This window comes from Lolium rigidum, chromosome 7 (assembly GCF_022539505.1).
Source record: "Lolium rigidum isolate FL_2022 chromosome 7, APGP_CSIRO_Lrig_0.1, whole genome shotgun sequence".
In the NCBI taxonomy this organism is placed as follows: Eukaryota; Viridiplantae; Streptophyta; class Magnoliopsida; order Poales; family Poaceae; genus Lolium; species Lolium rigidum.
In genome coordinates this window covers 280,878,808-281,021,889 of record NC_061514.1, presented here as the reverse complement: position 1 = coordinate 281,021,889, position 143,082 = coordinate 280,878,808, and the positions used below count along the sequence as shown (strand labels likewise).

Genomic DNA, 143,082 nt, shown 5'->3' with positions numbered 1-143,082 from the left:
ACATAATAATTTAGCATGTTAAATGAGCTAAATCCAAGAAGGAAAAGGCTTCTGATCCGGCGACCCACCGCGCGGCAACCTTGTTGGCTCGTTGAAAGGATCCTATGTCGCACCTAGAGGGGGTGATTAGGTGCTAACCAATTTTTAGTTCTTTTCAATTTAGGCTTGACACAAAGGTAAATTCTCTAGATATGCAACTATGTGAATTTACCTATATGACAATATCTACAACTAAGCAAGATATAGCTAGACAAGATATAATGGAGCTATTAAAGATAGAGGTAACCGAGAGTGGAGCACGCGGAGACATAGAGATGATTCCCGTAGTTCCTTCCTTTTGAGGGGAAGTACGTCTACGTTTGGAGGAGTGTGGTCGCTATGAAGGCCACACCAACGCCACAAAGGCCTCACTCAGGTCTCCTGTGAGCAACGCCACAAAGGCCTAGCCCTAAGGGATTTCCTCGAGGCGGAAATCGGGCCTTTACAAGGTTCTTGGGGCACACATCCACAACCAAATTTGAGGCTCCCAATATCTATAACAACACAACAACAACAACAAGAAGAACAAATCAACCACAAACAACTATTATTTCCAAAGAGGAACACTAGCAACGGGGCCCTCAAGCAAATGAGGGGGAAATGTAAATCGCTTCGGTGAAGATGTAGATTGGGGCCTTCTCCTTCGATTCTCCAAAGATCAACAACTTTGGATGGTTGGAGGAGGAGATCTAGTGAATTTTGTATTTCTTGGTGTGGCTCTAATGGTGGATGAACTTTATCAAGGATGAGCAGCTTGAGGTGGAGAAAGAAGGGGGTGTTTATACCCCTCCCAAAATCGAGCCATTGCAGGAATCTGTGGGGCGGATTATCCGGCCTGAGTAAGGGCCGGATTATCTCCCCCCACCCCCCCCCCCCCCGAATTATCCGGGCCGACCTTAAATATCCGGGCAAATATCCGGCCATGATCCAGGGGGTACTGGGAGCTCGTCGCCAAAGTCCTTAGCCGTTTTTCAGGGGACGGATATTTTGCAAATATCTGGCCCCGGATTATCCGGCCTGGGAAAATTTCCCTGCTTCCTTTTCTCTTGTTTCTCAACACAAATTCAACCACTTATAATTAATGCACTATATCAACGCACATTAGTGTATCACATATGTTGTCATCAAACACACAAAACTTTTAAGTAGAGAGATGTTCTTTCACTCTAGTTCTGACCCGGTACTTCTTGCTCGTATTTATTTGGTCCACCACGGGAGAGTGTTACCCTTATTTTTTTAGAAAACCTGCAGTGTGCTCGGCTGGAGGGAAAAATAATCTTTTGACTGGCATGTTAGCAGCTTGCTAGCTAGCTAAATGATGTCCATGCTCAAAAAATTAGCTTCTTGAATTTTTGCATATACAGCGCCTTTTAAATTTATAACAAAGCCGCACTAATTTTGTTTGAAAAATCACACGTGAGATGTTACAAGGTTTTCTTGGTGTTTGCTATGAACTTTTCTTTCTATTGGATTTATCGATATTGCATATGTGTTTCCAAATTGCAACAAACTCATAAGATTGTAAACTCACACGGAAGATGTTGTAAGTGAAAGTTCAGAGATGGTAAACCTAGAGGGGGTGAATAGGTTTCTACAAATTTTAATTCTTTCTTTGCAATATTAGGCTTTGCGGAATATAAAGGTGAGCCTAATGCAAACTAGGTGAGGCACCCTATATGATGATACAAGTAACTCGAGCAGGAAGGCTCTCACGGGAAATATAGCACAAGTAAAGAGTTCACTTAGGGATAACCGATAGCACGCGGAGACGGGGGTTTATTCACGTGTTCCATTCCTTTGCAAAAAGGTACGTCACGTTTGGAGGGGTGGAGGTCACACGAAGGATTCCCCAACGCCACGAAGGCTGACCCTATTCTCCGGAGCCTATCCCATGAAGGAATAGGTCACTCACTTGTGGTAGACTTTGAGGTAGCCTCCAAACTTTCACAATCTTGCCAGGAGCAACTCCACAGCCCGGATGCTTCCGGACTTCTTTTGCCCACCTAGGGTCTCCAAGGAACCTAGAGAGCAAGTATCTCGATGAATACAAGGGGGACAAGATTTGACTCGGTGGAAATATAGATCAGGGCCTCCTCTACCTTTTCCCCGGAGGGATTCGAGTTTGGGTGGATGAAAGAACATATCTCCGTTATAAGTTGTTTTGGTGTTGATGACAATGATTTTATATGAGCATTTCGTTTTATAAGATTTGTAGGTTGTTGCATACCTAGAATGCCCAAAAGTTGAAGAGTGTGCAAGATATCATTTGATAAGTTGTGTATGGTTGTTTGTTGGAAGAAAGTATGAAAGAGGAAAGAAAGAGAAGAAAAGGAAAAGAAAATGGAGGAAGAAAAGAAAAGAGGAAGAAATAAAGGAAAGAAGAAAAAGGGGAAGAGAGAAGAGGCCGGAGGCTTGGGTGGTACCGCCGGCCTAGCCACGGCCGGAGGCTCCGGCCTTGGTACCGCCCAAGGTACCGAAGAATGGCCCTGCGCCTCAGTATAGAAGCCAGGGGGTTGGAGCCCCGGCGGTACCACGACCGGTACCCCGGCCGGTGGCTCCGACCTCCCCCCTTCGGCCCGGCTCCTCCTGGCCACGTGGCCGCACTGCGCTGCTCGACCAGGGCCGGTAGTACCGGCCCAACCTGGCCGGTACTACCGGTCAGTTCTCCAACGGCTCCAAACGGGCCGTTTCCGACAGGGTATAAATAGGGCTTCTTCTCCAAAGTCTCCTTTAGCTCTTCTTCCCCAAAAATCTGAGACACCATTGTTGAGCTCCTTTTTCTCTAGATCTCTCTACTCCTCCAACCAAACTTCACCATACTTGAGGATTTGGTAGAGGTGACCTAGATCTACTCTTCCACCAAAGGGATTTGTGTTTCATCAACATTCTTAGTGGATCTTTGTGAGGTGACCTCGAAGCTACTCTTCGTGTAAAGCTTCGTGGTTACATCTTGGGAGCCTCCAATTTGGTTGTGGATGTGTGCCCCAAGCTTCGTGTAAAGGTGCCGGTTGCGACCTCAAGGCAACCGCTTAGTGGAGCGTGGGCTAGGCCTTTGTGGCGTTGCTCACGGGAGAATAGGGTGAGCCTTCGTGGCGTTGGTTGGACTTCGTGTCGCCACACCCCTCCGAACGTAGACGTACCTTCTTGCAAAGGAAGGGAACTACGGGAATCATATCACCGTCTCTCCGTGTGCTCCACCTCGGTTACCTCTATCCTCTCACCGCCTTTACTACGTGTATCTTGTATTGTTGCTTGCTATCTTGTCCTATAGGTGAATTCACTTAGTTGCATATCTAGAGAATTTACCTTTGTGTCAAGCCTAATTTGAAAAAGTATTAAAATTTGAGATTACACCTATTCACCCCCCCTCTAGGTGTCATACGATCCTTTCAATTGGTATCAGAGCCTCGGCTCTTGTTTCGGGCTTTACCGCCTAAGAGAGTATGGCCGATGAGGGGGAGCCCGCATCCATGGAAGACATCAAGGAATTGAAATCGTCAATCTCCTCGATGAATGACTCTATAAGTGAATTAAGGGAGATGATGATGAGCTTTATGCAAGCCAATAAACCTCCTATCCCTCCTACCACCACTACCGAGTTTGTCACCCCCGTTGTTGATAAAACATCCCTTGGTGCCTCTACGGAGGCCGAAACCAAGGATGGAGAGGATAGTAGTGAGTCTCTTCCCAAGTTAGATCCTAATGCCACCGGAGTGTACTCGACGGTTCCTCCTCCGCTCGTGTATTCTCCGGATCCTCCCATTCCTCACCCTCGCATTAATCCACGAGGAGATCCACCGTCACTTAATCCTAATGCTTTCTCTTTGTGGCAAACCAAGATGAAATCTTATTTAAATTCCTCATCTATTGAACTATGGAGAATTGTTGTTGAAGGATACAAGCCTCACAATCCTAATGGCTTGTCTCGTAGGGAAGTGGTTGATTGCCAACTCAACGCCACCGCCTTATATATGATACAACAAGCTGTTAGTGAGGATGATATACCCTACATCGAGAAAGCAACAACCGCCAAGGATGCTTGGGATATTCTCGCCGAAGTATTCCTTGGAAGCTCAAGCATGAGGAAAAACAAGTTCCAAGAGGTTAGCAATAAAGCCGAAGGTTTCTACATGGAAGATGGTGAACATCATCGGGATATGTACCGCCGTCTCAAGGCTCTTGCTATATCCTTTCGAGACCTTGGTGCCACCTATGTTGATGATGATTGGATCAAGAGGAAGTACATCAATGCTCTATTGCCCTTTGAACTGGCCGATCTAAGGATTCTCAAGAACAAGCACAACTTTGAGCAAATGACCTCCAATGATGTCATGCAAGAAATGGATGCTTTCAAAGTTGAGTCAAAGATTGCCGTTGATAGTCGTGCTCGGGCCATTGGGATGAAGAGAAGTGAAAACTTAGCATTGAAGGCACATGTGTGTGTTGAGGATGAAGAAGAATTGAGGGAAACTAAATATGAAGGGCACTCCAAAGAACTCAAACGTGATCTACATGGTCACATTCCTCTTCTCACTAAATCCTTTTGGCGAGACCCGTCCAAGTACAAGTTAAAGGGAAACCAAAGAGGAGATGCTAAGGGCCCAAGAGCTAGAACTTGCTACAATTGTGGCAATCAAGATCACTTCATTGCCGAGTGCCCATATGAGAATAGAGAAGATCATGGTGGAAAGCTCATTCTCAAGGACAAATCAAAGGCTCCACGCAAGAATCCCTTTGTCAAGAAGAGTGGCTATGACATTAGCAAGAAGCCATCGAAGTATGTGTTGATTGCCCGTGAGGAGTATTCTTCCGGAGAAGAAGAAGACGATGACAAAGATGACTCAAGAAGTGAAGTGGCCGCTATTGCTATCACCTCCACACCTTCATCATCTCTCTTTGAATCTCCCAATGAGGACTCCTCCAACAATGCAAGATGTCTCATGGTCAAGGCCTCTCATGCTCTCACTTCCGGAGATGAAGAAGATGCTCATGAAGACACATCAAGTGAAAAGGCCTCTAGTGCCTCTACCCCTATGACATCTCTCTTCAAATCTCCCAATGAGGACCTCTCATTCAACCTCAACAAGTGCCTCATGGCTAAGACCTCCGAGGTAACTACTTCATCGAAACCCTCCTCCAAGACTATTGTTTCGGAATGTGATCTTGAGAGTCTCAAGATAAAGAGAGAAATTATTGGCTTGGATGAATTTATCTCTAACTTGCAAGGTGAACCCAAAAAGCATGTCCAAGTTATCTTGGATAGGCTTGCACATGCCAATGATCTCCTTGATCTCAAGGAGAGATTTGAGAGGGAAAATTCCGATGAGATTGGTGCGTTATCTCAAGCTCTTGGGGAAGAACAAGAGCTTAGAGAAGCTTTAGAGGAAAAGTTGTCTTCCATTGAGGAAATTCACAATAAAACTTTATCTAACCTCACTAAAGAGCGTGATCACGCTATTGCCTTATCTAATGTGCTTAAAAAGGAAAAAGTTGAATTTGGTGTTGGTCATGCTAAACTAACTAAGGAGTTAGAGAAACTTGAAAAGACTCACAAGGCCTTGGAAAGTGAATTCTCTACCCTTACCAAGTAACATGAGCAACTTCAAATTCAATTAACTAAAAATGATATGCCTTGTTCTTCTACTTCTTCTTGTGATCATGTGAATGTTATTAAGGAGAACACTAGGTTGAAGGCCAAGTTTGCTAAGTCCTTTCCTTGCCAAGGTGAAAAAAATTTGGATGATCTTTTGAGCAATCAAAGATCAAACAATGGGAAGGAGGGGATTGGATATGGGCTAAACACTAACAAGAACAAGAAGGCCAAGCCCGCACAAGCAAAGGAGAAAAATGTTGTAGGTGGTAATGTCACTAGGGATAATACCACTCATAATAATTTTGCGGGAAAATATAACCCTCATTATGTGCTATTCCGTGATTACTATGGAGATGTCTATGCTAAATATGTTGGTCCATATGATGGTTATATGATACGTCCCAAACGTATCTATAATTTCTTATGTTCCATGCTACTTTTATGATGATACTCACATGTTTTATACACATTATATGTCATTATTATGCATTTTCCGGCACTAACCTATTGACGAGATGCCGAAGAGTCGATTGCTCGTTTTCTGCTGTTTTTGGTTTCGAAATCCTAGTAAGGAAATATTCTCGGAATTGGACGAAATCAACGCCCGGGGTCCTATTTTTGCACGAAGCTTCCAGAAGTCCGAGGGAGAGACGAAGTGGGGCCACGAGGTGGCGACACAACAGGGCGGCGCGGCCCGGGCCCTGGCCGCGCGGCCCTGGTGTGTGGGCCCCTCGTGACGCCTCCTGACCTGCCCTTCCGCCTACTTAAAGCCTCCGTCGCGAAACCCCCAGTACCGAGAGCCACGATACGGAAAACCTTACAGAGACGCCGCCGCCGCCAATCCCATCTCGGGGGATTCGAGGAGATCGCCTCCGGCACCCTGCCGGAGAGGGGAATCATCTCCCGGAGGTCTCTTCATCGCCATGATCGCCTCCGGATCGATGTGTGAGTAGTTCACCCCTGGACTATGGGTCCATAGCTGTAGCTAGATGGTCGTCTTCTCCCCATTGTGCTATCATGTTAGATCTTGTGAGCTGCCTATCATGATCAAGATCATCTATTTGTAATCCTTCATGTTGTGTTTGTTGGGATCCGATGAATATTGAATACTATGTCAAGTTGATTATCAATCTATCATATATGTTATTTATGTTCTTGCATGCTCTCCGTTGCTAGTAGAGGCTCGGCCAAGTTGATACTTGTGAAGCCAAGACGGAGTATTTATGCTCGATAGTGGGTTCATGCCTCCATTAAATCGGGACAGATGACGGAAAGTTCTAAGGTTGTGGATGTGTTGTTGCCACTAGGGATAAAACATCAATGCTTTGTCTAAGGATATTTGTGTTGATTACATTACGCACCATACTTAATGCAATTGTCCGTTGTTTACAACTTAATACTGGAGGGGTTCGGATGATAACTCGAAGGTGGACTTTTTAGGCATAGATGCATGCTTGGATAACGGTCTATGTACTTTGTCGTAATGCCCCGATTAAATCTCATAGTACTCATCATGATATATGTATGTGCATTGTTATGTCTTCTTTATTTGTCAATTGCCCAACTGTAATTTGTTCACCCAACATCTCGCTATCTTATGGGAGAGACACCGCTAGTGAACTGTGGACCCTGGTCCTATTCTTTACATCTGAAATACAATCTGCTGCAATTGTTCTTTACTGTTCTTCGCAAACAATCATCATCATCCACACTATACATCTAATCCTTTGTTACAGCAAGTCGGTGAGATTGACAACCTCGTTGTTACGTTGGGGCAAAGTTCTGTGATTGTGTTGTGTAGGTTCCACGTTGGCGCCGGAATCCCTGGTGTTGCGCCGCACTACACTCCGTCACCAACAACCTTCAACGTGCTTCTTGACTCCTACTGGTTCGATTAAACCTTGGTTTCTTACTGAGGGAAACTTGCTACTATGCGCATCACACCGTCCTCTTGGGGTTCCCAACGGACGTGTCAACTACACGCATCAAGCAAATTTCTGGCGTCGTTGCCGGGGAGATCAAGACACGCTGCAAGGGGATTCTCCACTTCCAATCTCTTTACTTTGTTTTTGTCTTGCTTTATTTTATTTACTACTTTGTTTGCTGCATTAAAACAAAACACACAAAAAAATTAGTTGCTAGTTTTACTTTATTTACTGTCTTGTTCTCTATATCAAAAACACACAAAAATTAGTTACTTGCATTTTTACTTCTGTTATCATGTCTAGCTCTGCACCTGTTACTTCTTCACCTGAGGAATTAGTCTTCACTTTTAAACAAGGGGATGAGGAGAGTTTTAAAGATGCTTGGTCCAGAATTTTTGACTCTTATCGTAAAACTGAACCTCAAATGACTCTAAGTTTGCTCCTTAGTAATTTTTATTTTGGGCTTATGATTCGCTATAGATATGCCTTGGATGCTTGTAGTGGGAGGAGATTTCCTTCATTGCGACGGTGATCAAGCTTTTAATGCCATAAAAAAATTGGTTGCATCACATAGTTCAGCTAATAACTTTGATTCAGCTCTTATTAGCATTTATAATAGATTAAACACCCTTGAGACAAGTGCATCTTGCTTGGAAAAAAATTATAGTGATATTCGTAACCGTCTTGATCAAGTTTTGGTGAACTCTGAACCTTTAATATGGGACCCTACTATTAAAATTGTTATTGGTGGTAAAACTCTTCATGCCAACTGCGATATTACGTCTGAATTTTGTCTTATGCTTAAGAGTATTTATGAATCTTTGACACTTTGGGGACTTGTTGAAGGGGGAGAAGGAATAACCCTTATTGATAACTCTGTTATAATTCCTAAAGGAATAGCCGAGGGTGTGCATACAACCATTCTTGGAAGAACAATATCCACTGATTATCTTGTTATTGATTGTGTAGGACAGGACAAATCACACTCGGAAGATCCCTGCTGAAACTATTGGGAGCAGTCATAAAATTCACCTCTACACCGGGAGGTAGACATGTGTTCCCTAAACCAAAGGGTAAGAAAAAGAATAAGAAAGGTAGGTGTAATGCCCGAGGTAATGCTCCATCTCTCGACAATACTTGATACACACTTTCTGCGCCTAGCTGAAAGGCGTTAAAGAAAAGCGCTTATGGGAGACAACCCATTATTTTACTTCTGCACTTTATTTTATATTTGAGTCTTGGAAGTTGTTTACTACTGTAGCAACCTCTCCTTATCTTTATTTTATTGCATTGTTGTGCCAAGTAAAGTCTTTAATAGTAAAGCCAATACTAGATTTGGATTGCTGCGCAGAAACAGATTTCTTGCTGTCACGAATTTCGACCTGCCTCTCTGTAGGTAGCTCAGAAAAATCTGCCAATTTACGTGCGTGATCCCCAGATATGGACGCAACTTTCATTCAATTTGGGCATTTTCATCTGAGCAAGTCTGGTTCCTCAATAAAATTCGTCTTTACGAACTGTTCTGTTTTGACAGATTCTGCCTTTTATTTCGCATTGCCTCTTTTGCTATGTTGGATGAATTTCTTTGTTCCATTAATGTCCAGTAGCTTTGTGCAATGTCCAGAAGTGTTAAGAATGATTATTTCACCTCTGAACATGTGAATTTTTATTATGCACTAACCCTCTAATGAGTCGTTTCGAGTTTGGTGTGGAGGAAGTTTTCAAGGGTCAAGAGAGGAGGATGATACAATATGATCAAGAAGAGTGAAAAGTCAAAGCTTGGGGATGCCCCCGTGGTTCATCCCTGCATATTATAAGAAGACTCAAGCGTCTAATCTTGGGGATGCCCAAGGCATCCCTTCTTCATCGACAACTTATCAGGTTCCTCTAGTGAAATTATATTTTTATTCCGTCACATCTTATGTGCTTTACTTGGAGCGTCTGTTTGTTTTTATTTTTGTTTTTGTTTGAATAAATCGGATCCTAGCATTCTTTGTGTGGGAGAGAGACACGCTCCGCTGTTTCGTATGAACACATATGTTTTTAGCTTTATCTTTAATGTTCATTGCGAAATTTGAACTACTTCATTCATTGTTATATGGTTGGAAACGGAAAATGCCGCATGTGGTAAATGGTTTAATGTCTTGAATAATGTGATACTTGGCAATGTGTTGACGTCAGAAACCCACTGGCGGGCAGAGACGGGCAACACCGTAGAGCCGGGAACAACTAGGGCTGCGGCTGGCCCTAGTCCCTCTGAGCGACGGCCCGCAAAGCCTCCTGGTCGCACGCACCGATGTTTATCACAAGGGCGTGCCACCTGACCTATACCTGGTCGGGAAGGTGTGGATGATGCCTCGCTTAGTTTCCTGCAGGGCACACACGTAAACGTTAAATACGAGCCTCGATCGGCTCTCGAGGTTATCCCGTGAATCGGCTCAAAGAGCCGATCCACCCATGATCCGAGACGAGGTGTCCGAATATATGGTGGTCCTGCTTGATCAAGGTAAAGCTAATGAGATCTACGACGATGTGGGTTTTCACCGCATAATCGGATCATCCTACTCCGAGTTGGGCCTCGCGGCCACGCACGGTGATCGTAAGCCGATCCTAAACAAGGCCTAAAAACCAACACGAGGTTGATCCCGGAACATCCTGCTTAGGGCCAACGAACGACACCCTACGTGCCGCTGGATCCTCCCCCCCTTCGTAAGGCCTAACTATTGCAGATATTAAACTAATCCTTGTAGAACAAGGAGCAATCGTAACAGATCAGATCTACTAAACTATGATCAAGCGGGGTGCCGCCCCTACGCCTAAGATAGGCGTAAGGGCGGCTAGACATGCAAGGGTTGCACTACGAAAGCATGCAGCATGAAGAACAATGCTAACCCTAACATGTCTAAGATAACTACGTTGCTCGCCATCAAAAAGGCTTCAGTACGAGCAACGCATGAACAACGTAGGCAGGCTTGTGCTGCCTAGATCGCAAGATGCGATCTAGGCAGCATGATGCTTACCGGTAGAAACCCTCGAGACGAAGGAGTTGGCGATGCGCCGAGATTTGTTTGTGGTTGAACGTTGGTTGTTGTTTATTCCATAAACCCTAGATACATATTTATAGTCCAGCGGACTTTCTAATGTGGGCGTGCACTAAACCGTGCACGAGTAAGATTCTATCTCTAAACTAAGATGCGATCTAATATGTTACGAGATACACGGGCAATTAAGCCCAACTTGGTATAAAAGGCCGATCCACGTATTCCTTCTATATATATTTCTTCAAACCCATCTTGATCGCGGCCCACCTCTGACTCGGTCAAATTCTGGTGATAACACATGCCCCCCTGGTTTTGGAAATGACATTTCCAAAATCATTATGTTCTTTTCTCGTCGGGTCATGTCGTGGCAGAGCAGAGCTGCCGCAGAATCTTTCATCATTACGCCTCACCTCCCGGGCTTCTCTGTACGAATCGTCAATTTCGGCCTCACGCCCTCGAGAACCGTATGGCATTAAATCTCCACTACACTCTCTTTATTTATCTGTGCCAAACGGTTCACCACTCCATCGCCTTGCTCGCTCCGTTCACCAAACCAAAAACCCTTCTCTCCTGCAGCCATGTCTTCCTCTTCCTCCTCCGCTTCCGGCACCTCTCTCCAACCGTTGCCGAAGAGCAAAGAAGAGGACGATTTCCACTCCGGGGAGCACCCCATCTCCTCGGACAAGGAGAAGAAGGGAGAAGAAGCGGAGAAGACCAAGGCCTCCCCTCCGCCGAGGCTCCCGCCGAAGAAACGCTCCCGCATGTGGGCGGACAGCGAGGACGACGATGACGACGAGGAAGAAGATGAGGAGGAGGAAGATGATTCCTCCGCCTCCATTGGGTATCCTCCAACGAAGCGCTTCCGCGGCTGGGCGGATAGCGAGGACGATGATGATGACGAGGAGGAGGAGGAGGCTCCAGCGGACGGCTGGGGCAGCAGCGGCGAGGAGCTTCCTGGGAGCAGCGCCGACGACCTCGACGACGGCGACGATGAGGACAGCGACGACTAGTAGAATAGGACTATGTTATCACCAGGTTTTGGACAAATCCAAAGGTGGGCCGGGCGTGGAAAATTACACGTGGAAGATTTCTGAAGCGGCCTGGCACGAAGGATTTGGGCTGAATTGCCCGTGTATCTTTATTTAGTAGTTTATTATCTTAGATAAGAGTTAGAGTTTGTATCGTGCACGATGGGATATTCCCACGTTAGAAAGTCCCCTGGACTATAAATATGTACCTAGGGTTTATGGAATAAACAACAACTCACGTTCAACCCCAAAAACAAACCAATCTCGGCGCATCGCCAACTCCTTCGTCTCGAGGGTTTCTATCGGGTAGCGACATGCTGCCTAGATCGCATCTTGCGATCTAGGCAGCACAAGCCCCACGTTGTTCATGCGTTGCTCGTCATCGAAGCGCTTTTGATGGCGAGCAACGTAGTTATCATTAGATGTGTTAGGGTTAGCATTGTTCTTCGTTTAAGCATGCTTACGTAGTGCAACCCTTGCATATCTAGCCGCCCTCACGCCTATCTCGGGTGTGGGGCGGCACCCCGCTTGATCATTATTTAGTAGATCTGATCCGTTACGATTGCTCCTTGTTCTACAAGGATTAGTTTAATATCTCGCAATAGTTAGGCCTTACAAAGGGGGAGGATCCGAGTGGCACGTAGGGTGGCGTTCGCAAGTCCTAAACGGGATGTTCCGAGGATCAACTTCATGTTGGTTTTTAGGCCTTGTTTAGGATCGGCTTACGAGCACCGTGCGTGGCCGCGAGGCCCAACTCGGAGTAGGATGATCCGATTATGCGGTGAAAACCCTAAATCGTCGTAGATCTCATTAGCTCTATCTTGATCAAGCAGGACCACCAAGTATTCGTGCACCCCGTACGAATCATGGGTGGATCGGCTCTTTGAGCCGATTCACGAGATAACCCGAGAGCCGATCGAGGCTCGTATTTAACGTTTACATGTATGCCCTGCAGAAACTAAGCGAGGCATCCCCATCACCTTCCCGGCCAGGTATAGGTCAGGTGGCACGCCCTGCACTTCGCATCGCCGCGTGTGACCAGAAGAGCATTGCGGGCCGTCGCTCGGAGGGGTCTCAGCCAGCCGCAGCTCTAGGCTCTTCCCGGCTCTACGGTGTTGACAAGGCCGCTGCCCGCCGGTGGGTTTTGGCAGTCAACAGACTAGCAGTAGCAGTGCACTAGGCACTAGATCCCTCTTTTGAGAGCCATCGGCTCTTCTTGTAAAGCTGCTCCTTTGAATTAATGAGAACTGTTCTTCCAATTTCTCCTTTCATTAATCCAATTTCCATCCTTCCGCTTGCCACACCAAGACCGATAGTGACGAATCGGGCTATCATTGATTTTCTCAATCGTGGCGTTTTGCAGCCCCGCAGCCGATGACTATTCATCGGCTAATTTGAGGAACCAATCTCCTCTTTTCTTGCAAGCACCAGCACGGTCCAAACCTCGTACCAGACGACGGCTTTTCCTTCCCAGTTCCTCCCTGAGACGATCATGATGCAATAACAACCGAGGTAACTCCAATCGGCTCTTAAGAACAAGGCATCCATAGGCCTGTTGCCCCCCGAGTCTCAGCCAAAACAGAGACGAGGATACGCGAATTAGCTGTATGGACCTGGGCTTGATCGTGTGTGGGGAAGTTCCTTATGCGAGCCAGCCGATTTGAACATAAATCGGCTTCTCAAAGCGGAGAGCCTTCAAAGCGAGCTGCCCCCGAGCTTCTTCGGCTTCTTCCCGCAACTTGCCGGCTAGATCGGCTCTTTTCTTTTGGCAGATTTCATGCAATCCATCCTTGACCTGATCTGCACGTCTAGGCTGCTCCTGGCATTGTTCTTGAAGAGAGGATCTGAGCCTCCAAACTACTCCATTGAGGAGTTCCTTCATAAAAATCTTCCTTTGTGCTCCATTGACCCTCTGATCGTAACAGTTATTCCTCTTGAATCGATGGCCACGCATCGGCTTCCATATTCTTAAGTCGATGTCTGCTGCATCGGCTGTGCTCGAAAATTTTCGAAATTTTTTTTTTTTTTACGGCCGACTAGTGCATCGGCCCCCATATTCCAATACCCATCACCAAAGATGAGACGGGATGCTTCCGTTGCATATCCTCGTATTTTATCCACCTGGGTGCCCCCCGAGCCGATTCTGTCAAGAGAATTGATGATATCGGCTATGTTGGATAACATGTCGAACCCAGGCAGAATGGATGGTGAAGATAATTTTGGCCGATTGCTGGAATCGGCCTCCACGTTGCTTGTTCGATGAAGGTTTTGTAATGTCCCTTCATAAATTTTTGGGGCCGATCACAAGGATCAGCCTCGCCACGTTTGCTCATTGATGTGCTCTTGCTACTCGTTCAGGCCGGTAGATAAAACCAACCCAATCTCTGACTTCATCACGTTAGCGCTATTGCTGTCGCCCACCTTGAGTGCATCGTTTGATCGTGGAGCGCTAAGTGTCGTCGGAAGAACGAGCACCATGTTTGTGCCAGCCGATGTTTCATCATCGGCTTTCCTTTGCTTGGGGCGCCACTCCATTTTCCGTGGACGACCCTCTTCATCCAGGGTTCGCTGAACCTTTGCCGCCAGATCAGGCCTTGCTTTCCTCAATGTATGCAAGTATAACCTCTCGGCTTCTTCCAGGCCGCGCAATCGTTGAACCCTGCGTTTCTGGGAACGGCTGAGTCCGTCAGGGCACCACCTTGGCCGGTGGTACCTGTCTTCTTCTTTTCCCTCGTCTTCTGAATCTTCGAGATCTTCCAACCGAGGGGACTCAGCTCGTTTGCCTGCGTGGCGGGAGAGGTCCTAAGCGCTCGAACACGGACACGTTGGCTGCCTCCTTCTTCTTCCGGTTGCATCTGGGCAATTGCCGATTGTTGGCAATCGGCTCATTCCTGAATCCCAGCAGTGCCTGAAGAAAGGACAATCCCAGTGCCTGTCCTCGTCGTCTTGCTCCCTTGCCTTTCCCTTGGCACAACGCTCGTGCTCCTCCTCATCGCAATTCTGCCGACGATGTCTTCTGGCTTCTCTGGCCAGACGAACTCTTTCATCATCATCGCTGGACCGTCGGCGTTGGTCGTCATCGACTCACATACTTGTTGAGGAGGTGATCGGAGAGAGGTCGCTGATATCTTATGTTCTTCACTTCTCCCTCTCGTTACGTAGCGCTTGCCGTCTTGGCGGAGCCGATCGCGTGGAGCGGCTTCCTCTCGTTTCTTTGCTATGAGAGCAGCTGCCCTCATCTCCATCCTTGCCGGCGTGGTGTCCAAGATCTACCATGTTGATATTGCACAGAAACCCGGCCGGCACCCCGCATGGCAAGCAAAATCCACCATGTTTACGGCGGGGAAGGGCTGGGTATCGACCTTCATGGCGTACCGGTTGAAAATTAGACGCCCGTTCTCTATCGCCGCTCGGATGTGCCGACGCCACACCCTGCGGCCGTTGGTGGCATGGGAGAGCGAGTTATGCCATTTGCAGTATGGCTTTCCATTCAGCTCTTGCGCCGTGGGGAATTTGAGACCTTCAGGTATCTTCAACTGCTTTTCCTTGAGTAGGAGGTCGAAGATTTGCTCAGTCTTGGTCACGTCAAAATCAAATCCCCTGGGCGGGCCCGGTGGCTTTACCCATTTGCAGGACACGGGGGTTCCTCCCGAGTCCACTCAGCCATCGCTACTTCTTGGTCTCCCGCGAGAACTTCGTCTTCCTCTCGCATCGACCGGGGCTACTGCACGCTTGAACTTGTCTTGGTACAGGTCCGGGTGGCGCTCGTTCATATGCTGAAAGTTTCGAACCACGTGCGCCGACGAGGGATAATCTCGCTTGGGAGGCCATGTCCTTGAGCTGTGTTGCAAGGCCTCGCTACGCCAACTCGATCGCTTCCTTTTCGCTTATACGAACCGAATAGCATCGGTTCCTAAGATTCCCGAAGCGCCTGGATGTATTCCTCGTCACGGTCTCTCGCGCTTCGACGTAGCTGTGCTAGATCGGCAATGCTAGACTCGGAAGCTTCGAATGATACCGCTCATGGAATTGCTCTTCCAACCGCTTCCAAGTTTGGATGGAGTTCGGTGGTAGCGATGTGTACCACCCGAAAGCCGATCCCGTGAGGGACTCGTGAGAAGAACCTCACGCGCAACTCATCTCGACGCCGAGATCGTGCCCAGCCTGTGCCAAATATCGGCTCACATGCTCGATGGAGCTGGACCCCTCGACCCACCGAACTTTGTGAAGTCCGGGAGCCGATATTTGGGTGGCAGCGGGATCGGCTCGTAGCTGTTGGGGTACGGCTTGGTGTAGCCGAACGCCTTCCTTTTCGGCATCATACCGAATCGATCTTTCGGAATTGTACAAATCTGATCCGCCGTGATGGCCGAAGGTGTCGAACCCCGAAGATTCGCCGGGTGGCGTACTTAACCAGCCATGCTTGCTTTTCCGGTTCTAAGCCAACTGCAGGAGCTGGGCTTTGGAGGTTTGTCGGGCGGCGTACTTAGCCAGCCACGATCGCTTCTCAGATCGGCTCCCGACGTTCCTCCCGCTGTCTCCAGAGGCCGCCGTTATTGCAGCCTGGTTCGAGGGTGCCTGTGCGTTGCCGTCCGAGCACGTATGCGCACGCCTATCCGTGCGGGACCTCCTTAGGTGGCTCGAGCAGGAATTGGTAGTCACTAGGATCACCACCAATCTTGTAGACGACGTATGCCGATGAGTTCGGCGAGTTCCGGTGCTACCCATGCGAACGGCCGGGGCCGGAGCGGCATCTCTCCTTTGAAAGTCCCTGCAGCCGGTCCCGACGGGGAGTACCGGTGACTCATGATTTCCTGGACGACGCGCAGAGTGACACGCTCCAAGGTGATCACCAGGCTCTCAGAGTGGCGGTGCAGCGAATGAGCCACCATGTAGTTGATCTCCTGCCGCAGCGACCTGGTGCGTTCTTCTGACGGAGCGGACAGGTCTACTCCATCGAGCGCGCTTCAGGTGTGAAACCCTTCCACCCGACGCCATGGGAGCGGGTTCGGTGGAAGGAGCCGATGAGTTCGGCTTCGAGGGTTGCCTTGATCTCGCCATGCTTCTTCTTGAGCTCATCAGGCAGATCCGCGTATGTGACCGGAGTATCTTCCGCCATCTCGGATGTAGATGGCGATGTCGTGGATGTCGTCGACTGTCCCACCGGGCGTGCCAGAATGTGTTGACGTCAAAAACCCACTGGCGGGCAGAGACGGGCAACACCGTAGAGCCGGGAACAACTAGGGCTGCGGCTGGCCCTAGTCCCTCTGAGCGACGGCCCGCAAAGCCTCCTGGTCGCACGCACCGATGTTTATCACAAGGGCGTGCCACCTGACCTATACCTGGTCAGAAGGTGTGGATGATGCCTCGCTTAGTTTCCCGCAGGGCACACACGTAAACGTTAAATACGAGCCTCGATCGGCTCTCAGTTATCCCGTGAATCGGCTCAAAGAGCCGATCCACCCATGATCCGCACGAGGTGTCCGAATATATGGTGGTCCCGCTTGATCAAGGTAAAGCTAATGAGATCTACGACGATGTGGGGTTTTCACCGCATAATCGGATCATCCTACTCCAGGTTGGGCCTCGCGGCCACGCACGGTGATCGTAGTCGATCCTAAACAAGGCCTAAAAACCAACACGAGGTTGATCCTCGAACATCCTCGCTTAGGGCCAACGAACGACACCCTACGTGCCGCTGGATCCTCCCCCTTCGTAAGGCCTAACTATTGCGTATATTAAACTAATCCTTGTAGAACAAGGAGCAATCGTAATAGATCAGATCTACTAAACTATGATCAGCGGGTGCCGCCCCTACGCCTAAGATAGGCGTAAGGGCGGCTAGACATGCAAGGGTTGCACTACGTAAAGCATGCAGACATGAAGAACAATGCTAACCCTAACATGTCTAAGATAACTACGTTGCTCGCCATCAAAAAGGCTTCAAGTACGAGCAACGCATGAACAACGTAGGCAAGCTTAGTGCCGCCTAGATCGCAAGATGCGATCTAGGCAAGCATGATGCTTACCGGTAGAAACCCTCGAGACGAAGGAGTTGGCGATGCGCCGAGATTTGTTTGTGGTTGAACGTTGGTTGTTGTTTATTCCATAAACCCTAGATACATATTTATAGTCCAGATGGACTTTCTAATGTGGGCGTGCACTAAACCGTGCACGAGTAAGATTCTATCTCTAAACTAAGATGTGATCTAATATGTTACAGATACACGGGCAATTAAGCCCAACTTGGTATAAAAGGCCGATCCACGTATTCCTTCTATATATATTTCTTCAAACCCATCTTGATCGCGGCCCACCTCTGACTCGGTCAAATTCTGGTGATAACACAATTGTTGTGCTCATATAGATCTTGTTTAAGCTCTTGCATCATGTACCTTGTACTCATTAATGAATAACTACATAGAGCTTGTAAAATTTGGTTTGCATGATTGATCTCTAGAGTCTAGATATTTTCTGGTTGAGGTGTTTGAACAACAAGGAAACAATGCAAAGTCTTATAATAGCTACAATATGTTCATATGTGAGCTTTGCTGCACCTTTTATACTTGAGTTTGCTTCAAACAACCTTGCTAGCCTAGCCTTGTATTGAGAGGAATTCTTCTCGTGCATCCAATTCCTTGAGCCAATAACCATGCCATTTGTGTCCACCATACCTACCTACCACATGGTATTTCTCCGCCATTCCAAAGTACATTACTTGAGTGATACCTTTAAAATTTCCATTCTTTACCTTTGCAATATATAGCTCATGGGACAAAATAGCTTAAAAACTATCGTGGTGAAGAATATGTACTTATGTGTCTTATTTCTTAGTAAGTTGCTTGTTGAGCGGTAACCATGTTTTCTGGGGACGCCATCAACTTTTTTACCTTTGTTGAATATCATGTGAGTTGCTATGCATGTTCGTCTTGTCTGGAAGTAAGGGTGGTTTTCACAATCAAATGGTTTGAGTATGCATACTCGTTAGAGAAGAACATTGGACCGCTAACTAAAGCCATGATTCATGGTGGAAGTTTCAAGTGTGGACAGCCTAATCCTCAATCTCTTATGAGAATAATAACCGTTGTTAAATGCTTATGCATTAAAGAGGAGTCCATCATCTCGTTGTCTATGTTGTCCCGGTATGGATGTCTAAGTTGAGAATAATCAAAAGCGAGAAATCCAATGCGAGCTTTCTCCTTAGACCTTTGTACAAAGCGGCATAGAGGTACCCCTTTGTGACACTTGGTTGAAACATATGCTATGCAATGATAATCCGTGTTAACCCAAGCTAATTAGGACAAGGTGCGAGCACTATTAGTATACTATGCATGAGGCTTGCAACTTATAAGATGTCTTATACATAACTCATATGCTTTATTACTACCGTTGACAAAATTGTTTCTTGTTTTCGAAATGAAAAGCTCTAGCACAAATACAGTAATCCATGCTTCCCTCTGTGAAGGGCCAATCTTCTACTTTATTGTTGAGTCAGCTTGCCTATTCTTTCCATCCCGAAGCAAACACTTGTATCAACCGTGTGCATTGATTCTTACATGTTTACCTATTGCACTTGTTATATTGCTTTGTGTTGACAATTATCCATGAGATATACATGTTAAAGTTGAAAGCAACCGCTGAAACTTATATCTCCTTTGTGTTGCTTCAATGCCTTTACTTTGAATTTATTGCTTTATGAGTAACTCTTATGCAAGTCTTATTGATGCTTGTCTTGAAAGTATTATTCATGAAAAGTCTTTGTTATATGATTCATTAGTTTACTCATTATCTTCATCATTGCTTCGAATCGCTGCATTCATCTCATATGCTTTACAATAGTATGATCAAGATTATGATAGCATGTCACTTCAGAAATTATCTTTGTTATTGTTTACCTACTCGAGGGAGAGTAGGAACTAAGCTTGGGGATGCTTGATACGTCCCAAACGTATCTATAATTTCTTATGTTCCATGCTACTTTTATGATGATACTCACATGTTTTATACACATTATATGTCATTATTATGCATTTTCCGGCACTAACCTATTGACGAGATGCCGAAGAGCCAGTTGTTGTTTTCTGCTATTTTTGGTTTCAGAAATCCTAGTAAGGAATATTCTCGGAATTGGACGAAATCAATGCCCAGGGTCCTATTTTTGCACGAAGCTTCCAAAAGTTAGAGGGAGAGACGAAGTGGGGCCACGAGGTGGCGACACAACAGGGCGGCGCGGCCTGGGCCCTGGCCGTGCGGCCCTGGTGTGTGGGCCCCTCGTGACGCCTCCTGACCTGCCCTTCCGCCTACTTAAAGCCTCCGTCGCGAAACCCCCAGTACCGAGAGCCACGATACGGAAAACCTATCGAGACGCCGCCGCCGCCAATCCCATCTCGGGGGATTCAGGAGATCGCCTCCGGCACCCTGCCGGAGAGGGGAATCGTCTCCCGGAGGTCTCTTCATCGCCATGATCGCCTCCGGATCGATGTGTGAGTAGTTCACCCCTGGACTATGGGTCCATAGCAGTAGCTAGATAGTCGTCTTCTCCACATTGTGCTATCATGTTAGATCTTGTGAGCTGCCTATCATGATCAAGATCATCTATTTGTAATCCTTCATGTTGTGTTTGTTGGGATCCGATGAATATTGAATACTATGTCAAGTTGATTATCAATCTATCATATATGTTATTTATGTTCTTGCATGCTCTCCGTTGCTAGTAGAGGCTCTGGCCAAGTTGATACTTGTGACTCCAAGAGGGAGTATTTATGCTCGATAGTGGGTTCATGCCTCCATTAAATCCGGGACAGATGACGTGAAAGTTCTAAGGTTGTGGATGTGCTGTTCCCACTAGGGATAAAACATCAATGCTTTGTCTAAGGATATTTGTGTTGATTACATTATGCACCATACTTAATGCAATTGTTTGTTGTTTACAACTTAATACTGGAGGGGGTTCGGATGATAACCTGAAGGTGGACTTTTTAGGCATAGTGCATGCTGGATAGCGGTCTATGTACTTTGTCGTAATGCCCTGATTAAATCTCATAGTACTCATCATGATATATGTATTTGCATTGTTATGCCTTCTTTATTTGTCAATTGCCCAACTGTAATTTGTTCACCCAACATCTGCTATCTTATGGGAGAGACACCGCTAGTGAACTCGTGGACCCCGGTCCTATTCTTTACATCTGAAATACAATCTGCTGCAATTGTTCTTTACTGTTCTTCGCAAACAATCATCATCATCCACACTATACATCTAATCCTTTGTTACAGCAAGCCGGTGAGAGATTGACAACCTCGCTGTTACGTTGGGGCAAAGTTCTGTGATTGTGTTGTGTAGGTTCCACGTTGGCGCCGGAATCCCTGGTGTTGCGCCGCACTACACTCCGTCACCAACAACCTTCAACGTGCTTCTTGACTCCTACTGGCAGTTCGATTAAACCTTGGTTTCTTACTGAGGGAAACTTGCTACTGTGCGCATCACACCTTCCTCTTGGGGTTCCCAACGGACGTGTCAACTACACGCATCATTATATTGCGTGGTCTATTTGGGTTCCTAAGACCCTTGTTTCTAACAAAAGAGGACCCATTGCAAAATGGGGACCTAAAACAAAGACTTGATCTTATGTAGGACTATACCGCCGGAGGATCAAAATGGGTGCTTGATAGTGGTTGCACAAGTCATATGACCGGCGGCAAGGACCTCGTTACGGAGTTGAGGCCTAACGTGGATTTGTGGACCATTACATTCGGCGACAACTCCAAATCCGAGGTATTGGGTCTTGGCAAGGTTGTGGTTGCACACAACATTACTCTTATGGACGTCATGCTTGTCAAGACTCTTGGTTAAAATTTATTATCCGTTCATGCCCTTGGCAAGATGGGTTTCGCCGTCTTCATTGATATTAATATTGTGGTTCTCTTGTGGAGCAAGACTCTAAAAGTCGCTTTCGTTGGGTACGTCGAAAACAACTTGTATGTGGTTGACTTTTCGGGGAAAACCACTACAAATGTGATGTGCTTATTCGGAAAGGCGGACGTGGGTTGGTTGTGGCATCGCCGCTTGGCCCATGTCAACATGAGGACTTTGCAAAGTCTCCACAAGGGAAACCATATTGTGGGACTAAAGGACAATGTTTGTTTTGCCAAAGATCGTGTTTGTAGGGCTTGTGTTGAAGGTAAAATGCATGATTCTCCGCATCCAAGCAAGACCATCATCTCTTCTAAGAGAATATTGGAGCTCCTTCATGTGGACCTTTTTGGTCCCACTACTCATGCAAGTCTTGGTGCGAAGAAACATTGTTTGGTTATTGTTGATGATTATTCAAGATATACTTGGGTTTTCTTTCTCAAGAAGAAGGATGAGACTCAACAAATCTTCATCGACTTTGTCACCGAAGTGCAACGTCAACACAACCTCACTATATTGGCAATTAGAAGTGAAAACGGCTCCGAGTTCAAGAACTACACACTCAATGACTTCCTTAATGATGAGGGGATAAGACATCAATATTCCGATGCATACACCCCTCAACAAAATGGTGTTGCGGAGAGGAAGAATCGGACTCTCATGGATATGGCAAGGTCTATGTTGTCGGAGTATAAATCCCGATATGACTTTTGGGCCGAAGCCATCTCCACCGCATGTCATTCCGCTAACCGGCTTTATCTCCGCAAGGGCTTGAACAAGACTCCTTATGAAATCCTCACCGGAAACAAGCCCAATATCTCCTACTTCCGAGTATTTGGTTGTAAGTGTTTCTATAAAATCAAAGGAGTTCGTTTGTCTAAATTTGCACCTAAAGCTTTGGAGGGTATTTTTGTTGGTTACGGTGCCGAATCTCACACTTATAGAATCTTTGACAAAGTCTCGGCCATTGTCATTGAATCTTGTAGTGTGAAATTCGAAGAAAATGATGGCTCCCAAGTGGGGCAAGTTGATGTTTGTGCAGATGATGAAATACCTCAAGACGCCGTAGTAAGAATGGGGACGGGATTTCACCTCCCCATTGAGGGACACGGTGTGGCGCCTCGGGAAGGACTATGCTCTACTCAAGTGGAGCCCTCATCCTCACAAGCTCAACAAGCTCCGAATCTTGTGGACAATGTTACACCAACCGAAGAACAAGCTCAAGACCCTCCCTCTCATGAGCAAGATCAAGGACAAGATCAACCTAATGAGTTTGATGGAGAAGCACCAAGTGTTGATCAAGAACAACCCAATGATGATGGTGCAAACCCAAGTGATGTCCAAGATCAACCTCATGATGAAGAGCAAACTCAAGCAATTGAGCAAGCTCACTTTGATGGTCAAGATGGGGATCAAAATAGTCAAGAAGACCAAGTGATGTCTCAAAGCTCTTTTGAAGACATTGAAGCCCGTCGTAAAATAAGAGTTGCAAGAAGCTTGGAACTTCGACGTCACACTATTGACAAAGTTGTTGGTGACTTAAGGAAGCAAATGACCACCCGGAGACAACTAGCCAACTTTAGTGATCACCAAGCTTACATCTCCATGGTGGAACCAAAGAAAGTCTTTGATGCACTTGAAGATCCGGATTGGTTGGATGCTATGCATGAAGAACTCAATAACTTCAAGCGCAACAAAGTATGGAGATTAGTAGAGAAGCCCAAAGATTGTCGCAATGTTATTGACACGAAGTGGATATTCAAGAACAAGCAAGATGAACATGGCATTGTCATTCGGAACAAGGCAAGATTGGTGGCTCAAGGTTTCTCTCAAGTGGAAGGCATTGACTTCGGTGAAACCTATGCTCCCGTGGCTCGTCTTGAGTCCATCTGTATCCTTCTTGCATATGCTTCTCACCATAACTTTAAATTGCAACAAATGGATGTTAAAAGTGCCTTTCTAAATGGACCTTTAAAAGAGTTGGTTTTTGTTAAGCAACCTCCCGGGTTCGAGGATCCCGAGTTCCCTAGCCATGTGTATCAACTCGACAAGGCACTCTATGGCCTTAAACAAGCCCCACGTGCGTGGTATGAGCACCTTAAAGAGTTGTTACTAGACCGTGGATTTCAACTCGGGCTAATCGACCCCACTCTTTTTACTAAGAGGGTTGATGGGGAGCTTTTCATTTGCCAAATATATGTTGATGATATTATCTTTGGGTCTACTAATAAAGCTTTTAATGAATAATTTTCAAAGCTTATGACCAACAAGTTTGAGATGTCCATGATGGGTGAATTGAGGTTCTTTCTTGGATTCGAGATCAAGCAATTGAGAGAAGGAACATTCATTTGCCAAGCCAAGTACATTCAAGACATGCTCAAGAGATTCAATATGAAGGACTTAAATGGTGCAAAGACTCCAATGGCTACCAATTGCCATCTTGCACTTGATCCCGGTGGTAAGGACGTGGATCCAAAGGTATATCGCTCCATGATAGGCTCCTTGCTTTACCTTTGCGCATCTAGACCGGATATTGTGTTGAGTGTAGGTGTATGTGCAAGGTATCAAAGCCGCTCCTAAAGAAAGCCACTTAGTGGCGGTCAAAAGAATCTTTAGATATTTGGTTCTTTCCCCAAGATTTGGATTATGGTACCCAAAGGGTTATGGATTCTCACTTGTTGGCTATACGGACTCGGATTGGGCGGGAGATAAGGATGATAGGAAATCAACCTCCGGGGCATGCCAATTTCTTGGTAGGTCCTTGGTGTGTTGGTCTTCTAAGAAGCAAAATTGTATAGCTCTCTCTACCGCCGAATCCGAGTACGTGGCGGCCGCTAGTGGATGCACACAACTCTTATGGATGAGGCAAACTTTAAAGGATTACGGTGTCACTTGTGACAAAGTGCCTCTTTTATGTGACAACCAAAGTGCCATCAAGATTGCATACAACCCCGTACAACACACAAGAATGAAGCATATTGAGATTCGGAATCACTTCATTCGAGATCATGTCTCCCGGGGTGATATTGAGTTGTCATTCATTGGTACCCATGACCAACTTGCGGATATATTGTAACATCCGAATTTTCAAAATTTAAAACTTCATGCATGACATTCATAAGCATCATGACATCGTTGCATTTTAAGAGAAATTTAAATTTCATTTCAAACCCCGAACCCCAAAACGGCACTAATAGCCACTTAGGTGTCTACGCCAACTTTGGTTTAAAAAGTATTTTATTTTGTTTCAAAAATGGTTTCATAGTGAAGGCCTTCTCACAAGGTTTCCACCTATATCTTATTTGCATTTTTCTGATTTTATTTGGTGCCTCAAATGCATATACAATTAATTAAGAGAAGGAGATAGAAAAAAGAAAGGGGACGGCCGAACTGGGCCGACCCAGCGGCCCAGCCAGCCGCCAGGCACCCCACCCGCGCCCCTCCTCCTCTCTCCTCCTTTTCTCCCCCTGGGCCGACCAGGCCGGCCACGGCCCAGCCGAACCAGGCCGAGCGCCCACGCGCGCCCCCGCCCGGTCGCTCGTCGTCCCCAACCTCCTGTACGTGCGCACGTACAGGGAACCCGCCGGCCACCTCCACGATCTCCCCCACCCGCCCCACGTCCCCACCTCGTCTCTCCTCTCCCGTCCGAGGACACCTCCATAAAGAGCCCGGCCTCCTCTCCCTTTTCCCCTCTTTTTCCCTCTCAAACACGCCGCCAGGCTCGCAAAATTTCTCGCCGGAGTTCGCTGCCACCGCGCCGCCTCCAGCCGCCGTACGCCGCCGGCAGGGGCCGGACCAAGCCGCGCCGCAGCCACCATCTGAACTGCGGCGACGCCCCGCACCCCGTCCGCCCCTCGCCCGAGCCGAAGGACGCCGGGAACGCCGTCGCCATACACGCCGGCCATCGCCGCCAGCGAACTCCACCGCCGCGCCACGTCAGCCGCCACGTCGCTGCCACGCGTGCGCCACGTTGCCGCCACGTGAGCAGCCTTGTCTTTTCCTTTTATTTCTTTCCTTCTCTGTCAATTAATCACAGCCATCTGTTTTAAGTACATCCGACGGATCAGAGAGCGTGATCCGCGCGAAGGGGCATCAGCCCAGAATCGCCACATGTCCAGGGACACACCCTAGTTTGCGTTAAATCTCGTTTCAATAGTCCGCGCTTTGCAAAATTCATATCCAGAGATCCGTATGTCCAAAAATCACAAACTCTATACCGTTGGAATCCTAAAAATATGAGGAACATTTTGGAACAATAAAATGTGGACTTACATAAGTTTGAGTTTCATCCATGTTTAAATGCCTAACCGGAGTACTTCACCCATAAAATGAGATGTACATACCCTTTTTGGGTGATTCCTTTTGCATATGCTTGCAAATGTTACCCTCTGTCCAGTAGTACCAAAACCACCATTTGTCTACTGTACCAAAACACCTTTTTCAATTAATGGTAGTTGCCCTTCGCTAGTGCGACATAGATGGTTCGCAATAATTCAACCAACCATAAAACTTGACCATGGCATCATGCATATAGTGACAACCAGAGATCATTAAATGGAGTGCACTTGTGTAAATATCATATGCATCTCATGTCTATGGTTGTGCATTTGTGTTTTGCATTGTGTTTATGGTGCTATGCATGTATGCTTGTAGATTGTGACTGTGACAGCTGCAACCTTTGTGACTGCGAAGATTGCAACTCTTCCCGTTGAAAAAGGCAAGTGACACACACCAAAAGTCTCAGTTTTAATTCTTGCACCGTAGTGTTTTAATAGTAGACATGTCTAGGGTTTATGCTTTGTGCTTGCTAGTAAATCCTAGTAGTTTAGCTACACCACTCCTAGACTCCCTTAGCCGCCATTAAATTTAGTTGTTACCTGCTATGCCATGGAAAAAGGTTTTTATAGAGGGTAAGGAAAAACAACTAAGTTTAATGAATTACCTGGGTGAATGGTGGAGTTATGGAGAGGGTGGCTGTATCAGGGGGCGAGACCCTGGTGCTAGTGCACACTTGCGGAAAGTCACCTAGGCTTAAAGAGATTGTAGACAAATCTTGCTCATTAGCTTTCCGTACAACCACATGCTACTATGGCTCTGGCTTGACAAAGTATGTTGTATGAACCCGGATCCTAGGGGCCAGGTGGTGGTAGAGGGATACTGTAGGTGGAACGGGGCCCTTAGGGAATGGTTCGGGTGATTACACACAGAAGGTCTCGGCCACGGTCTACACCTATCCTCTGAGCAAAATGTGCATCGAGGTAGAAGGATTGACCTGGCCATGTGGGTAAAGGTGTACAACCTCTCGAGAGTGTAAAATCTAAGTACTTAGCCGTGTCCCCGGTTATGGACAACTTGAGCGAACTGACAAGTCCTTGTTCGAAGATCTCCTCATCCCAATTTCTTAAATAAAATCTGGTGGGTGAACAAGGGTAGGAAGGTACATTGGGGCTTTACCAATGTTACTGTTAATTGGTACATTGGGGATTTACCAATGTTACTATTAATTAGATTGAAAGAAAATGTTTTGATAAATGATAGGGAAAAATTGGCTTTATGCAAAATGAACCTGAGCTCTACCTGCCAGATGTGCACGTAAGTGTAGGATGTCTTTTGAGTCCACAAAAGTGTCCTTGCCAATACAATTCCAAATGTATTGATTCCTTCGGGCTGCAACGTTTGATGTTGCAGGTATCCCTAGCTGCTGAAGAAGATGTTAGGATCACGAGTCTTTGCCCAACATGTCTGCCTGTGGCATCCGTGAAGGAAGATGACTCCATGCTATTTGCTTTCCGCTTGATATTGAACCCTGATTTATGTTTATGCTAGCCCTTGAGCTATGCAAGTTGTATCGAACTATTTTATTTCCGCTGGATCTTAGGTTGTAATGAAGACCTTTGCTACTTGGTATTTCATCTTAAACTGTGTGTGCTAGCAGTCCGATCCAGGGACTAGCACTAATGCACAGGAACTTGCACTTTTTAAAGTGAGGTCACTACATATATTCACGAAGCCTCTTGATGCAGCAAGATTTTGTTACTTGAGGAATGAGCTAAATATCATAGATTCAAGTAGCTTGGCTTGAACACTTTGCATGCATACCTATTCTTCATCTTCTATTTGGTTTAGGTGTGGGCATGGAAATAGGGGGAGTGCGGTTTAAATTATTGAGCTATCCCTCCCCCCATAATGCCAACATTAAGAAAAATCATTCTCTTTATATCAATCAATGATATGTGAGCTTCAATGATGAGTATTGGTTTTGGGCCCAAGATATATCTTCGCGGTGCCATACCTTATCACTCATATATGGTGGCCTAGACCACCGACCTTCTTGTGAAGAGTTGGTCTTAATTGGATCTTCATGAATTTTTTTATTTCATGTTCTTATGGGAATTGGCTCAATGTTTGGCTTTCTCTTGATTTGATCCTTGCAAACTTGAGTTCATAGTACCATACCTCTCTTAGTGTCCATCCTAAGCCTTTCTCACATCTATAACACATTCTATCTCTTGCACAAGCTCGTTTCAAAACATGCATATCTTTGACCATATAGGCAAACTCATGTTTATCTTTGATCAAATTGTGTTAATATTAACAAGGGTGTTGTTTAAAAAAAAGGGGGGATTTTTTTTAAAAAAAACAAAACCCCAGTGTTCAATCAAAAAAAAATTGGGGGCTGCCGGCCCGGGCCTGGCCAGGCTGGTAGTACCGCCGGGGCCTGGCTGGTACTACCTCCGGCCTCGGGCCGGTACCTCCACCCAGGAGGGATCGATCCCCACGCACGACACACACCACGCACAGCGCCTCCCTCCACCTTTTCGCTCCTAGCACACAAGCACGCACACAGCCGCCACACCGCCGCCGGCTCGCCGGCCGCCCTCCGACCACCTCCAGCCGGATCGGCTCCGTGGGAGCCCTCCATACCTCCCCTCCTCCATGGCCTCCGGTATTGGCTCCCCTCTCCGCGTATTTTGGACGTATTTTAGGCTCATACTTGTGTTGCTTTTTGGTCCTACATGCTTAGATTTTTGGCTAAATCTTACACTATGAGGTTGTATCTATTGTTGATCTATGTCCTCTAGTTTGTAGCACCATTAACATCTAGTATGTAGCAACTTTTACCTCTAATATGTGGCCAAAATTTTTTTTCTCCATCATGCATGTGTATTTTGGGTCAAAGACATTTTTTTTGGTTTTCCATAGAGATGAGCTTGTGCACTTATCCAATATGTCCCCCTACTATGTCCGTCTATTTCACAGGTGCTAGTGGCTCTCGTTCGGTGAGACCACGGAAGAGGCGTGGGGTTCCGGCCGTTGAGGATGAGATTGTTGAACAAGATGAAGTGTTACCCCGTGCCACTACTGCTCGTGGAGCTTCCTTGGCAAATAAAAAGAAAGGGAAGAAGGCTATTGAGTCTTATGGCAATGTCCGCTGATGTCTACGGGTGCTTCTATTCTTGTAGACAGTGTTGGGCCTCCAAGAGTAGAGGTTTGTAGAACAGCAGCAAGTTTCCCTTAAGTGGATTACCCAAGGTTTATCGATCTCAGGGAGGAAGAGGTCAAAGATATCCCTCTCATGCAACCCCGCAACCACAAAGCAAGAAGTCTCTTGTGTCCCCAACACACCTAATAGGTGTACTAGTTCGGCGAAGAGATAGTGAAATACAGGTGGTATGAATATATATGAGCAGTAGCAACGGCACCGGAAAAGTGCTTTGCCCAGGACAAGTAAACAAGCAATAGTAACGCAGCAAGTAGTAACGCAAGTAACGAGAAACAAGCAGCGATAGCGATATTTAGGAACAAGGCCTAGGGATTAGACTTTCACTAGTGGACACTCTCAACATTGATCACATAACAGAATAGATAAATGCATACTCTACACTCTCTTGTTGGATGATGAACACATTGCGTAGGATTACACGAACCCTCAATGCCGGAGTTAACAAGCTCCACAATTCAATGTTCATATTTAAATAACCTTAGAGTGCATGAAAGATCAACTCGACTAAACCAAGTACTAACATACCATGCACACTGTCACCTTCATGCTATGTAGGAGGAATAGATCACATTAATACCATCATAGCAATAGTTAACTTCATAATCTACAAGAGATCATAATCATAGCATAAACCAAGTACTAACACGGATGCACACACTGTCACCATTACACCGTGCAGGAGGAATAAAACTACTTTAATAACATTGCTAGAGTAGCACATAGATAAATTGTGATACAAAATACATTGCAATCATAAAGAGATATAAATAAGCACTTCACTACGCCATTCATAACGGTGAGTAAGTATTCTGTGAAATATAGCCTAAGAGACCCACACGGTGCACACACACTGTCACCTTTACACACGTGGGACAAGGAGTCTCCGGAGATCACATGAGTAAAACTCACTTGACTAGCATTATGACATCTAGATTACAAGCATCATCATATGAATCTCAATCATGTAAGGCAGCTCATGAGATTATTGTATTGAAGCACATAGGAGAGAGATGAACCACATAGCTACCGGTACAGCCCCGAGCCTCGATGGAGAACTACTCCCTCCTCATGGGAGCAGCAGCGGTGATGAAGATGGCGGTGGAGATGGCAGCGGTGTCGATGGAGAAGCCTTCCGGGGCACTTCCCCGCTCCGGCAGGTGCCGGAACGGAGACTCCTCGTCCCCCGCATCTTGGCTTCGCGATGGCGGCGGCTCCGGAAGGTTTTCCGTATCGTGGTTCTTCGTATCGTGGTTTTCGCGACGGAGGCTTTAAATAGGCGGAAGGGCAGCCTCGGAGGGGGCTCGGGGGGCCCACACCATAGGGCGGCGCGGCCCCCCTCCGGCCGCGCCAGGGTGTGGTGTGGGGCCCCCGTGGCTTCCCTCCGGCGGCTCTCGGGTGTTCCGGAAGGCTCCGGGAAAAATAGGGACCCGGGTCTTGATTTCGTCCAATTCCGAGAATATTTCTTTACTAGGATTTCGGAACCAAAAACAGCAGAAAACGAGAACCGGCACTTCGGCATCTTGTTAATAGGTTAGTTCCGTAAAATGCACGAATATGACATAAAGTGTGCATAAAACATGTAGGTATCATCAATAATATGGCATGGAACATAAGAAATTATCGATACGTCGGAGACGTATCAAGCATCCCCAAGCTTAGTTCTCGCTCGTCCCGAGCAGGTAAAACGATAACAAAGATAATTTCTGAAGTGACATGCCATCATAACCTTGATCATACTATTTGTAAACATATGTAATGAATGCAGCGATCAAAACAATGGTAATGACATGAGTAAACAAGTGAATCATAAAGCAAAGACTTTTCATGAATAGTACTTCAAGACAAGCATCAATAAGTCTTGCATAAGAGTTAACTCATAAAGCAATAAATCAAAGTAAAGGTATTGAAGCAACACAAAGGAAGATTAAGTTTCAGCGGTTGCTTTCAACTTATAACATGTATATCTCATGGATAATTGTCAACATAGAGTAATATAACAAGTACAATATGCAAGTATGTAGGAATCAATGCACAGTTCACACAAGTGTTTGCTTCTTGAGGTGGAGAGAGATAGTTGAACTGACTCAACATAAAAGTAAAAAGAATGGTCCTTCAAAGAGGAAAGCATCGATTGCTATATTTGTGCTAGAGCTTTTATTTTGAAAACATGAAACAATTTTGTCAACGGTAGTAATAAAGCATATGAGTTATGTAAATTATATCTTACAAGTTGCAAGCCTCATGCATAGTATACTAATAGTGCCCGCACCTTGTCCTAATTAGCTTGGACTACCGGATCTTTGCAATGCACATGTTTTAACCAAGTGTCACAATGGGGTACCTCCATGCCGCCTGTACAAAGGTCTAAGGAGAAAGCTCGCATTTCGGATTTCTCGCTTTTGATTATTCTCAACTTAGACATCCATACCGGGACAACATGGACAACGGATAATGGACTCCTCTTTAATGCATAAGCATGTGGCAACAATTATTATTCTCATATGAGATTGAGGATGTGTGTCCAAAACTGAAACTTCCACCATGATTTATGGCTTTAGTTAGCGGCCCAATGTTCTTCTCTAACAATATGCATGCTCCAACCATTAAGGTGGTAGATCTCTCTTACTTCAGACAAGACGGACATGCATAGCAACTCACATGATATTCAACAAAGAATAGTTGATGGCGTCCCCGTAAAACATGGTTATCGCACAACAAGCAACTTAATAAGAGATAAAGTGCATAAGTACATATTCAATACCACAATAGTTTTTAAGCTATTTGTCCCATGAGCTATATATTGCAAAGGTGAATGATGGAATTTTAAAGGTAGCACTCAAGCAATTTACTTTGGAATGGCGGATAAATACCATGTAGTAGGTAGGTATGGTGGACACAAATGGCATAGTGGTTGGCTCAAGGATTTTGGATGCATGAGAAGTACTCCCTCTCGATACAAGGCTTAGGCTAGCAAGGTTGTTTGAAACAAACACAAGGATGAACGGTACAGCAAAACTCACATAAAAGACATATTGTAAACATTATAAGACTCTACACCGTCTTCCTTGTTGTTCAAAACTCAATACTAGAAATTATCTAGACTCTAGAGAAACCAAATATGCAAACCAAATTAGCAAGCTCTAAGTGTTTCTTCATTAATGGGTGCAAAGTATATGATGCAAGAGCTTAAACATGAGCACAACAATTGCCAAGTATCAAATTATCCAAGACATTTTAGAGTTACTACATGTAGTATTTTCCAATTCCAACCATATAACAATTTAACGAAGAAGAAACTTCGCCATGAATACTATGAGTAAAGCCTAAGGACATACTTGTCCATATGCTACAGCGGAGCGTGTCTCTCTCCCATAAAGTGAATGCTAGGATCCATTTTATTCAAATAAAACAAAAAACAAAAACAAACCGACGCTCCAAGCAAAGTGCATAAGATGTGACGGAATAAAAATATAGTTTCAGGGGAGGAACCTGATAATGTTGTTGATGAAGAAGGGGATACCTTGGGCATCCCCAAGCTTAGACGCTTGAGTCTTCTTATAATATGCAGGGATGAACCACCGGGGCATCCCCAAGCTTAGAGCTTTCACTCTCCTTGATCATATTGTATCATACTCCTCTCTTGATCCTTGAAAACTTCCTCCACACCAAACTCGAAACAACTCATTAGAGGGTTAGTGCACAATAAAAATTCACATGTTCAGAGGTGACACAATCATTCTTAACACTTCTGGACATTGCATAAAGCTACTGGACATTAATGGATCAAAGAAATTCATCCAACATAGCAAAAGAGGCAATGCGAAATAAAAGACAGAATCTGTCAAAACAGAACAGTCCGTAAAGATGGATTTTATTAGGCCATCAGACTTGCTCAAATGAAAATGCTAAAATTGAATGAAAGTTGCGTACATATCTGAGGATCGTGCACGTAAATTAGCTTAATTTTCTGAGCTACCTACAGGGAGGTAGACCCAGATTCGTGACAGCAAAGAAATCTGGAACTGCGCAGTAATCCAAATCTAGTACTTACTTTACTATCAACGACTTTACTTGGCACAACAAAACACAAAACTAAGATAAGGAGAGGTTGCTACAGTAGTAAACAACTTCCAAGACACAAATATAAAACAAAGTACTGTAGCAAAATAACACATGGGTTATCTTCCAAGAAGTTCTTTCTTTATAGCCATTAAGATGGGCTCAGCAGTTTTAATGTTGCGCTCGCAGGAAATAGTATTTGGAGCAAAAAGAGAGCATCAAGAAGCAAATCCAAAACACATTTAAGTCTAACATGCTTCCTATGAAGAGGAGTCTTGTACATAAACAAGTTCATGAAGAGCAAAGTAACAAGCATAGGAAGATAAAACAAGTATAACTTCAAAAATTTCAGCACATAGAGAGGTGTTTTAGTAACATGAAAATTTCTACAACCATATTTTCCTCTCTCATAATAACTTTCAGTAGCAACATGAGCAAACTCAACAATATAACTATCACATAAAGCATTCTTATCATGAGTCTCATGCATAAAATTATTACTCTCCACATAGGCATAATCAATTTTATTAGTTGTAGTGGGAGCAAATTCAACAAAGTAGCTATCATCATTATTCTCATCATCAAATATAGGAGGCATATTGTAATCATAATCAAATTTATCCTCCATAACAGGCGGTACTAAAAGACTACTATCATTATAATCATCATAAATAGGAGGCAAAGCATCATCAAAGAAAATTTTCTCCTCAATGCTTGGGGGACTAAAAAGATCATGAAAACCAGCTTCCCCAAGCTTAGAACTTTCTATATCATTAGCAACAATGGTGTTCAAAGCGTTCATACTAATATTACTACCAAGCATGCAAATAAGATTCCATAGGTTTTTTAATTTTCGCATCAAACCATCCATGTCTTAAATCAGGAAATAGAATAAGAAGCTCATTGTTGTCCATTATGCCAAACTAGTGTAAACAAGAAACAAAAATATGCAATTGTAGGATCTAAAGGAAATAGCTTCGAGCACAAACACAATGGCGCCAGAAAAGTACTGTTACCTGGAACCGGAGTATGAGTGCCTTTTACCTTTCCTCCCCGGCAACGGCGCCAGAAAAGTGCTTGATGTCTACGGGTGCTTCTATTCTTGTAGACAGTTGTTGGGCCTCCAAGAGCAGAGGTTTGTAGAACAGCAGCAAGTTTCCCTTAAGTGGATTACCCAAGGTTTATCGATCTCAGGGAGGAAGAGGTCAAAGATATCCCTCTCATGCAACCCTGCAACCACAAAGCAAGAAGTCTCTTGTGTCCCCAACACACCTAATAGGTGTACTAGTTCGGCGAAGAGATAGTGAAATACAGGTGGTATGAATATATATGAGCGAGTAGCAACGGCACCGTAAAAGTGCTTTGCCCGAGACAAGTAAACAAGCAGTAGTAACGCAACGAGTAGTAACGCAAGAATGAGTAAACAAGCAGCGATAGCGATATTTAGGAACAAGGCCTAGGGATTAGACTTTCACTAGTGGACACTCTCAACATTGATCACATAACGGAATAGATAAATGCATACTCTACACTCTCTTGTTGGATGATGAACACATTGCGTAGGATTACACGAACCCTCAATGCCGGAGTTAACAAGCTCCACAATTCAATGTTCATATTTAAATAACCTTAGAGTGCATGAAAGATCAATTCGACTAAACCAAGTACTAACATAGCATGCACACTGTAACCTTCATGCTATGTAGGAGGAATAGATCACATTAATACCATCATAGCAATAGTTAACTTCATAATCTACAAGAGATCATAATCATAGCATAAACCAAGTACTAACACGGATGCACACACTGTCACCATTACACCGTGCGGGAGGAATAAAACTACTTTAATAACATTGCTAGAGTAGCACATAGATAAATTGTGATACAAAATACATTGCAATCATAAAGAGATATAAATAAGCACTTCACTACGCCATTCATAACAAGTGAGTAAGTATTCTGTGAAATATAGCCTAAGAGACCCACACGGTGCACACACTCGTCACCTTTACACACGTGGGACAAGGAGTCTCCGGAGATCACATGAGTAAAACTCACTTGACTAGCATTATGACATCTAGATTACAAGCATCATCATATGAATCTCAATCATGTAAGGCAGCTCATGAGATTATTGTATTGAAGCACATAGGAGAGAGATGAACCACATAGCTACCGGTACAGCCCCGAGCCTCGATGGAGAACTACTCCCTCCTCATGGGAGCAGCAGCGGTGATGAAGATGGCGGTGGAGATGGCAGCGGTGTCGATGGAGAAGCCTTCCGGGGGCACTTCCCCGCTCCGGCAGGGTGCCGGAACAGAGACTCCTGTCCCCCAGATCTTGGCTTCGCGATGGCGGCGGCTCTGGAAGGTTTTCCGTATCGTGGTTCTTCGTATCAGGGTTTTCTCGACGGAGGCTTTAAATAGGCGGAAGGGCAGCCTCGGAGGGGGCCCGGGGGGCCCACACCATAGGGCGGCGCGGCCCCCCTCTGGCCGCGCCGGGTGTGGTGTGGGGCCCCCGTGGCTTCCCTCCGGCGGCTCTCGGGTGTTCCGGAAGGCTCCGGGAAAAATAGGGACCCGGGTCTTGATTTCGTCCAATTCCGAGAATATTTCTTTACTAGGATTTCTGGAACCAAAAACAGCGAAAAACGAGAACCGGCACTTCGGCATCTTGTTAATAGGTTAGTTCCAGAAAATGCACGAATATGACATAAAGTGTGCATAAAACATGTAGGTATCATCAATAATATGGCATGGAACATAAGAAATTATCGATACGTCGGAGACGTATCATCCGCCTTCATGCATACATGGACATTCGCGCCTCTAACCCCTACTTGGGGCCTCGGTCTTCTCGCACCCGCAACCGCCACTTCTACACCGAGGTTCAAGAGCGCATTTTCAATGAAGTCTATCCTCCTACGGTAAAGGTGGTCGATCAACGGTATATCAACATTGACCATTTGAAGAAGGATGCATACTTTCATGAAGCTCTTGGGATTTGCGAGGAGTTTGGTTTGCTTCCCATTATGTCTTTCAAATGCAACTATGATCCTTACCTTGTGACTCAGTTCCTTGCCACGGTCTATTTTCATGAAGATAAGGCTCGCTCCATTACTTGGATGACTCGGGATAAGGTCCTCACTACCACTTGGAGCAACTTTGGACAAATTCTTGGCTATCCTATTCCAGAAAATTGTGAAGATGACCATCATAGTGGTTGGAGGTTTCATGGGGACTCTAATGCAAGCATCAAGGATGTTCTTGAGCCACTCTATATGCCTGGTAAATGCAAGCTTGGGTTCATTTCCGGTCTTCAACCCGTTTATGATATCATGCTTCGCATCTACCGTGAGACCGTTACCGTCAAAGTAGGTAACGTTGATGAGATTCATTCCTTTGTCATTGACTTGATGCTTCAAACACACCTCCGGAAGGGCAAGGGTGTGAAGATGGATGTCATGGATTGCCTATGGAACCAGATTTTTCTGCGTGTGGTGGAGAAGCGGTCTCCTGCCTTTGCTCCCTACATCATGAAGCTTATTTCTAAGGTGTGGTGTCAGACATTTGATGGTGCCATTCTGGAACCGTTTTCTCCCCTCACCAATCATCCTCGCAAGAACCTCCTTATCAAGGATCATAAGCTCTCCGCTTCTACCTCAGCCACAGCAGCTCCCTCAGCCACAGCAGGTCCTTCAGACCCCTCCACTACTCCTGCTCGCAGGGTCGATGGATTTGTTGCTCATATGGCCCTTGGGGGGCCTCCACCTGCGTCCGCTTATGACCCTGACCTCGAGCCTTCTTGGTACACCAAGCTCAAGATCAAGGTAAAGAAGACCTTCTGCCTCCAGCTGGATATTCAGGACCGTATGTATGACTCCTATGTGGCCGAGAAGAAAGCTCGGCGCCGTCAGAAGAGCATCATGACCAAGCTCGGTGTGGAAGTGTCTCCTCCAGGATCTGAAGAGACTATCCTTCCGAAGTCTCAGTGGATTTCTGTTCATAGCCAGTGGTCTGATGGTGAAGACAGTCCATCTTATGATGTCGACTCCAACATTGTCGGGGACTTCCTTGATCTCTGGGGACGATAGCATCGCTCTTCAACCTTTTTGGCATCTTGATGTCAAAGGGGGAGAAGAGTTCTATTAGGATCGGGCTTTGCATGGGAAGTCACAAGCTTGCATTTTCTTTGACTCTTTATGCTTGTGACTTATGGTTATCTATTGTTGAGAACTTCTTATTAGGCTTTATGAACCTTATCTTATAGGGGCTATCTATTTATGTATGAGACATTATCTATCTAGCTATCTATGGTAAAGACTAAGTGGACTACATGTGGTATGATCTCTAAACTCAACACTTGTCTTTACTCACATATGCCTGTCTCTTCTCAAGTGCAAGTGATGAACTTGTTTGCTACTCTTTATCTTTGCACTTGTTGGTTAATCTTATTTGCTTGAGTATATTGATCCTAGAGTATGTGCTTCTTATTCAAATGCTAATTCTATTGGATGCACATGTCTAGGGGGAGCTTATTATATCGTCTTATAATTTCTTTGCTCAAATAATCAATTCTTATGCAAATCTTATGTTGTCATCAAGAAACCAAAAAGGGGGAGATTGAAAGAACATATCTCCGTTATAAGTTGTTTTGGTGTTGATGACAATGATTTCATATGAGCATTTCGTTTTATAAGATTTGTAGGTTGTTGCATACCTGGAATGCCCAAAAGTTGAAGAGTGTGCAAGATATCATTTGATAAGTTGTGTATGGTTGTTTGTTGGAAGAAAGTATGAAAGAGGAAAGAAAGAGAAGAAAAGGAAAAGAAAATGGAGGAAGAAAAGAAAAGAGGAAGAAATAAAGGAAAGAAGAAAAAGGGGAAGAGAGAAGAGGTCGGATGACATAGGCATCCCAAATGGGCCTGTCGAATATAGTACCCGGGGTTTATTGAAGGCCCACTACCCGAAGAATAAGAAGATTCGGAAGCCCAAGATGTATTTAAGAAAAAGATAGAGTTGTAATAGGAAGTGTTATTTGTAATCTGGCGGGATGAGTTAGAAACCGTCCCGGACTCTGTAACTTGTACAAAACGAAACCCTCGGCTCCACCTCTTATATAAAGGGGGAGTCGAGGGACGAGGAGATCATCGAATCATTGTCTCGCAAACCCTAGTTTTCATATTCGTCGAGTACTTTTCGGCTGAAACCTTCGAGATCTACTTGCCCTCTACTTCTAACTAAACCCTAGCCTACAATCCATAGGCATTGATAAGTTAATCCCTTGTCAATTGGCGCCGTCTCGTGGGAATTAGAGGCGTAAGGATCCGATCTCGATGGCACGTTCAAGATCTTCGACATCGTCAACCGGGAGCAACACTATGGATCGAGGTAAACAGATCGCTCGCTGGTCTTGTTGATTTTGTTCCTCACCCACCCTCCCGTTTGGATGCATATGCGTATCCGGCGGAGCCCTTGGAGATGACGTTCGGAAGGTTCCACTTTCGCGTCGAGAAGGAAGGATCGTATCGTGTCGAAATTCCGATTTCGTCGGGATCGTCGGCGGTCGATCCCGATTTTTCAAGCTATGCATCGTCAACCGAGTCGAAGAAGAAACTTCGGCAACACGTTACGTCGCATCGAACAAGAGAGAAACTCGCCAAGATCTTCGGTGACACATCGTTTGAGTCATCTCGCGGACTCATATATAAGCGATGGCTCAAGCGATGTCGACGAGCTACGACTTCATCGACAAATCCATCACAATGGGCAAGGTCTTCATCAATCTCAACAATGATGTCACCAAACCCAACATAGATCCGAGTGCCAAATATCATCGGATTTATGCTATCGAAAATCAAGAGGAAACATCGGAGGCTTTCGACGAGTTGGGAAATCCTTTTGTCGATCCCTCGGATCTAAGGAGAGGTATGGGCACTAAATATGTCGGGCCCACACCACGCGTCGAGTTCAACTTCCACGAGCAGCTTGGGATAGAGCGGCAAAGCCCTAGATGGTTCGGAGCCAATGACGACGACAGCCACAGCTCAAGAACCGCAAGCTTATCAATATAGGCTCGCACGAACCGCCCGAGAAATAGAAAAACAGACAGACTGAGTTGAACAGGAGAAAGGAGGCAGCTTCGCATCCAAGCAGGAGAAGGGCAGATCTAAGTGGACAATCTAGAGTTTCGGGTGATAGCCATAGGGAGGCTCGGAACGAGAGGAAGATCAAGGTTACAACACATACCCGAAGCGTAAAGAGAGCACTTGGTTCAAAACCTCGACATGTCTTTTATGTCGATAGATACAAGAGGAAATATTATCCCTAAGACACCGTAAGCTGGGTATATGGCGACACAAGCTTACATCCTTGCATCCGAGGCCACCCCCGGGAGATCCAAGGGAAACATTATACAACATGGCGTTGGCAGGGGTTGGAGCTATGGGGACAGCGTTCGTAGCAACGCCTCCCGAAGGAGCGGCAAGGCAAAATAGTCCACGACCTGCGGCAGAGAACGGCGGCAGCTCCGGAAGGACCAAGTGGAGCAAGAGATACAGGAGCACAAGCAAGGGTCGATAGAGCGAGGCAAAGCAGAAGAGATCATCGGCAGTCCCCGGAGCTTAATGACGAGGATATGTGCGGTCTACCGTGCTTCACAAGACGAGTCCGAAAAACTCGAGTCCCCTCAGGATTCAAGTTACCCGATCACTTCAAAAAGTTCGACGGCCTGCAAGATCCGGAGGATCGGCTAATTGATTACCTCGAGACGGTGAAGCTAACTGGAGGAACTAGAGCAACAGCCATGCAAAGTATTCAGGTGCACTTAAGTGGAGCCGCACGATCTTGGATCAAAAAACTCCCGCCAGGATCCATCGACAGCTGGGAAAGTTTCGAAGACGTATTCGTCAAGAACTTCAGGTCCACGTGCAAAAAACCTGCGTCGTTAGAAGAGCTGAGGGCATGTCGACAAAAGCTAGATGAGTCAATGAGAAAATATATCCAAAGGTGGAACATCATAAAAAACTCGGCAGAAAATATATCTGACGAGAGAGCAATAGATGCGTTTGTCGCAGGAATTAGGCGTGGAGATTTTGTCGAGGATTTGGGAAGGACCAATCCAAAAACAGTATCCGCGTTGATGGAGATAGCAAATAGATGGGCAGACGGAGAAGACGCTGTCCACAATAAACGACACAGGTCGCCAGAGGAGGACCGTGGTCGAAATTATCAATCGAGGCGACGATTTCCTCGGCAGTATCAGAACTACGACGCTCCAGGGCAAATTTCGGCTGGATTCCGAGCCAGCGCAGGAGGAAATAATAGAGATGATTATCAGAGAAGTAATGAGCAGAGAAGCGACAACAGAGACGACTCCCGCAATAGACAAAATAGTGGGCCGAGGTTTCCAAGACCTTTCGTGTCCCCCGAAGAAATGCTGAACGGACCGTGCCAGATGCACTTCTTCCTCGACAGCAACGGGAAAAGACAGTCAGGGCACCTGCAGAAAGACTGTCGAAATTTTCAGGCAATGTTTAGATACGCAGAAAATGCTCACGCTCGAGCAGCACAGAGAAATCCTCGGGAGCCCAGGAGTGAAGTTCACCTACCGCCACCTCCCGCGATTACAGAAGACAATCGGCATCAGCTCAGAATAGCGGCAGCACCTCCACCACCACCTTACGTTGATCCTAACTCAAACGGAGCAAGTGTCGATGATTCAGAAGGGAAGGCCGTCCAACAGAACTCAAAAGTAATCTCGAGACAAGTGTTCATGGCGAGAGAAAATGCCTCCACCAACAGCTTGAGTACCTCAATTGGTCGTGGCAAGACATTGGCTTCACCATAGCGGACCATCCGCAGCAAGTTCCTCGACCGTGGCAGTCAGCACTTATTCTCGCCGGCAGTTATTGCGGGTTTTGATGTTTCTCGAGTATTCATAGATGGTGGCAGCAGCCTAAACCTTATGTATGCAGATACATTGAGGAAGATGAACATATCCTTAGCAAACCTGAAGCCAACAGACACAAGGTTCCACGGCATCACACCAGAAAAACCAAGTTACCCATTGGGAAAGATCAACCTCGACGTTCAGTTTGGAACCCGAGAAAATTATAGAATCGAGAAACCGGAGTTTGAAGTCGTGGATTTTCCATCGCAGTACCACGCTTTGTTGGGACGACCAGCATATGCTAGATTTATGGCAGTACCACACTATACATACCTGTTATGGAGATTGCCTCGGACCCAAGGGACCAATCACGGTCAAAGGGAGTTTCGCCTTAGCCGATAAGTGCGACAAGGATTTCCATCGGCTATCGAAACCTTCGGGATGCAAGCTGAATACTTGGCGTCAAAAAGCATGACTGATTACGACGTACTGCCATACGTTGGAAGGCCAAACAAAGAATCAACTTTCAACACAGAGAAAAATTCTAAGGAGGTGCAGATTCACCCGACAGATCCAAAAAAGACGACATCCATTGCAAACAACATGGATATCGCATAGGAAAGCGCGCTCGTCGAGTTCCTCCGTGAGAACTGGAAAATCTTCGCATGGTGTCCAGCTGACATGCCAGGAGTACCTAGGGAACTTGCCGAGCACCACCTAAATTTGGATCCAACAACGAAACCAATCGTACAACCTTTGCGGCGTTTTTCGGAACCAAACCGCAAAGCCATGCTATCGAAATAAATCGACTAGAGGAAGCTGGTTTTATCGTAGAGATATCTACGTAAGCCACATGGGTAGCTAACCCAGTGATGGTGCCGAAGAAAACACGACAGCTCCTTCGCATGTGCGTCGACTTTACGTGTCTCAACAAACATTGCCCTAAGGATCACTTTCCCTCCCAAGGATCGATCAAATCATCGACTCCACGGCAGGTTGTGAACGTCTTTCCTTTTTGGATGCATACTCTGGTTATAACCAGATCAGATTAAAAGAAGATGATGAAGCCAAAACAGCGTTTATTACACCTTACGGCGTGTTTTGCTACAAGACAATGCCCTTCGGTCTAAAAAATGCGGGAGCAACATATCAGAGGATGATGCAGAAGTGTTTAGCAACACAGATCGGGAAAAACGTGCAAGTATACATTGATGATGTCGTCATAACATCAAAAAAGGGGGCAACGCTGATCGAGGATCTCAAAGAAACTTTTGACAACCTCGACAAATTCTGCCTCAAGCTGAACCCGACGAAGTGTTCTTTTGGCGTCCCAAGCAGGAGAACTTCTGGGATTTCTAGTTTCAGCAAGAGGGATTGAAGCAAATCCCGACAAAATACAAGCCATAGTAACAATGAGGAAGCCAACGAAGTTGAAAGAAATACAGCAGACTAACCGGGCGAGTCGCAGCTTTGAGCAGATTCGTCGCCGTGTTAGGAGAAAAAGCGTTACCATTTTATGCGCCGATAAAACAAGGAGATAAATTCCAGTGGAACGAAGAGGCCGATAGAGCTTTCGAGGATCCGAAGCGAAAAATCTCGACACCACCAATCCTGGTGGCTCCAAAGGAAAAGGAACCTCTCCTGTTGTATATTGCAGCCACACCCCAAGTGGTTAGCACGGTGTTAGTTGTCGAAAGAGAAGAAGAAGGGAAAATCCATGGAGTGCAGCGGCCAGTATACTTCGTGAGCGAAGTCTTGTCGCCCTCAAAACAAAGGTACCCTCAGTACCAAAAACTAGCATATGGAGTGTTCACGACAGACACGAAAATTGCGCCACTATTTTTCGGCACACCCGATCATAGTGGTCAACGAAGCTCCCTTGTCAAATATACTGAACAATCCGGAGCTACGGGTCGTGTCTCCCTTTGGGGAATAGAACTTTCCCTCGGGACATCACGTACGAAAAAGAAAAGCAATAAAGTCGCAAATACCGCCGGACTTCATCGCGAGTGGATGGAGTTGCAAAATACAGGACCTCCAGTATTTGTCGAGAACCTGGACTATGAACTTTGATGGGTCCAAGAGACTAGAAGGGGCTGGCGCAGGAGTAGTACTCATATCACCCGAAGGCGACAAGTTGAAGTACATCCTTCGGATGACGTTCCCTAACGCATCTAACAATGAAGCAGAATATGAGGCTCTCATACACGGGATGAAGATGGCGAAAGCACTCGCGGAGCAACTCGATTAAAAATCTTTGGCGATTCACGCTGGTAGCTCAGCAAGTTATGAACCAATGTGACGCAATCAATGATAGCATGATGGCATACAAGGAGGTGTACAATGAGCTCGAGAAGTTATTCGATGGATGCGAAGTAAATCATATTAGTAGATTGAGCAACGACGAAGCCGACGTTCTTGCAAACATCGGGTCGCAAGTGCCTTGCAGGTCCCACCAGGTGTATTTTGGGAAGAGATAACAGAGAGATCCACTGAGTCGACAAAATCAAAAAAGAAGGAGAAGAAACCATCGGGGGCTACCAAGGAGAAGCAAGAGGAAGAAGAAGAAGAGCAAGACCTGGTCATGGTAATACAGATACCGTGGATGCAGCCATACATATCATATATACTCAGGAAAGAAATACCCGACGATCCGGCTCGAGGCAAGGCGAGTAATTCGACGCTCCAAAGCTTTCACAAGTGGTTAAGGGAGAATTATATAAGAGAAGTATTTCAGGCGTCTTGCAAAGGTGCGTCACACCCGAAGAAGGAAGAATAATTCGAAGGATGTACACGAAGGAATATGTGGCCACCACGCAAGTAGTCGAGCTATCGCAGCCAAGGTTTTTCGGGCAGGATTATACTGGTTAACAGCAATTGAGGACGCTAAGGACATAGTACGAACTTGCGACGCGTGTCAAAGGTTTGCCGCAAAACCTCACTCTCCAGCAGCAGAGCTAGCACCAATACCTTTGTCATGGCCCTTTGCACAATGGGGACTCGATATGGTGGGCAAGTTACACAAATCGTGGCCAGGAGGAAAGGAATACATGCTAGTAGCTGTCGACAAATTTACAAAGTGGATAGAAGCGAAGCCGATAAATTCACCAGACGGAGCATCTGCAAGTAAAATTCATAAAATGCCTCGTCTTCAGATTTGGAGTGCCCCACAAAGCATCGTCACGTACAACGGCAGCAATTTCACATCCAATGAATTCAAAGACTATTGCAAAGAGGTGGGTATCAAGCTGAACTTTGCGTCGCTTGCACATCCTCAAACCAATGGGCAAGTCGAGAAAGCCAATGGCATCATCTGCAATGGCATCAAGAAACGTCTCGTTGGGACCTTTAGAAAAAGCTCGACATACCCGGCTCCGAAGAACTACCAAGTGTGCTGTGGAGCATCCGAACAACACCAAATACGGCGACACAAGAAACCCCGTTTTTCTAGTCCATGGCGCGAAGCGATACTTCCAATAGAAATAGAGCACGACTCTCCTAGAGTCACAGAGATATGATGAAGAAGCGTCAAAGACAAGCATTGGAAGACGATGTAGATGCACTCGACGAAGCTCGAGACGAAGTATTATCAAGGGTCACCAAATATCAACAGGACTTGAAAAATTATCACAGTCGACGTTTGCGGCCAAGATCTTTTCAAGTGGGGGACTTAGTTCTTCGGCTCACGCAAAAAAGTCATGAAAAACTCGAGTCACCATGGCTTGGTCCCTATATCGTCACGGAAGTAATTGGAGGAGGAGCATACAGAATAAAGGACAAGAAGACAGGGGTGGAGGAGCCAAACCCCTGGAACGTGGCGCAACTCAGGCGGTTCTACGCCTAGAGCTAAAATATAGTCCTTGTAAAAACTTCAATGTACTGAAACGCCCACGAGTTTTCAGACACACTCTTTTCCTTTTTCGGGGCACCGAGTGGGGCCGGGAAAGGTTTTTAATGAGGCGGGCTCGTGGTGCTGCAATATAATAAAGATAGTGGAGATATACTTCTTATTTTTCGACACGCTCGGGGGCTCAAACGCCCAAGTCTCAAAATACATACAATATAGATTCACTGAAATATTTCGCCTTGGTACATTAATACCTCGCCAAATATAACAAAATCGGAAGACAACAATCATAAATATAGTGTACACATCAAAAAAAAAACGTAAGTGCCTTGGTTTAAAAACCTCGCCATGCAAATATAGAACTTCGACATCAAAGATACTCAAAAATGGGCAATCTACCCAAGGGACAAACAAAGATGTCTTATTCCAGCAGAAAAAATAGATTTCAAGGAAGGAAAAATAGTGCAATCTTCGCCTAGTTAGGCTCGGGGGCTTCAACAACATAGAGGACCTCAGCAATATACAATAAAATCCTTCGGAAACATAAAAAAGAGGAGGGACATTAAAAAAGAGTGAGATATAAGGTTTCCAATATAATACAAGTCAGTTAAATCCCAAGATAGTATCTACGGACAAGCCCTGGTTGTCTTATGCTCAGCATAAGAACCCTTGGTAAAAAACTCCGAGTCCATCCGAAGAAGTTCATCTATCATCGATTCAGCTACAGGAGCTACCATTGCATCGATTGAGTCAATATCATTTTTTCGACGCGTTTTCTTGGCCGAGCAACCAGCAACAATCTTCGTCAGTCCAACTTTGGATAACAAATGTTTATCATAATCATGGCAAATCTCGCTCCAGCAGAGTGAGTTGAGCCCGCACAAAGTTATGGATGCGAGGAGCATCTCCGAATACCTCCAATAATTCGGGAAGAGTTTTTGGAACCTCGTTTCGCGGAAACAGATTCCTATAGACAAGGGTTAATGTCGACGTGCAAAAGCTGAGAAAATCGCGCACTCTGGCAAGCACGATCTTGGAACCTAACAATTTGTTGGGTTCGTTCAGAGTGGCCCGAACAAACACCCATGATTAAGGGAGAGATTAACAAGAAGATTTGTCCTCTCATTCACTCTCGATCTTCGGCAGCAGAATCAAGAACCGAGCCTCGTTAAAAGCGACGTAGGCAAGAAATTGGAAGAAAGGCACAAGCAAGATAAAGAAGAGGCATCAAAAGAAAGCAAAAACGTACCTAGCATATCCGTGCTAGCTTCCAGCATTAGCTCAAGCATACTATTTTCTCGGGTTGTGGCTCCCTTTGCTTCCAGCATGACAAGAGCATCCCTAGCAGCCACAGCTTCTTTGGCTTGATGAAGAGCAAGTTTTTCTCCTTCGAGAGGCTTTTCGAGATTGTTCCATCATGGCCAAAGTTTGTTTCTTCATAGACTGAAGTTGTTGTCGAAGTTCTTGCAAATCTTCCGACAAATGTCCGCTTGATGAACTCTCGAGGAGATTATGGTCGACTAGTATTTTCTTCGAGAAGGAAGATGCAGGTGAAGCAGATGCGTAACAAGGAGGAGTCGAGTAGTTATCAAATATTAACCGGAAAAGAAAGGCCCAGGATCAATGAAAAGCACGAAGGGAAATTTCATTACTTGCTAGAAAATTTACATGGGTATTACAAAAGAAAGTTCTCCAGGAGGACTAAGTGAGTAATTGTCGCCAAGGCTAAAATGGCGACAAGAGCAAAAGAAACAAAAAGAAACAAGGAGGCATGCAACTAGACCTCCGGCCTCGAGGAGCTAGGAGTCGAAGTTGGCTTGATCCCGAGATACGCCAAGATTTTCTTCGTGTTGGGCTTGGCCGCCTTAATCGATGACTTCCATCTCGACCGTTCTATCCGATCGGTGTCGCCAACCTTCATCCGAGCCGAGAGTCCGTTGGCTGTCGACAACCGTAGCAACAGGATTTTCAACAGCCACCTTCATATTTTCATGGCGCATCTTCAGTCCAAGATCTTCCGATGAATTGAAAAGCTTGGCAAGGGCAAGGAAAGTCGAAGGTTCCTCTTTCTTCGGGAAGAAGTAGGGGAACAACGCCGACAAACCCGCATTGGCATTGGCCACGCCTTCACGAATTTCGCGCCCATGGAACTCCAAAAGAGAAAGTGCGTCAAGGAGAGGGTCATTGACGGGATTCTCCGCATCAAAATCTTGGTCCGTTTGGGCTGCCACATGAGACAAAACATTAGTCGAAAACAAAGATACAGGAAGTACAATAAAATAGAAGAAATTGAGGATATTACTCAGCGTACGTCGACTTTGCGACTTCAAACGCTTGATGATCCCTTGCTCACGTGCAGCTTGTGCAGATTTTTGCTCGTGTAAGGCAGATTCAACATCTTTGAGCCTTTGCTGCAATTCCTCGACACTAGCGGCCTTTGCTTTGGCATCATCAGCCTCAGCTCTAGCTTCGCTAGCGGCAAGCTCAGCTTTCTTGCGAGCCGCCTCACTTTGCTCAAGTTTTCGAGCAAGTGTCTCGGCACGTTCGTTAGCCTCTCGCAAGTTTTTCTGTTGAGATGTGGAAAAGAGAGAGAAGAAAGATCAAAATAGCGACAAGCAGCAAGGAGTAAAAAACCAAGGAAAAACAAGCAAGTATAAAAGTCGTTACCTTCGGCTCGTCGGCATACTCGCGGTACCCAATAAATTGGGACCCGATGCGGATAAGATCCTTGATCATAGGCTGTCAAAGAAGAAGAAAAGAAGGGGAAAACTTCGGCATTACAAAAAGTAAGGGTCCACAAAAGCAAAATAGAAGAATTATAGACATCGACAAACTTACATCATCCAAGAGCTGCGACGAAGAGCTGCTCAATTGAGGAGGAGGCTCAACGATCATTTCAACCCTTGCCCTTTTTGGCGAAGGGACAAGGGGGCTTGAAGAAAGAGTAGATGTATCAACATTCTCGTTGAGGAGGCGACGATTCTTCTCCTTCAACAGGCTTCTCTGAAATAACTAAAGTGTGTGACGTGCTCGTCCGAGGAGCTACGTCACGAGTTGGTACTTCTTCCTCGTCATCACTGCGAGTAAGGAGCAATAGCATAAAAAGCAAGACAAGAAAAAACTTCGATTACAGAAATAAAGAGGAAGCCGAGGAACTTACGAGCTGACGAGGGATGCAACATAAGGATCATAAGTTGCCTTCGGAGGAGAAGGAACAACTTCTTCGGCTTTGGAAGTGCCGGAATCTTCGACATCGTTCCTCTTCCTTTTCCTTTGTGGGGAAACAGCGGGAGGAGGAGATTGGACTGACGTGGTGTCCTCGGAAGATCCCGCAGACTTTCGAGAATCCACGGGATCATTCACAAAGGACGGAGCTTCTTGATTGTCGTCAGTAACAATGCCCATTTCTTCGACTTCTCCATCCTCAGGAAGAGGAGGAAGGGAAGCCATAGTAGGGTGATTCTACAAGAAAATAGCGACAAAGGGAAAAATAGAGAGATATCAATGCAATGAGATGCAGGGAAAATTTACAACAAGATAAAATTCGAGAAGTCAAAATACCTCGGGGAGAGGATTGGTGGAGTTGTAGGGTTCCACGCGACAAGAGGAAGGAATAGGATCCCTCTTACTCAGCGAGGTAATTCTTCGAATAAGCTTCTCCAAGTCCTTCACAGTAAAGATCATTGGAGAGCCTATTGGCGTCATTGGCACCGGAGTACGTCCAAAGGGGATTTTTGCGAGCCTGAAGAGGCTGCACTCTAATCCTAAGAAAATAGGCAGTGATTTGGACACCAGATAACTCTTTGCCTCGAGTATTTTGAAGTTGATGAATACGAGACATAAGAGCTTCTGTCGCCTTTTTCTCTTCTTCGAAGCTTCGGCGTCCCAGGGTAGCGGCGTTGAATTTTTGCGTTTCCGTCGAAAGGAACTATGTTGTGTTCCACGGAATTGGCGCTTTCTTCGTGTATATAGAGCCACGTTTTGCGCCATCCTTGGACAGTAGTCGGGAAATTTGACGTCGAAATAATCGACATCGGTTCGGACACAGATAACTACGCCACCTATGTTGTAGGTGGCGTTGTGAGCGCCATTGCGGCGAAGGCAGTAAAATGCGCTTCCAAAGAGCCCAATTGGGAGCGACTCCAAGAAAGCATTCGCAAAGCGTGATAAAAATAGAAATGTGAAGGATGGAATTGGGGGTCAGCCGGTGCAGCTGAATCCCATAGACAAAGAGAAGACCGCGGAGGAAATCATGGATTGGGGTAGAGAGGCCGCGGATGAGATGATCAACGAAACTAACCCGATACTCCATTGGAGGCTTGGGGTAGCTTTCTTCGCTGGGAAAGCGGATGGCGTCTTCCTTCTTCATCAGGCCGAGCCTCTTCAACATATTGACATCTTGGTTGGAGATTTTGGATCTCTCCCACTCAAGATCTTCAGCGGCCATCTTGGACTCCGGAGTGCTGTGGCGAGTCAAACGCGCACGCGGTGGCATCAACGGCAATGGGCAGAGCAATGTGTGCGAGTGCGGGAAATCAGAGAGAGTTGGGCGCAGGGAAGATTTGCGAAGAGGAACAGGTGAGCGGCGCAAGCGAGGGGATGAACGGAGGTTGAAAACAGGTTTATATAAGAATTGGGTGAAGCAGTGTGCCGTTGGATGAGGAAATCGTGTGGTGAGAATAGATCTTCTAGATACAAGGGCAAAAAAGTATTTTTACCGAGATAGGCGTTACCGTACGTGCGCCGTAAAAGCGGAGGACGTGTGTCCCCCACTTACACGACGTGTCAACGTGGTGGGAACGATGGACCCACAAGGCGGAAAAAACTCGACCATTAATAGAGTTGAAGAAAATTTGACAAGGGAAAATATGTCGACAAGAAAAATAAAAGGAGAATGGCGACAGGATAAGTTATTTGCATACTTCGGGAGCCTTTGGTCAAGAACAAGTTTTTGCCTAAATGCTCGGGGGCTACTTCGAAAAAAGTAAAGTTTCGACTATGGCAAATATAGAAATTGTGGGAGCCTACAACCAAGCACAAGTTCTTGGCTGTAGCCTCGGGGCTACTCCCATCGGGAGCGCTGTTCGCGCACCCGATAGATAAAAAAAAGAAAAGAAGAGAAAGAATATCGGGAGATAATGGCAATATAGCGACAAGGTGGACTAAAATGTTGAGCCTACAACCAAGCACAAGTTCTTGGCTGTAGCCTCGAGCTACTCCCATCGGGAACGCTGTTCGCGTGCCCGATGAAATATAAAAAGGAAAAAAGAAAGAAAGATAGAACAGCAAGAGAGTATATTTCGAGTTATAATTAACTCTACATATACTCCCATCGGGAGAGCAATATAAGTCATATTTGACTCGATAAAATGTGCCATTCCAACAGCCGGAAAAGCACTCGACAATATATTCTCGAACGCCAAAGTTGCGATCAATTTCTCGAATGCCGCAAATTTGCGAAGGTAAGACCCCAGATCCATTCTCGCCGGGCGTGGCATCGCCAAAGACCGCGCTCGCTACTTTTATCCGTATCAACAGATACGAAGAAAAATCCTAACGGACGCGTTAGGTACTCGATAAATTTGACTCGGGACTCGACGGAATGGTAAGACCTTAAGCGGCACCCGTCGAAGTTTACACCAAGTATCCCGAGATCATGTCCAGGGACGTGATTTTGAAGTAGGTTTTTGCGGATTGCCACTAGAGCAGTTAACTAGTACCTGATCCGTCAGATGAACTAGCCCCAACTACCAATATCCCTGTACAATATAGAATTTTATGAGAAGAAGTATAAAAAGTTAGAGCTTTCGAGTAAAAATAAACAATGGAGATTTTCCCCGACTCTATGATTCAAGCAAAATCTCGGGGCTACCGACATAGGCATCCCAAATGGGCCTGCCGAATATAGTACCCGGGGTTTATTGAAGGCCCACTACCCGAAGAATAAGAAGATTCGGAAGCCCAAGATGTATTTAAGAAAAGATAGAGTTGTAATAGGAAGTGTTATTTGTAATCCGGCGGGATGAGTTAGAAACCGTCCCGGACTCGTAACTTGTACAAAACGAAACCCTCGGCTCCACCTCTTATATAAAGGGGGAGTCGAGGGACGAGGAGATCATCGAATCATTGTCCGCAAACCCTAGTTTTCATATTCGTCGAGTACTTTTCGGCTGAAACCTTCGAGATCTACTTGCCCTCTACTTCTAACTAAACCCTAGCCTACAATCCATAGGCATTGATAAGTTAATCCCTTGTCACCGGAGGCTTGGGCGGTACCGCCGGCCTAGCCACGGCCGGAGGCTCCGGCCTTGGTACCGCCCAAGGTACCGGAGAATGGCCCTGCGCCTCAGTATAGAAGCCAGGGGGTTGGAGCCCCGGCGGTACCACGACCGGTACCCCGGCCGGTGGCTCCGGCCTCCCCCCTTCGGCCCGGCTCCTCCTGGCCACGTGGCCGCACTGCGCTGCTCGACCAGGGCCGGTAGTACCGGCCCAACCTGGCCGGTACTACCGGTCAGTTCTCCAACGGCTCCAAACGGGCCGTTTCCGATAGGGTATTGATGGCGTGTAACTCACACGTTCGTTGGGAACCCCAAGAGGAAGGTATGATGCGCACAGCAGCAAGTTTTCCCTCAGAAAGAAACCAAGGTTTATCGAACCAGGAGGAGCCAAGAAGCACGTTGAAGGTTGATGGCGGCGGGATGTAGTGCGGCGCAACACCGGAGATTCCGGCGCCAACGTGGAACCTCGCACAACACAACCAAAGTACTTTGCCCCAACGAAACAAGGTGAGGTTGTCAATCTCACCGGCTTGCTGTAACAAAGGATTAGATGTATAGTGTGGATGATGATTGTTTGCGAGAGAATAGTAAAGAACAAGTAGCGAGCAGATTTGTATTTCAAATGTAAGAGAATGGACCGGGGTCCACAGTTCACTAGAGGTGTCTCTCCCATAAGATGAAAGCATGTTGGGTGAACAAATTACAGTCGGGCAATTGACAAATAGAGAGGGCATAACAATGCACATACATGACATGATGAATATTGTGAGATTTAATTGGGCATTACGACAAAGTACATAGACCGCTATCCAACATGCATCTATGCCTAAAAAGTCCACCTTCGAAGTTATCATCCGAACCCCTTCAAGTATTAAGTTGCAAAACAACAGACAATTGCATTAAGTATGGTGCGTAATGTAATCAATAACTACATCCTCGGACATAGCATCAATGTTTTATCCCTAGTGGCAACAAGCACATCCACAACCTTAGAACTTTCTGTCACCGTCCTAGATGTCAATGGAGGCATGAACCCACTATCGAGCATAAATACTCCCTCTTGGAGTTAAGAGTAAAAACTTGGCCGTAGCCTCTACTAATAACGGAGAGCATGCAAGATCATAAACAACACATAGGTAATAGACTTGATAATCAACATAACATAGTATTCTCTATCCATCGAATCCCGACAAACACAACATATAGAATTACAGATAGATGATCTTGATCATGTTAGGCAGCTCACAAGATCCGACAATGAAGCGCAATGAGGAGAAGACAACCATCTAGCTACTGCTATGGACCCATAGTCCAGGGGTGAACTACTCACTCATCACTCCGGAGGCGACCATGGCGGTGAAGAGTCCTCCGGGAGATGATTCCCCTCTCCGGCAGGGTGCCGGAGGTGATCTCCAGAATCCCCCGAGATGGGATTGGCGGCGGCGGCGTCTCGCAAGGTTTTCCGTATCGTGGCTCTCGCATCGGGGGTTTCGCGACGAAGGCTTTAAGTAGGCGGAAGGGCAACACGGGGGGCCACACGAGGGCCCCACACGCCAGGGCCGTGCGGCCAGGGCATGGGCCGCGCCGCCCTGTTGTGTCGGTGCCTCGTGCCCCCACTTCCTTTCCCCCTCGGTCTTCTGGAAGCTTCGTGCAAAAATAGGACCCTGGGCGTTGATTTCGTCCAATTCCGAGAATATTTCCTTTGTAGGATTTCTGAAACCAAAAACAGCAGAAAACAGCAACTGGCTCTTCGGCATCTCGTTAATAGGTTAGTGCCGGAAAATGCACAAATACGACATATAATGTGTATAAAACATGTAGATATCATCAATAATGTGGCATGGAACATAAGAAATTATCGATACGTCGGAGACGTATCAGCATCCCCAAGCTTTGTTCTGCTCGTCCCGAGCGGTGTAAACTATAACAAAGATAATTTCTGGAGTGACATGCCATCATAACCTTGATCATACTATTGTAAACATATGTAATGAATGCAGCGATCAAAACAATGGTAATGACATGAGTAAACAAATGAATCATAAAGCAAAGACTTTTCATGAATAGTACTTAAAGACAAGCATCAATAAGTCTTGCATAAGAGTTAACTCATAAAGCAATAAATCACAGTAAAGGTATTGAAGCAACACAAAAGAAGATTAAGTTTCAGCGGTTGCTTTCAACTTATAACATGTATATCTCATGGATAATTGTCAACATAGAGTAACATAACAAGTGCAATATGCAAGTATGTAGGAATCAATGCACAGTTCACACAAGTGTTTGCTTCTTGAGGTGGAGAGAAATAGGTGAACTGACTCAACATAAAAGTAAAAGAATGGTCCTTCGCAGAGGAAAGCATCGATTGCTATATTTGTGCTAGAGCTTTTATTTTGAAAACAAGAAACAATTTTGTCAACGGTAGTAATAAAGCACATGTATTATGTAAATTATATCTTACAAGTTGCAAGCCTCATGCATAGTATACTAATAGTGCCCGCACCTTGTCCTAATTAGCTTGGACTACCGGGATCATCGCAATACACATGTTTTAACCAAGTGTCACAAAGGGGTACCTCCATGCCGCCTGTACAAAGGTCTAAGGAGGAAGCTCGCATTTTGGATTTCTCGCTTTTGATTATTCTCAACTTAGACATCCATACCGGGACAACATGGACAACAGATAATGGACTCCTCTTTAATGCATAAGCATGTAGCAATAATTAGTGTTCTCATATGAGATTGAGGATATATGTCCAAAACTGAAACTTCCACCATGATTCATGGCTTTAGTTAGCGGCCCAATGTTCTTCTCTAACAATATGCATGCTCCAACCATTAAGGTGGTAGATCTCTCTTACTTCAGACAAGACGGACATGCATAGCAACTCACATGATATTCAACAAAGAATAGTTGATGGCGTCCCCATAAACATGGTTATCGCACAACAAGCAACTTAATAAGAGATAAAGTGCATAAGTACATATTCAATACCACAATAGTTTTTAAGCTATTTTTCCCATGAGCTATATATTGTAAAGGTGAACAATGGAAATTTTAAAGGTAGCACTCAAGCAATTTACTTTGGAATGGCGGAGAAATACCATGTAATAGGTAGGTATGGTGGACACAAATGGCATAGTGGTTGGCTCAAGGATTTTGGATGCATGAGAAGTATTCCCTCTCGATACAAGGTTTAGGCTAGCAAGGTTATTTGAAACAAACACAAGGATGAACCGGTGCAGCAAAACTCACATAAAAGACATATTGTAAACATTATAAGACTCTACACCGTCTTCCTTGTTGTTCAAAACTCAATACTAGAAATTATCTAGACTTTAGAGAGACCAAATATGCAAACCAAATTTAGCAAGCTCTAGGTGTTTCTTCATTAATGGGTGCAAAGTATATGATGCAAGAGCTTAAACATGAGCACAACAATTGCCAAGTATCAAATTATTCAAGACATTTTAGAGTTACTACATGTAGCATTTCCCAATTCCAACCATATAACAATTTAACGAAGAAGATTCAACCTTCGCCATGAATACTATGAGTAAAGCCTAAGGACATACTTGTCCATATGCAACAGCGGAGCGTGTCTCTCTCCCACACAATGAATGTTAGGATCCATTTTATTCAAACAAAAAAAAAACAAATCGACGCTCCAAGCAAAGTACATAAGATGTGACGGAATAAAAATATAGTTTCAGGGGAGGAACCTGATAATGTTGTCGATGAAGAAGGGGATGCCTTGGGCATCCCCAAGCTTAGACGCTTGAGTCTTCTTAGAATATGCAGGGGTGAACCACCGGGGCATCCCCAAGCTTAGAGCTTTCACTCTCCTTGATCATATTGCATCATTCTCCTCTCTTGATCCTTGAAAACTTCCTCCACACCAAACTCGAAACAACTCATTAGAGGGTTAGTGCACAATAAAAATTAACATGTTCAGAGGTGACACAATCATTTTTAACACTTCTGGACATTGCATAAAGCTACTGGACATTAATGGATCAAAGAAATTCATCCAACATAGCAAAAGAGGCAATGCGAAATAAAAGGCAGAATCTGTCAAAACAGAACAGTCCGTAAAGATGGATTTTATTGAGGCACCAGACTTGCTCAAATGAAAATGCCAAAATTGAATGAAAGTTGCGTACATATCTGAGGATCACACACGTAAATTGGCATATTTTTCTGAGCTATCTACAGAGAAGCAGGTCGAAATTCGTGACAGCAAAGAAATCTGTAACTGCGCAGTAATCCAAATCTAGTATTCACTTTACTATCAAAGACTTTACTTGGCACAACAAAACACAAAACTAAGATAAGGACAGGTTGCTACTGTAGTAAACAACTTCCAATACTCAAATATACTGTAGTAAAAACATGGGTTGTCTCCCATAAGCGCTTTTCTTTAACGCCTTTCAGCTAGGCGCAGAAAGTGTGTATCAAGTGTTATCAAGAGACGAAGTATCAACATCAGCGGGGTTTGGAGTTTTCTCAACCATGCATAGTATATTGGATACATAAGTTTCAGCGGCTCCCTTTTCATTAGTCTTGGGCTTGCTACTCTCATCAAACAAATTTTCAGGAACAAGCCAAGCATAGTTATTTTCTAGCGCTTCATTCATCGCTAGGAGCTTACATGGTATTGGTGCTTTGATCTCCCCACCATCATTAATATTATTAGTGTACCTTACTCTCTCCATGTCCATCTTTTCAAAAATACTAATAAAATTGGTATAAGAACCAAGCATCTTATATTTAATAAAAACCTTTCTAGCCTCTCTTGCTATACCACCAAATTCTCTAAGAAGGGTTTGTAAAACAAAATCTTTCTTTTCCCCTTCTTCCATATCACCGAGTGTAAGAAACATGTATTGGATTATAGGATTGAGATTAACAAATTTAGTTTCCAACATGCGAACTAAAGCAAGAGCAGCAATTTCATAAGTAGGAGCAAGTTCTACCAAGTGTCTATCTTCAAAATCTTCAACGGTACTAACATGATTGAAAAGTTCTTCTATATTATTTCTCCCAACTATAGACCCACGTCCTACCGGTATGTCTTTTACGGTAAAATTAAAAGGAAACATGTTGAAATAAGTAAAGCAAATGCAAGTAACTAATTTTTTTGTGTTTTTGATATAGAGTGCAAGACAGTAAGTAAAGTAAAGCTAGCAACTAATTTTTTTGTGTTTTGATATAATGCAGCAAACAAGTAAGTAAATAAAGTAAAGCAAGACAAAAACAAAGTAAAGAGATTGGATTGTGGAGACTCCCCTTGCAGCGTGTCTTGATCTCCCCGGCAACGGCGCCAGAAAATATGCTTGATGGCGTGTAACTCACACGTTCGTTGGGAACCCTAAGAGGAAGGTATGATGCGCACAGCAGCAAGTTTTCCCTCAGAAAGAAACCAAGATTTATCGAACCAGGAGGAGCCAAGAAGCACGTTGAAGGTTGATGGCGGCGGGATGTAGTGCGGCGCAACACCAGAGATTCCGGCGCCAACGTGGAACCCGCACAACACAACCAAAGTACTTTGCCCCAACGAAACAGTGAGGTTGTCAATCTCACCGGCTTGCTGTAACAAAGGATTAGATGTATAGTGTGGATGATGATTGTTTGCAGAGAATAGTAAAGAACAATAGCAGCAGATTTGTATTTCAGATGTAAAGAATGGACCGGGTCCACAGTTCACTAGAGGTGTCTCTCCCATAAGATAACATGTTGGGTGAACAAATTACAGTCGGGCAATTGACAAATAGAGAGGGCATAACAATGCACATACATGACATGATGAATATTGTGAGATTTAATTGGGCATTACGACAAAGTACATAGACCGCTATCCAGCATGCATCTATCCCTAAAAGTCCACCTTCGAGGTTATCATCCGAACCCCTTCCAGGTATTAAGTTGCAAAACAACGAGACAATTGCATTAAGTATGGTGCGTAATGTAATCAATAACTACATCCTCGGACATAGCATCAATGTTTTATCCCTAGTGGCAACAAGCACATCCACAACCTTAGAACTTTCTCATCACTCGTCCCAGATTTAATGGAGGCATGAACCCACTATCGAGCATAAATACTCCCTCTTGGAGTTAAGAGTAAAAACTTGGCCGAGCCTCTACTAATAACGGAGAGCATGCAAGATCATAAACAACACATAGGTAATAGATTGATAATCAACATAACATAGTATTCTCTATCCATCGGATCCCGACAAACACAACATATAGAATTACAGATAGATGATCTTGATCATGTTAGGCAGCTCACAAGATCCGACAATGAAGCACATGAGGAGAAGACAACCATCTAGCTACTGCTATGGACCCATAGTCCAGGGGTGAACTACTCACTCATCACTCCGGAGGCGACCATGGCGGTGAAGAGTCCTCCGGGAGATGATTCCCCTCTCCGGCGAGGTGCCGGAGGTGATCTCCCGAATCCCCCGAGATGGGATTGGCGGCGGCGGCGTCTCGATGAAGGTTTTCCGTATCGTGGCTCGCGATGCGGGGGTTTCGCGACGAAGGCTTTAAGTAGGCGGAAGGGCAACGCGGGGGCCACACGAGGGCCCCACACGCCGAGGCCGCGCGGCCGGGGCATGGGCCGCGCCGCCCGTTGTGTCGGCGCCTCGTGGCCCCACTTCCTTTCCCCCTCGGTCTTCCGGAAGCTTCGTGCAAAAATAGGACCCCGGGCGTTGATTTCGTCCAATTCCGAGAATATTTCCTTTGTAGGATTTCCGAAACCAAAAACAGTAGAAAACGACAGAACTGGCTCTTCGGCATCTCGTTAATAGGTTAGTGCTGGAAAATGCATAAATACGACATATAATGTGTATAAAACATGTAGATATCATCAATAATGTGGCATGGAACATAAGAAATTATCGATACGTCGGAGACGTATCAGGTATAAATAGGGCTTCTTCTCCAAAGTCTCCTTTAGCTCTTCTTCCCCAAAAATCTGAGACACCATTGTTGAGCTCCATTTTCTCTAGATTTCTCTACTCCTCCAACCAAACTTCACCATACTTGAGGATTTGGTAGAGGTGACCTAGATCTACTCTTCCACCAAAGGGATTTGTGTTTCATCAACATTCTTAGTGGATCTTTGTGAGGTGACCTCGAAGCTACTCTTCGTGTAAAGCTTCGTGGTTACATCTTGGGAGCCTCCAATTTGGTTGTGGATGTGTGCCCCAAGCTTCGTGTAAAGGTGCCGGTTGCGACCTCAAGGCAACCGCTTAGTGGAGCGTGGGCTAGGCCTTTGTGGCGTTGCTCACGGGAGAATAGGGTGAGCCTTCGTGGCGTTGGTTGGACTTCGTGTCGCCACACCCTCCAAACGTAGACGTACCTTCTTGCAAAGGAAGGGAACTACGGGAATCATATCACCGTCTCTCCGTGTGCTCCACCTCGGTTACCTCTATCCTCTCACCGCCTTTACTACGTGTATCTTGTATTGTTTCTTGCTATATTGTCCTATAGGTGAATTCACTTAGTTGCATATCTAGAGAATTTACCTTTGTGTCAAGCCTAATTTGAAAAAGTATTAAAATTTGAGATTACACCTATTCACCCCCCCCCCCCACTCTAGGTGTCATACGATCCTTTCAGTGGAGGATGAGGGAGATCTGAGTCTTTTGGTGTTTCTATCAATGGAGTATGAGAGAGACAGAGAGAGAGAGAGAGAGAGAGAGAGAGAGAGAGAGAGAGAGTGAGAGCTCAAGAACAGTTTGTAATGTAATGCCTAACTGTTTAGAGGTAGGAGAAGGGGTATTTATACTGTCACTTGAAATCTGGCTGTTGCAACTTGTCCACCTCAGCATTTCTTCGAGGAACCCGGTCAACCGGGCCTGGGGCCGGGCCACCCCGCGCAGGGGACGGACCTGGCGCTGGGCCATGACCGGGGCGAGATTTGTCGCGCAGTACATGGCCTCCGGATACCACCGGAGCAGGAGCCGGTCCGCGCCGGGACGTCCGGTCCACAACCCGGTCCGACCGGGCGAGAGACCGGACCAGTCCGGTCCAAGCCGGGCGCCAGGCCGAGCCACCGCCAGTCCCCTGGATTGTGCCCGGTGTGCACCGGTCCAGGGGCCGGTCGGTGTCGGGCCAGCCGGTGCCACGGCCGGTCTGACCGGGCCTGAGACCGGCTAGATGTTGAGTAGTCCTTCTTCATTTTTGTCGAAATGGGGGGTCTCCCTTTACCTTCTTATTCCATTGATACACCATTTTTCCTATATGGCTAATACCTGGGAATGATCTCATAGGCATGTATTAGTTCAAATACTCTAGCACCGGTGTTATTGTTACCAAAATAATGGATAAGGGTAAAATACCCTTATAGTAAGATTTTCGAAGCGATTGTTACAAACATGTGTGTTTCTTAATATGTTGTAAACATATGATGTTTTTGTTGTAATCGTTTGAGAGTTTTATTGAAATAGTTTGTGTTTTTTGTTGTAAATTATTGTGTATCCAATCAATTGTTGCTTAACCAATTTTTCATTACTACAAACAAATGTGTTTTCTTCTAATAGTTTGCGGTTTTTGTTAAAATCGTTAGCAATTTTGGTTGCAAAATTGTTGTTGTTTATCCATTTTTATAACATTATTTTTTTGAAATTTGTTTTCAATATTTTGTTTTAATATTTTCTTGTAAGAGAAGCGCGGATTTTTTGCAATAGTCGGTGTGACTCATATCTGTCCTACAATGATATTTTTGTTGTAAACGTTGGGAAGGTCGGGCCAAAAGGGATATACCCGTTCGGTTTATTGGGGAAGGCTATCACTGCGGGTTGAGTTTCTGAAAACCAGGGGGGCAGAATGCAAACATCCATTGCGGTTGATTTTGGAATTTTGATCGCAATCGGATGGCGCGGAGGACACCCGATTTTTTTTTGCCTCGCCATTGAGCGACCAACGCCCAACGTTCTCCATACACGAATTTGCGGCTTCCCAAAAGAAGGATGATCAGAAAAGTCAAAAGCTCGAGCCTCTCGAAGGTACCAATCTACTTGTGATAGCATATTTAAGTTTCCATTGTTAACGTGCCACTGTTTTAACATACTTAACTTGCCATTGTTATCATTTAACTGCTTATTTTCGTTTACATATTGCCAAGCTCCAGAACTAAAATTTTGTCTAGTCTGATCCTTCTTGCCCTTGTGTTACAGATAACGATGGGCCCAATGGCCAGTCCTCCCGCAAACCTAGCAAGATTCCTTCTACTTTTGCTCCTTCTTGAAGTTGCTAGTCTAAAAGATGATTGTTCTTTTTCTTGGATTTGTGGGTGTTTTTTCTGCACATATTGGTAGCAGAACGTTCCTCGGTTCCACCAGTATATTGGTATTTTGCCATCGTCTTCTCTTCAACATCTAGAGAGCCAATGATATTCTCAGTAGAGAAATTATGGCTCTAATGTTTTAGAGAAGTGGAAAAATTTCTCCACAAAGGAGTAAGCTTAGCGACAATGCATCTCGCGATAAATTTGCCCAGCAGCACACACTTGAGAAGCTTGAGTTCCTTTACCATGATATGTACCTCATAAGTTTGTTTAACTACAAATCGGTTCAACCTAATTGTTGAACATCTCCATAGAATATAGTTCACCTCCGGCATCAACAACACCGTACTTAGCATCCAACGCATTCCATATAGTTTCTTCACATCTCGGATGTGTCGATAAACATCAACCAACTTGTCTCCAAACATACTTAGGACGGCACCCACAAAAAGTATGGTGGCTTTCCTGAATGCTTTATCCTCATCAAGAGAAAGTGGACACCTGGTAGTGTCATCCACAACCCGGTGCACGCCTGTTGCAGCAGTGAGCCACAAGTAAGTCTTAGCCTTCCATCTGTTGAAATGAGAATCCACAAACAGGCTAGTTTTAAGCGCAAATGATTTTAGTTACGAAAGCAACATCACTAATGCACTAGCGGTCTTAACCATATAAATCAGACAAATAACATCTAGAAAACCCGAATATGGAACAAGTACTTGTGCAAGGTAAGAGATGAGAAGGGCATACATCACACGAATAGGAAGGTTGGCACAGCAGCTTCTCCACTGAGGTCGGGCATGGTGTTGTCAAGGTCACCATGAGGAAGAAGTAAGCCGGCGATGAAAAGCTCAGACAGAAGCGAACAGCCGTGTTGAGAAGCTTGCCCTATCAGCCGTATCCCAGTGCAGGGTCTCAATGGAAGGTCCGTCATCTGAATTGGCCCAAACGTTTTACTATACCTGTCTCAGTTCATCATGTGATGATGTGGTTAGCAGGTTTTGGATGCATTGTCACCAAGAAGCTCTCTTTTTAGTTGCCGTGTGTTATGGAATCTGGTTAGCTGCTGAAATTTTAAGCAGCCGTATTTCCTTATTTGCTTCTATGTCTCTGAATGTCAAGCAGGTGTAGTATGCGGAACGGGACCGCCTATGCGCCAGAGCTGAACCGGCTTTGCAGGAACTCTCTACATTACCAAATTGCTCAAATTCTCACTTCAGAATTAAGAACTGGCTACAGAGTACGATGTTCAATAACATCACGCTACCAACATCTTGAACATTTACATGCAGTCTCGACAAGCTACAGTTCGACCAAACAATACACCAGTTGATCAACCAGATCCAAGAATATCTATGGAGGGCAGAAGCCAGAGTACACCATGCAGCTCCTGAATTTCAGCCTAGTTCGTTGAGATCTCTTGAAACACTGCAATTCAGACCATGGATAGATTAGCGCACCAGCTTTGATGCTACCGAATAGCATAACATACGTCGGTTATAAACTTCTGTATCTAGGCAATAGAAACTATGTACGGAATCCCTCTCAGACTATTAAAATCTAGATCTAAAATGCATATGAAACACATGTGATACCGAAGAGTGACCACTCTTATCGACAAGCATCATATAACATATGTTTCTGTATCTAGGCAATAAGATGGCATGCACAGAATTTATCTTGACTATTAAAATCCAGGTATAAATCGCATATGAAACATGTGATGCCGAAGAATAAACACTCTTTGTCGACAAGCACACAATATACTCTGACAACATTTTTTGGTGTATGCTGCACTAACGTATCATGTCAGCTTGTACTTAAACTAGCAACATTCTTACCTTGTAGGTCATACGCGATTATATATTCTCCAAGCCAAAATCCCGCCAGACATCCCCTTGTGGTGGCTGGCTTTCCTGATCTGTTAGAAATAAAAACAATTCCCCTTAGAAGAGTTACAATACTATACCACAGTCCAGACAGTGACCATATTGATAGCAAATATTTCACATTCAAATTTCTAAATAATGCCCTAAGATTGTAAAGCATTTGCGTTCAAGCATTCGTAAAGCTCAGAAATGTACTATAGTTGCTACTTATGCATAGCAACCAAGCAGACTTTCAAACTGAGTTCAGGGTGTTTTTGCGGTCCAAGTTTCTTCAAAGATCAAAGATGCAAACATGCAGCGTATGAAACCCGTTTCAATACTATTTTCTGGACCAGGAAACCTGTTTCAATACTATTTTCTGGACCAGGAAAGAATACCATTAGATCAATGAAACAAGTTGTATGAACAAAATGGCTAACAGAAAGCATGAACTACAGTAAAATTTGGCCAAGCATCCGATTGTGGTTAATAGATAAAAAAAATTGACATCCACATTATATGCCATCCAGCACAACAAGACAACCGACAAAATCCTAGTATGAGAGAAGATGTTTACAGGTGGTCAATAATTCAGTCTTAGTTTGTTAAATATGCATGCTCTGAAATAACAGAATTTTAATGCAGCACAACAGCATCTCTAGTGCAAATAAGGCAGTTTCCCTCGATCCACCGTCCAATTGCAGCCGACGAACAGTACCGATACAGGACCAAAACGACTTGACTCAGGCATGCTCAGAAGTCGAGCGCGAGCAAGGATGTCGACAGGATCCTCCGCCCAGCCACTCCGACGGGCTCCTCCGAGGTCGACCACGCAGCCACTCCGATGGGCTCCTCTGGGCAGCGGCCGAGAAAAAAAATCCAGCAAACTCAGCCGCCAATCCGATAGCCTCCTCGGCGCGGCCACGATGGCGTCAGGCGCTCCGCTCCGGCAGCTCCAACAGCCCACTCCGAAGCCCTCCTCAGTCTCCTCTGATGGCCCCGGCCCCCTTCGATGACCTCCTCAGTTAACGAGGCAGAAGCCCTCCTCTGTTTCCTCAGTTCAGAAGGACAACAGGAGGCCAAATTCAGTTATAGGTGTTCAGTTTGTGTTGATTCTTCAGTTCCACTGCCGCTGTGAATCCTCCACAGCGGCGCGGTCATCTTCCCTTCCCGCACCGGCGGTTCTGCCCTGCCGGCCAGCACAGCTGGCCTCCCTATCCGCTGCAGCGGCGCTGGTCGACTTACTCCCTTCGCAGTAGCCGTTTCCTCTCCCCCACGACAGCGGACTCCCCTTCCTCTCCTCCGAGGTGTCCTCTTCCTATGCAGCAGCACTGTCGGGAGCGACGACGAACTCCCGCGTATTTCTTCCCCTGCCCACGATGTGCCCATGCCCTCCCTTCTGAACCTGCCTGAGTCGAGTTGTTTTGGTCCATCCGATGCAATTGTAGGGTGGGTCGAGGAGGTCAAGGCACGATGTGCCTCGCCTTCATCAGGGCACTGGATCTTGGTCCGAACTATCATGCTATTGGGCGCACAACAACACCAGCAAGAACAGAACAGTAGCCTGTAGTCTGTGTTCTCCAGAACATACACATTTCTCTCACTAGCAGCCGCCCCGAGCTCTGACCTAAATATTTTTTCTGGGATGCTTTGCTATGGGCCTGATGTGGCAGTTCTACAAATTAACCTCGCATCGTAATCTGGACGCTATGCGGCTGTGCCTATTGCCTAACTCTGACACCATTAATCGAAACCGGGACTGGCCTCGTGGTCACGGCCAGATGCAGATCGAAATTGATCTCAAACTAATCACCAGATGTTGTGGACTGGGCAAGAGGAAGTGGTGAAAAGGAAGGGGGCGAGATCGTACTTGCGGGCGCTGGTTCCTCGGCGTCCTCGGTCTTCACTGCCATGGCCGGCGGCACGGGGATATCTGCAACAACATCGCGTGAGCGGATCGATTCGGGCTCGTCGGACGCGGAAGAGGAGGAGAGGGCGCGTACCGTCGGCGGGGAGGGTGTCGCGCATCCACTGCTCGTCGACGATGTCGATGAGGATGCCCAGGCTCAGGTCCTGCTCCAGCCCGCCCATCTTCTCCTCGGCGGCGTCGTCTCCTCTACTCTCCCGTCGGGCGCCGCCGCCGCCGTGCCTTGGCTACCGGAGTCCGTGTCCTTTGGGAGAGGTGAAGTGGAGTCCTGCGGCTCCACTAGGATGAAACGAAGTGGCTGTATTTACACGGCCTGTGTGCTGTTTTGGGCTGGCATTCGGCTCAGAATGGGAACGGGCCGAATCGGCATGGACCCTCGGAAAAAGATCCTCTTGAGAAAGAAAAAAAACTTTAATAACTGAATGTTCGTTCTCTCGTCTTAGGGCCCGTTGCGACGCACGGACATTTAACTAGTGCTTGGTAGCCTTCTAGTTCGGTGGATGAGTGGCTGGAGCGTGGGAGGCAAGCAGGGAAAGACAAAAAGGGGCATGATGAAGTAGAAGAAGTAAGAACACGAGGAGGGTAGTTGACCAATGAACTCTGAGAATTACAATGAACGAAACTACTGATCGACGATGACGATGAAGACAACAACCTAAATTGCAAAGCCGCATCGAACAGAAAAAATGGTGACCTTAGGATTAAAGGATTTTTAATCGATATGGTGATGCCCGACCTAGGAAATTTTGTAGCAAACAACAAAGTTATGAGGACCATGTAATGAGAATGATGGATGGAGGTGGATGGTGGGGTGAGGGGTAAGAGAATAAGAGCATCTCCAGCCGTCTCTCCGACGAGGCCTCCAAGACGGCGTTTTGTCATCCGGATGGACGAAAACGGTCCAGTCGCGCCCCCGATTTCTCGTTTTCGTCCGGATTAGGCCTTTCATCCGTCCGGAGAGCTCAGGCCATCCCCGGCCCCCCGGGGAACGCTCGGCGACTCCGGACGAGAGAAAATCGCGGGAACCGTCTGGTGGCCCCGACCTGTCGGCGACAATGGCCTGGGTTTCTACGGCAATACCCTTGTCTTCCCGATCTACGGCACTACCCTCATCTTCCCGATCTACGGCAATACCATCGTCGAACGAAAGCTTTGAACTCTCAAGTGGTGCACCATAGACAAATTATATATAATTCGAATAAACATAAAAATTACATATAAAAACTTTTAAACAAACTTAACCTACTTCTTCTTCCTAGATGACCCCGCATCATCGTCGCCGCGACGCTTCCGGCTCGTCACCTCCTCGTCGGAGGAAGTTGAGTCCTCCTCGTCTTCAGCGTCCTCAGCCTCTTCGTCCTCCTCCTGCTCCTCCTCCTCTTCCTCGGCCTGCTCCTCTGCCTCTTCGTCCTCCTCCTCGTCGTCATCTCATTCGTCCTCGGCCGGCCGGCGGGGGTGTGGGGGAATCGCCGCTGCTGGACGATGCAGCTTGATCCCACCAATGGTGCCATCCAGGCGGCTTCCCCTCGCTGTCGGTGTCCGATGGCCAAGAGCGATTGCTCATGGTTGACAGAAGATGGTGAGGAGAGAATAGATGAATGGCGCCGGCCGTCGAAAACCGTATATATAGGTCTTTCGACGAAGAGAGCGGTGGTTGCTCTTCCGCGGAGTTCGTGCTCCATTACGGCAGTTGTCGCGTTGAGGCTACTTCGACCATTCTCGATGAGGCGTTTGGGCTCTCCAGACCACTTCGCGGACCATTACGGCGGTTCAAAGCGTCGAGGGCACTCCGACGATTGCCCTTCCCGGCGACTGCACCGTCGCTATGCACGCGGTGGGTGAAGGCAACCATGGGCTCGCCACTGGAAAAATGGGCCTTCCTAGACCAAAAAATACATCCATCCGGCGCTAAATAGCACCGGATTTCGGCCTGGAGAGCCCCAACGGCTGGGATGCTCTAAGTAGAGAAGCGAAGATAACTGGATGCTGGATAGGAAGCAAATAAATATTTAGCGCCGGATTTCGGCCTGGGGAGCCCAACGGCTGGGGATGCTAAGTAGAGAAGAGAGGATAACTGGATGCTGGATAGGAAGCAAATAAATGATGGGACATAAAGGCATAAGTGGTTGATGGAATTGAAATGCTGACGAAACTAAATGTTCGCTTTCTAAGCGAATAAGATGACATGTCAGTGAAAATGAATCAGGAACACACACTAGAACCGTCAACTACTTGGTTTCAGATTTTGGATGGAAAATAGAAAAGTTGGGTCTCAATTGACATTTTTTTTTGAACGGGTAAGAGCACAAACTTTTAAGTGCATTTTAACAATTTTATGATGACTTCAGATATGAGAAATGTTCACCTCTTGTATCCAAAATCTGCTATGCTTTCTTTTATGATTCTGCAGAACTGCCACCTAAATTTCCAATAATGTAATGTTCAGGAATTTGGATAATAGATTAGCAGTAAAGTTTGAACTAAACACATATTCACCAAGCTCAGAAATATCAGCCAGCATGTCCAATAAGAAACAAAACAAAACAAAACAAAACAAAACAAAAAATGGTCAGTGGAGATAATTTAGTGGTCTTTTTGGATGGCTTCAGTATGCAACAGCTTCAAGTCTACTAAGAACAACCAAATGAAACATTCCTTACAGGGCAGCCACTCAAAGAGGCAACAACACTGAAAACGACAACTGACCAAACTATTAGTGTAACTACCAATTCTGAAGGGCTTGTGCCACTGCCACCTACCAGCATTCTTGAGGGCCAGGTTTGGACTACTGGCTAGAGGGCTTTACTTCATGACAATAATTGACAGCTTTTCTTCGTGAAATCTGATATGATATACTGACAACAATGTTTAACCAAGAAAACGTAATGAGATAGATACTTGGAAGGACCTAAAACAATTATAGAAACTAAAATAGGCACCAATCTCCATCCAATAGTATGCACCATACATCAATCTGTTCGGACTATTTTGACCTGATCTCCTGTAGTCTATGTTGCATGAATTTAACACTGGGTAATGGACAATTGCAATTTTCTGTCGTAGAAGATTGCTAGTTCGTCATAGCTTCCAACATGTTACCATGAACACAAAGAAGAAACATAATTTGATAATCTACAGTTCCCGAAGGCTATTCAAGGTAATTAGGTAAGTGCTACTTATGATGGTCATTTACACAACATACATGTTAATCTCATGGCCAGTGTCCTCTGTTCTGACAGTAAGATGTGAAAGTTTACTGAAAGTTCGTTTCTAACTCAAGAACATTTAGCAACACACATATGTGAACAGACAAGAAATGGAGAGAAGTCCTCAAGCTAACTCATGAAGACTTAAAAGATCAGGGGTACTGCAAAAGGGCCACTAAGTAGAGGTACTGCAAAAGGCGTACTAAGAAGTAACTATTTGGATCACTGAGGCTTGAGCACAGTAAATTACAGAAAAGGGCCACTAAGAAGTAGAGATACTGCAAAAGGGCAACTAAGAAGTAACTATTTGGATCTTCGAGGATTAAGAACAGTAAATTACAGAAAAGGGCCACTAAGAAGTAGAGATACTGCAAAAGGGCTACTAAGAAGTAACTATTTGGATCTTCGAGGATTGAGAACAGCAAATTACAGAAATGGGCCACTAAGAAGTAGAGATACTGCAAAAGGCCTACTAAGAAGTAACTATTTGGATCTTTGAGGTTTGAGCACAGTAAATTACAGAAAAGGGCTACTAAGTAGAGGTACCGCAAAAGGGCCACTAAGAAGTAACTATTTGGATCATTGAGGCTTGGGCACAATAAATTATATGGAAGGCACATAATTTAGAAGAACGTGTGTAACCAATTGAGCATGCCATGACAAGTAGTATCAAGATGGCATGCCTAATGACAAACCCAGGATGGAGTTCCCATGAATTCCAATGCGCCGGCCAGTGGCAGAGTATATGGACACCAAAAGTTACCATGCCATGGGAAACTTGTATGTCACAAGTTGCACGTGTTGATTCCATCTTTGCAATCCCTGGTCAGGTTGTTGAATGTTTCCACCTTTGCCTTCGACCTATAGAACACCTCGGTGTCGACAATGACCTTCATGTACGCATCAAACGGCACCGGCTTCCCACCAGTGATCGTGGTCGTCTCGTTGTACCATTCACTCGTATTCGACCAAAGCTCCTTGTAATCATCAAGCAGGTGCACATGGTAGTGCGACCTGAGCTTATCGAAGTAGTAATAGAAGGGCTCGTTGGTCGCAATGTAGAGGTTCCGCCACTCCTTGATAAGCTTGGTGACCTTGCCTACGATCGCATCAGGCGACGTGTCGGCATCCAAGTTGGGATACATCTTCTTGTTCTGCGCCTTCCATCCCCGGACAACATGCAAGCCATCGTAATCCCAGTCCATCCTGCCGGCGATCTCGGTCACGATGTTCATCAGCCTCTTGGACTTCCAAATGGCGTACCAGGGCCTCTGGATGACCTTGGCAGCCCGGCCCTCGCAGACCCTGTACCAGTAGTTCTCGGGCTCCTTCCCCTCGAACTGCCTCCAGATGATGCTGCTCCTGTCCTTCTTGAGCTGCATCGGGGTGACTTTGTAGGTGGGCACCTTGCGCACGGTCATCCGGCCCGGCCCCTTCTTCTTCTTGTCCCAGCGGTGCCAGTCCTTGAGGAAGTCCCCTTCCTCCACCAGCGGCACCGACTCCTTGAGGTGCTCGAAATCGAAGTAGAACCTGAAATCCTTGCCGTTGACGTCCTTGCCGTCCTCGGTGTGCGCCCCGGAGAGGCACATGGTGAGGTCCATGACGAAGGTCCGGTTCAGGTAGTTGGCCTCGCCGAGGCCGCAGAGGAAGCTCCAGATGAACTGGTTCATGCTCTTGCAGTGGTCCCCGCCTCGCATGTAGTAGAGGTACTTCCCCTTGCGGAACTCCGCCGCGGACCCGACGATGGGGATGGTGTCGTTGATCTCCGCGTCCACCGCCGGTGGGGCTGCCGCGAGACGCGGTTTCTTGTTGCGGCGCGTTGGCGGGCGGGCGGCGTTCTTGCCCGAGCGGAACTTGCCGACGCTCGTGATGTCGAGCGCGCAGCCTTCGCCTGGGGCGAGGTCGAAGCGGCGGTAGTCCCGGTACCGGCGCCAGGACTTCTCGCGGCGGTTGCGGAAGCGCCAGGCGACGTCGCATTGGGTGGGGGTGGGGCCTGGGACGGGCGCCTCGTAGCTGAGGAAGACGATGGACTTGCGGAAGAATGCCTTGGCGTTGAAGGCCCTGACGGCGGCGAGGACTCGCGGGTCGGAGCAGTTGAGCGGCGCGTCCGGGTCGCAGGTGGTGGCGGGGGTGGTTGAGGTGGGTTGGTCGTCGGCGGTGTCGCGCTGGGCGGCGGCGGCGGCGGAGGGGGAGGCGGAGGGGGAGGTGGAGGGGAAGTCCTCGCCGGTGGGGAGGAGCGAGTCGTCGGGGTGGAGGAAGGTGGAGTTGGGGAGGACGCGCGAGAGGGAGGTGGTGATGGCGGCGGAGGACTGCAGCCAGGGGTCGGGCGGCTGGTAGGTGACGGCGACGACGGTGACGACGAGGACGGCGAGCACGAAGAAGGAGAAGCAGACGTTGCTGGCCGCCTTGATGATGGACTGCGAGACGGGCACCTCGCCGACCGCGGAGGAGGAGGGGCCGGAGCGGCGGCGGGAGGAGTCGGAGTCGCGGAAGAGGGGGGAGTCTTCGTCGTGGGGGTGGTCGTCGTCCTGGTCGGAGGACGGCATGGCTGGATGGATCTGGGAGCGAGATTTGGAGTGAGGCTGCGGGAGGGGAGGTGGGTGAGATGTTTGGGGGAGGGAAAGAGAGAGAGAGAGAGGAGGTGAATGCGGTGGAGTGGCAGTGTCGTGCTAAGCTGTCCTTGCGTGTGTGTGTCGGCGCCGGTCGCCGGAGGAGTATTTTTTTCAGGGGGAAGAAAGGAGATCGCGCTTGCTTTTTTTTTAGGAGGAAGAAAGGAGATCACGCGCCGCGCACCGCGCTAATCAGTCGATCTACGGAATCTCACGGTATGATTGCTGCACTCCCATGGAGCTCTCACAGCGCTTTGGATTTTCGGCCGTCCGATCGAGCTGACGTGGCGCGATCTCAGCCGTTGTTCCGTTCAGGGCGCTGAGGCCCTCCCACGGACCCACTTTTTATCCATGGGTCACTAAAAGCCCGCCCGGCCTGGTCGTGACAAAATCAGGCCAAACCCTACCCATCCTCGCAGACGGTGGCCGCCTCGACTCCCACAACCTCCTCTCCCTCCACGCCCCCATAACCGCGCGCGGTCTCGCGCGCCTTTCCTCCCTCGCGGCGCCGCCGATCCCTGCTCCGGCTCCTCCCCGGCGCGGGCGACCTCCCGGCGAGCGCCGCCGACGCGGGCAAGGGGCGACGCGACCGGTCCTCGTAGGGGCGGCGTGGGGGCAGCCGAGGGCGACCTCCACGAGCCATCGAGCGCGCGGGAGGGCGCCACCAGGCCGTCGATGTGCTCTCTCGCGCTCCCGAGCACCTCCGAGCTCGTCGGGCGGAGAGGGCTGGCCGGAGCTCCGCCTCGACGGCGATGGCGGACAACAACGGAGATGGAGCGGCCCGCGAAGGCGCGGCGCAGCGCCTCGACGTACCGCCTTCCGCGTCGAGCTTCACCTTGATCTTACCCCGTCATCCTCACCGGGAGCAGCGCCGCCTCCGCTTCGTGCGGCCATCCTTCAAGCTCATCCCTTTCACCCTCTCCCTCAAGACCGCCAAGGTCATCCTCGACCAGCACAAGCCGGTAAGGGCACTCGTAGCCTCCTGCGTAATTTTTCCGTTGTTGATTTGTCTCCTCCCTCTCCTATCCACTCCCCATAATTTCTCAGATTTGCTTGTGTAGATGTTTTGTATCTATGCATATAAGGTATTTGAGGAAAATCCAAACACCTGCAGTGTACGATTGGTTCGTTTTTATGCCATATTGTATACTGTGAGAGATTATCACTGTCATCATCGCCCCAGCTTCTACAAACAGGAGCTCCTCAACGCCTCTCTTAGTCTTTGATACCATGGCTCGACATGACTTTTGCATATGCAAGTTACATACTCTCCTGATAAGTTTTTAGCTCCATTCTTTCTCACATGTCATGAATCCAGATTGGTAATTTGGGCGTTTTGTTGTGCATGCTATTTGTTCGAAGTTCCTAATTGTTTGATCCAAGTGGACCTTTTCCATTTGCATTTGAGAGCTTCATTCTTCTCTGAAATTTGTTGCAAGTATCATTTACATCATGTCCCATACAGTTTTATTGTACTGCTTAATGTGCTGGAAAGTTTGGCTCGTGAAATATATTTAGTAGTCATATTTTCTGTGTACAGATGAATCTCTCTCCTTTGAAGATGGCTATGAAGAAAAGAACTAATCAGTTGTAGGATGGTTACATTACCACATGGGAGAGAATATGTTTGTTGTTGTGATGTGCGCAAGTCCAGCGTTAATTTATGATTAGGGTGAGTTCCATCTTTTCAATGCTTGTCATCTCTGAAATTACATACAATTTGTTCCCTAATACGGAATATCTGTACAAATTTAGAAAGCGGCTGACATACGGTTTCTTTACGGGTGTTTACATAAGATTATCCATGCAACTTTGAGGACTGTTTACCTTTTGCGAGATCAATTTATATTTGTTAAAGTTTTAGATCTAATTTTATTGTTAATTCTCTCTGCTATATGGCAGGTATACATGCATGATCTATTTAGAAAAAATGGTTATTAGCTTGGCCACCGAGGCCATGCTGCTGTTGCGCTCTATCTTCGTCCATCCACTCGAGAAAGGGATGGTGGCCGTCGTTAGGGAGCGGAAGGATCCGGGAGGTGGGCTGTGGGTGCGGTGTGCAGGAGGCTGATCTATGCATGGTGCTCGCGGGACAGCACCTGTCCCTCGCAGCCGACATGCTCCTCGTTCTCCTCTCGCTCCATCTCCGAGCCTCCTATTCCGACGCTCTGCACATCTTGTGAGTGGCTGCCTCCCTTCTCCGGCCGTGCATCCACTTTTCTTTATAGACATATTCTGCGGTTCCTTTTCATGATTATGATACTCGGTGATCTTCCGGTCTCTTGGTTTCCTTGTTGGTTGTAGTTACATAATGTGAATTTAATGATAAACTTTCATGAGCAAGAATATGTTCGATGGAGATTATCTCATTTAGTCTCGATTGCACTTGAGTGTGAAATTGAGCACTTACATCAGTTAAGTTGTTTAGTAAGAAATGTAGTTGATTCCCTTGCAGCCAAATACTTATTCCAGTAAATGATGCCTGGAACTTTTTTGAGTCACTGCCACTGTTAATGGTTTACTGAAATAATTCATCCATGTGTTCTTGGTTTAGATTGTGCTAGGAATTATTCAGAATTATTTACTGTCATACACATGCGTTGATAGCTGTCTTCGAGCAACTCAACCTACACACCAAAGTGAGCCCCTCACTCTGCAGTTTTTTCTTCACATCTTGCAGAGTCCATGGCCTCTGCCCTTAATATGTGCAACCTAAGGGAAGATAATAAGTACACAAATGATCTGCAATAATTATGAATCGGCATCTAGAGTTTTGTAGGTGCTGATTGTGCTAACTATTCACTATATTACTTCTTACTTGAATCAGTTTGGCAGTGGGAGATTGTGACTAAATCTTGCTCATTGAGCAGGTAAAGGTGTGACCTTTCATACTTTGAATCATAGTGCAAACTCGAAATTTTCTATTCAGTTAAAGAACTTCATTTAGGCAACTTGCTTTGAGAGGCTCACCATGTTGTAAGTTTCTGAATGTGATCCTTGTTAATTTTCTGCCACTAGAGATGTCACTGTTCTCATGTCTTGTGCCGCATTCTAGCTGGCTGCAACTTTCATGGCCTTCTCCATGCTTGTGCACTGCAGCAGGTCTAAAACATTCATTTTACTCATTAGTGGAAAACGATGACAACAACTTACCGGGAGGCCCTGGTCTTTTAATGTTTGTATGCTGTTCATAGCAAGGGAGCTGTTGGAGCAGCTTGGAGCAGAAATTACACCACAAGGGATATCAAGGTGCTTATGGGTTTATTAATTCACTAAATATACATTATCTCTTCTTGATGGTAAGTGCACAGCCTGCAGTCTGTGTTGCAACTAACGTCTGTGAAGGATCCATAGTTTTAGAAAGAAACACAGCTGGTATATTACAATATCCCAACCATCCAAGTTGTAGGCTAATATGAAATAGTCGTATCTTAACCTTATCTATGGCTTTCAATTTTGTTAGCATGTCCATCCTAGAAACCAAATAATTAAATGTGCTACAGCATCTGTATCAGTATCATCATCCTTTTTTTACATCAAGGTGAAGTCTGCAATTGGTAAAGGATTAATGATTGCTATGTAGAAGAATATGATCATGGAATTCTGTACTGCTGATCTTGGTTTCTATTTTTCTTGGAAGCAAACGAGAAGAGACATTTGGAATGATTCTACGTACAAAAGAACTTCTGCCTTTCTTGTGTTTAATTTCCCACATTTCCAGTACTTTGTCTCTCCGGCTCAGTCGTTAGATGGTCTCAGATGTTGTTTTATTTCTGAACTCTTAAACTTCCTTTCATGAAGGCGTAAAGTACGCCGCTCTACCAAGTGCCAGCTTGAGATAATCCTGCAATTTTGACTAAATTGACGACTGACTGATGCTCAATTCTATAAGGTCAATATTTCCTTCTTCCTCTTACCAACAATTCCTAGACATCCAAATGCCAGTTCAGTTTTGGAATTTACCCTCCTTTGGTCTATTCTGCAGCTTTTAGCTGAGTACATTAGTTAGTCAGGCCAATTATACTTCGGTATTAGATGGCCTATTAATCTGACATACTTTTTTATGCTAATTCTATTCTATGTCTTCCTTTTTCTTTGCGGTATACGGGGTTCCTCTGTATGGTATACACTTGATTCTTTTAACAAATATAATTGGTGTCATTATCCTATATGTAGAGACCACTATAGTGCTGACATGTTGGTGGCTCCTTGCTAAATAAAAGTCCGAGCTACTTTTCTTTAGAAACTGAGTTATCACTGCATTTTTTCCCAATTTGGACGTGCATTAAAATTAAATCCATCTCTCATGCATATCAATTGTGATCTTACGAGTTCTATCGTTCTTTGTTTAAAGGTTGGATTTTCCCGATATGAAAATCAGTTTTGGTTTTTCTTGGTTATGAGGTAAAAGTTTCTACCGGTAAGATGAAAAGTAAATCGGTCGAGCATATCAATTTACATCAACCCGATAACACTTCGGTATCTTGCCAATGCTTATAGGATTTGTCCGCGGCCTTGGTGATCTTGTCCAGCGAACCGGGTTACTTTGGGCAAAAGGCTACAATTGGGATTACTTAGTATATTTATCATTCTTCGGTATTCTCCTTTGTTTTTAGAAATGCTTTGTGATTTTGATTATTCTTGTGCCATGATCTAAATAAGTTACGGTTTCGCTCTCTGCCTTTTTCTAGGATAGGAAAACTACAGAGATGGTCATGCTCTCAATCCTTTTTTTTATTTGCTTGATTTTTTTGTTTCTCAGTTTGAGTGTGTGCTCATTACATAGATCTCTCAGAAGCATATCACATTGTTTCTCCGCTCGCACTAGGGAATGATAAACCGCCCGGGCTGTATTTCTTCTTTGTTTGGATCGTCCTATTATTTCAATTTAAAGAGTGCTTGAGTAGGTCCACTAATTCTTTTATATGGTAGGTGTTGGTTTTCAGTATTCTGTGGGATTGAAACATTTCACTATGTCAAATTTTGGAAGCAATTTGAATATCAGCAAGATTATCTAACAATCTTGTGTGGATTTGGTTCATTGCGGATTTCAAAACCACTACTTCATCCTCTCGTTCTCTCCGATTTAATTCGGGTAAATGGCTATTATAAGCTTTCTCTATTTCACCGCCACTCCCTTCATTTTGGAGAGTTGTTATAAATAATCACATACTAACTCTCGGAGATGCCACATAAGTAGGTACATATCCCGAGTTTATATATGGTCCAGAACCTATGTATCAAGGTGCTGGTACTTGTGTATAAGTACTGCATCTTATATTCCTGCTTTTGCTTTTATCAAGCAGATCCGGATGATCTGTCCTGTTAGTCCACTTATTATGATCTTAAAATTTGAATTTTGAACTGACACTTCCCTTTAATATCTTTGTACAACTTATAAGAACAAAAATTGATGTGTCAAAACACCTGAGTAGTGCAGATTAACCAAGATGATATGAGTTGTTGAATAATAGCATAATTACACAGGTTTTAGTGGCTTCATCGTGATCTATATTGTCTCTGGTTACTTTCCCGATGAATGGAATCGATGAATAGTTAATGGTTTTGATGATCTGTTAATCGAAAGGATGAAATTTAAGAGGGATATAGCTGACCACTTCAGGGCATATTGTTCTATGTATCTTCACTGATACAACTTCTTCTGGAGATAATATAAATTTTAAAAGGCTAAAAAATAGGAATATACTTTTCAAAAAAAGACAGGAATATAGCCCGTCTACATATATTTCCCCATGTCTGGATAAATATTTGTTATGCGGATGATTTAATTTTTGTAAAGCGCAACTTAAAGCAGAAATAAGCATATACTGACCAAGCTGTCAATGTCATTCATAGCTTACATGCTTATAGCAATAATGCAGCACTCGTGCCTATGTTGTTTGATTCATATATTGAATGTAGTATGAAACAATACTGTCTTAGGGGTATCGAGTGAGCCTTCACCTGGTGGCACCATGCTTCTTCTCAAGCTCCTTGACTGGAATATCGAGTGAGCCTTCACCTGATAGCAGCATGCATATTCTCAATCTCCTTGACTATTGCAGTTTGGTGTTGCAGGGACCATGAGTTTTCCCCTGATCATTTAATGTAAATACTTTATTTGTTGTAATAAAAAACGATCTTAGAGGAATTTTTTATATGATTAGAGGAATTATTTCTGGTAAGAAGAAGCTTCATGTCATGTAACATATTTTGTTGTGTTGATCAGCCGTGTGAGTGTTTTGAGGACACAGCTAGAATGCGTAAAAGCATAATGTATGAAAATTTATATTTCTGTCGCATTTAGCATTTTCCCTTTTTTGTGTGACTAGAAAGGATGGAAGTAGTTGTTATTTCTCACTTCAAAATATGCATTTTATTGTGTTGTTTTGATTCATTTATTTTTTGTTTGCAAAGTTCGCCCCCAAACGAGTGGCCACACTCCAAAGAAGCAGCCTTGATTATTTTCCTGCTTCTCTATTTTCCCTTTTTTTTTACCAACAATTCTCCATGCGAGAGACAATGTAGTAACAATGGTGGTAAGTATTCCAACCATTTTGTTCAAACTGTAACCGAGACTGCTTGCTTACCTTTGATTTCTATAAATATTTATTAATACACGTAACCGAGACTGCTTGCTTACCTTTGATTTCTATAAATATTTATTAATACACTGTCTCACAAGCCATTAACCACCTAATTTTTATTGTTGTTATATAAACCATAAATGTGTGTGAATTTTACGGGATGGTGCGCCAAGGCGCACCTCTAAATCTAGTCTAAAGTGTAAACGTTGCCCCCTCACGGAGCACTCCCAGGCTATCCACGTTATGCACGTACCAAGGAAAGATCGGGCACTCCCCTCGCTCCTCTTCCACCGATTGGCCCACGCGTCCGAATATGGTTGGCTCAAAACGAGAGAAAAAGGCAGTGGGTCTCCTCCCGGTCGTCTCCCCTAATCCCCTCTCCTCTCCCCCAATCGCTCGACATCCTCCACCAAATCCAGCCGTGCCGCCGCCAGGGGGTCTTGCGCTCGGCCGTCCTCCACAGCTAGCGGCCGCCACGCCGAGCGAACAACAAAAGGGCGCCACGGGGCGAGCTTCGGGAGCTCCATGGTCGCGGCGCCCTCGCCGCGCCGCACAAACCGTCCGCCTCGCCCACCCGCAACCTGGCTCCGGTCGTGGGGAGAGGGCCATCCCGAGGAGACGACGGCAACCGCGACCTCTCTAGCACGTCCATCCTCAATGGCCCAGGCAGTAGCTCCTTGTTTCTCCTCTTCCTCTCTCACCTCCTCCCCATCGATTTTAGTGCTTGATCTGTTTTGCATCTACAAAGGGATGTGGTCTTGAGCACATACATGAGCCTGATTGATTTGATTTTCTTTGGATATGCTTTGTCTGGCTTCATGATGTTCTTGCTTGCCAGGTGTTTGTTGAATTGTCTACATGTGCTAATATGTTTTATGTGGTTATGGCGCAAGTTGTGTGTTCCATCTAGCTAAGATTTATCTATCTAATGTTTATGCTCCATCCAAATATTTGCAATTTTGCAATTACGGCACAAGCATTAAGAAGAGAGATTTCATATGAGTTTCTGTTCCATATACTTCTATCTAACTGTACCTAATTTTAGTTGTTGGGTGTTCAGTCTTCTATACAGCTGTGCTAAATAGAATGGCATAAGAGAAGCCCATATTTTAGATTTAAAGTGAAAAGGCTTCATCTCTCGTGTCTATATCAGATGATGCAAGGCGTGTCGGTGTTATTTCTAAATAATATTTCTGGTTTTTGTGTAGGTTTGTGTAGAAACGTCAATTATGTGCTTGCTCGTGGCGTAAATGAACAATGAAAATGCAGTAGGTATCGGTACATTTTACTCCAATTAAAATATTATTCATTGTTTGCTCTCTAATGTGATTTGGTCTTATGGTCAAGTGTGACAATTGGGTGGTACCGCTTTGTCCTTTATAAACATGTGTGTCAGCTAGACAAACTAAAACATGTTTCTTCAGTTTACATCAAATGCATGGATTTGATTATAAGCTTTTACATGATCTGTTTCATAAGAGTCCATGCTGGAGATGGTAGCTTTCTGATGTCGTTTCAAGTCAGAATGTTGCTATTGAGATGTCATGGCTTGGCCTGATTGTCTTTTAATTAATATCAAAATGTTTCTATTAAAATTTGTATTGCCTGCAACTTCGATTTAATAGTCTTTAGAAAATGTCAGCCTGTCCAATTGACACAATAAGCTCATAGTTTAAGGCTTGAGAACGCTGAGTACTACTTCGTCATCATGAGGTTTAGTTGTGGTGCTAGATGCCGAGTATATGACACTCGATTCTATCTTCTGCAGATTAGCGGCTAATAAAAAATGCTCGAGCTTTTATACTATCGATATTGATAGCTCTCCCTGAAGTGACAAAAGGCCAAAGTGATTAAAATTCCAATTTAGGGCTATTGTTTTAGTACCTAAGGTGGATAGTTATGCTCTACAGTGGTGCAGTCAAATGATTCTGGTTCAGGTGAGTGTTCGAATCCCTGAACAATGATGCTCTTGTCCTGCTATGTTTCTAGGTTCTCGTAAGAATTATATGTATATTGTAAGTTTCTAACCATTATAGATGCTTATTTCCATTTAATTTACAGGTTTAATCAACTCCTTTGATATACTTCAGAAATAGCCGAGATTTTGGTTATTGGTCTAATGCTATGATTTGCAATTGGTTCTACTGGTTTCTCTTTTTCGAGGTATATGCAAAGTTTGTTTATCTAGATTCTTCTTAGTTTATGACTACAAGGCCTTCGATGAAAAGGCAAGCTAGCTACACGGAAATTATCAATCTAGGAATTGTTCAATGTGCTCAATAGCTTCTATTTTCTGAAATTTAGCCTGCATCTAAAGATAGCTTGCATGTACATAATACTAACTCTCCTTACGTATTAATTATGCTCTACCCTGCACCTATTTTTGTTCTTGGCATCCAGAATGAGGTGCAAAACATCTCTCATGTCATGTAACAATAGTAGTATAAATAACATATTTTCCCTCTAAAAAATATTGTTATACCAATGTCCGCTCTAAATAAGGTCACTGTTGGTTATACGATTTTAATCTTCAGATTCAAGTCCCATGTTGTTGTCTGTTTTGTGCAGGTTTAGACTTTTTCTATGACATAGTTTCTAAAATTAACTTATAGAACATATTTTGACTATCGTTTGAACCATGTTTCTTCGCAGAAGGCGATTCTTTTCAGTCTTTTCCGATTCATGCTTGTGCTTGCTGGTCACCTGGTCTGTCTGGTAGGTAGCTATCTTTACATTGCGTTGATATTTTCCACCCTGTTTCTTTTTCATGTTTTGTACAGATATTTTGCCACCTGCTGGTTTTAGATAATTAGGGACTGAATATTGAGATTTTGTTTAATGGTATGGGAGGTCAAACTCTGATATAATTTTTCTAGCAACTGTTGTTATTCGTGGACAGAGGGAGTAATGTGCCGAGCAGCCTGACGAGGATGGCCAGCGGCGAGGCGCCCTTGCGCTATACGTCCACGACGGCATCTGCTGCGTAGCTGCAGAGGGGATAGCGGACGGACAATCGGGTGCCCTGAGCTCCACCTACCAGCTCCCCTTTGTGGCAGGCCCGTGGAGAGGAGCACGGGAGGCCGCCGGTCGCTGCCATCCCCGGCTCCACAGGGACCGGCAGCATAGGAGCCTTCCCGAGGTATGCCCCTCCTAACCTCTCACTCCCCCATATCTGCTCTCTCTCCCCCATCTCACCTCCTGCTCTCTCTCTCTCTCTCAAGTGCTTGGTGCGATGACACAGGGGTGGTGCACGATGGGGTTTTGGCATGAACAAACTGCAATTTGGATTCAGTCTGTGTGTGGATTGTTGGATCATTAGGTATTGGGCACCACCACTCTGCAAGCACGAGCTCGTCACTGCTCCTCAATTTCATCCTCGGGAGGCTTCCTCATGCTCAGGGCTCCATCTTTTACCAAGGTAGATCCCAATCTAAACCTTTTTTTACAATAGTCTCCACAGACTTGATGCTCAATGAAGTTAATCTATTTGTTCCTTCGTAGATGGGTTTGTGCTCACCAACGCTTGATGAAATTGCTCAGTGATCCCCTCCCCCAAACTCACTTCAATATTGATCATGCCACTGGTGCGTGCTGAATTGTAGGCCTGCTAAGAGGAAGAGCATGTTGCATGACCATTTCGAGAGGAACAACAACAAGGTTCATAATGGGAGGAAGAGATACGGTAGCATGTGTTTGTCTTTCAGTTACATGTTGTCCTAACTGTAATCTTGGGATTAATTTGTATAAAAATTCTTTCGCTTGCATAATAGATGGGCACGGAACAGTTTTTTACCTTTCTGTGGGTGTAAGTGCTCCATATGGATCTTGAATACATCATACTATGTACAAATTATAGTTGTGCACTTTCAGGTTGGCTATTTGAGTACTTTTAGATCACTGAGCACAGTTGCTGAAAATCTGGAGTGTGATGTCAATTTATGCTTGGAACATTGCTATTTAAGTGGTTCTTTTGTAATATGCACTCTTACCTATTACATCAGTGAACAAAATATGTGACAAGGTAAGAACTTACACTCATGTAAGTGTATGGAAATTTATTTTCCTACAACTATTTGTTTTATCTTCTCCTAATCTGATCATTCATGATGTATATATTATATCCTTGCTTTTATTCTGACATCAGGACAAGTCTCCGGAAACAAGCGATGTCCATCTATTGTAATGGCCAGCCAAGAGACACATGTAAGTTGACGTCGCTCTATTCCCCAGGTAATTACTTTGTTTTTCCATTTTGAGTCATACACAATTCCCCTTGTTGGCAATTTGCCATTATGTTGCATATAGTGGTGATCTTGTGTTTATATTAGCTCCTTCTTTGAGTCATTGTCTCTGGATTCAAAATGGCTATATGTGTAAAAAGGCAGTGGGTCTCCTCCCGGTCGTCTCCCCTAATCCCCTCTCCTCTCCCCCAATCGCTCGACATCCTCCACCAAATCCAGCCGTGCCGCCGCCAGGGGGTCTTGCGCTCGGCCGTCCTCCACAGCTAGCGGCCGCCACGCCGAGCGAACAACAAAAGGGCGCCACGGGGCGAGCTTCGGGAGCTCCATGGTCGCGGCGCCCTCGCCGCGCCGCACAAACCGTCCGCCTCGCCCACCTGCAACCTGACCTGGCTGTGGGGAGAGGGCCATCCCAGGGAGACGACGGCAACCGCGACCTCTCTAGCACGTCCATCCTCAATGGCCCAGGCAGTAGCTCCTTGTTTCTCCTCTTCCTCTCTCACCTCCTCCCCATCAGATTTTAGTGCTTGATCTGTTTTGCATCTACAAAGGGATGTGGTCTTGAGCACATACATGAGCCTGATTGATTTGATTTTCTTTGGATATGCTTTGTCTCGGCTTCATGATGTTCTTGCTTGCCGTGTGTTTGTTGAATTGTCTACATGTGCTAATATGTTTTATGTGGTTATGGCGCAAGTTGTGTGTTCCATCTAGCTAAGATTTATCTATCTAATGTTTATGCTCCATCCAAATATTTGCAATTTTGCAATTACGGCACAAGCATTAAGAAGAGAGATTTCATATGAGTTTCTGTTCCATATACTTCTATCTAACTCGTACCTAATTTTAGTTGTTGGGTGTTCAGTCTTCTATACAAATTGTGCTAAATAGGATGGCATAAGAGAAGCCCATATTTTAGATTTAAAGTGAAAAGGCTTCATCTCTCGTGTCTATATCAGATGATGCAAGGCGTGTCGGTGTTATTTCTAAATAATATTTCTGGTTTTTGTGTAGGTTTGTGTAGAAACGTCAATTATGTGCTTGCCCGTGGCGTAAATGAACAATGAAAATGCAGTAGGTATCAGTACATTTTACTCCAATTAAAATATTATTCATTGTTTGCTCTCTAATGTGATTTGGTCTTATGGTCAAGTGTGACAATTGGGTGGTACCGCTTTGTCCTTTATAAACATGTGTGTCAGCTAGACAAACTAAAACATGTTTCTTCGGCTTTACATCAAATGCATGGATTTGATTATAAGCTTTTACATGATCTGTTTCATAAGAGTCCATGCTGGAGATGGTAGCTTTCTGATGTCGTTTCAAGTCAGAATGTTGCTATTGAGATGTCATGGCTTGGCCTGATTGTCTTTTAATTAATATCAAAATGTTTCTATTAAAATTTGTATTGCCTGCAACTTCGATTTAATAGTCTTTAGAAAATGTCAGCCTGTCCAATTGACACAATAAGCTCATAGTTTAAGGCTTGAGAACTGCAGTACTACTTCTGTCATCATGAGGTTTAGTTGTGGTGCTAGATGCCAGTATATGACACTCGATTCTATCTTCTGCAGATTAGCGGCTAATAAAAAATGCTCGAGCTTTTATACTATCGATATTGATAGCTCTCCCTGAAGTGACAAAAGGCCAAAGTGATTAAAATTCCAATTTAGGGCTATTGCTTTAGTACCTAAGGTGGATAGTTATGCTCTACAGTGGTGCAGTCAAATGATTCTGGTTCAGGTGAGTGTTCGAATCCCTGAACAATGATGCTCTTGTCCTGCTATGTTTCTAGGTTCTCGTAAGAATTATATGTATATTGTAAGTTTCTAACCATTATAGATGCTTATTTCCATTTAATTTACAGGTTTAATCAACTCCTTTGATATACTTCGAAATAGCCGAGATTTTGGTTATTGGTCTAATGCTATGATTTGCAATTGGTTCTACTGGTTTCTCTTTTTCGAGGTATATGCAAAGTTTGTTTATCTAGATTCTTCTTAGTTTATGACTACAAGGCCTTCGATGAAAAGGCAAGCTAGCTACACGGAAATTATCAATCTAGGAATTGTTCAATGTGCTCAATAGCTTCTATTTTCTGAAATTTAGCCTGCATCTAAAGATAGCTTGCATGTACATAATACTAACTCTCCTTACGTATTAATTATGCTCTACCCTGCACCTATTTTTGTTCTTGGCATCCAGAATGAGGTGCAAAACATCTCTCATGTCATGTAACAATAGTAGTATAAATAACATATTTTCCCTCTAAAAAATATTGTTATACCAATGTCCGCTCTAAATAAGGTCACTGTTGGTTATACGATTTTAATCTTCAGATTCAAGTCCCATGTTGTTGTCTCGTTTTGTGCAGGTTTAGACTTTTTCTATGACATAGTTTCTAAAATTAACTTATAGAACATATTTTGACTATCGTTTGAACCATGTTTCTTCGCGAAGGCGATTCTTTTCAGTCTTTTCCGATTCATGCTTGTGCTTGCTGGTCACCCGGTCCGTCCGGTAGGTAGCTATCTTTACATTGCGTTGATATTTTCCACCTCGTTTCTTTTTCATGTTTTGTACGGATATTTTGCCACATGCTGGTTTTAGATAATTAGGGTCCGAATATTGAGATTTTGTTTAATGGTATGGGAGGTCAAACTCGATATAATTCTTCTAGCAACCGTTGTTATTCGTGGACAGAGGGAGTAATGTGCCGAGCAGCACCGACGAGGATGGCCAGCGGCGAGGCGCCCTTGCGCTATACGTCCACGAAGGCATCCGCTGCGTAGCTGCGCAGGGGATAGCGGGACGGACAATCGGGTGCCCCGAGCTCCACCTACCAGCTCCCCTTTGTGGCGAGGCCCGTGGAGAGGGAGCACGGAGGCCGCCGGTCGTCGCCATCCCCGGCTCCACAGGGACCGGCAGCATAGGAGCCTTCCCGAGGTATGCCCCTCCTAACCTCTCACTCCCCCATATCTGCTCTCTCTCCCCCATCTCACCTCCTGCTCTCTCTCTCTCTCTCAAGTGCTTGGTGCGATGACACAGGGGTGGTGCACGATGGGGTTTTGGCATGAACAAACTGCAATTTGGATTCAGTCTGTGTGTGGATTGTTGGATCATTAGGTATTGGGCACCACCACTCTGCAAGCACGAGCTTGTCATTGCTCCTCAATTTCATCCTCGGGAGGCTTCCTCATGCTCAGGGCTCCATCTTTTACCAAGGTAGATCCCAATCTAAACCTTTTTTTACAATAGTCTCCACAGACTTGATGCTCAATGAAGTTAATCTATTTGTTCCTTCGTAGATGGGTTTGTGCTCACCAACGCTTGATGAAATTGCTCAGTGATCCCCTCCCCCAAACTCACTTCAATATTGATCATGCCACTGGTGCGTGCTGAATTGTAGGCCTGCTAAGAGGAAGAGCATGTTGCATGACCATTTCGAGAGGAACAACAACAAGGTTCATAATGGGAGGAAGAGATACGGTAGCATGTGTTTGTCTTTCAGTTACATGTTGTCCTAACTGTAATCTTGGGATTAATTTGTATAAAAATTCTTTCGCTTGCATAATAGATGGGCACGGAACAGTTTTTTACCTTTCTGTGGGTGTAAGTGCTCCATATGGATCTTGAATACATCATACTATGTACAAATTATAGTTGTGCACTTTCAGAGTTGGCTATTTGAGTACTTTTAGATCATCGAGCACGATTGCTTGAAAACTGGAGTGTGATGTCAATTTATGCTTGGAACATTGCTATTTAAGTGGTTCTTTTGTAATATGCACTCTTACCTATTACATAAGTGAACAAAATATGTGACAAGGTAAGAACTTACACTCATGTAAGTGTATGGAAATTTATTTTCCTACAACTATTTGTTTTATCTTCTCCTAATCTGATCATTCATGATGTATATATTATATCCTTGCTTTTATTCTGACATCAGGACAAGTCTCCGGAAACAAGCGATGTCCATCTATTGTAATGGCCAGCCAAGAGACACATGTAAGTTGACGTCGCTCTATTCCCCAGGTAATTCCTTTGTTTTTCCATTTTGAGTCATACACAATTCCCCTTGTTGGCAATTTGCCATTATGTTGCATATAGTGGTGATCTTGTGTTTATATTAGCTCCTTCTTTGAGTCATTGTCTCTGGATTCAAAATGGCTATATGTGTCGTGGGACTTTCCTGGAATGATACGAAAATTGCTTTGTCAAGCTAAAAATATTTTCTTCTGATCACTCAGAACTAGCATGTTAATGCATTTTGGACAACATTGATTTGCAAGGAATTGTTGTTAGACAGTTGATGATAATCCTCCCCCTTCACCACTAAATTCTGCAATTAAAGCTTTTGTTGATCTTATTCTGAAGCCCATTAAAAATGGTTTAAAGATGTTGCCACACCGGTTTGTGAGCTTAAACCTTGGATAGGCACATTTATACCTTTTAAGCACTAGCTTATTGTTATACATGCATGCCTTTGTCATTCAGCTGTCTCTATTTACATTCAATAATTGAGTCATTAACCTGGGTTGGACATTCCTGAATAATGCAACCATGCTTGCAAATAAAGGCTGTGGCTGTATATCACAAACTTAGTAGCCTGCGAGAAAGTGTGATTAGTTCTTTATTAGGTGTTTCGCGCGCATTTCTATCGCTTTCCTGCATGGTAGGTGTTGATTGTGTCTGTAGCCTTTGAGGGGCATGAATCTAATTCTTCTGAGATTATCATTTATATTAGATATCTTTGGCCAGGCTTCACGATTGGCAAAATTCAGTCGTCACAAGGTCTATTATACAGCGCATTTTGTAATTCCAATGCAATTATTAGCTCATATGAGTTAGGTTTCTTTCAGTTTAATATTCCAGTTACCATGAAAGAAACAAGTAGCAAAATATACCATGATCCCGAACTATCATACGGACTGAAGTGCGTTCTTGTATTGTGTGGACGATGGAGCTTCACGAGTTAGCGAGTTGCAAGCAAAAGATCCAAAAATAGAGCCTAACCATTAAGGCCCCAGACTGGCTTGTTCCTGACCTAAAAGTACTCTCCATTCCCAGTATGTTCTCTTATCTGAAATGGGTGTGGCAAAAACAAATATTAAGAGTCGTTGGCTACTGCCCGTGGGCTTATCAAATTGCCATTTGTAGAATTGCACCACTCCCTTTGTAGCCCCTAATAATTAGATTGTATTCATATTTGACTTCTTGCAGGCCGCTGCCAGCTGAAACAGGGGATACTCCTCCTTCTTTTTGCATCTCTCAAGTATTTCAGTATTCTTTTATTGATCTAAGACAATTTCATATGTGATTGGGGCTATTTTTTCTTGCTGTGAGAGATGTCTTCATTCTATCCTATTCATTGGTAGTAACCATGGATACTTCCAAAAAAAAACTATTTGTTTGAAGTCATGATTTTAATGAATCACACATACACCCTAGCACATGTTCCTCGATGTTGAGGGCTATCCTTCAAGTGCAGCCGTTTTTTCTAGCATTTCATACTGGTTGTCTCGCGTTTCTAATAAGTTGTTTAACTGTTGGGAGGTTGTATGTGTATAAAAAAAATGGAGTGGTTTAGATCCATCTTAACCTGATCATTAATCATCATGAAGTCTTTATATTTTCTATTAAATCAAATAAAACTCGAATTTGGGTCTAGAATAATATTGTGTATCTTAGCAATTTTGGTGGACAAAACCACACGATGACACAGTCTAGAACAATCTTATTAACCTGCAAGGCTTGAGCTTTACACTTAAACATGGAGATGATGTCCTGGAATCATTTGGAGAGAACAAGGAAGAGTTACTTCTCTTGGATATAGTCATGGTTTTATTGTAGCAAAATATGAGTTAATCTTCTATTCTTTTTGTTTTCTTTCATTTGCATTGTATCTAATTGTTGGTTAATTTATCTTTTCATTTGCAGCGGTGTTAGATTTTGGTGGCGCAGGTACCAAATTAGGTTTACGTTTCTTGTGTGATGTAACCTCTAAATATCGTGTTTGCGGCAATGCCAAACTTATGTAGATGATGATTTTGTTGTTCCTTGCGCTTATTGTTCTTGACATAGCCATCGAGTGCTTGCTACTGTAATATATTCCTCTATTTTCTTGGTTGTATATATAAACATTTCTTATCCTGTTTGTAATTTTTAATTTTATGTTTTTTATCCTAAGTTTACTGCATTGGCTTTGTTTTTAAAACGTAAGAAACTTATCATTTTCACACCTAATTCTTATTGTTATTATAAAGTGTAGATTGGGATAAGTTTCACAGGATCGTGCGCCAAGGCGCACATCTAAATCTAGTGTTGAAGAGAGATGTCAGTACCAGTGTCACTCCTGAGTGGTGAGTACCGAGTGGCACACTGTGCGCCGTCGAGGGAGGAGTCCGCGGCGCGCTCTCTCCAGGGTACAAGGTTTGATGGGCAAAAGTTAACAGAACTGACGGGGAAGAAAAATGGTTGAGAAGATAAATCTTGAAATATTGAGATTCACATGAATTTTATACTCGCTATTTCCATAAATAAACTCCAAAAAAACATAGGTTTGTGGAAGAAAATATGAAACTACATATTCCCCAAAAAAAGTTAAAATACCTTTCCTCTTTTGGCTGGGAGATGGGAGGCCGGATCATTCGTGTACATACTAGTATATGACATCAACGTGGTTGCGCTTGAAGCTCGTGAGCTCCTACAGGCGTGCGGTGGGGGTGAGACGGTGGCTTGCGAAGTTTCGGTGGGCGGAGATGGCGAGTTGCAGCAACTCTTTGTTGGAGATATGCCCAAGAGGCAATAATAAAAGTGGTTATTATATATTTTTATGTTTATGATAAATGTTTATATACCATGCTATAATTGTATTAACCGAAACATTGATACATGTGTGATATGTAAACAACAAAGAGTCCCTAGTATGCCTCTTAACTAGCTTGTTGATTAATGGATGATTAGTTTCATAATCATGAACATTGGATGTTATTAATAACAAGGTTATATCATTGTATGAATGATGTAATGGATACACCCATATTAAGCGTAGCATAAGATCTCGTCATTAAGTTATTTGCTATAAGCTTTCGATACATAGTTACCTAGTCCTTATGACCATGAGATCATGTAAATCACTTATACCGGAAAGGTACTTTGATTACACCAAACGCCACCGCGTAAATGGGTGGTTATAAAGGTGGGATTAAGTATCCGAAAGTATGAGTTGAGGCATATGGATCAACAGATGGGATTTGTCCATCCCGATGACGGATAGATATACTCGGGCCCTCTCGGTGGAATGTCGTCTAATGTCTTGCAAGCATATGAATAAGTTCATAAGAGACCACATACCACAAGATGTAGTAAAGAGTACTTGTCGTGAGACGAGGTTGAACAAGGTATAGAGTGATACCGAAGATCAAACCCTCGGACAAGTAAAATATCGCGAGACAAAGGGAATTGGTATTGTATGTGAATGGTTCATTCGATCACTAAAGTCATCATTGAATATGTGGGAGCCATTATGGATCTCCAGATCCCGCTATTGGTTATTGGTCGGAGTGAGTACTCAACCATGTCCGCATAGTTCACGAACCGTAGGGTGACACACTTAAAGTTGGATGTTGAAATGGTAGTATTTGAATATGGAATGGAGTTCGAATATTTGTTCGGAGTCCCGGATGAGATCCCGGACATCACGAGGAGTTCCGAATGGTCCGGAGAATAAGATTCATATATAGGATGTCATTTTATGTGAATTAGAATGTCGCGGAAGGTTCTATGGAAGGTTCTAGAAGGTTCTAGAAAAGTCCGGAAGAAACCACCAAGGAAGGTGGAGTCCACATGGGACTCCACCTCCATGGCCGGCCAACCCTAGTGGGGGAGGAGTCCCAAGTGGACTCCCCCTTAGGGGGCCGGCCAACCCCCCATATGGGAGGTGGAACTCCCACCTTTGGTGGGAGTCCTAGCTTGGCTAGGTTTCCCCTCTTTTTGGAAAGGTTTTGGTTCGGGTCTTATTCGAAGACTTGGAGACCAACTCTTGGGGATCCACCTATATAATGAGGGGCCAAGGGAGGGGGCCGGCCACCCCAAGACCACAACCCGGCCGCCCCCTTGAGTGGCCGGCCACCCCCTCCCAAACCCTAGCCGCCCCCTCTCCTCCATAGCTCCCGTGTGCTTTAGCGAAGCTCCGCCGGAGTTCTCCACCGCCACCGACACCACGCCGTCGTGCCGTCTGGATTCAAGAGGAGCTACTACTTCCGCTGCCCGCCGGAACGGGAGGTGGACGTCGTCTTCATCAACAACCGAACGTGTGACCGAGTACGGAGGTGCTGCCCGTTCGTGGCGCCGGAACCGATCGTGATCAAGATCTTCTACGCGCTTTGCAAGCGGCAAGTGAACGTCTACCGTAGCAACAAGAGCCTCATCTTGTAGGCTTTGGAATCTCTTCAAGGGTGAGACTCGATACCCCCTCGTTGCTACCGTCTTCTAGATTGCATCTTGGCTTGGATTGCGTGTTTGCGGTAGGAAATTTTTTGTTTTCTATGCTACGTTATCCTACAGTGGTATCAGAGCCGTGTCTATGCATAGATGGTTGCACGGGTAGAACACAATGGTTTGTGGGCATTGATGCTCTTGTTATCTTTAGTTGAGTACTTTGCATCTTTATGGCATAGTGGGATGAAGCGGCTCGGACTAACTTTACATGACCGCGTTCATGAGACTTGTTCCTCGTTCGACATGCAACTTGTATTGCATAAGAGGCTTTGCGGGTGTCTCGTCTCTCCTACTATAGTAAAGATTCAATTTACTCTTCTATTGACAACATTAGTATCAACGTTGTGGTTCATGTTCGTAGGTAGATTAGATCTATATCGAAAACCCTAAACCACGTAAAATATGCAAACCAAATTAGAGAGCGTCTAACTTGTTTTTGCAGGGTTTGGTGATGTGATATGGCCATAATATGATGATGAATATGTATGAGATGATCATTATTGTATTGTGGCAACCGGCAGGAGCCTTATGGTTGTCTTTAAATTTCATGTTGAGTAGTATTTCAAAGTAGTTGTAATAGTTGCTACATGGAGGACAATCATGAAGACGGCGCCATTGACCTTGACACTACGCCGACGATGATGGAGATCATGCCCGAAGATGATGGAGATCATGTCCGTGCTTTGGAGATGAAGATCAAAGGCGCAAAGACAAAAGGGCCATATCATATCACATATGAACTGCATGTGATGTTAATCCTTTTATGCATCTTATTTTGCTTAGATCGCGACGGTAGCATTATAAGATGATCCCTCACTAAAATCTCAAGATAATAAAGTGTTCATCCTTAGTAGCACCGTTATCAAGTCTTGTTGTTTCGAAGCATCTCGTGATGATCGGGTGTGATAGATTCAATAAGTACATACAACGGGTGCAAGACAGTTTTGCACATGCGGATACTAAGGTGGCCTTGACGAGCCTAGCATGTACGTACATGGTCTCGGAACACATGATACCGAAAGGTAGAGCATGAATCATATGATTGATATGATGAACACTTTGAGTGTTCGCCATTGAAATCACACCTTTTCTCGTGATGATCGGGTTTAGGTGCGGTAGATTTGGTTCGTGTGATCACTAAGACAATGCGAGGGATATTGTTTTGAGTGGGAGTTTACCTAGATTTTTAATTATGTTGAATTAAAATTTGAACTCAATTTGTCATAAACTTAGTCTAAACTATTGCAAATATATGTTGTAGAGATGGCGTCCCCAATCAATTTTAACCAGTTCCTAGAGAAAGAAAAGCTTAAGAGCAACGGTAGCAACTTCACCGATCGGTTCCGTCATGTGAGGATCTTCCTCTCGGCGGAAATCTGCAATATGTGCTTGATGCACCGCTAGGTGACCCTCCCGCGAAACCGAAACCGATGAAGTAAAAGCTGTTTACGAGACTCGGAAAACTCGGTACTCTCAAGTTCAGTGTGCCATCCTCGTGCAGTCCGGAATCCGATCTTCAAAAACGTTTTGAGCACCACGATCCTCATGAGTTGATGAATGAGCTGAAAGCTATTTTTGAGACTCATGCGGCCGTGGAATGCTATGAAGCATCGAAACATTTCTTCGACTGTATGATGGAAGAAGGCAGCTCCATTAGTGAGCACATGCTCGCCATGACCGGCATGCGAAGAAACTCGGTGACTTGGAAATAGTGATTCCTAACAGATCGGAGATTAATCGTGTCCTTCAATCATCGCCACCAAGTTACAAGAACTTTGTGATGAACTACAATATGCGTGAACATGAACAAGGAGTTACTCCGAACTCTTTGGCATGCTAAAAGCTGCTCGAGATTGAGATCAAGAAAGAGCACCAAGTGTTGATGGTCAACAAGACCACCAGCTTCAAGAAACAGGGCAAGTCTAAGGGAAAATTCAAGAAGGGTGGCAAGAAAGCTGCCACGCCTCCTATGAAACCTAAGAACGGCCCTAAGCCCGATGCTGAGTGCTATTACTCGCAAAGAGAAGGGACACCGGAAGCGTAATTGCTCCAAGTATTTAGCGGATCCGAAGAGCGGCCTTGTCAAGAAGAAGAAAGAAGGTATATCCGATATACATGTTATAGATGTTTATCTCACTAGTTCTCGTTCTAGTACTCGGGTATTTGATACCTGGTTCGGTTGCTCATATTTGTAACTCGAAACAGGAACTAAAGAATAAACGACAACTACTCGAAGGATGAAGTGACGATGCGCGTAGGAAACGGATCCAAGGTCAATGTGATCGCAATCGGCACACTTCCTCTACATCTACCTTCGGGATTAGTTTTAAGCCTAAATAATTGTTATTATGTACCTGCGTTAAGCATGAACATTATATCTCGGATCTTATTTAATGCAAGACGGTTATTCATTCAAGTCCGAGAATAATGGTTGTTCTATTTTTATGAATAATATCTTTTATGGTCGAGCACCACAAAAGAATGGCTTATTTCTATTAGATCTCGATAGTAGTGATACGCATATACATAACATTGATGCTAAGCGAATTAAATTGAATGATAATTCTACTTATATGTGGCACTCGTCGTCTTGGTCATATTGGAGTGAAACGCATGAAGAAACTCCATACTCGATGGATTACTTGAATCACTTGACTTTGAGTCACTTGATAGATGCGAAGCATGTCTAATGGGAAAAATGACTAAGGCTCCATTTTCTCAGTATGATGGAGCGAGCTACCGACTTATTGGAAATCATACATACCGATGTGTGCGGACCAATGAGTGTAGCATCGCGCGGTGGTTATCGTTATGTTCTAACCTTCACAGATGATCTGAGTAGATATGGGTATATCTATTTCATGAAACATAAATCCGAAACTTTCGAGAAGTTTAAGGAATTCCAAAGTGAAGTAGAAAATCAACGTAACAAGAAGATCAAATTTTTACGATCTGATCGTGGAGGTGAATATCTGAGTTATGAGTTTGGCATGCATTTAAAGAAATGCGGAATACTTTAACAATTGACACCGCCGGGAACACCACAACGAAACGGTGTGTCCGAACGTCGTAATCGAACTCTCTTAGATATGGTTCGTTCTATGATGTCTCTTACTGATTTGCCGTTATCATTTTGGAGTTATGCATTAGAGACAGCCGCATTCACTTTAAATAGAGCACCATCAAAACCGTAGAAACGACACCGTATGAATTATGGTTTAATAAGAAACCTAAGTCTGTCGTTCCTTAAAGTTTGGGGTTGCGAAGCCTATGTAAAAAAGTTACAACCGGACAAGCTAGAACCCAAAGCGGAGAAATGCGTCTTCATAGGATACCCTAAGGAAACTATAGGGTACACTTTCTATCACAGATCCGAAGGCAAAATCTTTGTTGCTAAGAACGGAACCTTTCTTGAGAAAGAATTTCTCACTAAAGAAGTGACTGGAAGAAAAGTAGAACTCGATGAGATTAATGAATCTATACTCGTTGATCGCAGTAGCGCAAGACGGAAGTTGTACCTGTACCGCCTACACCGCAACAGAGGAAGCTAATGATAATGATCATGAAACTTCGAACGAGGAAACCATCGAACCTCGCAGATCAACAAGGGAACATGCCACTCCCGATTGGTATGATCCTTGTCTAAATGTCATGATTGTGGATAACAATGATGAGGACCCCGCGACGTATGAAGAAGCGATGATGAGCCCGGATTCCAACAAATGGCAAGAAGCCATGAAATCCGAAATGGGATCCATGTATGATAACAAAGTATGGACTTTGGTAGACTTACCCGATAGCCGTAAGGCTGTCGAGAATAAATGGATCTTCAAGAGAAAAACAGATGCCGATGGTAATATTACTGTCTATAAAGCTCGACTTGTCGCAAAGGGTTTCCGACAAATTCAAGGAGTTGACTACGATGAGACTTTCTCACCCGTAGCGAAGCTAAAATCTGTGAGGATTTTGTTAGCAATAGCTGCATTTTTCGATTATGAGATTTGGCATATGGATGTCAAAACGGCATTCCTTAATGGTGACATTGAGGAAGAGTTGTATATGGTACAACCCAAAGGTTTTGTCGATCCTAAAAATGCCGACAAAGTATGCAAACTTCAGCGCTCAATCTATGGACCGAAGCAAGCATCAAGAAGTTGGAACCGACGCTTTGATAAGGTGATCAAAGACTTCGGGTTTATACAAGTGTCATGTAGACGCCCGTATTTACAAGAAAGTGAGTGGGAGCTCAGTAGCATTCCCGATATTATATGTAGATGACATATTATTGATTGGGAATGATATAGAACTATTAAGCAAAGTGTAAAAGGTTATTTGAATAACAGTTTTTCAATGAAAGACCTTGGTGAAGCATCATATATATTAGGCATCAAGATTTATAGAGATAGATCAAGACGCCTAATAGGGCTATCACAGAGTACATACCTGGACAAGATTCTAAAGAAGTTTAGAATGGACGAAAGTAAGAAAGGGTTTTTACCTATGTTACTGTGCAAGGTCTTGAGTAAGACTCAAGGACCAGCTACGACAGAAGAAAGAGAAAGGATGAATCGGATCCCCTATGCTTCGGCAAGAAGGCTCTATTATGTATGCCATGTTATGTACAAGACCGGATATAGCGCATGCTCGTTAGTTTGACTAGCAGATATCAAAGTGATCCAGGAATGGAGCACTCGGACAACGGTCAAGAATATCCCGAAGTACTTGAAAAGAACTAAGGATATGTTTCTTTGTTATGGAGGTGACCAAGAGCTCGTTGTAACAAGTTACACCGATGCAAGTTGGAACACCGATCCCGATGACTCTAAGTCACGATCTGGGTACGTGTTTATATTGAATGGTGCCGCAGATAAGCCGGGCAAGCTCGAAGCGATGCACGGTGGCGAAGTCTTCAAAAGAATCGGAGTACATAGCGGCTTCGGAGGCTTCATCGAAGCGGTATGGATGAAGAGGTTCATTGTAGAGCTCGGTGTGGTTCCTAGTGCATTGGACCCACTAGTCATATACCGTGACAACATGGGTGCCATCGCCAATGCACAAGAACCAAGGTCACACAAGAGGTCGAAGCATATCAAGCCGCGTTACCACTCGATTCGCGAGTACATCGAAGATGGAGAAGTAAAGATTTGCAAAGTACACACCGATCCGAATGTAGCAGATCCGTTGACTAAAGCTCTCCCTAGGGCAAAGCATGACCAACACCGGAATGCCATGGGTGTTAGGTTCCTTACAATGTAATCTAGATTATTGACTCTAGTGCAAGTGGGAGATCTGTTGGAGATATGCCCAAGAGGCAATAATAAAAGTGGTTATTATATATCTTTATGTTTATGATAAATGTTTATATACCATGCTATAATTGTATTAACCGAAACATTGATACATGTGTGATATGTAAACAACAAAGAGTCCCTAGTATGCCTCTTAACTAGCTTGTTGATTAATGGATGATTAGTTTCATAATCATGAACATTGGATGTTATTAATAACAAGGTTATATCATTGTATGAATGATGTAATGGATACACCCATATTAAGCGTAGCATAAGATCTCGTCATTAAGTTATTTGCTATAAGCTTTCGATACATAGTTACCTAGTCCTTATGACCATGAGATCATGTAAATCACTTATACCGGAAAGGTACTTTGATTACACCAAACGCCACTCGCGTAAATGGGTGGTTATAAAGGTGGGATTAAGTATCCTGAAAGTATGAGTTGAGGCATATGGATCAACAAAGGGATTTGTCCATCCCGATGACGGATAGATATACTCTGGGCCCTCTCGGTGGAATGTCGTCTAATGTCTTGCAAGCATATGAATAAGTTCATAAGAGACCACATACCACAAGTACGAGTAAAGAGTACTTGTCGAGAGACGAGGTTGAACAAGGTATAGAGTGATACCGAAGATCAAACCTCTGACAAGTAAAATATCGCGAGACAAAGGGAATTGGTATTGTATGTGAATGGTTCATTCGATCACTAAAGTCATCATTGAATATGTGGGAGCCATTATGGATCTCCGGATCCCGCTATTGGTTATTGGTCGGAGTGAGTACTCAACCATGTCCGCATAGTTCACTAACCGTAGGGTGACACACTTAAAGTTGGATGTTGAAATGGTAGTATTTGAATATGGAATGGAGTTCGAATATTTGTTCGGAGTCCCGGATGAGATCCCGGACATCACGAGGAGTTCCGGAATGGTCCGGAGAATAAGATTCATATATAGGATGTCATTTTATGTGAATTAGAATGTCGCGGAAGGTTCTATGGAAGGTTCTAGAAGGTTCTAGAAAAGTCCGGAAGAAACCACCAAGGAAGGTGGAGTCCACATGGGACTCCACCTCCATGGCCGGCCAACCCTAGTGGGGGAGGAGTCCCAAGTGGACTCCCCCTTAGGGGGCCGGCCAACCCCCCATATGGGAGGTGGAACTCCCACCTTTGGTGGGAGTCCTAGCTTGGCTAGGTTTCCCTCTTTTGGAAAGGTTTTGGTTCGGGTCTTATTCGAAGACTTGGAGACCAACTCTTGGGGATCCACCTATATAATGAGGGGCCAAGGGAGGGGGCCGGCCACCCCAAGACCACAACCTGGCCGCCCCCTTGAGTGGCCGGCCACCCCCTCCCAAACCCTAGCCGCCCCTCTCCTCCATAGCTCCCGTGTGCTTTAGCGAAGCTCCGCCGGAGTTCTCCACCGCCACCGACACCACGCCGTCGTGCCGTCGGATTCAAGAGGAGCTACTACTTCCGCTGCCCGCCGGAACGGGAGGTGGACGTCGTCTTCATCAACAACCGAACGTGTGACCGAGTACGGAGGTGCCGCCCGTTCGTGGCGCCGGAACCGATCGTGATCAAGATCTTCTACGCGCTTTGCAAGCGGCAAGTGAACGTCTACCGTAGCAACAAGAGCCTCATCTTGTAGGCTTTGGAATCTCTTCAAGGGTGAGACTCGATACCCCCTCGTTGCTACCGTCTTCTAGATTGCATCTTGGCTTGGATTGCGTGTTCGCGGTAGGAATTTTTTTGTTTTCTATGCTACGTTATCCTACACTCTTGAGAGTACCGGTGTCTCCCCAAGTGGTTTGCCCCCCAATGGCGATGTGGGTACGCAGGCTTGGAGGTCGTCCAAATGCGGTGGAGAGGACTAGGGACCTGATCGCGTATTCTACTTTTTTTTCCTTAGGGCCCTTTTTGTAAATTTTGCAGCCTTATATGCTATTTCTCTATCCCTTATGGGCCTTGTTGTAACTTTATAGAGAGAATTCCTTATATGACACTAGTCCTAAAATATGATGCCTTATGTGACACTCTCAACTTTTTGGTTCCTTCTATGGTCACTTGTGTAAAAGTTATGCCTCACATGACACTCTAGTGTATTTTTTGAGCTAACGGTGTAAACTTTTCACATACAAAGTCAGTTCTACCCCTGGTGCAATGTGTGACAAAAATTCATGTGACAATAAGAGAAGAGAGTTGTTCAGCCAGATTTAGTGTGGTCTATATAAAAAAGATAAAGTTTATCTTGTGAAAAACATTATTTTTAGCACTGAATTTTGTCTTTTTTATACACGTCACATGATAAGTCAATTTTTTATGAAACGACTTTGTGAGCACGTAGCACGTGAAGATGTACGTGCGAACTTTTAGTTTCAATTTTTAAAAAATTTAAAATGTATGTAAGATGCATTTCGAAATATAGAGAGTATATGGACCCATGTTCCAAAACACCGCTCCCCTATAGATTTTTGGTATTTGTTTCAAAAACTATAGGCACTATAGAATGTAACAGAGGGAGTATTACTTAGGCTTTGTTCGTTTAATCCCTTGAAGGTATGGATCGATCTGGATTGGGGCCGAATCCTGGATATCCAACCCGGAGTGTTAATTTTTCGAGCCCAGCCAAATTGTGGTAGTCGGTTACACCCAGGCGGTATTATTATTAGCCCAACTAATCTCATCAATTGTACTAGCTTGGCCTGGATAAATTGCATCCCCATCTGACTTGTGGATAAATTTCCACGACGCGAGAGACAGAGAACTAGCGAAGAGGCAACAAAGCGGTTTGGCAGCGGCGGCCTAAACTAACATGTACATGAAGACATGGATTGGAAGGGATCAGGAAGAGTGTATTAGAAGGGATTTGGTGACGGTTCTGGATCAACCAAATACCTGCCTGGATGAAATTCACCTTGGGATTCAATCCCCTGTAACCGAGCGAGGCCTTAGGGTGCATTTAGGTGGCCTTGAATAGAAACACAAGTCACTTGCTTACCTAGCCCATGAAATGTTGAATGCATGTGTTTACCCACGACAATGTTACCATACCTGGTACGAACATCATGGCCTAGCAAAGCCAGGTTTTTAATCTCCACTAAATGCATTCCCTTGCAAATTAAGTGAGCGGGTTGGGGTGAGCCAGTGTCTTGCAAATTTTGCAGGATTAGAACATAGAAGTGCGTGTTTTGCTTGGTTTGGGTCCCATCGGTCTTCAGGAGATGCAACCAGAGGCAAAACATTTCTATTTTGCATAGTAAGGCTAGAATTGTCCTTGCTCATGTTCCAACTACACCCTTAGGAGTCTATTTCTATCAGGGGCAGACCCAGAAATGGACCACACCCTAGGCTGTCACCATGGATTTCGAGTCCAACGACTAGTCAAGACTAGTCGACGACTAGTCCATGAGTTGCATTTGCAAGGTCGACTCGACTCATTTGATGAGTCGATCGAGTCGATTGACCAGTCTTGACTAGTCTCGACTAGTCCAGGTTTGTGAGTCGGTCGACTTTAAAAAATGACCCCACATGTCATATTTTTTTTCATTCTTTCCTCCCCTTCCCATTTTATAACTACTGAATCAATATAGAATATGCATTCTGGCTATATCTTGATGATAGATTGAAGCTGCAATGTAATCTGTTTGGCAAAAAAGTTGGTTCTAGGCCTTATAGGATGAAGAATCATCTTGTTGGGCGGTTTATAGTGGTCAATATATGCACCAAAACAACCCCTGCAATTCAAAAAGACATGCATAAATTGCCTAGGCTTTCCCCATTCCCCTGTCCCCAACCTTATATTATATCCTACATTATACATATTAATAATTTAGTATTAAACATGAGTCTTGTTGAGTCGCTACCCCAGAACGACCGGTCGACTCGTCGAGTCAAAATCGTTGGCTTGCCCATGCATTTAGAAAATGAGCTACTATTTTTTTAAGGAATTTTTCCAAATATTTTAAGGGGCTTTAGTGTAGTTTTTGGCCTAAACCTAGGGTTGTAGCATGGGCTACCCTGGATGTAGATCCGCCCCGGATTTCTAATACTGCACATGATAAGGAGGGAGGGCATGTGCCCCCCTCCCACGCATATATGTAAGCTTCAGTAAAGTTTGTTTATATTCATAATTTTTTAAATTATTTGAACTTATAAATAAGTTATAAATAATTTCATCACACATAATTTCTTGTACGTTATTTGCCACCTTTGGAAATGTATCAAGAAACAGACGGAGACGGACATGCCACGTACATCATGGACTCGCTTTCATGGAGGCGACTAGGGCATCTCCATGGTGGCTTCCCATTCCTTTGCATCTTTTGTCATTTGTTCGCCTCATTTGTCTATCTAGGGGTTGGCTGAACAAACGTGTCAAACACCATTTACATCGAACATGGCAATTTGTCCATTTTCTTCATATTCAAGATGTTTTGTTTTTTTGCAATCAAAATAGTTCATAGATATAATATTTTAGCACACAACTCAAGAACATTTGATCAAGCAAATTTGCAAAAAGCCATCGCGTGTGACAAATGAGAAGTGAGGCAGGTCCTCTAGTGCTCATCTCGTCATCTTCCTTTCCCTTTTGAAGCAGCAGGGCAAGGAGGCGCCATGAGTAGGAAGTGCTATGGAGGCAGATGAGAAAGAAAACAAGGAGGTGAGGAGGATGACGGAACCTATGGTTGACCCATAATGAAAAAAATTGCACTCCAAGAGTGGCGATGGAGGGCGATGGATGGGGAGGGGGGATGATATGCCGAGAATGATCACCAGACCTACAAATACTCGATGTGCACTTACATGTTGAGCCTCTCCCATGAAGTTGATGAACTGGTTGTACTCTCCCACTTTCATGAAACATGTCTACTCTATTAAAATCTAGATGTACTCTGTTGATACTAATTTAAACAAAGTTTCAACATCTTTCACAAGATCGAGCAAAGAGTACATCTGTTTTATTTCCAGATTTCCCAATGAAGTAAAAAAACGACGAGCGATTAAGTCACCGTCAAGTGAGAATTATTATCTGATTCTACAAATTTATTCACACGTGTGTAAAAGTTGTTGACATCCTACATTTCTTCTCAGTAATCGAATGTCACATTTTTTTAAACGGATCTCAACCTTTAGATCTTTTTGCTTTTGACTCTGGCAGGTAGGGCATAGAGCCGTGTTTCACTCAACCCTAACCTTCCCCTCTTCACCCTCCGCCGCCCTCTCCCGCTGCTTCCCCCTCCCTGTCCGAAACTCCACCTCCCACGGCCAGCGCCGCCACCAAGCAGCCGACGATGGAGGTGGAAACGGAAGCTCGCCCGTTCCTCCTCTTCGCCAAGCCGTCCAATCGCAGGACCGAGCCTCAGCCCACCCATCCTCAACCCCCAAAACCCGACCCCACGCCCGCCGTCCAACCCGACGCCGCCAGCTCCGGCTCCGACTCCGACTCCGACGCCGACCCGGCACCAACCCTCATCACCGAGCACGGCGACTCCTGCTCCGCCGCCGCCGCCGCGCCCGCCTCCTTCGCCGACCTCGGCCTATCAGACTGGCTAGTGGACGTGTGCAGCTCGCTGGGCATGCGGCGCCCCACGGCCGTGCAGCGCCGGTGCATCCCGCGCGCGCTTGCGGGCGAGAACGTGCTCGGCATCGCGGAGACGGGCAGCGGCAAGACGGCCGCCTTCGCGCTCCCCATCCTGCACCGCCTCGGGGAGGGCCCCTTCGGCGTCGCCGCCCTCGCGCTCTCGCCCACGCGCGAGCTCGCCGCGCAGCTCGCCGAGCAGTTCCGCGCGCTCGGCTCGCCGCTCGGGATCCGGTGCCTCGCGGCCATTGGAGGGTTCGACCCGCTCGGCCAGGCCAAGGGCCTCGCGCGCCGCCCCCATGTTGTCGTCGCCACCCCTGGCCGCATCGCCACGCTCATCAAGAACGACCCTGACCTCGCCAAGGTCTTCGCCCGGACAAAGGTTGGCATATGACTTCATTTTCTTTTTGGCAGCAATATGCAAGGATATTTCTAGTTGTTGTGCTGCTGCTTGCTCCCATATGCTCAAACCACACTGAAATTCACACGAGATACATCTTTCAAGACATGTTTATCAAAGACATCCATCATGGTACAAATGGAGAAAGTTATTTGTGTTAGAGAACTTTATTTATAGTGGTGGTGAAATTTTGCTACTATTTAACCTGCATAAGAATAGAGGAATGCTTTGCTGCTTATGCTTAGTGATCAATTGAGCTGTAGCTCTGCTGAGGTGTTTCCTTAGCATCGGGACGGTAATAAATATAGCACATCTCTGTGATAGAATTACGTGATTTCACTCGAGTGTAGCAGATTTCTTGTGCTTACGTTATGTGTGCCCTATGTGAATCTTTGTTTTGGGTACGACTTGCTCATGGTTTGTTGTTGTGTTCACAGGCATGCCTATTAGGTAATCTGTGTTATTACAGTAGGCAAAGTATTTGCATCTTAACCAATATAGACTTTTAGTACTTCCTCTTCTGGTAGTTTCAGATTAGTAACATGTGTTGTCTTTTCTATCGCAGTTTCTCGTGTTGGATGAGGCAGATAGAGTTGTAGATTCCAATTTCGAGGAAGACCTCAAGGTCATATTTGATTGCTTACCAAAGAAGCGGCAAACATTTCTATTTTCTGCAACAATGTCAGAGAATCTGCGGTCTTTGCTTGAGCTTTCGGGCAGCAAGTCTTACTTTTACGAGGCATACGAAGGCTTCAAGACTGTTGAGGGCTTGAAGCAGCAGTATATCCATATACCTCCTGATGGAAAAGAGCTACATCTTGTGTATCTTCTGGCAAAAATGAAGGAAGATAATGTACGCTCAGCCATCGTATTTGTTTCAACTTGCAGGTTTGCTCCTGTACACTATAATTAGTCATTGTTGAATTGGTGTTAGGTTGCATACGGTCAGAGATCCCAGATCTGGTTTTCATGATGTTTTAATTTAGTTTTCAACTTTTTCCATATCAGTACAAAGTTACGTAAACCAGAAATATGCTGTTTATTTGTTTTAGCTCATTTAAACAGTGCAATTTTTTCCGACAATTTTTTTATTACTATGCACATATCTCCACAGAATGTCTAACCTTTATAATTTTGATGTGCCCACTTTTGCAATTGTCAAGCTCTGTATTCAGAATTTCCTTTGAATCATTCTTGTTCTTAGATGATTCTGACGGAATGCTGCGTGTTATTCTTACACTTACTTTATAATCCTTTTAAAGTTTAATGCTTTCTTCAGATGTTGCTAAAATCAATTCTATTGTCATGTAGGGCATGCCAATATTTGGACTTTGTGTTGCAAGAGCTTGGCCGACCTGCTGTTTCTTTGCACTCTCACAAGGCTCAGTCGCTAAGGCTTTCAGCGTTGCATCGGTTTAAGTCTGGTCAGGTACCTGTATTGATCTCTACTGACGTGGGCAGTCGTGGGTTGGATATCCCAACTGTTGATCTTGTTATCAACTATGACATTCCGAGGTGCCTTTATACTAGCTTTATATGCATTAGGAAGTACTCCCTGTCAACATATTTTGATGAATGTTAAAATCTGACTGTTGCTTCTGATAGGTTTCCACGCGATTATATCCATCGGGTTGGGCGAACTGCAAGAGCAACTAGGGGAGGGCTCTCTATAAGCTTTGTGACTCAGGTTTGCTGAATGCACAGTTTACATGAATACATGATGTTTTTCCTTGATCCATTATCATTTCCCCACATTTATTTAAAATAAGAACTACAACAGGCTCCCTGACTGAAAGAGAACTCCAGTTTACATTCTTGTCCTCATGTCAACATGATGGGTAATAGATGCATATTATTGCGAGTTTATATGTATTGGTCAAAATTTATCGAGGGGCTAAAGAGATCTCCACACAAGCTCTGAAAATTGGTAACTACTCCCTCCGGTCCGATAAGATTGACGCGAGGTGTGTATGCTAACTAGCCTATGTACGCACAAAGGTCGCGTCGATTAAATACGACCAGATGAGTACTTCGAAGTAACTTGAAATATTTCAGTGGCAGAAGTAACACTAGCCGCCAACGCACCAAGCATGTACATATATCATAAAGTACACTCCCATAGTTATGTCATTTATCTACCAGCTAGCTCTTGTATACCGAGGCACATGCTAGAACTAGAAGTGATCAGATCAGAAATTTACATGGTTGGACTGCACCAAATTTGCTTACAGACAAGTGATCAGCTGTTTTTGTCATGCCGTGTGTTCTGGTAATAATAAAATAAATTCTTAGTGAAACCTGCATGCTTATTGTGATATCTCTGCAGAGGGATATATGTCTCTTACATGAGATAGAAGATGATGTGGGGAATCGATTTGATGCATATGAGTGCGATGACAAAGAAGTCACCAAAGATATTACAAAGGTATGCTATACTGGATCAATATCCCAACAGCCTATTTCAGTATCAAATTCTGTGACAAACAGATTTTTACTGGACTACCTCAACACTTCAGGTATTCAAAGCGAGGCGTCTTGCGAATATGAGGATGGTAGACGAGGGCCACGAAGATAAGGTTCAAGACAGAAGAGACCAGAAGAAACGAGATCAGGCAAGAAAGCGCAAACACGAGGAATGAACCTGGCTTAGGGAAGTGTTCACTTCCTATGGTTGCTGTGTGCACCTTCCAGCTGGAGGACAGTCAATATTGTCCTACACTCGGACCTTGTCTACTGAATTGTTCTCGTCTCGTTAACCAGACGAAGGAACTGGTAAAATTTTATACCGATGCTTGTAAATCACTAGATTGAGTAGATCGAAACACAAAGTCAGTCGAGAAGATGTACTAGGTTTGGTGTACATGCCATTTTTTCTTGGTAATGTTTGACAGAGGTTTTGTACTGATACCAGCATGATTGTATTCAACATGAACAGCTGTACAAGAATGTTTGTCTGCACTGCACGATTGGTGCATTGTTTCTTCCTGATGTTGTCTTGCCGTTGTAGGTTTGGTTTCCCTCTAACAAGCTGATCCCATATTCCTACTGAAGTTGAAGGCACGAATGTCGGGAGCAGCGACAAGGACAACCATGTTCTCGTGGGAGGACGAATGCAGCAAGAATCTTGTCTGTATCTGAACGTTTTGCATCAATTTCGTTCAACGGAAAGGGAGCTTAGCTAGTGCGATCGGTGAAAGGCACGCAGCTGCGTGGTGAGCACTATTCTTTCACCTTTTAGTAAAGAACTGGCCGTGTGCGCGCCACACTAAGCAGCATGCGTTGCTTTTTTTTATGGAGGACGCTTTCGGCTAGCCCCAACAATTCAGCAATTCGAAATTTGAGTGAATTGTTATGTCTACGTGAACGTGCAAAAATAGAATGGACAAGGAGTTACTCAGATGGCCATGCACACATATGCATCATGCTTAAGCAGAGAGCGTAGGTCTACCAGCTTCAGTCACCATCCTCTCTGTAGAGAAACGCTCGCTGATCAAGCAGCACTACATTCATGGAGAACAGGGAGGAGGAGCGCAAGATCCCACTGCTTGGGCCAAGGCCGGCAAGGGTCGAAAATGGTGACAACAGTGTGATCCGAGGTGGGGATGCAGGAGGGAGAGAAGAAGAAGAAGTGGGGCTGGGGCAGCGGCTGCTGGAGGAGAACCGGAAGCTATGGAAGGTGGCAGGGCCGTCCATCTGCACGCGCTTCTCCGGCTTCGGGGTCACCATCATCAGCCTGGCCTTCATGGGCCACATCGGCCCCACCGAGCTCGCCGCCTTCGCCCTCGTCTCCACCGTCCTCATGCGCTTCTGCAACGGCATACTGGTACTGCAACCAACTATATAGGATTCCTGATTTGCTTCTCATACTACTGTACCACTCTTCTTCTCTTGCATGTTCTTAAGATCGATGAGGGGTCACACAACTGCAAGAGGTAAGTCAATTCGTTGCTCATAATCTTGTCAAATGTGGCCAGGAACACACCTAAGTTAGCCACAGTAGATGACAGACCATTTAAACAGTGGAGGAACAAGGAGTATGATCTGAGCCGGCCCATGCTTCAATCTATTACCAGTTTCATCATAACATAAACAGCGGGGGAATAAGGTGTATATATATGAACTGAACACACCGGATCTCTAGCTATGGGCAGCATCTATATTTCGATAGTGATGTGTGACATAAAACATAACAGAACCAGAAATTACGCGTCTACGCGACTGCATGAGGCCGTCAATTGGCAGGACATAATCTTGCCAAATATTGCCCAAGAACACAACTAGTTAGCAACAGTAGATGACAACCGATGAAGGGCTGATCATAGAGTCAGTTTCACCATAATATAATTTGGGAGCACAGATATCAACCTTGTTGTTACAGAGCGGTGTCATTGCACCAGTTCAGCACTGCAACAGAAACAAATTTCTGCAAATGAGAAAAACCCGATGGTTTTTAACACCTGATTAATGTGCGCAAACTGAATGCAGCTGGGCATGGCAAGCGCGCTGGAGACGCTGTGCGGGCAGTCGTACGGGGCCAAGCAGTACCACATGTTGGGCATCTACCTGCAGCGCTCCTGGATCATCCTCAGCAGCTGCGCTGTGCTCATGCTCCCCATCTTCCTGTTCACCCAGCCTCTCCTCGTCTTCATCGGCCAGGACCCCAAGATCGCCGCAGTTGCTGGGCGCATCTCTGTCTGGTACATCCCCATGCTGTTTAGCAACCTCTGTAATTTCACGCTCCAGATGTACCTGCAGGCGCAAAGCAAGAATATGATCGTCACCTATCTTGCATTCATCAACCTCGGCACCCATCTGTTCCTGTCGTGGCTCTTGACCATCAAATTCCACTTTGGACTTACCGGGGTCATGAGCTCCATGGTCATTTCCTTGTGGATTCCTGTGTCTGGGCAGCTTATCTTTGTGTTCTGTGGTGCGTGCCCTCTCACATGGACGGGGTTCTCCACCGAGGCACTCACCGACCTCTTCCCCATCCTAAAGCTCTCTTTATCCTCTGGTGTGATGCTCTGGTAAGAACAAGCTTCAGTTTTGAGTATACATATAGAACAGTTTCAGAAAGCAGGAAAAAAAAATCTTCAACTGTAACACCAGAGCAATGTACTTACTGACCAACTATGCACCTCTGGATAAATGTTTTATACTTTACTGTCCATATCGAAATTTTGGATGCACCTAGCAATGATAAATGTTTTTCCCTGCATACCTCTTCAGTTTGGAAATGTGGTACAGCACAATATTGGTGCTCCTAACCGGGTATATGAAGAATCCAGAGGTTACACTTGACGCTCTTTCAATATGGTAATCTTTACTATTTCATAGTTCACTTCGTCATTGCTTGGCTCCACTCTGGATATACCTATTAGTCAAAGAACGGTAGCTAGCCGCTGGTGCATATATGCCATTGCATAATTTCACACTGCTTCCTTGTCGCTGCATATTAGTTAATTAACTATTGTGGTTTCCATATGTGAAATCTGCAGCCTTAACATCAATGGTTGGGAGTTGATGATTTCTATGGGCTTTCTGTCCGCGACAGGGTAACTTCTTGCTCTAAGAGCTTGTTGTTACCGTATCAAGTGACCAAATCAGTTTCAGAGATTTGATGATAATGATTTGGTGTGTTATAGAGTTCGTGTCGCAAATGAGCTCGGAGCTGGAAGTGCAAGAAGGGCAAAGTTTGCCATCTTAAACGTCGTCACCACTTCTTTCTCTATAGGCCTTGTGTTGTTCGTGTTCTTCCTTTCGTTCCGAGGAAAGCTTTCCTACATATTCACAACGAGTGAAGAGGTAGTTGCCGCAGTCGCTGATCTCTCGCCTCTTCTGGCCATCTCTATCTTGTTGAACAGCGTTCAACCAGTGCTATCAGGTTTGCTTCAGCATTTGACTGAATGCCGATAATCATTTGATTTGGTTTATTTTTAATGAAACACAAACTATTTTCCTTCTATGTCAATAAAGATTGTTCACTGAAACTATAACCTTGTTTGATCATCTGGTAGGTGTTGCTGTTGGGGCGGGTTGGCAAAGTGTAGTTGCATATGTTAACATCACAACATATTACTTGATTGGTATCCCCCTTGGAGCGGTTCTAGGTTATGTTCTTGGATATCATGTGAAGGTAAGATGACACTTGTGGTAATTCATTTACATAACTCAGTACCGTTTGCCATTTGGCTGTAAATTGTCATAACTCACCTTGGTTACTAGTACAGGGCGTTTGGGTTGGCATGCTGCTCGGAACACTGGTTCAAACAATTGCACTTCTGTTCATAACAATTAGGACTGACTGGGATAAACAGGTAAGCTTTGCCAACTGTCCAATCATCACTGTACTCAAACATTGTTACCCACAGTCTTCATATGACTTATCTAGTATTAAAACAAAACTACATTGTATAAATATATATTGAGTGCTAGATTGGTGTAGAAGATATACTGAACAATGGTTTTTAAACTAATTTTCAGGTAGAGGTTACTCGGCATAGATTGAACAAATGGTTCATCGATGGGAACAGAGAAAAGGCAGCTTCCAGTGGAAGTCCATGAGGTTAAAAAATTTGGGTACAAGCAATGAATTGTCACGCCATCAAAGTAGAACGTGTATACTCTCCTTGATCGGGGTTCACAACCTTTCAGAGGATAAAATACACTTCTCTCAACATGTTAAGATTGAATTGGCAGAACAGGGTTATTCCTCAAGATCGAGCGAACAATGTGTGATCACAGTGATGCAAGCTCCATTAGAAGAGGAAAAAGAGTCTTACCTACCCACTTGATTTGCAGCAATCTCCGCCACTAACCTTGGCATGTAAACATAGCTGTGAGCTAGTGGCATAAGTGTGGTTCTGTTTTGATTAATTTTGGACTGGTTCTGGTGATTTTTGACTTTGGGCTTATCGTCCATCCATGTTGGTTGTACAGACCAATAAGTTTTTTTTTTTTTGGAGCAAACGCCAGGCTATTCATTTAGGAAGAAAGGAAAATGATCCAGTTTATGAGGAAAACCGGATCGAAAACCATACATACTTAAGTACCTCCGGCATGCGGACTACTCCCAAAGTCTAAAACAACAACACAACAAGATCGAACAACTTGTCGACGACAAAAAGCTACATATTCGACAAAACAACACGAAGGTTGCATGAAGTGCATCCATCATGTAATCTCAACGGCCTTCTTCTTGGCGCCGACCTTGTTGCCCTTGGCCTTTTTCACCTTCTCCACATTCTTCACAAGGCAGCCAAGCATCGTGATGGAACGAGGCGACAAAGGGGTCTTAAACTTGTTAATGAAGGCAGCAAGGGCGTTGTCATCGAACTCAGCGTTCTCTTTCAAGATGCCCAAGACACGCGCAAGCAACTCCTGAGATGTAACATCCTTCCGCAATTGCTTCTGCTTCTCGATGCGACCACTCCGACGAGGCGTGGTGGCCACCTCCTTAGGCGCACGGGGTCGCCTAGAGGGCGGCGAAGCAAGGATAGGCGGGGGCACTGGTCGAAAAACCGATGACAAGAAAGCATTGAGCTTGACAGCAGCGGGATCCCCGGGATCAACTTGGATGTCCTCTGCAGGCACGTTTTCTGGAACAACGACACAGGCAGCAGGGATCTCCTCCAAAGACTCACCCAAGGGTGGCATGAGCGTCCGCTTTTTCGAAGCCAAGTTGGCCAAGAAATCGCAAAGCTTGGTGGAGTCGGCCACCTAGGATCTTCAACAGAAGGCACCAAGGGAAATGCCAACACATCAACCACATCAATAGGTTCAAACGCAGACGCCTCAAGCCTCCAGTGCTCAACCGAAAGAGGGACAGAAGCTTCAACAAAAAACTCATCCAAGCCAAAACCCTCAACGTCATCGGAGATTGGGCTCTGTGGACCCACAGGGGAAGCAACCTTGTCATCAACCGCATCCGGCGGAAAAGGAGCAAGACCAGAGCCACCCTCAAGAGGCTGACGAAAGATGTCGAAGCCAAGAGGAGACGAGTCGCAGGGACGGCGGACAGGCGAGAAGGGGCCATAGAACTCCAAGAGCTCAGCGTCCCCCAACCTAGCATCTGAAGCGCTGACAGGGGCACGCCCAACACCACCTGTGGCAGCCTACTATTGCTAGCAAGTGGAGATGAATCTGCCCCAGCATACAGACAAGTTGGAATTACGACATAGTATCCCGGCAATGTGCTGGGGAAAACATGATTGAGAGGGTAGACTGACTGAGCACAGGGAAACTGATTGGAAGCAATGAGACACGAACCGAGATGGAACCCGCCGGCGATGGTGAGTCCCCATGCCTCTGAGGCTCTGACAGATCCTCGGGCGGTCGCCCGACCGCCGGGAGCCATCGGATCGCCGGCTGCAATGTCATCCGCTGTCCACGGGTGGGTCGAGGCTCCTCGGCCGGCGTCATGCACCCAACAGCCGCCGCCGTTGAGCGCAGCAGCTTTGTCTTCACTCCTCTGAGAATGCGTGGGCTGACTACCTGAAAGGCCCAACGCGAGTGGGCTTTGCCAGTGAATGTGTAGGGCAGCATGAAAATGCAAACGCGATGGGGCGTTTAGTCCCACCTCGCCTAGCTAAGTGAGACAGCGCAAGGAGCTCGGCTATATAAGAGTGCTGGGTGCGTGCTGGTGAAAGGCACGCAGCTGCGTGGTGAGCACAAAGCGAACTATTCTTTCGCCTTTTACTAAAGAATACCGTGTGCACGCCACACTAAGCAGCATACGCTAATTTTTATAGGGTTCTTCCTCTCTTGGAGGAGGGTCCCACAATTCTTAATTTCAAGGTTTGTTTGTTTGTTCTGAGTGTATTATTAACTGTTGGAAAGATAGATTGACTTGGTGCAAAAGCACAGCATAATTTGCACTGATTTTCTGTTTAATCAGACTTTCGCAGAGACAGGCACTTGTTCTTGGATAACGAGTGCAGAGACTTCTGCTTGTTTGCTTAGGGCGTGCCATTGACTGCCCAATCAGTGTGGATACAGCAGAGCTAAACTGAACACGCATGGTATGTTCGTCCTTCCATCCAAGTCTGGATTTTGGTATTTATCTACAAGTTCACATTGAAGGGTGTTTTCTTTTTGTGAGGAAGCCCCCACAGTTCTGGATTTCTCAAAAAGTACACTTCTCTTTGTATCTGCTGCCATGTCCCCTGTTTTTAGTCATGAATGTTGGACTGTTACATGTAGAATCTTCTTGCCCAAATGAAACTGTAAATCATGTTTGGCGGTATGCATCTTCTGCTCATGTTTAAGGAAAGCCATCAATTTCAAACGCCTCAGACTGAACTTGGAGCGGTACATACATACATACGAGTACTATACTTTTTTCTAATGTTTCATATGGACGGATGAAGTTGAACCAAGGGGAGTAGGAGAGTAAAGAATGAAGGAAATTTGTATTCATCATTGTATTTGTCTAGATGACAAAGACACATGGAGGGAGGGCGTCGTTAGCCTACCTGAAGGATCACCCTGATGAGGCTGATTTGATCCATATCCATGTCATCGTGTGAAGGAAAAAAGCTGCTTCCTAGGCTATCGACGTCCGCTGGTCCTGGGCTGTCCCTTTTATGATGATGTTCAGTGAAACTTCAGTGTTTGTCACTACCTTTTGGTGCGTAGAGAAGGATATTTTAGTGGTGTTTTTTCCCACTAGATTTTGCTGAGGCTTTAGGCCTGTAGGTTGAATAGCAATTTCTGATTGTAGCTTGGGGTGTGCGTTTTGGTTCAGACTGAAAAAGACTGTATGGTTTCGTTTCTGTTTGAAATGAAACCAGGGAGGCTCTCCCTGTGAATCTAAAAAAAATGTAGTTGCATATGTTAACATCACAGCATATTACTGACGGGTATCCCTCTTGGACCGATCCTTGGTTATGGTCTTGGAATGACTGTTGTAGTAAATCAGTTACTCCTAGACTCAGTAACGTTTGCCTCTTGGCTCTAGTAGATGCCAGACATCCTGAAACAACACTGAAAATACTACTCCAACTAGAATAATATAATGGACTACAAGTCCAGAAACCCCAGTATTCTACCATCTAGTTTAATGCTTCATCTGGTCACCGAAATCAGAATCAGTAACTGACAAGATATTATTTATCATACGGTGGAACCCATTTCGTGCAACATTAATATGAAAAGGAACCTGGATCATTGTGAGGCATACCATACATTCAAGCTGCATCACATTTGTATCATTCAACCTTACAAGTATCAACCGACATTCACTATCACTAGGATCAAAGCAAACCATACGCAGAGGACAGAACACCTTAACGTCAACTCAGTGTTTAAACTTATTTGAAGTTGTAGTTCACAGATATAAGCACTAAATGATAAAACATGCAATAAAATGATTAGTCTACATCCTTCTCCTCATAGCAGACTTGACAGCACCCAAGATCCTGAAGTAATCAAAGAATAAAGATGAGTGCTTGCCCTCCAAGCCATCACGGTTGTACCGGTTGCTGCCTGTAAGATTGTTACATGGGCTGCCCCCAATCACCAAATCAAAGCCACCAAATCTATCAATGAATGAAGAAATCATATCATCGGTGATAGATTGCACATCGGCAATCTCAATCAGCCTGCCAGTTTGTGTTTGATCCCACCAACCCCTTAAAATCCTCCTGTTAACTTCACTTATCTCAACAGAAATAACTGTTCTCATGCGGATCCCGAGCCTATGCAGAGCAACCTCTCCTCCTCCAATGCCAGTGAATAAGGACAGTACATTTATGCCATTAGGAAACATGTCCTTCAGCACTGACAAGTGCCAAGCAACGGACTCCACTTGGAATGAATTTCCCAGAGATTTATACCTCTCTGTCTTGCTGACTCCCCTTGTGTGGTCTCTGGGGAAACCGAGTAAATACTCAATCTCATCGGGCTCCAGCGGGGCAACCTTATTCTTTCCCACCCAAACAAGGTTATATTTTTTGCACTCCTTCATGACATATTTCTGAACACTTGGACGTGGTGGATTGCTTGAGCTTTCAAGAGCACGCTGGATCCTTCCTGCCAGCTTTGCACTTGCCACAGATGTCCGTAAGCAGTTGAGCTGCTTTCTATTGTCCCAGGAAGGCCACCACTTCTTGTAATGAGGGAAGGCCTCAAATATTGTCTTCGGAGGGGGATGGAGGAGTTCTACCCTGCCCTCAATTGGCAAATTATGGATGTAGCCTCTTTTCCTAGCAGCTGCACAAATGTACTTAGAATCCAGAAACTCTGGACCTATGTCATATAGAAATCTAGAAAATTTGGCCCATGCGCCTTTTGGAGCTATGGCCACATTTTCGAAGTAGAAGTATGGTGGCCCGGTAGCTTCTTTGGGAAGTCTCCTACTCACTGTCCGTAGCATGTCACCAGGAAGGTTGAATCCAACCATTGGTTTAGGGAGAGGCATTGATTCCTCATCCAAGGGGGATCGACTTCCTTGTGCTCCATCTCCAGAACGCTTCCTTTTTTTCTTGCTCTCTTCCATCAATCTTGCTTTCTTTCTCCCTCCGAAGGAATCAGAGCATCTACCAGTAACCTGCCAAATTACACACAGATTCCAGCGTCCTTGCATCAAATTAAAAGAGAAAATAATTTATTTATTTAATTGTACAGTCATGCCCAAAAGATACCTCATGTTCTCCTGCAGCTTGTGATGCACATACCGAATCAACTAATACATAGAGAGGGGCATCCACACCTAGGAATTTTTAATAAAAAATATACAGCATATAAGGTGTATTTTCCATAAAAGCGTGATCATCAGTTAACAATTTCAAAAAGAGGCATACCACATATGGAAATAGCCATATTTGCTTCATCTTCATGATAGCCCATGTCTACTAAAGAGTTTATCTTCTTGTCTTTCTCTGACATCTCTTGTAGAAAATCCTGCACAAAAGAAAAGAAAAAACAAAGATTAAAGCACCTGCTATATCTTACTTCCTTTTAATTGCCAACTTCGTGACTACTGGTAAGGGAAAGAGGGGGAGGGATCAAGAAATATATAACAGACTACTCATGAAACTGATCGAGAATTAACTCGATGAGATGATTTAGGAACTTAGATTGTTATTTTCCGATTCTGTTTGAGAATGACCTTAGTACAAGAGTTAATGTATGCATGATCACAAATGCTCATAGTCTTACACTTGAAACAAATACCTACTCTAGCAATATGATGCTCTTTTGGTTACGCTAGAATAAACTAAAGGGACATGTCCTCAAGGTCCAGTAAGCCCGCTCACGATTTATCTTCACATTGGAAGTTTTTCTTGTGGTATATAAGATATAGGATCGATACACACGTAAAGAATTCCTACTAGCCTTAATGGCCTGATTACATTATCTACAACAGGCACTAACTGTGGCAGGGATTAGGATACGTGCAAGAGCGACTCACATTGCCTGGTCTCTCATCTGTACGTGTCTGAGATTAAATCCATGTATTATCTTAGTTTGGCCAAAACAATTGACCAGGCCACCATGTATCGTGTACTACTACCCTGATATGCATACTGGTTGTTTGACATTTGTCCTGAGATTGGAGATCTGATTGTAATATTATGTGTGTTGGCGATGTTTTACTTAGTAGCACAGTTCTTCAGTAAAATGGTTAGGAACCAAATAATAGATAACCACACAATTCACTTATAATACTTACCTTGTGAATGCTGAAGTCACATGCACATCTCCATGGAGATTGAAGATAATTTATTGCAGGTGCATTTCTTGTACAAGTAAATCGGGCATGAGTAATCTTGAGCATTTCCAACATTTTTTATTGCTTAAGAAGGATACTGGCATTGATGTTTTGCTTGTGAAAGTAATTAGGTGACTTTTGGTAACAGTTAATCCATGCCTCAAATTATGTTCCATTTTGTTGTATTTTACATACTGATCTGATTTTCTAAGATCTGAGATCTGAACTGGTAGAGCATATAGATCAAGATCTTTTTCATCTTTCCTACAGATGCTTCATTATTTGAGAATTGTGCATTGAAAGAGTTGCAGCTCCAAACTACTTTTGAGCCGCCTTGCAGTGAAATATACTGCCAAACAGATTTTTGTCAGCCCTAGAATATCTTGGATTTTTTTCAGCCGTAGAAGACCAAATGTAGAGTAGGGAGCCGCTATTAAATTCAATCAAGTTGAGGCCTTTGCCTAATATCCTTTGTGCAGGGCTTGAAACAAGGTAGATGTTTTCCAGCATTGAAAATAGTGGTTCATGACTTCATCAAGAAAACACAATCATCATATAATATCACCAAATCATTTTAATAAATCCCTTTTTAGTAAAATAATATTTTATAATCATCTTACCCCTATTGACATTTTTATTTTACTGTTTACTCTATGCTTCGTATTCCTAAATATGGTAGCCACACAGTATAAACAACCTTAATCTGCATTTGTTTGTGCTAGTGTTATAACTTATAAGGAAAATTGTCAAAAAATGTTCCCTTCTGATCACAATTTTCTTTACCATAGATATATGCAGTGCGGATACTATTTCTCTAAGGTTGGTCCTGACAGCCAAAACTCCCCTTACAGCTTTTAAAAAAAACTCCCCTTAGAGCTACCCTCTCTACAGCACATCAGTCAGTGGCTCAAGACAGACTATCTGTAGCTTCAAAAGGAGCACCATCCTTGCGTGCACCGCCTTACCTTAATAACCTTATTTTCCCTACCCTAAATTATATACACAATTTTTGGATCATCTCGAGATATCCAATTTTCATAGGAATAATCTTTATTTTTTATATGGAAAACCTGTTACAGGCTTACTATATCTATGTTTGAAAGATTCTGTAACATACTAATTCTGAACGAATGCTCTGTCGGGTTACGTTAACTCATACATTAATATTTTTGTTCTTGCTTCTTTCATGTCAAAAAGATTGGGTGTTTCAGATTTTAGTTTAACGATTAAACCATTAGAATACATGTTCAAGATATATGTTACTTCAGCAAACATAATAAACTACTCGTGTATATTGTGCTGTTTCTTATAGTATTTTTCTGGTATGAAACAGCCTACAGTCATGGCAATATATTTTACTATGCCTTCAGCAACATCACTATTTCCAACAACATTAATTTAGGCTCTCTTTACAATTGGCAAAAGATATTGAAGACTCTTCATTACATATGAAAGACAGCTCTTTTACAATGAAATCGCTAGCTGTATGTTGTTGGTGATTATTGGTTGGTTTGTGACTAATGAAATATGATCACCGGCTATCTATCCTAGATTTATTTTACAGATACTACTTCCTACAATCCATAGTATATAGAGGAGTTTGCATTGATATAATAGATTTCTACCTATTTTACCTTCTCGATTTATTACTTGTGTGTTTTATATTCATGAAATTAATTGGAAGTACATTAGTGAGTTCCTGCCAATGGTCGCAATGGGACTAGCTGCTAAATATGAGCAACTTTGAAGCGGGTTACCGTATTTGTATTCTTATTTGTGCACTTTATGAAAAAGAGAAAAGAAAGAATGAGGATAATACCACATGTGATATTCTCTATCATCAAGCAACACAAATCAAGTTTATAGAAATTTGTCTATGCTTGATACTGGGATGTACAAAACAGGTGTGTTAGACTGCAATATCAATATTGCTATAAAAAAATGTTTATTCTTGATTCTGGGAATGTACAAAAGAGGTACGTTTTTTTCGAAATTGATGCGTGCGGCTCTTTATTGCCAGAAGTCTCAGAAGATTATTATTACAAAACAGGTATGTGAGACTGCAATATTGATATTACCCTTTTAATTGTATCACTAACCATGAAACATGATGAATCCTTTTGGTACGAAAATAAGACAGATGAAAATATTTACTTGTAAAAAGGGAAAACATGATGCAAAATCAACAACATATCCTCCAAGACAATGATAAAAGGCCATTGACTAGAGTGCAATGCATTAGACATACATGTATATGACTGATAAAGTAACAGTATCATATGCATATTCTCATTATCAGGGATGACTCTTTTAATTTTATTATATGCTTAGAATATATATTGGTTCACTTGTGACTAAGAACCAGTCCACGGAAGGATTTTCTCCAATCACTTCCTGTTAGCTCTGCTAAATATTTGCTTTTGTTCTTTTACAACATTTATCGTGCTAGAGCAGCGGCCCTACCAATCAAAAATCACTGGAGTCTCAGATATATTTATGTTTGACATTTGTTTCAGCATAAACACTTGCTATCTAAAGCTCCACAAAACACTTACTATATATAAAAGGTATCTAAAAATACTTTCTACAAGATGATGTGAAGATGCTGCCCATGCATGTGTGTGGGCCACTGTTCTAGTTTTATGTAAGCAACATCAAGTGCTCAAAATTACAATGTAATTCTGAACTGATGAAAGGCTGGGAGCAAAATATCAAAATGTACGTAAATGAGTCTCAAGGTATGCATGGTAAATATTTCGCACGTATCATCATACATATAATCAAAGATTTCTTAGTTACTGAATTAATGACAAGGAATTATCTACCTCATCACTAGAACCATCAGAGTTGGGTTCTCTACCATCAGAATCGTCATCTCCATCCCAGTATTCAGAATCAAGATCGTCGTCATCTTCAATACTATGGGGGGTGAAGCCAGAAGTAGAGCAATTACCCACTGCAGCGTCATCACCTAGTGTCTGCATTTTGACATGACCAGTTGTAACATGTAATCTTTGCCACCATGCAGCAAAAGCATCATAGATAAATTAAGTACGAGAGGCACATGAGCCAATACCTTATAAGTGAGTAGAAGTTCGACCAAAGCATTTTCATCACTGTGCCCTGAAAGTAAAATGCCAGGTTGAAACAGAAGGCGCAAACACACTATGACAAATGAAATGAAATTTATTACTTTTAGTATTACCAATCTCCTTAATTCCTTTGACCACCATTTCCTTTGGGAAACCCATTCCCACATATCCATCGATTAAAAAAGTAGGCGGTGCTTCCCCATTGGCCCACCCATTAGAATCCTGTAAACAGTTCATGAACAAATAGCAGTAAGATCTTTATAATAACAAGGAAATAACAAGTCCTGGCTAGTCTTGTGCTAAAAGACACAATTTTCTATCAGTTACTACCTGGTGTACCAGTGTTGATGGGCCAGCAGCATCCAAGTTCCTCAAGGCCGGAGCGGATGAGGGTTCAGCCTCACCACTGGCCTCACCATCACTTTCCCATTCAAACTTATCACTATCGTCGCTATCGCTAAGCGAGTCCTGTGACATGAGTTAAGCACAGCACGATCAATATTGATTGCAAATCACCAGAAAAGAAATAACCACAGCCCAAAACAAACATAAATATCATCTAGCGTGAAATCAGCACAACCAGATTCAGTTCTAAAGTCTATGAAGAACAAAAAAATAAAGAATAAAAATTCATATTTTTTATCGAACAAACCCCCTCCACTACCGTCACAAGACACTACGCTAATCGCCCCAAAAAATGGACGCTAATATAGCGCAACGTCGAGTGTTTGCCTCCTGGTGCAGCGCAACCACGAGCGACCCTAAGAGTTGCTAGGAAAAATGAGTGTGGGCCCTGCCAATTTGCCACGTGGCATTTGTTTTCTTCAAAATTGCCATCCACCGTATACTTGAAGATCTGACGGCTCCTGATGTGTTTGCTCCGCAAGACTAAAATTCTCACGTCCACTCAATATAATTTTCCAAAACGTACATCAGTACAATTAGAAACAGTTCAAGTTTTATTCATGGGGATGGCTAACTAATTTAAGTGTGCTACCTTTCAGACATCAGGTAGAACACATTGTGCATAACAGAACTTTCATGGGAGGAAAGTGATCAAATCTATAAAAGGATACCGCGAGAGTATTTCCGTGTTCTATTTTTTTTCAGTTGGTCTCTAGGCCACCGGCTTATTCAAACTCTCCTTAATTAATGAAATGAGGTAAAGTTTTTTCTTCTGTTTCGGAAAAAAGTCTATAAAAGGTGATCAGATTGACTAGGTTTGCCAACCAAGCGCTGGCTTGGTGGCTAGAGCTCAGGGTGTTGAGCCATCCCACCCGGGTTCGAGTCGCAGCTGAAGCACACTCGGACTGGAGAGGTATACTCAATCTAAAAATGTATAGCCAAGAAATGGATCCTTCTCTGTTAGTCATCATTTTAGGTTTGACACATTTTATCGCCTGCAATAAGATAAACCAAAAAGGCACTAGCGCACGAACGACTTGATGTTGCGTGTATTAAACAACTGTAATGTGCGGTCCAAATTAGTGACTCAAATGAATGAGCTGAAGTGCCAAACAAGTGATAATTTTGGATCATATAGGTGGACCACCGTAACATGAAGTAAACCCACTGAACTCCTTAGAAAAGAGTCCCGACCTGTAAATTACTTATGAAGAACATACAAAGCAAAAGATCATTCGACTATAGAGTCGAGGATGCATCAAACAGGATTTTAAAATATATATTATTGAGTAGACCATACAAAAAGATACAGACATGAGAGTGCCCTATGAATAAGGTGTCTATCTGGTGCTACGGTTTCACCTATAGTCCTATACAGGTCAATATTTTGGCATCCTATTGCATCCACATACTCGGTGTAATCCTGACACATGAACGATGTGTAAAATGCAGAAAAAAAGGGTCAGTAAACTGATCACGTAGTATGAGGAACAGACCTAGGAGCTAACAAGCCAATGGAATATGAAGTATGGTGATTGCTATATGGCGAAATCAGAAGAGGGCGATCCAGTGCTCGGTCAGGGACACATCCAGGAAAGGGGAAAACATTTTTTGTAGATCAAACAAACCACCAAAAACCCCAGACGTACGCAAACTCGTGCACGAGAGAGGTACTAGATTAAACGAACACAAAGGGTCTCTATTCTTGTGTTCCGAATCAATGGAAATAGGACATACTGCAAAAGAACTCTTTTTTAGAAGAAATTCCTACGATATACAATCCTCGCATGGAAAATTACTACTCGAAGCCTTGAACCTACCACCATAGTTGATACCCTCTGGGTCCTCTCTCTATCCTGTTCTTTCTCTGTATAGTGAAGAGGATGAGGAGGATAATGAGAGCACGAGGAAGAGCGGCGGCAAAGTAGAGGCGACGGCTGAGGAGGAGGGGATGCTAAGGAGAGCACGACGGCGGAGGAGGCAAACACAAGGAACAGCGGTGCCGTAGGAGAATGAGGAGGAGAGCGCGTCGGCGACGGCCACAGCGCGGGCTCCTCCGTCCCTCTCTGCTTTTGACAAGGGAGCAGACGATCGCACTGCGCAATATTACACAAGCCTTTTTGTTTTGAATGAACAAGTCTCTGCAGCTCTCCCTGCGGCGGGCTGCCTACACGATTTTTTTTTTCTGATTATTATTCAGCCAGAGAAGGAAACTGGTGCGACGCCAATGCTTTCCTTTTCTCGTGCGCAGCTCATATTCTGGTGGATAATTAGATGGAGAGTAATAAATAAGTATATAGCTGGCGGTGATATTGATAGAGCTAAATTTGGTTTAGCTATTTAGGCTGTTTTTAAATAGTGTATAAATATGATAATACCTATTGCTTCTACAATTAAGTCGACTAGTTATTCTTATGTCTAAATCGACGGTAATAGCCGCCAAATTCTAATCTTGATTCCATCCGTCATCGCATGTATTTTAACTTTGGGTTATAGACTAAATTTCCACGTCGAGATGTCGGACGGTTAAAGATATCAACTTAGCCATGAAACCTGTGATTGATCTATCAAAATATTTCAATATGGATGGAAATTGGTATCTCCCAATAATATCACATACTCAATGAAAAAAATAGGTAGAATTTATTGAATTATTTATTAGTGCAAAATATTGGTAATATCCCAACTTTAATACTTTCTTTGTTTATATAATGCATACAAATTTAGTCAACACTAATCGTTCTTCTAGGCTTGACCAAGTTAATAGACAAATTTATGACTAGCACCAAATTAGTATCAATAGATATACCATAAAATATATACTTACAATACATTATTCAATATTGTAGATGTAAATTTCGTAGATGTTAAAAAAATTATACATTTGATTAAACTTAGTAAACTTTGAAATTTATTTAAATTTTATACGCCACATATCGTGAAATGGGATATTACTTTCCATAAATATGAGATGGTGTTTCGGAGTGGAAACCAAGAGGAATGAGACTGTTCTAAAGTTTACGTTATCACAATGTTTGGTTAACGGTTGCTCAATTGCTCACTGTCTCACACAAGCTTTTTGTGAGCAATAAGAGGGGTCTCACACAAGCTTTTTGTAAATGGCAATAGCGAAACAACTGCTTGGAGACTCACAGGGATATACGGTGAGCCGGCATGGGCTGACAAACATAAAACTTGGGAAAGATTAAGGGAGCTCCATAGCCAGGTTACTATGAGATGGCTAGTTATTGGTGATTGGAACAAAATTCTTTACATCCATGAAAAAGAAGGAGGAAACCCAAGGCCAATCCAATATATGCAGGCCTTTAGGGATGCCCTAACTGACTGCGGTCTGGAGGACCGTCTGGAGGACCTCGGCTATACGGGTGATATCTTCACATGGAGAAGAACAAGAAGTAGGAGGGGACCAGGAATAAGGGAGAGGTTAGACAACGCATGTGCTAATGAGGCTTGGGCAGAACTGCTTCCTTATGCAAGCCTATCGAATCTGGATATGCTTAGGTCTGAGTCTGACCATCGCCCAATATTGATGGATACAGATTACTACCAAAGGATTGCAGCGTCGGGTAGAATAAAGAGGAAGCGTTTTGAAGGAAAATGTCTGAGAGAGGATGGTGTGGGGGAGGTAGTCCGGAATGCTTGGGAGGATGGCTTGCATGTTGGAAGTGGAAGGGTCATACATGCGGTAGCGTCTATTCAGAATGCTCTGCATACATGGGGTAATACAGTTTTAAAGAAATCTATAGTAAAGTTCAGAACTCTGGCGAGACAATTAGAAGAGGTACTGAGGCGAGAGATGTCGGAAGAAAATGTACGCCGACAAGAAGAGCTCACAGAAGAAATTGAAAAAGTCCTTGAACAAGAAGAAATTTACAAGATGCAGAGAAGCCGAGTTAATTGGATGGCAAATGGTGACCGGAATTCGGCATACTTTCACAACTTTGCTCGAGCTAGGCGTAAACGCATTATGATTGTGAAATTGAAGGATTCAAACGGGGAGATCAGGGAAGGAAATAGTCTCATAAAATTGATTATAACTAACTATTTTTATGAGTTGTTTTCTTCCGAAGTTGCAGAAACAAATGAGGATTTGTTATAGAAGGTCAAACCAAAAGTTACGGCAGAGATGAACGAGCGGCTGATGGCTCCATTCACCGTTGAGGAAGTCAAGAAACCTTTGTTTGCAATAGGGGATTTTAAGGCGTCTAGAACAGATGGGATGCATGCTATTTTGTTTATAAAAAAAATGGCCCTTAATTGGAGATTTGGTAACAAGAGAGGTTTTGGAGGCTTTGAATTCGAGTGTGATGCCAGAGGGGTGGAACGAGACAACGATTGTGCTGATACCCAAAGTAAATGAAACCGAGATGATCACACAATTTAGGCCGATAAGCCTGTGTAATGTCCTACATAAGATCATCTCAAAAGTCCTGGCTAATAGACTAAAGGTGATCTTACCTGAGATAATCAGTGTGACGCAGAGCGCTTTTGTATCAACTCGGTTGATCACAGATAACATCCTGGTGGCTTATGAATGTGTCCATGCAATAAGAGGGAAAAGGCAAGGAAAGAATGGATATTCTGTTGTTAAGCTAGACATGCTCAAGGCGTATGATAGGGTGGAATGTGGTTTTTTTGAAGGATATGATGCAGAGGTTGGGGTTCACACAACAATGGGTGGAGCTCATCATGGCTTGTGTCACCACAATCAATTATAGAGTGTGGTTCAACTCAGATGAAACTGACAGTTTTACACCTACAAGGGGTTTACGACAAGGTTATCTATTATCGTCGTATCTGTTTTTTTACTTTGTGCATAGGGTCTCTCAAGTTTGTTGACACATGAAGAAGAAGCGGATCACATACAAGGTGTCAGGGTGTGCCGGGGGGCACCGCCGGTATCTCACTTACTCTTTGCCGATGATTCCCTGATTTTGATGAAGGCTGATATGGCAAATGCGACTACTCTTCGACATGTGTTAGATACTTATTGTACTAGTTCTAGCCAACTAGTGAGTGACCCAAATTCAAGTATACTTTTTAGTCCCAATACCCCGGTGGCGGATAAGGAGGCGCTGTGTGCAACGCTACATATTAATTCTGAAGCTTTAGCGGAGAAGTGCTTGGGTCTTCCTTCCCATGTGGAGATTGAGAGATCAGATTGCTTCCAACATCTAGTGGATCGTGTTTGTCAAATTATAAATGGATGGAATGAGAAAAACCTCTCTATGGGAGGAAAGGAAATCCTTTTGAAGGCGGTGGCTCAAGCAATATCCACATATGCTATGTCAGTTTTCTAAGATTCCGAAGGGGATTATCATGGCAATATCGTCCGCAATTGCTACATATTGGTGAGGGGGAGGATGGAAAGAAGACTATGCGCGCACTGGTATTCTTGGTGGAAGATGTGCACCCCAAAGAAGGAAGACGGCATGGGGTTTAGAGACATTCACTGCTTTAACCCTGCGATGCTTGCCAAACAAATATGGAGGCTAACCATTGATCATAATTCTTTATGTGCACAGGTTCTGAGCGCAAAATATTACCCTTCAGAAGATATACTAAAAGCAGGCCCAAAGAAGGGGGCATCCTTCACTTGGCAGAGTTTGATGGCAGGAATGGAAACATTTTTTTAAGTGGGTATATATGGCGTGTGGGGAACGGAGCGAGTACCGATGTTTGGTCTGATCCATGGCTACTAAACAGTCCAACAAGGAAGGTGTTTACACCCAGAGTTCGAATAATGATCAACAAAGTAGAAGAGCTTAATTATTAACCTAAGTACTGGGGAGTTGGGGCGTACAGTTGTTGGAGGAATTTTTTACCCCTGTGACGCACATAGAATCATGGTGCTACCATTGTCACCATGGGACGCAGAGGACACTGTAGTATAATCGGAATGGCATGTTCACGGTGAAATCTGCTTATCACATGGAATGGAAACACCAATATGGAATCCGCGCCACGATGAGACGAGATCAGCAAAGTAGCTCCAGCATAAATCCTGTTTGGCAAAAAGTTTGGGAGCTAGTGGTTCCTGCCAAGGTGAGAATTTTTACATGGCGTGCCTTACATGGCATTGTTCCATGCATGTGTATACTAGAAAATTGACACATTGAAAGAAGTGGGCAATGTCCCCTGTGTGGGAGTGGAGCGGAGGATTTAAATCATATGATGTTTCTATGTGAAAAAGCTCAATCAGTATGGAGAGCATTGTGCCTGATGGAAATGATCCAGGAAGCATTACAGGTAGATCTCTTGGGCTACATGGTTCTGGAGCACCTATCGAGAACAAAACTGACAACACCACCAGATCTGAATGGCTTACCAATTCATGAAATCATAGCGATTGCTGCTTGGTTTATATGGTGGAAAAGAAGAGAAATAAAGCATGGCGGAACTGTGCCCCTAGCTAGCAGAACATCTCTATCCATAAAGTCCATGGTCACGAATTGTGTGAAGGCGAAGAAGACAAGAGGGGGATGTGTGAAGAAGGGCAGGATGAAACCACCATCGCGCTTTGTAAAACTTAATACTGATGCAGCAGTAAATTTGGATACAAGAAGGGCTACGTCGGGATGCATCATCCGAGATTCTACAGGTTAATTCTTGGCTGCTTGTAGGATTCCGATCGAGGGGATTATTGATGTCACCATAGCGGAGGCTCGGGTGGTACGAGATGGTCTATGGCTGGCTGGGAGAATTGGATGCAATCATATATATGTGAAGACATATTCTTTGGAGGTTGTCCAGGCTTTCATGGAACCAGAAGATCACATGATAGTGGACATACCATTCATTGACGAGTGTCGAGCAATCTTGGCAGGGTTTGCTTCGTCACGCTTTAGCCACTGTCCTAGGGAGAATAGTATAGCGGCGGATGTAGTATCAAAATCAGTAGATGATAGTGAGAATAGCTCCTGGTTAGATGATCCGCCCATTTTTTATCCACAGTTAGTGGAAGATGAACCGTTATGTAACCATACTTTGTGTTTTGGCGAGCAAGTTTCGAGACGCACTCTTTTCCTTCCAGGGTACCAAAGGGGAATGGAAGATTTTTAATGAGGCGGGTTTGCTCCGCATAATAGAAGTTGTTCAAAAAAAGAGCGGTCTAGATGACCACGGCGGAGCTTCATTCAAGAACCACGTGGCAGGTAAAAATTACAAGGTGGCCCTTTACATAATTCACCGTAAAGAACCTAAAATTTGAAGATAAGGCCTCCACTTTTACATAAAACACCCTAGGAGAAAAGAAAAAAAAAAGCATGTGCAAGGGTGCCTTCGCCACCAGTTGTCGGAGATCTCCAAGCGCTTCCGCCGAAATTAGAGAGTTGAGTGCTCGTTGGCTCTCTTCCGATAAAGAAACCCAGTCACCAGCTAGTTCTAGGATTCCGGGGACGATACCACTTGGCATCCTAGAGGCGTCGAGGTCTGGCGATGGATTGAAGAGTTGGCCTCCTCGATGGAGGTTGAAGAAGGGCCACCATTTCGGTCGAGGATCACGAAGACAACATCGGTCACCATGTGCTACGCACAAGGGACAGCTCCAAAGCACCGAGAACCCAACCGCCATCGGCCGAGAAGAGCTCCCATGTTTCCTTCGTTGCCTCGATGACGAGCGAGACGAGGAAGCACCTCAAGATCTGGGTGGATGGATCCACAACCGTGCTTATTGAAGAAGGCTATGCCGGATCTGCTGTCGCCGCCACACCTCCACCTTGAAGGCTTGGCAGAGAGCATCATCGAAGGCCGCTCGGTGTCGCGCCAAAGCACCAGAACGTCGAGCCTCCATCACTCCATGGCATCACGCCAGACTCCATATAGGTAAAACATGGACAAGCCCTAACCCTAAACCTACACCTAGAATTGCATCTACAGAGGGAGGAAGAAGAAGACCTGCTATCTACAACAGGAGAGGCCCGACCACTCCACTCATCCTCACTCCAGCCAGCGGCACCGATGGAGGAAGAGGAGTGGAGGGTCATGGGTGCACGAGAGACTCTCAAGGGGCGGTAGAAGAGAGAAGGGATGGGAAAGAAAGTGCTATGTGTCTCTCGACACGAGCTATTGGGGGCTTTCTGCCACTATTTTGACCAAAGCTTCATTGTTTCTCCAAGGTCGGGTTATTCAGGAGCATGATGACACTATGGCGTGGAAGATGTCAGCCTCCCCGAGTGTACTCAACAAAATGTGCGTACAATTTATTCTTCGTGGACAGGACACTCACACTCGCAATTACTGAACTTTGGTCTGCATGAGCGTCGTTACTACATAAGCTTCATCTCTTGTTTACAATGAAAGGAAGATTGTGGACAACATATAGACTAGAGAAGAGGGATACAACCTCCAAGTGAATGCCCTTTGTGCTGCAGGAGCCTGTCATAAAACTGCTAATCATCTCACATTGCAGTGCTCTTTCTCCTGCCAGATTTGGTTCATGATGCTACTACCATGTAAATTTCAAATATTCACGCCCATACGTGGATAACTATTTCCGGATGGTGGAGTAAGTTGTGTGATGTTGTGTCAAAGAAGCAACAAAAGGAGCATAAGTCACTACTGATTCTAGTTGCTAGATGTTTCTGACTCGAGCGTAACAACAAAATCTTCGACACTATTGCCACCAAGTTCTACTAGAAAACAAGTTACCCGTGGCGCACCACTGCTAATAGTTATCTGTGGCGCACCAATCCTGCGCCACGACTAGCCATGGGTAACTATTAATGGTATGCCACAGGTTTTTTCAATTTCTTTGAAACCCTAGACCTGATGGAAGTTTTACGATTATCCCCACACACCGCCGGTCATTTTTTTCCATCGAGTCGTCCTTGCCATCGAAAGGTAGGGAGTAAGAGGTAGCGACGCTGGCGTCTATGGCAGGGGCGAACCAGGTCGAGGATGAGCGGCTGGGGTGGAGTAGATCGCCGTAGTCCATGGAAAGGGTGGAGTAGGTCGCTAGCGTCCATGGCAGGGGCGGTTGGAGGAGGACGAGCAGCCGAGGAAGAGCACGGCGCCGGCATCCTTGGCAACGGCGGGGGAGCAGGGCGTAGCTGTTGAGGACAAGCAGCCGGGGCAGAGACGGAGGAGGAGGCAGGGACATCTCCCTTTGGTATAGAAGGGGAAATAAGAAGAAGGAGAAGGGGAAGGAGGATGTCATGTCCTGCTCATATAGTCGGGCAAAGTTAGTTGTGGCGCACTAATTTTTTTTTATTTTTTTTCAGCAAATTATAAAAGCTTAGAAATTTTTATTTTACTTTTTGATTTTCAGAATTCTAAACAATTGGCAAACTCGGCCATGGGCGTTGAAATTGGATGTAACTTTTTTTGCAGATACTCTTTCATATAAAAAACTTTTTCATTGTAGGTCGTATGCAAAATCCGAAACCATTTTTCCGAAACATAATGTGTTTTTTTGCAAAATTTATCGAAATTATGTTTGTTCTTTTTCATAAAACATAGATTACGTAACATATGGATATCGCAACGGATTTTAAATTTTAAAATTTCTATCATTTTATTATATTTTTTTCCAGAACTGAAGAGGCGATTCACGTGGGGGGTGGGAACCAAACCGTGGAAAATTTAGGCGTGCCGCACCAGCACCCGTGCGCCATGGGTATGATCTCCCAATTTTCAAATTTGAATTTTAAACTTAGTGGTGGCGCTCCATATATAGATGTGCCACACGGGTACCAGATGTACACGTGGTGCACAAGTATGTGGTGTGCCACGGCTAAGTGTGGCCACCCTGGCCAGCCCGGTACAATGATAGGCGTGGTGCACCATATTTTAACGTGTTTCACTGGTAGCTCATCATTTATAATGCACCACCTTCTTGGTGCGCCACGGGTAACACATCTACCTGTAGTGATGCGAGGTGTGCCGCAAGACCAAACTGGAGTTCGATCGGTGGAGAACGTCCAAGTTGTGTGAAACCCTAGGAGAAATAGAGTAGGAGTTTAAATGTGGAGTAAAGGGCAGGAACGTTTGTGATTTACGTCCAGGTCGGTCTTGCATGAAACCCTTCTCTACCTTAATATAGATAGAAGACACATCTTGTGTGTTCTACCTTAATATATCTAGGTTGCATATCAATATGTCTATTTGCTGATGTGTGCTCTACCTTAATATAGCTAGGTTGCATATCAATATGTCCATTTGCTGCCACGTCATGTTAGCTAGTGGGCCCAATGGTCACCTTTTGTGTCAGTTCATGCTTAGCGAGCCATTAGTGTTTTTTGTAAAAAAAAACTTAGAAAATGTAAAGTGGTACTAAACGGTAAATTTATCATGTAAAGTGATGGTTTTAATATTCACTTATCATGGAGAGGTAATGCATGGCTTGGCGGGATAACTCTCGAAGACATGCTCTCATTTTCTCTGTTTTGAAGATGAAAAAATGCAACATCAAAAATGCCTCGAAGGAAAGCACTTGGATTGGCAAGATCTACATTAATGAAGCTTTCTTATATGCTCATGCCACCCAATACATAAGTTTGGATGAAACTTGATAATTTCCAATTAGATGATGATGTGGAGGATGTCGTAACTTAGAAGTTAACCACAAGTGGAGAATATACTGCGGCATCGGCATACAAGACGCAGTTTCTAGGAACCACATCTACCAACATGAATAACCTCGTGCGGGAAGTTTGGGCTGCCCCGAATTTTGTTTTTGTTTGGCTTGACATGAAGAATAGCCTTTGTACTGCCGATCTAATGGCAAAAAGTGGATTGCCAAATTGTGGTGTTTGTCCCCTTGGTAAAAGGACCCCGGAAACAAACAATCATTTTATTATCAGATGCCACTACATCATGCATTTTTGGGACTTCATTAAAGGGATTAGGTGGGGCTGCATGCTCTTGATATTCAAGAATGGACTACCTTATCCCTCGAGCAATGGTTGGTCAAGATGTCGAATGGATCAACCCTTATTAGGAAAGTGTTGTCTTCGCTTGTGTTACTTTCTTATTTTGAAGTTCGGAACGAACTTAATGCACGTGTCTTCCATAACAAGCACCCCCCCACACACACACACACATTTTCACGATCATCGTTGACAAGATAAAGAATAAAGCAAAACTTTTGTAACCGTGAGTGCCAAAAGTTTGAGTGATTTGATGATGGGGAGTAGTTCCCTTGTAATTTCAGAGAGTTGTGTTTATGTTCTTGAGTAACTCAAGGATGTCGTCTAGTTGCTTTAATGAGTAACGATAGATGGAATGCTTTGGGTTTGCTTCAATGGCCGACTGCTGTCTGGGATGGACACCTCCCTAAATGCATGTAGTGATTGAGTTGTTTCCATGTGGGTCCCTTTCTGGTTCAAGTTTCAAGCTTTACTTGTTCATCAACCCTTGTGGATGAGCTCGGGTGTTAACTTGGCTTGCACTCTAGCTAGCTTGTTTTATTTCTTATATTTATTTCTTACTACTATCAGTTTCCTTGGATACATTTACTACATTACTTTTGACTATGTTGCTAATTACTGATCATGCACTTGTCCACTAATGCTTTTGTATCTAATAATTTGGTAATGTCCTTGGATATTAATGTCATGATTATTTCCATTGCTCTCTTTTTCCCTTTGCTTGGATACAAATGAGCTTGGTTTATTCCTTTGGATTTTTGGTATGTTGTCAAATTATTCTATTGTTGTCAATGTTCTCTTCTTTTCTTCATAATTTAGTAAAATTGGATGTCAAATAGCTTGGTCAAACTTTTCCTGGTCCTTTGTCACTTGATCCTTCTCTTGGTAATCTTGATACATTGTGTTTCTTTCTTGTTTTAACTTTATTTGCAAACATATATTCTAGGATTATTCATAGAATCTAATATGTCAAGCTCATATATCAAATGGCTCACCACAATGGTGTTGGCTACATTTTAATAATAACCATTTTCCTTTAGTTTTTGCGTATGTGTAGGTTTAAATACTGGGAATGAAGATTCTTTAGTCTAGGTGTAGCATAGATATACTATCCATTACACCCTCATTTGTAAAGACTCAAATTTGTACTCTTCTTTTATTCAAATCATGTGTAAAGACAATGTAATGAATAAAATGGGTGTTTAATTTTTTGCACAAGTGCTCTACTTTAATATTTGAGTTGTATAAGAATTTGAATTCAAATTTGAATGGAAGATTGAAATTCCAATTCTGAATTCAATTGAACTTTGGTTCATCTTTTCCATGTTTTCCATTTTCTACTAAAATCAACAAAGATTATATCGAAACCAAACATCTGTCCAGATGCTAACCCTAATTCATCTAAACCATGTCCCGATCTCGATCACTTTGTGTTTTAAACAAGAGCCAGAAAAATTCCCTCACTTTCTATGATGAATGCACGAATTCTAGTTCTACCCTTGCGTGCCCTTAGAATCCAGGTGCTACATCTGATCTGAGATCCGTCTTCGCAAGCCGGGTTAAAGTATTTGACGAAGCGGTTCCATGGACGTATGGTACAGTCACACTGTACGGTCAGGTTTGACCAGACCACAAGTCGTTAAGTACTCTGTCTTCGTAGCTTCGCAAATTTCTTCCTTGTTACGACTTGTGGGTAGCTTGCACGTGTATGGAAGGTGCTTTAATGCCTTCAATCATCATTATTGTGCCCGGATATGATCTATTTTGTTGATTTATCACTCTTCCTCTTTAATTATGGGATCCTGGTGAAACAAACAAAATTAATAGGGGTGTGCTAGCGCGGTAAAATAATAAAATTCCCTACTACTAAGCCATTTTTAATGTCGTAAAACACGTCGTTTTTATCACTCATTAACCAACCTACTCAAACGGATTTCATGCCTGGTCGTCACATTTTAGAAGAAGTTTTATTTTTGTATGAAACCATTCAAGATCTTCATAGGAAGAAAATGAATGGTATTATTTGGAAGATAGATTTTGAAAAATCCTACGACAAAGTGAATTGGTCTTTACTTCAAAGCATTAAGAGTGAATGGTTTTGATCCCAAATGGTATCAATGGGCACATGAATGTGTAAGAGGTGGGATCATAGTTATTAGACTGAATGATGATATATGTCATTGTTTTGAAAATAAAGGTCTATGACGAGGCAACCCATTATCTCTAATTCTATTCAGCATAGTTACGAATATGTTGGCGATCTTGATCAATCGAGCAAAACAATATGGGAAAGTGAGTGGTCTCATTCCATATCTAGCTGAGGGATAAGTATCCATTTTACAATATGCCAATGACACCATAATTTTTCTTAAACAAGATTTTGAAAAGTTTCTCAGCATGAGACTAATTCTGTGTATTTTTAGCAACTTTCTGCCTATAAATAAACTTCTACAAGAGCGAAATTTTCTGTTTTGGTCAAGCAAAAGGGTGTTGGAGATATGGCCGAGAGGCAATAATAAAGTGGTTATTATTATATCTTTGTGTTTATGATAAATGTTTACATCCCGTGCTATAATTGAATTAACTGGAAACTTTAATACATGTGTGTTTTGTAAATAAACCGGAGTCTCTAGTAAGTCTATCGTTTAACTAGCTTGTTGATAACCGATGATCAAGGTTTCCTGATCATGAACATTAGATGTTGTAAACAACAAGATCACGTCATTAGGAGAATGATATGGTGGACACACACCCAAAATAAGCATAGCAATAAGATCAAGTCATTAAGTTCATTTTGCTGTAGCTATCAAATGCATAGTAACATAATCCTTCGACCATGAGATCTTGTTAATCATCAACACCGGAGGAATACTTTGATAACATCAAATGCCACTTCGTAACTGGATGGTTATAAAGGTGGTATTGGGTATTCTGAAAGTATGAGCTGAATCACGTGGGTCAAGAGTGGAATTTATCCATCAAAATGACGGAGAGATAGACTCTGGGCCCTCTCGGTGAAATGGCATCCAATTGGCCTGCCAACATGTGACTAGATCACAAGGGATGACATACCACGGAACGAGTAAAGAGTACTTATCAGTAACGATACTGAACTAGGTATAGAAATACCGATGATCGAATCTCGGATAAGTAAAGTATCGCGTGATAAAGGGAATTGGTAACGAATGTTTATGGTTTATTCGATCACTTAGTTCATCGTTGAATATTTAGGAATTATTACGAATCTCTAGGTCCCGCTAATGATTATTGATCGAAGAGGAGTTTCGGTCATGTTTGCACATTGTCGAACCGTAGGGTAACACACTTAAGATTTTGATGTTGCTCTAGGTAGTTTCGGTATTAAAGAAATAGTTTTGAAGAGCTACAAAATTGTTTCCGGGAAAAGTATTAATAATTTATTATTAATTGAATTACTAATTGTTAATATATATTTATTTAGTAGAAATAAATGTGAGGTTAATCCTAGTGTACAATCTTTTTTGCTAATGTATGGACAAACTGTCAAAGTAAAAGGCAAAGAAAAAATAGAAGAAAGCGGCCGGCCAGGAAATTGTTCCTGGGCCGCGCACGTATGAATCAAGCTTGGCAACCTTGGCCGATCAGTTTAAACGATCTCATCTACCACATCAACAAAGAGGAGGGAGTAGGTGTCTTCATCGAGCTGTACGTGTGACCAAGTACGGAGGTGCTACCCAATTGCAGCGCCGCAGGGATCGTCATCGCGATCTTGAAATCGGCAAGTGAACGACTATAGCATCCACGAGATCCGATCTCATTTCCGCTTAGCGATCTACAAGGGTATGTGGATCGAATCTTTCTCGTTGCTTCTATCTAGTAGATTAGACCTTAGCGTTTTTATTAGATTGGATCTTAGTTTTGTTCGTTCTTGCGGTAGATTTTTTTTATTTTTCTATGCTACGAATCTTACAAAGGGGAGTATAGGCAGCTTTTGGTAGTGAATATGGAACTCTACTGTTCAAGTACTTAGGGATCCCAATTTATTTTAGAAAGTTCAAAAATAATGAGTGGAAACCAATAGAAGATCGATATGAGATGAAATTGAGTTGTCGGATTAGGAAAATACTTTTCGTATGGGACCTAGTTAATAAATTCTTTTTTGTTTGTTTAGGTTGCTCACCACATACACCATGTGGTCTAGTTAATAAATTCTGTTGTAATTAGTCTGCAATGTTCATGTATTTCTTGAAATACCAAAAGGAGGATTGCATAGTGTTATGGGCTTTATGAGGAAAGACATTGTTTTTAACAAATTGAAAGGTTCGTCGTGTTTGCAAGTTATCCCTATAATCTTCCGTTGGATCCATACATGTTCCTATCTACAACCATCAAAGCAGCGGCAAGAGATGGATTCTGGGTGTAACTGATTAGAAACGATTAAACTGCGTTGATAATAGATTAAGCTGTAATAATGTGAAACAAACTTTAACCGGATGTGGAGGCCGGGCTACCCATTTCGAAATCAATAAGGAAAACCCTCTTGATCATCTGGGCCGTTCCACCGTCTGCCTCCGCGTGTCGACGCGTGTCTAGCGGGCCCACCTTACCTTCTCCCATTTCTATATCCTTTCATCAATCCTCTGCCTCGCCCAACTCCGTTCACTCCTTCGCTCGCCAAACTCCACCTCCACCTGTCGAAGCTCCTCCGTCTCGTCCACCTCCACATCCACCTTGCGGATCTACTTCGTCTCGTCCACCTCCACCTCCACCTTGCGGCCTCGCCGCCGAGAAATCCTGTCTCGCTGCCCAGAGTTCGCCCGCGTCGACTTGGCCTCCTTGCCTCCTGCGAGGTGTGGTCGGTGCGGGGACGGCGACGGGTATGTGGTCGCTGATGCCGAGGTCACCTGCCGGGAATTGCTACTGCTCTCTATCTCCACGTCCGCGTGCTCCATAGCCGGGGCTCACCCGCGCAGTTTGCCAAGGCGGTGACCGCCGCGGATTATGCTGCAGAGGTGTGCGGTGGTACTACAAAGGGCTGACGGTGTTGCTACAAAGGTGGACGACGATGCTACTGCACCGGCGACGTCGCATCGGTGTTCTCCGACGACCACCATGGTTGCGGAGGACCGACACCGGCGTGCATGGAGGTGATGCATGGCGAGGGTAGAAGATGTTGCTTCAGTTTTCCGGTGACGCCCGCAACGTGGTTTTCCGGTGGCGCTCGTGATGGGGTTTTCCAACGACGCCCACGACTGGTTCTTCAGCGATAATTTCGGCTCACGAGAGGAGCGGGTGCGGGGAAAGATAGCGGCTGTGACGCAGAGCCATGTGCACGAGCAGCAGTTTCCGCAGAACCATGTGCTCCTGTTTCACGTCTCATCATTTTTCTAAAGATATTTTTGTAACAGAAAAAGGACACGTGTTGAGCTCGAGATCGGGGGATTTGATCCCGTGGGGCCGCTCAGCGCTCGCCGTACTAGAATCGTTTGGTAAGAAACAGTGTTCACTGTTCACTTGCGGAATGTGTGTTCGTGCCCTCGATTTTGTCCTCAGTTGTAATTTTTTGTTCTATCAAAGGCGGATGATTTCATACGGTGTCAATGCTTTTTCTTTGCTCGGACACTGTTCTGACTTTCGAATAGAGTACTCCAGAGCAGAACGTAGTCGGAGTTCATCCGTTGCACCGGTGAGAGTGCGACGCAGTCAAAGGCTTCGTTTTTCTTTCTTGAGCTTCCGTAGAGGAGAGCCAGCCAACGATTCAGGCAGTTTAAGGCCCAAAACAAGTGGCCTGCTGCCACTGCGTGGGCTGCGTACCTCACTGGCCCAAAGCGAACACAGTTGTGTGGGCTTTGATGGTGGCCCTGTGGAGCGGCAGTAAGGGAAACCAGATGCCGGAGATGGGTGCGTTTTGGTTTAGTCCCACCTCGCCTAGCCAAGTGACACAGCGCAGGCAGCTGGGCTATATAAGAGTGCTGGGTGCGTGCTGGTGAAAGGCACGCAGCTGCGTGGTGAGCACAAAGCGAACTATTCTTTCGCCTTTTACTAAAGAATACCGTGTGCACGCCACACTAAGCAGCATACGTTTATTTTTTGAGGGTGTTTTCTACCTGTGAGAAAACCCCACAAATCTTAATTCCAAATTTGGGTTTTTGCCGAGCAGCAGATGGTCAAGTGAGCATGTTTCTCTTATGCAGAAAGCAGTGAAGTCTTGGATGATACCGCGTGCGCCGCTCTTCGAGATTGTCCCTGCTTCAGACATGAACACAATGTGGTACCTGAGCCTTCCTGTAATCAGGAGAGTTTGTATTCACACCTGACCATGACACCTAGCCTTCACCATGGTCGCCGTCTGGGAACGAGAGGAGCTAGTCGTGATTTTATCAGCGAAGAAAGAGTTGTGGTGATGTGATCTCTGCGAAACGATGTGAATAGACTTGGGCAAACGTGGATGGCCACATCAACCTACTTGCCAGCTAAACCCTTTCGGCCCTGAGACAGCTCGTCACATTCTCTTTGAATGCCGCTTCTCCAGGCGCATCTGGACGGCCGCGGCTTCTTGGCTGTCTTGTCCAAACCATCAACAGCCTGGGAGAGGGAAGGCCTAAAGTCCTGGACTATTGGCTGGCCGTTTCGAAGACCACCATCTCCTCTTCTAAAGGCTTACGTTCGGCTATTACGCTTATCGCTTGGGAGATCTGGAAAGAGAGGAACGAGCGGGTGTTCAGTAATAAATCCTCCTTGCCGTCGGTGGTCATGCATAGGATCAGGGAAGCGGGAAAGGACTGAATTCTCGCCGGAGCTACAAACTTGGCGGAACTGTTAGGCTGATCTTTTTGTCCTGGTCGGGGATGTTTCTCGTCCCCGTCCTCCTTTTTCTGTTTTTCATGGCTCTTGCCATAACCCTGTTTGCTTCTCCTATATCAATATAAGGCAAAAGCTTTTTTGCCCGTTTAAAAAAAAAAAGTGAATAGACTTGGGCTGGGTTTAGCCAATGGGCTGGGTTTAGCCAATGTTTAGAACGTCTACGCATTTGGGCCTTCGCTACGTACTGGGCTTAGCACAGGTCCATCTGCAAGACATAAATGAAAAATCCTCCACCTTAAAAGAATATCGGTTTACTATGGTTTCTTTGATAAATAAGATGATGTTGTAACACTACACCGGTTGGGAGAAATAACCTAGCTACGAGAGTCAGAGGACTTCATAGACAACGTCATCCACTCCGTTGTGATGATGCCATCTCTACTCGTCAATGCCTCAAGGGTATAACCTCGTTACCGACACGTCGATAGTGATCTTGGTCTAATCATGTACGACATTTTTTTTTTAATTTTGCGTACCACGTATCCCAACACCTTGGGAGTTATCTGGATCCTTTAAGGCATCTACAATGTGGAGCTATGCGCGCTAGATTTTTCTCCCGGACCGACCACAAGTTGGTAGGTACGATCCTGATAGATGGGCACTTATCTGCAGGAGTCGCCGCAAAAGACGATTCACTCAATTTTTGCCTTGAAGCATGGAAAATGGATAACGTAAGTTAGGGAAATAGGTGGCTGATATGGAGGCGAGCGTGGAGCTCCTAGCCTCTTGCACGGACGCCAGGATTGGTCAACAAATTTTCTCCCGCTTATGCGTCTATACAAGCGCCCCGATTGGACATACCGTTATTACTCGGTTTATATCACAAAAACTTAATGTTATGGACATGCCTGCAATCAAACTTTGAAATATTTCACTATGTATGTCATTTATATATTTAAATTAAAAAATTGAATATCATATATATACATTGTGTCAATAAGCACTTAGAGGATCTTTATGTTTTCTTGGTTTTATACATATATGCCAATACAAATAGTGATCAAAATTACATCTTAAAAGACATGTCAATGTGTAGGTTCTACAAATTGGTTTTTGAGCAAACTTGGATGACTAGTGTCACCAACTTGGTGCTGGAGAGCATGACTTTTGTGCATGATTGATGGTAAGTTACTTAAAGTATAATGTTGATACCAAATACTCCCTCCGTTGCATGAAACATGTCCTAATTTATCTATATTTAGGTGTGGAGTTTTAAGTTTTCCATGTTTCATGAGATAAAGTGAGTAGAATATATACCAAAAATTTCGCAAAAAAAGAAAGAATATATACCAAAAAAAGGTGTCCCCGTAAAGAAAAAAATATATGAAATATAATTTGAGAGAATGCCTTTTGAAAAAGACTTAAAGTGCAAGACAATATATATTGTCTAAAGCCTTGGAGCACACATGGATGACTATTGACTAGTGTCACCAACTTGGTGCTCGAGAGCATGACTTTTGTGCATGATTGATGGTAAGTTTCTAAAAGTATAATGTTGATACCAAATACTTGTCCGTCCCATAAAACATGTCTTAAATTTGTCTATATTGAATGTATTTAGATAAGACATGTTTCATTGGATAGATGGAGTAGAATATATATACAAAAAAGATGTCCCCGTAAAGAAAAGAACATATGAAATATAGAATCCCTTTTGAAAAAGGCTTAAAGTGCAATACAATATATTGTTTTTTTAGATGCATTGTCTAAATACTTTGGAGCAACGGAGAGTGGGACTTGGAGAGAGGCTCCTAGAGATCTAAACTTCAAATGACTTTATCTGTAAAAAAAAACTGCAAATGACTTGCGGAAAGGGCGTAAAGTGCAAGTCGATGTCTTCTGCGTAGAGGAAACGTAAACTTGAGATTACGTTTTTATTTTAAAATGATAGCAGTTTTTTTCTTTTATTTTCCTGGTGGCTTGATCTCTTTGCCTCCTCCAAACGTAAGCCTGAAGAACCAAACATGGTAATAACTCATAAGATCATACTAACTTTCATCATCTGATGACCTGACCAAAGATTCAGAAATCACAACAAGCATGGACGGCTCAGCTGTAGTGACCCGTAGAAGATGATTTCATTTGGGAAAAAGGCACACCACAATTTGCACCGAGTTTTGAATGCCGATTTGCTCAACTTAATTTTGTTCTTTAGCCAGTCTTGCAGAGACTGGCGCTCGTCCTTGGGTTAACGTTTTGCTAAGGTTAATACCTGTTGGGTGCCACCGGTGAAAGGCACCGCCCACACTAAGTAGCATACGCTAATTCTTAAAGCGTGTTTTCTCCAGCAATTCTGAAATTTCCAATTTTGTTTGGACTAACCTTCTTTGTTTAATACTTTTCCGAATTCGAAACTGCAGAGGCTCTTGGCAAATAATTTGGTCGCCATCTTATGTGAGAAGATTATAGTCAGCGTTTTGTCTTGTATTATTTCGTTTAACAAGGAAAATGGAAGTGAAGACTGCAAAGTTTACTTTGGGAATCTGATGATCAAAAGAATGAAAGAATCTGTATTGATCTTTGTACTTTGTCCAGTTGGACATCACGGTATATATCGCTGGCTACAGGATGTACACGAGGAGTACTTTTACTCCGTCTTTATTCTTCTACGATTTATGCACAATCTACGAACAAAGAATGGCTCACGCATCATCAGCTAATCATCAGTACCCCCTGCTGCAGATGTGCTGTATGAAACGCCTCTCTCGGCGTCAGCGGCTCGCACCCTCTCGACATGGGGCTGCCGGACCGCTGCGGCGACGAGAACCGCGACGTCGCCCTGCCGCTCCTCGGCGACAGGTGCACCTCCTCCAGCGCCCGGTGCTGGAGCTCCGGCGGGTAGTCCCGGACGCACACGATCCGGGGCCCGGCGCCGGTCGTCCACTTGAACGACAGCTGCTTCCCCAACTTGTACGAGTTGACCCTCTCAAGGATTTTCTCTCTTGGCACCGCTGGCTGATGATCATCGCTGCCTTTCTGATGACCTTCAGACACACACGCCGTCGATGTTCCGGTGCTTACCACATTTTCGAATGAATCGAGCCTTGTGAATGTCTTGAGTTGGCTAGGATTGCTGCCCATTTCTTGGTGCTGGCAGACCTCTTCACGTGTGGTTTCAGTGACCTGAGGTGTCCGGCAAGTGGTAGCTTCTTCAGCAGGAACCATTTCTGCTTCTCCTTCAGGTTTCTCGGCATCGGCACACCGGTCGGAAGGGATGCTCCTGAGCCTGCTCCAGAACTCTTCATCCTCTTCAGTTGGGCTCATCTGCAATCATAGGAAAACATAAATTGCATAAGACTATTGCCACACATTTTGAGAAGTGCCTCATTCTACGCCATCATCAGTCACAGACATGGTTGCTCACCTTGACATCGCTGAGATCGACATTCTTCTCTCTGAGGAAGCTCTGGAAATCCTGGAAGTTCTCCTCCGTCGGGCGGTAGTGCCCGCTGTGTGGCCAGATAGCCTTCAGAACGCCATCTTCGACAACTAGTCGTCCCGCAGCAGATGCTGCGCCTCCAGCGAGGAAGCTGGAATGCTGGAATGTGCCCTTTTTCTTCTGCAGAAAGTAGGGAATTCTTGACAGTGTTAGATGATAATCCAGTGTACAAAGAGCTAATGCAGTGTTATTGTGTTTGACAGCATCAAGTCTGAACATTACCTGCCCAACATACAGATTCCTGGAGGTGCTCAGCACAAAGATCCACTTGGCGTCCCTCGGCCCGCCGGAGGTGTCGAGAATTTGCCTGCTGTTCTTGTACATGAACTCGCCATCCTCGATCACAACCTCGTAGTCCTCTCTCTCTTTCTGCAGGAACAGAACATATATAGTTTGGTTCATTAGTCCTCCTGAACTCTCATGGCCTTGAAATTTACTCCAGCAGTCTGAACTTTTTGCAAACACTTACCGGACCAAGATACTTGATGCACTGGCTCTGGAGCTTAGACCGGGTGCACCTCTCTTCGAGATTGATCTCCTTGCCTTCACCAACGTCAAGCCTGAAGAACCAAACATGGTAATAGCTCGTAAGATTATAACTTTCATCATCTGATGACGTGATCAAAGATTCAGAAATTACAACAAGCAAGCATGGATAGTTCAGTTGTAAGACTCACCAGTAGAAGAATGGCTCCTTGCTTTCGCACCGCAGCCAGCAGTCGTAGTAGTAGTGGAGATTGTGGCCGTACCGGTGGCGCGGGTCGATCTGTTCATCGGAAAATTTCACCACTTACATCAGCACATTGCTCAGCAAAAAAACAGCAAACTAACTGAAAACTTCGCAATGTCTCTGACGAATTAGTAGTACTCACAGCTTCAAGCCAGTGCTGCAACGCGAGCTTCCGAGCTTTGTCGTCCTTGGAGAGCCCCTTCCCGACCTGAAATCACATGAACAAATTAGTCCAGTTGCACCAATCAGTCTGTGAGGTAGCAGCAGAGAAACAATCTGTGGAAGAATAACAGACGGGGAGGTGAACATTTCTTACGATGGCGGCCCTGGTCCTGGCGCGCGCCCACTTGGACACGGCGGACTCCTGCTTCTGAATGTCAAAGAAGGAGACGGAGCTGCGCCTGAGCTGCGCGAAGTCCAGCAGCTCCCACCAGTTCTGCTCCACCAGGACGGCGCAGTCGGCGAGGCGGCGCCGCGTGCGGAAGCTCTTGTACACCTTCTGCAGCGTCACGGCCGCCGCCTCCTGCTGCTTCGGGCTCTCCGGCGCCCCCGCCGCCGAGGCCGCGTCGGCGAACCGCGTCCGGACGAGCTCCCTCGGCACGGGCACAGGCAGAGGCGCGGTGACCGCGTCGAGCGCGTGGGGCGAGGTGGTGCTGATGGAGATCTTGGTCTCGACCTGGAGCGAGCCGGCGCCGGGGCTCTGCTGCTCCCGCTTGAAGCTGAGGGAGCCCTCGATCCGGAGCTTGCCGGAGCTCAGCGACGCCTTGAGGACCGTCGCCGCCGCGTCCCCCACGCCGCCGGGGCCATCGGCGATGAGCCCGCATTCGTCGTCGACCTCCACCGGACACGAGAAGAGCATGCCCATGGCGCGCAGAGCTGAGCAGAGCAGAGTAAACTAAGCCGCGCGCGGCGCCTGCCTCGTGTTGATGATCTTGGTTGACTCCCCACCTAGAGGCCGATCGGTTAGAGCTGGCTGGATGGATGTATGCGTTTCTTGGTGCGAGCTAGCTACCCGAGGGACTGGCTGCTGGAGCCACTGGGCGATTATATAGCAGGGAGGAGACCGAGTTGAGAGCTCGGGCGACGCGCGAGCGCGAGAGGGATGGCGAGCCAGGTAGAGAGAGGTGGTAGGCGCGGTGAGGGTGGGGCAGGGCCACCTCGGATGCGGAAAAGCGTCGTGCTGGACGGACCGCGGTGGCCATTCACGTGGACCGCGGTGTTCTTGGGGGATGTCACTCGGATCTGCACAGCCGCGGTGCGCGTGCTGATCTGTCGAGGTTGACGAGAGCGTGTGGCGGGGCAGGTGAGTTAACCTTGGAGCTTTCTGTGAGCCTTTCACCCGCGTCGAGACCAAATTTCGAACTCTAAATTTTCTTTCTCGCTGGATTAAATTTTGTGTCTGTGGTGTCGAGGTTCTATCATTTGAAATTCTTCAAAGTTAGTTCAGATTTTTCGTATGTTTTAACATGACGGTTACCACAAAAGGGTGGACGTCCGGGGTTTTCTGAAAGACAAATTAAAGTTTCTTCACCGGGAGATATGACCCATCACATCTCTTCTTTCTATTTCCTCCACCTCTAATAAGCTAACTGCATGCAGAAAATAAAACGACTATGTACAAAATGTTATCCGGCTTGATTCCCGTACGACGAGAGAAGCATTTTTTGTTTATTTTAAAGTGTATTGAAAAGAGAGAACTGCACTCTTTTATAAACAAAGTCTAAAGCTAAACATCCACTTGTTTGTGCATAGAGGGAGTAGTCATGAATCCTATGACAGTCTAATTCACTACGTGAGGTCATAAGCATATATCAAACAATTCCGAGCATCGACTTAGGCAGAAGAATTCATAACACTTGGATTTAGTGAAATCTAAAACAAAATTTAGAGGTGCAAAGTCAACAAATGTTGGAACTGAAATGCTTGAATTTCCGGGAACCAAAGCTTGATCATCATCCAGTTTGCGTTTTTGTGCGAATTATATATCAAAGTTTTTTTTTGACGAAATCAAGAATTCCATCTTTAGTGCTCACGTATTGGTCATGCATGATGGTCATTATTATAATGATTTTGCTAATTCTCAGCTAACTAAGAATTAGATTAATTCGCAGTAAACTCCTAGACCACATGATTGCACCGTGATTAGTGCTAGCATGAGTTGCAACATGTGCCACAACTGGCATTATTTTAGCCGCATATGGGTTGCAACTGAAACAAAATGCCCGAATTGTTAGGTTGATTATTAATCCATGCCAGTCATGAGTTGTGACCGAGAAAAATGTCACAACCGCTAAATTGCTTTGTGATAGTCATGAGTGTCTGAGAAAAATGTCACTAACCGTTAAATCGCTTCGTGATAGTCATGGGTAGCAACTAAGTTTGGTGACTTAATTCTCAATTTAGTTTATTTTTGTATAGTTACTTAAGAAATTTACACATGTAAGTGGAGATAGATCAATATATTTTATAAGACCACTTATAAATGCCATTTAAAAAACATGTACAATGTTAAAATCGTAAAATATGTTACGGAAACAAAATAACGAGTTTCAAACAACATGCATTCACAAATCTATGCTTAATACTCCTAAAACCTCTAAAAATTTGGTTGTGTGCAACGATTGGTGCAGAGTCTAGGATAAGGTTTCCATTTTTGAGAATTAAAAAAGGATATTTCTCAAAACTTGATACTCCACTATAATTAAGTAAAATTTGTGCTCATACTATAACCCGTTTTCCGAATTCTAGACTAGCATTCCCTTTGGGCATGATTATCTTCTCAATTACAGGATTGGTTAGCGCCTGTCCTAACTGGAGGCGAGGGGAGGAGAGGAGAGAAGATGGAGCTTGATAGTCAAACCACCGGCCACTAACCCGATGCACGCATGATTCTGGTCCAGCCAACAGCGCTAGCCAGCCTGGCCCGTACGTCACCCGTGCCTGATGATGCCTACGGCCTCCCTTGCCCATCCACTTGATTTGACTTTGGTGATGGAAATGTGCGACCAAGCTTATTCTGCCTCCATCCCTCGTCTACGCGTGCCGACTGCCTGCCCTGTCCAAACGCGACCACCGCGCGCGTCCCAGAGAACCATTGGTCGGCCCGGCGCTTGGCTTCTTCTTCACCGGCCGTAGTTGGTGAGTAACCAGGTTTGGCTCTAATTTTGCTACACTGTCCGGGAAAATCTTCGGCAAGTGTGTAAAGTTGTAGGACATGTTTGCAGGATTTCTAGATAACAAGAATAGAAAAATCAGGAAAATAAAGTTCAGTACCCTGTGACTCACAGGAAAAGCAAAAGAAATTGTAACATGAGGTTTGAGTGGATGGAAATTTCCTCCAAAACATAGTTCAATGTAATCCTGTAAGAAAAGTTTATATACATTCCGAACAATTCTAATCCTACGAATCAAACGGCACACAAAGAAAATATTCCTACGAATTTTTGGTGGAATTCCTTTGGATCAAACACTGGTGCACATGACGAACATACTTCCTCCATTCTCAAATAAGTGCACTTGTAGCCTTTGCCTTAAGTCAAACTTTCTCACATTTGAACAACTTCCACATTTATTACACTAAATTAGTGACACTTGATTTATTTCAAAATGTGGTTTTGTAATATATTGATACAATGACATATATGTTACTTCTGCTCTTTCATATAAATTTGATCAAAATTTAAAAATTCTGACTTAAGGCAACAAAAACTAGAAATATATTTATGCAAGGATGGACGAAGCAAGGCTGGCTATAGCTGCTGTCCTGCTGATATGATGGTTGGTGTGGCAAATTCGCGAGACCATGGACGAGTGGGGAGCCCGGACGTACGAGTGCGCATGAATTGCTCATCTCGATGTACCTAGCGGGCTAGCACACAGCAAACCTGCATCTGCATGCATGCACTCGTACCGGCGTAGTACGTGGGAGGGGCCGACGAACACACGAGATGCACGCCAAAATTCAACGTACATCGTTGTCTTCCTTAATTACCCTACCAAATTAGGGCAAGGCCATGATTAATTAGATTGAGCTGAGAGGAGAGCTAATTTGCATGCATTCATGCTTGATGGGGCCATGCGATCGATCGAGTCGTCAAATGGTAATGGATTGGATGGCCCGACTGGCAGCATTGTCTGTGCATGCATGGCTCAGAGCATCTCAGCCGTTGGAGGCCCCCGGACCACACGTTCGGATTGGATCTATTATTGGCATGGGGAGCAACGATATTTCAGCCGTCCGGGAAATTTGCGCGGGCTAGAGCGCGGAATCTTCACTGACACGCGGGCTAGAGCGCGGAATTTGCTCTATTCGGAGTCCCTGGCAGCACCCCGGGAAACCGAGG

At 44.5% G+C, this 143,082-nt stretch overlaps 7 protein-coding genes, 2 long non-coding RNA genes, 1 other non-coding gene and 1 pseudogene across 13 annotated transcripts; 7 read left to right on the top strand and 4 right to left on the bottom strand.

Moving 5' to 3' along the window:
- Positions 1-61,587: 61,587 nt before the first annotated feature.
- LOC124678998 (anaphase-promoting complex subunit 13-like) lies at positions 61,588-64,470 on the bottom strand. The gene is made up of 4 exons (XM_047214837.1): positions 64,287-64,470; positions 64,154-64,216; positions 62,257-62,336; positions 61,588-61,843 (listed from the first exon to the last, which is right to left on the bottom strand). The coding sequence occupies exons 1-3, from the start codon at positions 64,372-64,374 to the stop codon at positions 62,275-62,277; spliced, it is 213 nt and encodes a 70-aa protein (XP_047070793.1). The 5' UTR covers positions 64,375-64,470; the 3' UTR covers positions 61,588-61,843; positions 62,257-62,274.
- A 2,986-nt stretch (positions 64,471-67,456) lies between these two features.
- Positions 67,457-70,121, bottom strand: LOC124678557. Its single transcript, XM_047214434.1, has one exon. The coding sequence runs from the start codon at positions 69,960-69,962 to the stop codon at positions 68,202-68,204; it is 1,761 nt and encodes a 586-aa protein (XP_047070390.1). The 5' UTR covers positions 69,963-70,121; the 3' UTR covers positions 67,457-68,201.
- A 7,731-nt stretch (positions 70,122-77,852) lies between these two features.
- On the top strand, positions 77,853-80,732 carry LOC124669271. Of its 4 annotated transcripts, XM_047205914.1 has the most exons (7): positions 77,853-77,884; positions 78,381-78,549; positions 78,674-78,775; positions 79,669-79,751; positions 79,854-80,030; positions 80,215-80,294; positions 80,483-80,732. In XM_047205914.1, the coding sequence occupies exons 3-7, from the start codon at positions 78,737-78,739 to the stop codon at positions 80,503-80,505; spliced, it is 402 nt and encodes a 133-aa protein (XP_047061870.1). In that variant the 5' UTR covers positions 77,853-77,884; positions 78,381-78,549; positions 78,674-78,736; the 3' UTR covers positions 80,506-80,732. The 4 variants fall into 4 exon arrangements, 1 of the variants encoding a protein (XP_047061870.1); XR_006992096.1 differs by lacking the exons at positions 79,669-79,751; positions 79,854-80,030; positions 80,215-80,294; positions 80,483-80,732 and adding exons at positions 79,265-79,327; positions 79,512-79,662; XR_006992098.1 differs by lacking the exons at positions 79,669-79,751; positions 79,854-80,030; positions 80,215-80,294; positions 80,483-80,732 and adding exons at positions 79,265-79,327; positions 79,489-79,662.
- Positions 80,733-81,736: 1,004 nt separating this feature from the next.
- Positions 81,737-83,194, top strand: LOC124677293. The gene is made up of 3 exons (XR_006994012.1): positions 81,737-81,928; positions 82,425-82,593; positions 82,718-83,194. It is a non-coding gene; the product is annotated as an uncharacterized LOC124677293 (long non-coding RNA).
- An 822-nt stretch (positions 83,195-84,016) lies between these two features.
- LOC124669242 lies at positions 84,017-84,451 on the top strand. The gene is made up of 2 exons (XR_006992085.1): positions 84,017-84,075; positions 84,159-84,451. It is a non-coding gene; the product is annotated as an uncharacterized LOC124669242 (long non-coding RNA).
- A 15,491-nt stretch (positions 84,452-99,942) lies between these two features.
- On the top strand, positions 99,943-103,584 carry LOC124672835 (DEAD-box ATP-dependent RNA helicase 36-like). Its single transcript, XM_047209000.1, has 6 exons — positions 99,943-100,611; positions 101,195-101,517; positions 101,941-102,144; positions 102,235-102,316; positions 102,956-103,054; positions 103,146-103,584. Exons 1-6 carry the CDS (start codon positions 99,943-99,945, stop codon positions 103,266-103,268), a joined length of 1,500 nt encoding a protein of 499 aa, XP_047064956.1. The 3' UTR covers positions 103,269-103,584.
- A 382-nt stretch (positions 103,585-103,966) lies between these two features.
- On the top strand, positions 103,967-107,407 carry LOC124676914 (protein DETOXIFICATION 21-like). The gene is made up of 8 exons (XM_047212927.1): positions 103,967-104,452; positions 105,115-105,656; positions 105,859-105,945; positions 106,128-106,184; positions 106,275-106,513; positions 106,647-106,765; positions 106,860-106,946; positions 107,113-107,407. Exons 1-8 carry the CDS (start codon positions 104,138-104,140, stop codon positions 107,191-107,193), a joined length of 1,527 nt encoding a protein of 508 aa, XP_047068883.1. The 5' UTR covers positions 103,967-104,137; the 3' UTR covers positions 107,194-107,407.
- Positions 107,408-109,283: 1,876 nt separating this feature from the next.
- LOC124679853 lies at positions 109,284-109,401 on the top strand. The gene has a single exon (XR_006995281.1). It is a non-coding gene; the product is annotated as a U5 spliceosomal RNA (small nuclear RNA).
- A 1,603-nt stretch (positions 109,402-111,004) lies between these two features.
- Positions 111,005-132,658, bottom strand: LOC124672834 (DNA (cytosine-5)-methyltransferase DRM2-like). Its single transcript, XM_047208999.1, has 8 exons — positions 132,464-132,658; positions 116,773-116,901; positions 116,547-116,655; positions 116,418-116,464; positions 116,167-116,319; positions 112,431-112,530; positions 112,272-112,339; positions 111,005-112,177 (listed from the first exon to the last, which is right to left on the bottom strand). The coding sequence occupies exons 1-8, from the start codon at positions 132,656-132,658 to the stop codon at positions 111,005-111,007; spliced, it is 1,974 nt and encodes a 657-aa protein (XP_047064955.1).
- Positions 132,659-133,705: 1,047 nt separating this feature from the next.
- On the top strand, positions 133,706-133,815 carry LOC124679865 (annotated as a pseudogene).
- Positions 133,816-137,222: 3,407 nt separating this feature from the next.
- On the bottom strand, positions 137,223-139,604 carry LOC124672832 (IQ domain-containing protein IQM2-like). The gene is made up of 7 exons (XM_047208998.1): positions 139,056-139,604; positions 138,882-138,947; positions 138,687-138,775; positions 138,479-138,569; positions 138,232-138,378; positions 137,935-138,129; positions 137,223-137,834 (listed from the first exon to the last, which is right to left on the bottom strand). Exons 1-7 carry the CDS (start codon positions 139,602-139,604, stop codon positions 137,223-137,225), a joined length of 1,749 nt encoding a protein of 582 aa, XP_047064954.1.
- Positions 139,605-143,082: the final 3,478 nt, after the last annotated feature.

Coding starts and splice junctions, on each gene's coding strand:
- LOC124672835 (XM_047209000.1), top strand. CDS start 99,943: ATGGAGGTGGAAACGGAAGCTCGCCCGTTCCTCCTCTTCGCCAAGCCG. Junction 102,145..102,234: donor ATCAACTATGACATTCCGAG/GTGCCTTTATAC, acceptor TGCTTCTGATAG/GTTTCCACGCGATTATATCC. Junction 103,055..103,145: donor TCACCAAAGATATTACAAAG/GTATGCTATACT, acceptor TCAACACTTCAG/GTATTCAAAGCGAGGCGTCT.
- LOC124676914 (XM_047212927.1), top strand. CDS start 104,138: ATGGAGAACAGGGAGGAGGAGCGCAAGATCCCACTGCTTGGGCCAAGG. Junction 106,185..106,274: donor GGCTTTCTGTCCGCGACAGG/GTAACTTCTTGC, acceptor GGTGTGTTATAG/AGTTCGTGTCGCAAATGAGC. Junction 106,766..106,859: donor TTCTTGGATATCATGTGAAG/GTAAGATGACAC, acceptor TTACTAGTACAG/GGCGTTTGGGTTGGCATGCT.
- LOC124672834 (XM_047208999.1), bottom strand. CDS start 132,658: ATGGAGCACGCGGACGTGGAGATAGAGAGCAGTAGCAATTCCCGGCAG. Junction 116,465..116,546: donor CAAAGGAATTAAGGAGATTG/GTAATACTAAAA, acceptor TTTTACTTTCAG/GGCACAGTGATGAAAATGCT. Junction 112,340..112,430: donor TATGGCTATTTCCATATGTG/GTATGCCTCTTT, acceptor AAAAATTCCTAG/GTGTGGATGCCCCTCTCTAT.
- LOC124669271 (XM_047205914.1), top strand. CDS start 78,737: ATGATTTGCAATTGGTTCTACTGGTTTCTCTTTTTCGAG. Junction 78,776..79,668: donor ACTGGTTTCTCTTTTTCGAG/GTATATGCAAAG, acceptor CCTTTGTGGCAG/GCCCGTGGAGAGGAGCACGG. Junction 80,031..80,214: donor GGGCTCCATCTTTTACCAAG/GTAGATCCCAAT, acceptor GCTGAATTGTAG/GCCTGCTAAGAGGAAGAGCA.
- LOC124672832 (XM_047208998.1), bottom strand. CDS start 139,604: ATGGGCATGCTCTTCTCGTGTCCGGTGGAGGTCGACGACGAATGCGGG. Junction 138,570..138,686: donor AAGGAGCCATTCTTCTACTG/GTGAGTCTTACA, acceptor TTGGTTCTTCAG/GCTTGACGTTGGTGAAGGCA. Junction 137,835..137,934: donor TCGATCTCAGCGATGTCAAG/GTGAGCAACCAT, acceptor CTATGATTGCAG/ATGAGCCCAACTGAAGAGGA.
- LOC124678998 (XM_047214837.1), bottom strand. CDS start 64,374: ATGGGCGGGCTGGAGCAGGACCTGAGCCTGGGCATCCTCATCGACATC. Junction 64,217..64,286: donor CGACACCCTCCCCGCCGACG/GTACGCGCCCTC, acceptor ATGTTGTTGCAG/ATATCCCCGTGCCGCCGGCC. Junction 62,337..64,153: donor CGAGGAACCAGCGCCCGCAA/GTACGATCTCGC, acceptor TATTTCTAACAG/ATCAGGAAAGCCAGCCACCA.
- LOC124678557 (XM_047214434.1), bottom strand. CDS start 69,962: ATGCCGTCCTCCGACCAGGACGACGACCACCCCCACGACGAAGACTCC.